Source organism: Marmota flaviventris, chromosome 2, assembly GCF_047511675.1.
Source record: "Marmota flaviventris isolate mMarFla1 chromosome 2, mMarFla1.hap1, whole genome shotgun sequence".
NCBI classification, from domain to species: Eukaryota; Metazoa; Chordata; class Mammalia; order Rodentia; family Sciuridae; genus Marmota; species Marmota flaviventris.
In genome coordinates, this window is record NC_092499.1 from 160,477,435 (window position 1) to 160,587,258 (window position 109,824).

Below are 109,824 nucleotides of genomic sequence, written 5' to 3' on the forward strand. Positions count from 1 at the left end.
ATCAATTCACTTAAAGAGATTAGCAACTGGACAGAATATAAAAACCAAATTCCTAATCATTATTGCTAACAACAGGGGAAAACTTACCATTCATGCATGAATCAAAAAGAAAAACAGAAAACCAGTAGAGAGAAGACAAGAAAGCTATAGAAACAGATCAGCAACATAGTGTTGTACTATTGTAGTATTATTGCCACTGGGTATTCACTCTAGGAGGCAAGAAAAATGCCTGCCTGGGCCTAAGCAGCCTAGGAGGTGTTTTCAGTAATATAATTGCCTGGTTCAGACTGGTGAATCATATTGGTGAAACTTCCAAATTGTTAAAGAAACTGTTTCAAGCCAAGTGAGGTGGTGCACACGTGTAATCCTATTGGCCCTGGAGACTGAGGCAGAAGAATTACAAGTTCAAGTCCTGCATCCAAAACTTAGATCCTGTCTCAAAGTTTAAATAAATAAAAAGAACTGGGGATATAGCTCAGTGGGAAAATATCCTGGGTTCAATTCCCAAGACTGCCAAAAAAAAAATCATAAAAATGTTAACTTTTAGTTTTAAAACCAAAGTTATTTCTCCTGCATTAATAAGAAACTCAAGAAAACACTTGTACAAGAGATAAAAGTAGAAAAGAAAACAAAGTGAATTATATGTAATTACATAATCCCTTCAATCATTATTGGCATAAACAATCTGAGAAAGGTGAGAGTTAATACCATTGCTTTTTTTCTCTCCTAAAAGGAAAAGCTAACTGAATCTTAAGGAAGACCTTTTTACAGCCTATAGTTCCTGTGCCATTGTTTACTGAACAACAACAACAAAAAAAAAAAAAAACACTAAGCAAACACTTGGGCATAGGAATGCCACTGCTTATTTTGTTTTTTAAAACTTTAAACACCTATATTGATGCATAATTGATATACAATAAGCTACTGTGGGGAGGGGTGTTGGGGGAGTACTGATATTGAACCCAAGGACACTTATCACTGAACTACATCCCCAGCCCTTCCTATTTTCTGTTTTGAGACAGTGACTATGTTGCTGGCCTTGCACATGAAATCCTCTTGCCCTAGCCTCCCAAGTCACTGAGATTACTGGTGTTCGCCACCCTGCCCAGCCTGGGACGTTACATATTTAAAATGTGTAGTTTGGGGGCTGGGGCTGTGGCTCAGCGGTAATGCATTTGCCGGGCATGTGTGAGGCACTAGGTTTGATTCTTAGCACCGCATATAAATAAATAAAAATAAAGATCTATCAACAACTAAAAAAATATTTTTAAAAATGTGCAGTTGGGTAAGTTTGACACCTATCTACACAATTGAGATAATGAATATAGATATCATCCCCCAAAGTTCACTCATGTCAATTATTTTCACAATTTTAATTAAAGGACTTAAATGATACGTGCTTTTTTTGGGGGGGGGCGGGTCTGGCATTTCACTCAGCATGATTATTTTGAGATTCATCTGTGGTATTGTGTGTAGCAGTATAAGTTTACAGTTAGTTCAATAACATTGATCTGTGATGTTATGATATGTATTTTTATTCATTTTTCCTGGATAAGTTTCACAGCCCTTGTTATTTCTTAAATGACTAGAACAATAAGATTAAAGTGTTTGGCCATTTGTTATTGGTTCGCGCACCTGCTTCAGAACAAGCTTTAGAGCCAATAAAGTGAAAGATAATCTTTTATTATCATATTGGGGAAATTTAGGCCTCAGAAATCTCCACACATTTTGGTATCACAGAAATGATCTGTGCTGTTGAATGTGAAGGAGAAACTGGGTTTGCTTTTACTCTATTCTCTTCTGAGACTTTTAGAAGAAAAATTCAGTGTTGAAGTTCAAGAGGAAAGGATATGTTTTGCTCTTACTGAAGAACTTGGTGGTAAAGCAGTGTTACCATTTGTCTTCCACTGTACCTATTCAAAATACATGAACAGAGTTTTTCTTAACAATAGGTGCAAAAACATGCCTGACATTCACATTGAGTAAGTCCATAAAGGGACAAAGAAAAAGAGTCAATTTCCTATTCATTCTCATTAATAATAGCACAGGCAAACTTCTGTTGACCTCTATGCAATAAGGTTTGGATATGCCTATAAGTTACAACCACTTCCTAAGATTTCAGGATTCTATTATAACAGGCAGGATGTTTCATTAGTACCTGTTTCTCCAAAATCACAATTGGTTTACATATATTATCCATATACCCTATGAAAATAATAACTTTTTTCTTTTTTGGAACTAGGAATTGAGCCCAGGGGTTTTATATCATTGAGCTACATCCCCAACCCTTTTTATTTTATTTTGAGACAAGGTCTCACTAAATTTTCCATATTGGCCATGAACTTAACGATCCTTCTTCCTCAGCCTTCCCAGTAACTGAGATTACAGGTGAGTCCTACCATGCCCAATTGATGACACCTTTTAAAAGGCCAGCATTTACAACAATGAAAATCACAAATAGGGCTAATATTGACATTCTACTAAGTACTTATTTGAAACCGAAAGAAAATATAATGTAGATTTCAGGAGTTCCCAAGTTATAGATAGTTTGCATTCTCCATATTTGAAACTAAAAACACCCTTTCTTATAGATATATCTATCATAAGTCTAATAGCAAAGTAACAAATTCTAGGCATGTCACAGCCTGTTCTAAATAAGGGAGGGGTGGACAAGAGCACTAGTAAAAGGCAAGTAGAAAATTATTTGCATTTGATGGAAACTGGCAAGGTTTTACAAATAAAAGAAAATTTGATGGGAATTGGCACAGGCTGCCAGCCAGGAAAGCCAGAGTTATAGAGCTGCCCCATTGGCTCTCGGGAACTACAATTCCCAGAATGCCTTAGTGCAGGGTCCTGGCCGGATGCAGTCTTGGCTCTGAGGACAGCACAACCAGCTTGCTACTGGTAGTCTCTGGCCTCTCTGCACTCATGGCTTCTCCTAACAAGGCAGTGATTGTTCCTGGGAATGGAGATGGGGATGTGGCCACCCACGGCTGGTATGGCTGGGTGAAAAGGGGGCTGGAGCAGGTAAGATACATATATATGCCTCTCTGCTCTGGAAAGTCAGCCTGGAGCAGAGAGGAGGGAGTGAGGAGACACAGGACTGAAGTTTAAATATATATCCACCCCACCTCCAGGAAAGCCCTGAGTGTTTTATTCCTCCCCTTTGCTGCCCTCTCTCAAACTCTAGAACTAGTGGTCAAGATTTTGGTTGGCAAAGACTTTTCTTAGAGCTCAGTTTTTAGAGTAAAAGGAAGCATTTAAAATTAAAGAAACCAACCCCCCATCCCTCCCCATCTGTTGGTAGTTCAAATTTGAGACTTCCCAAGTAATTTTACATCTCTTTATTGCGTCCTGCTTCCAGTTAAAAAAAAATCAATATATAATAAGGACATATGTGTGTAAATTATGAAGCTTAATATAATGTATCACCAAACTATCTTCTAAATGATTTATATGCCTGTCGTTCCATCCCTCTGCCATCCTGAAGTTCATTTTTCTTAAAAAAATATTTTATTTAATATTTTAATATTTATTTAATATTTAATATTCATTTTATATTTTAATATTTAATTTTTAGTTGGACAGAGTATCTTTATTTATCCATTTTTATGTGGTGCTGAGGATCGAACCTGGGGCCCCGCACGTGCTAGACGAGCGCTCTACCACTGTGCCACAACCCCAGCCCTCATTTGCTTTTCTTTTTGAAAATTATTATTATTTTTTTTAAATAGACTTTTCAATTTTTTTTAAGAGAGAGAGAGAGAGAACTTTTTAGTATTTATTTTTTAGGTTTCAGCGGACACAGCATCTTAGTTTGTATGTGGTGCGAGCGCGCTACCGCTTGAGCCACATCCCCAGCCCTTGAAAATTATTTTTAAAACTCATGTATTCTTTAAAAACCATATTGTTTGGCTTCTTTGTGAAAACGGTATTCTACTGTGCAAAATGTCTTGCACATTTTGACTGTTTTTAAATCCTCTTCCATAATCCAGCAGTAAGATTGTTTCCTGAGTTGACCTCTAGAATAGAATTTCAGAGAAATTCAATAGAGTAAATAAATTCAGAAGAATAGAAGGTCTCTGGAATAGAATTTCTGGGTTGTGGCAGAAAGCCACAGGCAGAGCTACAAACCAGGGCTGGAGGGTCAGGGCTGGAGCTGTTCAAGAGGATGTGATATCCAACTTTCTGTATCATATTTCCGTACCATGTTTTACCTTCAACCTGGGGCACAATTTGTTTGGCTCCAGCTCAATCTGTGTAGAACACATTCATTTAAGCCTTCTCTATAGATATAGACCTTAGAGATAAATACAGATGTGCAAATGCAGATATAGGTCTATTTCTGTAGAGATCTACAGAGCTGGTTAGATGGAGTTTATGAAGAAGGATGTGTATTCATATGTAATTCTGTAGCATTATTTAACCACTTTATTCCATAATATAAGCAAACACTTATTGAATTGATGAAGATCATATCACGTGTCTTTTTTTTGTTATTTGAAAATATTAGTTGCAATTAAGATTTTAATTATAGCTTTTTTTTTTACCCCCCTCATATCATAGATACCTGGTTTCCAGTGTCTGGCTAAAAACATGCCTGACCCAAGTAAGTTTTAAACTTCTTTTTAAATAGCATTATCTTGTTGGTTTTAGATCTTACCATTTTGCGGGGAAGAGAACAGGTATATCATAGTAGAGAAACCAAAGGGGTGTGTGTGTGTGTTTTGAATAAAGCAAGTAGCTTGGGGAGAAGGGTGTAAACCAAAAACCATGGAAATTTCTAGTAAGGATCAAGAAAATAACCTGGGCATGGTAAAATTTTAATTTTGAATTTTGTAACTTAATTTTCTCTTCTATAAGTCTACATTCAGGCAAAATTTGTGGGTATTCCATATGAGACAGAAACATGATAAAATTTTACAGCCTCTATTTGAGACCCTAATATTAAAAAATAAGTAATATTGTCCCTTTTGTTCTGAGTATATCTATGACTTGTTTCAGGAAAAAAAGAATATGTATGTATGTGAATCTTTAAGAATATTTTTATTAAGCTTGAAAGTTTAAAGTTTCAGTTATATTTTATTATTTCTTCAGTGTTCTTTAAACATAACATGGTAAAAACAAAAGCAAAACTATTTAACAAAACAATGGATTTGAGCATTTTAGTTCACATCACACACATCATGGGCTCAGTTAAAATAGCCCATTTTCTATTGAGATCATGTAGTTTAAAAGCTGTGAACTGCTAAATGGTTGTATGTTAGAAAGATGGGGTGACATTAGATTGAGACTGTCCCTATCCAATCACAGACTCTTTCTTTACCTTGAATCTTAGTTACAGCTCGAGAGAGTATCTGGCTGCCTTTCATGGAGACAGAGCTACACTGTGATGAGAGGACCATCATCATAGGCCACAGTTCTGGGGCCATTGCAGCCATGAGGTGAGATCTTTGTTGAACTGCCAGCCCCGTCATGAGTTCCAGCCATACTTCCTTGGGAAATACCTGTATATACCTTAGGTTTCCATTACAGAGGAAATAGTGCTGACCTCAAAAGTAGTAACATAACCTATCTTTATTCCTTCTTAGTTTTGTTAATGGCTTGAAAAAAAATACTTATGGGGATGCAGTGAGACTTAAAATCTGACTGGCTCCAAACCCCAGCAGCTTCCTGTCACTTACCTCTGATGTCTTTGCCACCCTTTCTCCTCTCAACCAGGTATACTGACCTCATTGCAGCTCCTGGAACATGCCAAGTACATACCTTCTTTATCTTGCTCTTGGTTTTCTTTTGCTTTTTTTTTTCAATTAGAGATTTATGGTTATACATAAGCAGTTGGTTTCATCCAAATTCATACATGCACAGAAATTTATTAGTTCATGATCTCCCCTTTTCCCTCCTGCCCTTCCCCTCCCCTTCTTCTTCCTCTACTAGACTTCCTTTTCCTCCTCTATTATTTTGTGTTGGATTGGTTCTTTATATAAATCTTATCCTTCCCTCCCCTTTCCTTTATTTTACTCTAGCTTTTGAATATAAGAGAAAACATTCAACCATTGAGTTTCTGAATATGACTAATTTCACTTTGCATGATATTCTCTATTTCTATCCATTTACTGGCAAATGCCATAATTTCATTCTTTTTATGGCTAAGTAGAACTCCATTGTATAGAAATACCACAATTTCTTGATCCATTCATCTATTGATGGGCATCTGGGTTGCTTCCATAATTTAGCTATTGTAAATTCTGCTGGTATAAAACACTGATGTGGCTATGTTTCTGAAGTATGCTGATTTTACATCTGGAAAATACCCAGGAGTCAGATAGTGAGGTCATATGGTGATTCCATCCCTAGTTTTTTGATGAATCTCCAAACTGCTTTCCAGAGTGGTTGTACTAGTCTGCAGTCCCACCCATGATGTATAAGTATCCTTTCTCCCCACAATTACACCAGCATTTATTGTTCTTTGTTTTTTTGTTTTTTGCTTTTTGTTTTTGGTACCAGGGTTTAACTCAGGGGCACTTGACCACTGAGCCACATCCCCAGCCCTATTTTGTATTTTTATTTTGAGACATGGTCTCACTGAGTTGCTTAGGGCCTTGCTAAGTTGAGGCTGGCTATGAATATGAGATCCTCCTGTCTCAGCCTCCTGAGCTGCTGTGATTATAGGTGTGTGCCATTGTGCCGGGCTTGTTGTTCGTATTCTTTATCATTGCTATTCTGACTGGAGTAAGATGAAATCTTAGCGTAGTTTTGATTGGCATTTCCCTGATTGCTAGAGATGTTGAACAGTTTTTCATGTATTTATTGGCCTATTGTGTTTCTTCTATTGAGAAGTTCCTGTTTAATTCTTTTGCCCATTTATTGATTGGGTATATATGTATGTATGTATGTATGTATGTATGTATTTTGGGTATTAAGTTTTTTGAATTCTTTGTATATTCTGGATAGTAATCCCCTATTGGAGGAGTCGCTGGCCAAGATTTTTCTCCCATTCTGTTGGCTCTCTCTTCGAGCTCTTGTTTCCTTAGCTGTGTAGAAGCTTTTTAGTTTGATGGCATCTCACTTACTGATTGTCAGTTTTCTTTCTTATGCTTTGGGGGTCTTGTTAAGGAAGTCTGTGCCAGCACCTATATAATGGAGTGCTGACCCTATGTTTTCTTCTAGAAGTTATAAGGTTTCTGGTCTAATTCTTAAGTCTTTGATCCATTTTGATTAGAGTTTTGTGCAGGGTAAAAGATAGGGATCTAATTTCATTTTTCTACATACACCTATCCAGTTTTTGCAGCACCATTTGTTAAAAAGGCTGTCTTTTCTCCAAGATATATTTTTGGCATCCTTGTCAAATATCAGACAACTATGGGTTTATGGGCTTTTCTCTATGTCTTCTATTCTATTCCATTGGTCTTTATGTCTATTTTGGTGCTAATACCTCACTATTTTTGTTACTACAGCTCTGTCGTATAATTTCAGATCCGGTATTGAGGTGCCTGCCTCTTGCTTCGCTTTTCTTGCTTAGTATTGCTTTGGATATTTTGGCTCTCTTATTCTTCCAAATGAATTTTAGAATTGTTTTTTCTAATTCTGTGAAGAATATTATTGGTATTTTGATTGGGATTGCTTTGAATCTGTATTTTGCTTTTGGTGGTATGGCCATTTTGACAATATTAATTCTGCCTATCCAAGAACATGGGTTGTCTTTTCATCTTCTAAGGTTTTCTACAGTTCCTTTCTTCAGTGTTCTATAATTTTCATTGTAGAGCTTTTTTACCTCCTTCATAATATTAATGCCAAGGTTTTTTTTGTTTGTTTGTTTTTTAGATTATGGTTTTCCTGATTGATTTCTTCCTCAATCAAATCACTTTTGGAGTATAGGAAAGCTATTGATTTATGGGTGTTGATCTTGTGTCCTGCTACTTTGCTAAATTCATTTATAAGCTCTAGAAGTCTTCTGGTGGAGTTTTGTTGTTGTTTTTCTATTTTTTAATCTTTTATGTCATCAGCAAACACTTGCTCTTGTTTTTCTTCTTGGGACACTGCTCCTAGTTATCTGTATGGCTTTCTCTTCCTCTTTCAGTCTGCTTGAACGTCTGCTTATGGTAATGTCTTTTCAATCACTGTGTATGAAACAGCATCCTCACCTTCTGGCTCCTGTCCTCCTATAGCCTATTATCTGTAGCCTTTTCATCATCTGACATCTGTTTATTTCTTGCCAACAGAATGTAAGCCCTTGTAACTCTGACATTGATACCTCACTGCTTAGAGGAGAACCTTGTATATGGTAGATGCTTAATAAGTATTTCTTAGAGGGTTGGGGCTGTTACCCCCTACCTACCTGCAACCTCCCAGTCCTTAGAATTTGTGGGTATATCACTGGTGCTGTCCACTAGAACATCACATTTCTCCCTTCACCTTAGGGGCAGAGACTTAGCTGACTGAGTAGCCTATCAGGCAGTTTCTTAAACTGGATGACAGAGGACAATAGTTTTTATTTGTATAGCCACTTGCCCCAAGCAATCACTCAGGATATCACATGAACCACATTAGGAAATCTTGCCAAATTTCATAACTGATTAGCCATAATGATCAAAACTGCAGGAATAATAATGCTTTTCAGTGAAATGAAATAGTGGTACAAATATAGTATAAGATGTTAACAAGCTGCCAGGGGGTGCCTAGAAAGTGAAGAGATTCCTTTGTTGCTGAAATCTGTCCAAATTCAAGGTCAACTGAATTTTTCTTAAGCCACAGGCTATAAAGATGTGCCTTCTTCTAATGACCTCTGAATTTATTGAAGGATTGTCAACAACCTCATAAGAATTATATTCTGAAATTAAGGGAGGCGAGGGGAAAAATGGATGCCCAAACTGTCAGCATAAGGTTATAGGAGAAAGGAAACTGACACAATTTATAGAGAACCACCCTATATTACTTATTCATCACAAAGGGGAAATTGTGCTTTTATAATAATGGAGACGGCTGGTGGATGTCACCTTAAACAAGTGATTAGACTTAACCTCACCAATAATGAGACAGACTGACATCATGTGTCCCTGGAAGGATGAAGTTGGAAGGACACATGACCAAGAATATTGAATCTCAGTCTAGTTATGGGAAAACAAAATCAGATTAGGGAATAGTGTACAGCTGGTCTAAAATCTTACTGAACAATGTCATTTAAAACGAAAGATTTAAAAGTGACTTAGGAGTCATGAAAATAAAATGCAATGCAAGATCCTTGATTATCTAGGAATGTAAAATAGTTTTAAAGGATATTTTTGGTACAGTTAGGAGAAAATGAATATAGATAATTACTGTATCAATGTTAATTGGGTATAATAGTGGTACTGCAGCTATATAAGATCTTGTTCTTGAGAAATACATTGTAAAGTAAGGGTGAAATGTAAAAAATGCAATGAATTTAGCTTTTTCTTGTTCTTTCAGCTTTTCTATGGGTTTTATATTTTTAAAAATAAACAGTTGGGAGGAAAAGTTTATACCAAGGAACAAAATACCAACCTTAAAAGTTTTGTGCCACAGAAACATCTTCAAACAATTCCTATTCCACCTCTTTCCTTAACCAAGTCTTTGCTGAGTAATGGTACTATCTAAAGATAGTTAACTGGGTATCTACTTGCTGGGCACTATACTAGGTACCAGAGACAGATCAACAATGTTCAAGCTTCCTTTTAAGGAGCTGGCAGTTTAATGGGGAACAAAGATGTAATACATAACAAATGAATAATATAATGCAATGTGGAAAGTGTGATAATAGAGGTACATTTCTCATATAGGCTGTGTTTCTTAAGATATGGTTCATATATCACTTGCATTAGAGTCATCTGGGTTGGGGGAGATATCATCCCTTAAAGTACAGATTCCTGGGCATTTATCCCCAACTCCCTGAATCAGATCATCTGGGGATTAGCGGGGAATATGCAGATCTGGGGAAAAAAAACAATACCAATGCATATTAAAGGTGGATGAATGCACACATCAGAGCTTTGAACTTTCTTGAGAAATGAGGAGGAGGTCATCAAGCAGCCAGGGTTGGGCTTGTCCTACAATTTCCTTGCTATTTTTCATAACAACTGCAATAGCATGCTTCCTGTAATCAAATGAGTTAGGTGGCTTGTTGACTTTGGTTGTTGTTGTTGTTCTAAAATTAATTAATTGTGCATGATAGCAGAATGCATTTCAATTCATAATACACAAATGGAGTGCAACATTTCAATTCTCTGGTTGTACATGGTGTAGAGACATACTATTTGTGCAATCGTACATGTATGGCTTATTGATTTTTTGTTAATCAGATTTTATATATTAGCTGACATAATTTTTCTCTTTCCAGATATGCAGAAACACATCGAGTATATGCTATTATATTAGTGTCTGCATACACATCAGATTTGGGGGATGAAAATGAGCGTGCAAGTGGTAAGTCTGAAGGCAGAAATCCCAAAAGTCCTTCTAGACAGGGTTACTTGTTCAGACTATAAAATAGTACTCTTTCAGATAGGCTAAATTTAAAAAACAAGAAAAAACATTTAAATTGAGTAAATGAAACGGAGGGATGGAGGAAGGAAATCTAATAGCATATGAGAAAGATTTATCACCTATCTTTTGATGTAAGGCAGTTTGAAAGGTAATAGACCTCTTTACAACCAAAACTCTGAGAGGGCTGGTTTTATTTGAGTCATTTACTCCCTCTTTACAAATAGCTATGATCTGAAAGCCTTGCAGGTCTAGGAAAAAAAAGAAAAAGTGCTTCTCATTCATCCATGGTTCCTGATCCTTTGTGTCTCTGTAAGGGTCTCCACTGGATATTCCAGAATGTCTGAAATGGAGATTATTCATGGGCATTGACAGGTTATTTTTCCCCCCATAGGATACTTCAACCGTCCCTGGCAGTGGGAGAAGATCAAGGCCAACTGCCCTCACATTGTGCAGTTTGGCTCCACTGATGATCCTTTCCTTCCCTGGAAGGAACAACAAGAAGTGGCAGATAAGTTGGAAGCCAAATTGTACAAATTCACTGATCGCGGCCACTTTCAGAACACAGAATTTCATGAACTGATCAATGTGGTAAAGTCTGTGCTGAAAGTACCAGCATAATCTGGTGCTTGCTGTTTTGTATTCCCATATAGGAGCAGAGTAATAACTTCCATTATCAGACAATAACTAGATATAAAACATCCAGTTTAGTTCCAAAAGTGCCTGAAAAACAAACACAAGTTTCAACATCACACTGAGTTACAGACAACATTTCCATTTTCTGTAGTATCTAAATCTTCCCAAATTGCTATGAACTGCAGGGTTTTTTTTTTCTTTTTCCCCCCTATTTGGTTGGGGACCTACAGGTAGTTCCATCCTTATTGATCCAAAGACCCAAAGTCAGAAATGGAAACCAGGTGTCCTGATTCTCAGTCCAGATTAAAACTAAATAGATTTTCATATATGTTATAAAATAGTATTCTTTTCCTCTTTGAAATAAAACTTTTCTGTTTTATTGGGGAGAGAAAATATGACTAAAGGTCCAGAGTGTTGGCTTAGAGCTCAACACACTAACTTGTATTTCAGTCAGCTCTGAATATTGTAAAGAGGGAGTAAATGACTCAAATAAAACTTGGGCCTTTACCACTGCCATTACCCACTGCCCCTTGGTCCTTCAGACAGGTTGAGAGACCAACACATAAGGATGCCGGGTCAAAGATCTCCCTGAGTCTTGCAGGGAGCAGGATCACAGGCTATCTGTATATCAGCAAAGGTGACGAATTTTTGTAAGACAAGACTGGTAAGATCAGGGTCATGTGGAGAGCTCATGTCCTTTCTGAATTGTTGCCTTGAGGAAATTGACAAGGTGTTGCCAATTTTAATCTTTTTTTGTTGTTGTTTGTTACTGGGAATTGAACCCAGGGGTGCTTTGCCACTGAGCAACACCCTTCCTTTTTTATTTTTTGAGATAGGGTTTGCCAAGTTGCCCAGGCTAGCCTCAAACTTGTGATCCTCCTGCCTCAGCTCCTGAATTGCTGGGATTACTGGCATGTACCACTGTGCTCAGCCGACTGACATTTTGAGGAAAAAAAATCTTAGTTTTTTAAAATTTAGGGAATGTATATATACGTGTATGTAATATATATGCATCATTTTCCATATGGATTATGTTAGTTGGCAACAACACTGTAAACCAAAAAATTTTAAAATATTACAAGATAAAATCCAAGTCATCCATTAGCCAAGTGACACAGATGATTCTCTACAAAGCACAAGAAAAACATAAGTAAAAAACACAACAACAAACATAATCTTAAAGGATGAAGAACATGGGAACAATATGGATTTTGTTACAAAGTCTTATTCCAAGTATGGTTATGTAGAGTTCAACCTTTTGACTTCCTAAAGATCTCTTTCAAGCATCATTCCAAGATTTTTCTTCTGATCCTACTCCCTCAGAACAAACAGGGGGCTGGATTGTAGCTTAGTGGTAGAGTGCTTGCCTAGCTCGTGGAAGGCACTGGGTTCTATCCTCAGCATCACATAAAAATAAATGAAACAAAGGTATTGTGTACATCTTCAACTAAAAAAAAAATAAAAAATGAAAAACAAACAACAACAAAAACCCACAACCACAAAGAAACCCTTTTTTCATTTCTCAACATTTTCTGGCTATTATAATGCCTAAGTATTGCCTAACACAATTTCTGTGAATTTACACTCTATGTTAGAGAGCTTGAATTTGATGCAGAAATATGATTTCCCACATTGTTTATCCCTGAAGGGATTCAAGAACCATTATTTTAACCTGAAAAGGTTTTAGTTTCTACATGTACTTAGACATAGAAAAAAGTCAGAGAAGACATTCTAAACTTTTGACAACAATTATCTTTCGGAGAAGGGAATTTGGTAGGTAGTGTAGTAGATGTCCTCATTTTCCTTTATTCACCAGGTGGCTATTTGAATTTGTAACACTGAACATGTATTACTTTAATCATTAAAATAAATAAGATTTAAAATAACTTATTTGTCAAGCTAGTAAAAAGATGATTAGATTCAGCAGTTGAATAGATCAAACCTATAATCAAAGATTGATTCTATTTGAATTATTTGGAAATAGTATTTTATTACTGTCTTGTTTTCTAAAGTCCTTTCTTTCTTTAAACACTTATTTTTATAACATCAGTTTACAATGTTTTCCTCTTCCTCCATGGGGGAAAACCCCCAAATGTATACAGTTGGGGAATATTCTTTATTCCTATAAGAGCAATTAAGTTAGACATATGACTATTGAGCTCTGCTGCCCAGTATGAGCAGTAACAACAGTAGTTGAAATATGAAAAATTCAGTTCTTCAGTCACACAAGCCAAATTTCAAGTGTTCACCAGCCACAAGTGGCTAGTGATTGTTATGGGATAGCAACTATAGAATATTTCCATCATAGAAAACTAATGGTCAGCACTAGTCTAGGGCTTTCTTCACCCACCTCTAATAGTTCAAAATAAAAGTGACTTCATTGAAATTATTTTTGTGTGATGTGGTGCTAGGAATCAAACTTGGGGCCTCAAACATGCTAGGGAAGTGCTTTCCCACTGAGCTACATTCTAAGTCCCAAAATTACTTGTTTTGATTACTTTCCTTAGTTGATTACCATCAAGTAATAACTTTAAATTTTGTTCATTGCCAAACTGAATCCAAGTTTCATATGAGAATCTATATTTAATTCATTAAAAACCATAAAATCATGGAATCTCAGAATCTGATAATCCATAAATCATTATTAAACAGAGACTTCCTTGGAAGTCTGAGGAGTCATCTATCCCCAGGTGAGCAAATATCTAAAACCTAGTAGTAAGGAACTTAATTGTTCTTACAGGAAATCAACTAAGTATTAGAGGACTTTATTTACAAATTTAATTTTTTGATATTGTCATGAGTTTATCATGTTTTGGTCCCAGGTTATCTCTGTAGAATAATTAATCCATTGAATATATATCTGAGGTGCTGTATTTTTAAATTATTGTCTGTTTTTCCTTCAGTTAATATTCAGAATAAAATACAAACTATAGCAAAATAAGTTTAAAGGGTCTCTTTATTTTGACAAGGCAGGAAATACTTTTTTAGACACTAGTTGTAAATTTTAAAAATCAATCACTGGCTATTAAGACACATTGTGAAATCTACATTTAAAACACAAATTGGTTCCATCTCCCCATTTTTACTCTCATCCAAATTCAGTTTTCTTATTAAATAAGACTAGTGTCTCTTTGATAGGTAAGTTCCAAGGACGACAGATATTATTCTTACCATTCCAACTCTCACTAGAAGAAAAATCCTCTGTAGTTTCAGGCTTCCAGATCTTTTTATAGCTTATATTCATCCAATACATGAATGGTTTTTATTATAAGGAATTCCTGTCATTAAATGTGAATTTTATGGAGCTGGCCACAGAATTTATATGATAAAAACTGAATACTGAAATGAATTTTACTATTTATTTTAAAATAACTAGTCTAATCTTGTCCCCTTAGAACATCTCCAAACTTGTGTTAGAATTAGGCCTGCAAGAGGAGCTGTGTGTGAATTCCCTTAGGTTGTTGGTTCTGTGGGTCTGGCCTGTGTTTCACAAAGTGAAACACAACCGCTGAGATCCTAAAAAGCTGTATACCTACCTTCCTTGCAACAACACATCAAATAACCTAGAGTTTTCTACATTGGACGACTATACTTTTCTATACTGACGAATAGAACCAGGAGTGCTAATAGATCTCAAGACAGTTACACAGTAGTGGCTTTTTGATTATGTGACACTATGAGTTTTAGAACAGTAAGGAAAAGAAACAAATCTAAAACAGGGTAAGAACTGTCCCCATCACCCTCAAAATAAAGTATGAATGGAAGGCAATGGTTTTTTTTGTTTGTTTCAGTTCTAGTTAAATGGATACACATTGTCTTAATCCCTTCTGTGTGCTATATAGAATACTACAGACTTGTGTTTTATCAACAACAAATTTATTTCTCACAATTCTGTAGCCCGAGATATCCAAGATCAAGGCACTGGCAAATTTGGTGTCTGGTGAGGACCACTTCCTGGTTCACCAATGATTGTCTTCTCCCTGTGTACTCACAGGGCAGAAGGTACAATAAGAGCTCTCTAGGTTCTTTTAAAAGGGCACACATTCCCTTCTTGAGTACTCCATCCTCAAACTATTATCTTCCAAAGGCCTCAAATACCATCACATTGTGCATTAGATTTTAACATCTGAATCTGCGGGGATGGGAGAGTTCAGGCACATAAACACTGTAGACATCATATAAGAATCCAGGGAAATTCTGGTGAAGAATACACTTGAGCCACATAATGAAGCTTGTAAGACAAAGGAAAAGTGAAAATATTCCCTTTATGATGAAAATGATAATATTTACACACTGAAACATCCTTGACAATATTCATCCTTTGGGTTTGAGGTATGGTAGCATAATCCTTCAAAAGAATATTACTGATATAGGAAGGAATCAATAGTGTGTAGAAAAGGAATGTCCTACTCTCCCTCACTTAATGCTTCTTCAAGATTTCATATACTCTTGTGCTGTTCCTGTCTTCACCATTTTTAATTTCTTCTCAATGAAACTACTGAGAAAACAGGAAACAAAAATGGTGGTAATGAGCCAGACATAAAAAATTTTTAACGAAGACCTTAATAAACAACTTTAAAATGAATATATTTGTGCTCTAGCTATTTCCATAGTACTTAGCAAATAAGGGTTTGTTGTTTCTTTTTCCTTGATCCATCAAAAGTCTTGAAAACTTCAAAAGATGTTTTTCTCCAGGGCTTCAATTTTTTAATTTACAGAAGAACAGATTTCACTACTAACCTCATCTGTTTCATATTCTAATGGCCTCTCTACCAATATAAATTTAGTCTTTATAAATAAAAAAACAGGTTTTCATAGCAGCAAGTCTGTATCCATTTACTGTGAATCTGCTTTCAAGGAAATTTGATGTTCCATCATGAATTAAATTATTTGGTCTCCAAGCAACTTCATTTGTATAATGTCAGTAGAGTTTATCATTCTCCATCAAAATTCGAGCCATTCTGTCATGTAAATACAGTTAGATGGTGAAATCTCACCACCTTCATGGCAGTCATCAAAAACCTTAAAAAAAAAAGAAAAAGAAAAAGTTTATATTCAAACTGAATTTTTAAAAATATCTATGACCCAACCACTATTTAAAACAATATTTTTCTCAACTTTTAAAATTGAACAGGATTAGGGGTATATTTAACACCATATTATAATAGAACTGCTTTCTGAACATAGTTTAAAGGGAGGCCTTTTACTGATGCATTAAAATGATTATGTTTACCTGCCCACTGAGTAAAAGGCTACCAGGAGGAAACAGAAATGCAAGAAGAGAGTCCTATACTATGAATGACTTAGTTTAGTCTAACTGAATGCTTCATGTTTAGCTATCTTCCTTCTTGTGAAGGGTGCTAAACAGAATTCCCAATGTTAGTCTTTTATCTATGAGTTAAAATCAGGACATAGACAAAATCAGCATATAGACAAGGGCCAGTAAAATGAAATATAGCACAGACTAGCAATCTGAGAATATAAATCTATGAGGACTTGGGAGTGTCTCTTGCTCTGTTGTAGCCTCAGTACCTGTAGCATACAGTTAGTGCTCAAAACCCACCTGGGAATGAATAAACCAAAGTGCTAGGACATATGGGGAAAAATACATCATTTTGGGGTTTGAATTCTGACAGTTGCTTCTAAATTGTTGCTTTTAGGTCTTCTGAAGCCTAAATTCCCTTGCTCTTAAGGGGGAAATAACACTATTTGCTCCCAGGACATAAGGAGGATTAAATGAGACCACAAAATGAAAATCATTAAGAACATGCTGGGCCAGTGGTAGATTCTCAACAAATTTCATTTCCCTCCCTAGATGAAATGATTAGCCCTCATCAAAAAAAAAAAAAAAAAAAAAAGTGTCTATTTCAGGGCCAAGAGAAGAAATGCAAATGTCCTTAACCTGGTTATTCCAAGAAAGAATGTAAGGCAAAGTTTGTTCATTAAAGGTCTGTTCATCAAGGTTGCATGAAGGTTTGAACAGCTCTTGGTCAACTCTAAATAGTATGGGAAAACTGGAGTGCTTGCTCTGTGACATTTACACCCGGCAGTAAAGTGAAGTCACTTTAACTTACTGGGCAGAGCCCGCAGGGTGCTCGGACTAAACCTGTGGGTGGGATGATTGGATTGACTGCCCTGTACAGTTTCATATGTCCGTCTACACTGCCAACTGTGCCTTCTTTTGCAGCAATGATAGTCATCTCCACTTTCCCATCATAAATAAGAGTATTCAAGATGGTTTCAATGTCCTCCATGGACAACTCTACCTGAAAAAAAAAAAGAGATAAATTAGAAGGGATGCATAAAGGATAAGAAGACATCTTTTTGGAGGGGTTATAAACAGTAAAGAGTCACAATTCCTTGGTGAAATGGTGAAGCACTGTGCTGGAGGGGAGTAATGGAAAGCACAAGGAGGGTGAACGATGCTCCAAGTTAGCACAAACCCCTGAAATGCTCGGGACAAAAGTCTAACCTCAGACTGAGTCTGACACTTCTGAAGTCTTCACCCCCCTAAAGAAACATTTCTTTGGCAAGAATTTTATAAAGATTCTTAATATGCTTGCAAAGTTTCTAGTTCTTTATAAATTAGAAATCTGTTGTCCAGAAAATGAAAATGACTTGTCCAAGTGCTACTTCAGGGGCTGGGCTGTAGCTCAGTGGTAGGGTGCTTGCCTAGCACGCACAAGGCCCTGGGTTTAATTCCCAGTACCCTCCCAACCCAACCCCCCCAAAAAAACAAGTGCCACGTAAGCAGCAAAGAATACCAATAAATGATAACTGATGTCATGATTGAGGTTTTGCACATATGCTAAACTGTTCCTGCAAAGGTGAAGAACTTGTTAGAATAAACTTATGACTCTGGATGGTGAAATGCACCACTAGACCTGTAGTTGGATATTCTATGTCCCAAACTCAAGAATGGTTTAAGCAATGTCCAATGGGAATGACTGCCTTTACCTAAAGCTTAGGACAATGTTTTCTCAATGTAGATTCAGCAGAATGTTCACAGCTATTACCTGAAAAAGGGACCTGGTCAAATAATGCTTGGTATACACTGTACATTAAATATCTTTGTGATGAAGAATAAATTTTATATAAAAAGATAAGAAAGTTCTGACCTTGCTTATTCCCAGTTCACAGATATATTTCCATACTTCATGTGAAGAAGCAAATGAACTATTTCTTTGTATCATTGGATTCTGTTTGCTTTCTCGTGCTGTTTCTGCCTATAGGGGTTGGAATATAAGAGATCTAAGCAAGAATGTAGTAAGCACTTTCTGAATGCAATTTATACTGAGTCAAACCAACAGTAGAACACATTTGTTTACTAAAAATAACCAACTTCAGTTCTTTTCAATCTTATAAAATGTAGTATATAAGATTAAACATCCTTTATGAAGAAACTTTTTTAAAACATAACTTGTGGTGATGTTTCCTCAATTATGCCTCACCTTGGTTTGTAGGAATTTAAAACACTGTTGGTTAAGTACTTCTACAAATTCAGATTCAAAATCCTGGTCACTGTACCAGGCTCCACCAGTCACAGACCGGTCCGGCTGCAGGTTATAGAGCATATATACTTTCTTTTTGGAGGCCTAGGAAAGAATACGCACAGTTCATGTATGATAACAGTTTCTAAAAATTAAATTTTTAAAAAGTAAACTTTATATTTTAGCAAACTTTTAGATATGCAGAATTATTACAAAGATAGTAGAGTTGCTGTATAATTCATACTATTTTCCCTATTATTAACATCCCTATTATTAACATGTATTAGTATGATGCACTTTTCACAATTAATGAACCAATATTGATATAAATTTTTTTTTGAAGACAGGGTCCCACTTTGTTGCCCATGATGGTCTATTACTCTTGGGCTCAAGAGATCTTCCCACTTCAGCTTCCCAGGTAGCTGGGAAGTGCAAGGAACACTTGCACTTGTAGCTGAGGTTATAGGAACATGCCACCATACCCAGGTTGATATATCATTAACTAAAGTCCATTTTTTATTCATATTTCATTGGTTTTTCCCTAATGTCCATTTTCTGCTCCCAATTCAGGACACCATATCACAAGTAGTTGCTATCTCTCCTTAGGCTTCTTTTGATTGTGACAATTTCTTTCTTTCTTTTTTTTTTTTGGGGGGGGGTGGTAATGGGGATTGAACTCAGAGGCACTCAACCACTGAGCCCCATCACTAGCCTTATTTTGTAATTTATTTAGAGACAGAGTCTCACTGAGTTGCTTAGCACCTCGCCATTGCTGAAGCTGGCTTTGAACTCAAACTCTTGCCTCAGCCTCCTGAGCCACTGGGATTACAAGTATGTGCCACCATGCCCGGCAGTTGTGACAATTTCTTAAACACTTATATTAGTTTGGACTCATGAATATTTATTTTGTAATTTGAATTACAATCCAATACTACTGTTATTCCAATTTTTCCAGCTTTGAGCATTGGAAACTTTTCAGTTGGTTTCTGAATCCCTTTGACATACCCCAATCATTGTATAAGTGTTTTACACTTCTTACTTTCTGGTGCTATAAGATGTCAGGATCATCTTGTATATTTCCTGTCTTCATCCTAGAATCAACCACTGCTCCAGGAAGTCTTGGGTCACTTTATTGGAAAATGCTATCAGAAACCATTAATTTGCTACTGAGGTGCCATTACTTCCAAACCCTCTTAGCTGACAGAGCAAGATTTGTAACCCCTGTATGTACACATACCTATAATGAGTATTTCTGTATGTAACCATTTACATTAAACATGAGTTCATAATGATGTCTCCAACACTAAACTACTACCACATGGACTGCCTTGCACTTAGCTCTAACTTTCCAACTTTCCATTTCCACTCCAACACTAAGAAATCTGAATCTCACTGTTATTTAATAAAGAATTTGGTTAGCCTTTGTCTCTCACTATTTTTTTTTTTTTTTTTTTTTTGGTTCTTTTTAGTTATACCTGGCAGTAGAATATTTTTGTCTCTTGATTCCTGGGAAGTAACCACTACATTTTTAAATTTCCCAATAAGATATTTCCTTGTTATTTACTGGTCCCTTGGACCATACCTGGTTTTATGCTAACAAGGTGACTTTTGATGAACCCCTGAATGGGAGCTTTCCACGCTGGAAAGCCCAACAACATGATTTAGAAGGTTGGAACTTTGAGCCATGTGACATCAATCTAATCTTTTAGAAGGGGAGCAGGGCTAAAGCTTGAATTCAGTCACATCAAGCATTCAATTCATCAGACCAATATAACAAAACTCCAGTTAAAATTCTGAATATCAATGCTTGGATGAATTTCCTTGGTAACCATACATCAATGTGCTTGGAGGGTGATATTCCCGGAAAATATGGAAATTTTTTCATTTTGGAATCCTCCCAGTCCTTGCCCTATGTGTATCTTCAATTGGCTGGTTCTTTGTAGCCTACATAACTGTAATGGTAAGTACAGCACTTTCTTGAATTCCATGAGTATTCTAGCAAATTACTGAATCTGAGGGAGTCTTTGGAGCCCCTAAATTTGTAGCCAGTCGGTCAGAGTGTGGGTGGCCTGGGGAGACCTGAACTTACAACTGGTGTCTCAAATGAAGATACTCTTGGAGGGCTGACGGGGACTGTGTCTTTAACCTGTGTCAGAATTGCATCGCAGCCAACACCCCCCATCATTTATATACATATTCAATTCTAATACACTATGTATGGTAGTATCAGAATGATTAGCCAGAATCCTCATGGGAAAAAATTGCATCAACTCAAGTACAGTTCTCATGTACACTTTCTTCGCTTTTAGTTTTACTGATATCCCTGTCCTCCCTTCTCCCCCTTCCTTTTTTTTTTTTTTTTTTTGTTCTTTTGGTACTGGGGATTGAACTCAGGGGTACTCAACCACTGAGCCACATCCCCATCCCCAGCTCCAGTTTGTATTTTTATTAAGACAGGAGGGTCTCACTGAGTTACTTAGTGCCTCGCCGTTGCTAAAGCTGGCTTTCAACTCACAATCCTCCTGCCTCAGTCTCCTGAGTTGTTTTAAATCACAATATAGCTTAAAGAATAAAAACTTGAAACATACTTGGAACAACATATTTAAATGAATATTTAGGGAAAGAAAAAACTACTTACTGCTACAGACTTAACAGCTTTGATAAGCTTTTTACTTTCCAAATTCTTTAGAATTTTGTTGATTTCTGTTAATGGTAAGTTACTTTTATATCGAATATCTCTGCTCCATATTCCTATAAGAAAGTAAAATAAAATAAGTTGCACTATGGTGTTTATGGCTTTTTGTTTCTACTCCTATCATATATATCTCATTCCAAAACTACCAAAATAAAGTTATAGTACATCCTTTAACAAAATGTTTTACGTAACTGTTTTAAGATAAAAATGAACAAAAACACAACCCTGGATTTAAAAAAAAATACAAAATTATGCAAAACAATAAATAAGTGCTATTCTTTTCTTTTTTCTTTCTTTTGGTACTGGGGATATTGAACCCAGAGGTGCTTAACTACTGAGTCACATACCCAGCCCTTTTTATCTTTTTATTTTTTGAGAAAAGGTATGCTAAATTGCTTAGGGTTTTGCCAATTGCTGGGGCTGGCTTTGAACTTGGGATCCTCCTGCCTCAGCCTCCCAAATTGCTGGGATTACAGGCATGCTCCACTATGCCCAGCAATAAGTCCTATTCTTTATAGTATAACTGGAAACTTCTTAGACTCCCATGCAGGTACCTTCTTAAAGGCATATGAAAAGGACATTTTTGTAATGAAAGACAAAAAACATGAATGTTATTAAATTAACTTATGTCATCTCTTTCATACCTTCCTGCACCCCAATCTCTGTCTCCTGATATTTTCATTCTAGACTATAAATGTGAATAACAAACTTATATTTGGGTCAGAGGGTCAACTGCCATCCTCAATTGGGAGGAAAAAAAAAAAAAAAAACTTTTAGCTGAGCACCTCCATGCATATACATCCATTATTTATGCAATACTGTATTTATAAAGTAGAAACATAAAGTCTATGGTTCTCAAAAACACTAAAAGCCTATTGTGTAAAGTCATAATTAAAAGAAGGAAATAAATATTATATGTGGAAAGGAAATCTGCAAGCTACTATCAAAGACTCAATGGGACTGGGGATGTGGCTCAAGTGGTAATTCGCCCGCTTGACATGTGCATGGCACTGGGTTCGATCCTCAGCACCACATAAAATAAAATAAAGATGTTGTGTCCACCGAAAACTGAAAAATAAATATTAAAAAATTCTCTCTCTCTCAATTTACAGATAAGATGAAGAAACTCAGGCTCACATGTGTCCTGCCCCAAATTTCATGGGTTGGAAATTTAATCCCCCAAGTCATGCGTTAATAATATTTGAGAGGTGGGACCTCTGGGAGGTAATTGGGTCATTTTTCATGGATCAATGGGCTACTGAGTGAGGGGCTATTATAAATGTAGCTCTCTCTGGGTAACTTCCTGTCCAATCATGTGATCCCCTGTGTTACCTTGGGATTCTATGAAGAATTTCCATCAGCAAAAAGGCTCTAACTAAATGTAGCCCTTGGACTTGGAACTTCTCAGCCTCCTGAATTATAAGAAATAAATTTCTTTAAAAAATTTCCCAGTCTGTAACAACATAAAACAGATTAAGAACCATCATATAGCTAAAAATGTAAAAAACAAGTTTTGCATAGATAATTCATTCATGTGGCTCAGAATTCAGAGGGTGTCCTTCAAGCATATATGTGTCATAAGTACATATTCTATTCATTTCCTCTACTTTTTACACACATGGCATCATTATACTCTATAGACTAAGCTCTACCCAGAAGCCAGAATCTCAATCCTACATGTAACCCCAAAGACAAATGTTTTTTCTGTTTCATCCTTCACATGCTTACCTTTATTTCCTGCATCCTCTATAATTTGATATACTAGTTTTTCTTGGTTGTCTGATCCCTTCATTTTACTGTAGGGGAATAAAGCAGAATTAAAAAAGCAAAGGGGTATAAGACATCTAATAATCTATATGACTACTTAAATGAATTAGCAGACAAAGTCATCACATTGACTTATTTACCAAAAAGAAGGGCTTACCTTAAAAAGAATGAGACAGAGCTGTATGTATCAACATGAAAAGATGTCCAAGATATGGTAAGTGAAAAAAACAAGTTACAAAACAGTATGGATAGTGAGATCCCAATTTTATTTAAAAAAAAAAAAGGAAAAAAGAAAAAGAAAAAGATTATATATAAATATATAATCACTATGAGTACTTATATACAGTTAGAAGGAAAGATATATACCAAATTATTAGGAGTGGTTATTCTGGGAAATGGAAAATATGATAGGAAGTAGGGATGATATGCAGGACAGGATTACATTATACAATTTTGTATTAGCTTTTTTTTTTTTTTTTTTCTGACACACACAGTATTTTTGCAATATTTACTTTCTTAAAATTAAAAAAAAAAAAAAAGTTGCTTACCCAGCATTCTGAGAGTCCTTTATTCTGTATAAAAGGCCTGTATTGCTCCTTAAGAGATCCAACTGACCCTAATGATAGTTTTTTAATAGAAAGTAGGAGTCAATTATTTTAGAGACATACACATATATTTATACATAAAATACAGTGACAGATGTTAATGCAGTCTTTTTTTAATGAATTCCAAATTTTATTTATTTTTTATTTTATTGGTTCTTTTTAGATATATATAACAGTAGAGTGTTTGTATTTTGACATATTATACATACATGGAGTATAACTTAGTAGGATCCCATTCGTATTTTAATGCATTCTTTAATGTTTTTGTTTATTATAGAGTAAAATACTCTATCTTCCCCATTTAATTTTTAGTTTCTCATTTGAGACTTAAGGTTTGTTTGTTTGTTTGTTTGTTTTTGGTACTGGGGATTGAACCCAGGGTGCTTTACCGCTGGGCAACACTCCCAGCCCTTTTTATTGTTTGAGACAGGGTTTTGCTAGGTTGCTGAGGCTGGCCTCAAACCTGCAATCCTTCTGCCTTATCCTCTCCAGTTGCTATGATTAAAGGTGTGTACCACCACACCAAGTGAGACTTAGGTTTTGACAAAAGGCCGCGTATAAGTATGCTAGGCAATCTCTCTACCACTAAGCTACATTGCTAACCCCAATGTATTTTTCAAATAGATTCATCTCAAAATATTTCAAAATATCAACACTATTTTCTGTGTGAAGAATATTTTAAAAACAGCTTTAGAACAATAAATTAAATTCCATATTCAAATCCAAATAAATCCAAATTATAGCATACATAAAAATGAAATATAATTTGTATAAAAAGTTCTGATAAGGTTAAACATGCATCAATAGCCTACGGTACAATGACAAAATAAATTATAAAGTTAACAGTGACATTTACTGCTATGCATGATTTTTATTGTGTTATATGAAAGCTGGGTAGGAAGGTCAACCAATGAATGAAAGATCCGTAGTTGTATTATTTCTATATAATGAAGCAAAAATAAAGCATGCTGTCATTCTTCTGAATTTCCATGGGTTTAACTTTAGGAGAACCCAGATGATTACTCTATTGAGTTTCTGGCAGTTCTGGGAAACCATGGCTGTGGGGGTCCCATTTCTGAGTTGTTAAGACTGGAAAGATTAACTTGAACTTGAAAACTGACTTACATACTGGATGAACTTCACACACCTTCCCTCCCTCCCCCAATCCCAATAAGTGGCAAAGCAGGACCACAAAGTTATCTGGAGGCTCCATTCAGTTGTCTACTCAACCTATAAACATTTACTGAACATCCATACTGTGCTAGATGTTATGATAACTATTTGGGGGGATAAATTCTTTGTGTGTGAGTATGTTTTTGTGGGGACTAAACCTAGGGCCCTTAGGCATACTAGACAAGGCCTCTACCATTGAGACACACACCCTATGCAACAAACAGAAATTCAAAAAGGGAAACACAACTAACATCAAAACTATCTAGCTGGCATGAAGAAAGAAGTAAGAAGTCTCAGGAGGCTGAGGCAGAAGGTTTACAAGTTCAAGGCCAGTATAGGTACTTGATGAGACCCTGTCTCAAAATAAAAAATAAAAAGGGCTGAGGATATATAGCTCAGTGGTAGAATGTTTGCCTAGCATGTATAAGAAAGTGCTTCCCAGCACTGCAAAAGAAAGACAGTGAAGGGAAAGGAGGAAGAAAAGAAGGAAGAGTTAAAAGTGGACAGTCTCTCAGAGAAAAGGCTATGGCCTAATGTAGAGATGTGGGTGACTTCCTAGACAATGGCAGATCTGAGTCCTAAAGGGTAACAGAAGATAGTGTGTGAAGAAAGCAAGGAGGACAGCATGAGTCAAGGTTGTGAGGCATGAAACAGCTTGATGTGGCAGCAAATCAAAAACAATCTGTTTCCTCTGACAACTAACTTTGAGGCAATGTGGTAGAGGAGATAAGCCTGATGAAGAAGACAGGAGTTCAGTGTTGTCAAGCTCAGGAATTTGGACTTGAATCTCTAGTGTTGACAGATTTGAGGCAGGAGAGTAAATGGGTCAGACTTACATTTAAGGCAGATCAGACTGGCTGCTCTCAGGCAGGTGAAGTCAGAGAAGCCAGTTAAGATGCTACTGCAAAAGCCCAGGTAAAATCCAAGAGCCTGAACACAGGTAGGAATAATAGGAATGAAGATGGGGTTCAAGTTTGAGCACTGATTAAGAGCTAAGATCAACAGTGATTATTAATAATCATGTGTTTGCTCAAAATACTTCAATAGCTCTACCACTGCCTACAGCCTATAACCAACAGGACTGGCAGTAGGCAGCAGATGCAGAGGTGGTAAGAGAGGGAGGTACTGCGAAAGATCTTCAGAAAGAAAGAATGCAGAGGGAGGTCAGATGATAAAAAGGAATATAATCTACTGCCATAAATTACCAGAATCCCTTTCACAATTCTCCCTGGAACTGTAAATTTTTACTATAGTAAAATGATGAGAGATTACAATACCCCTTTTATCTTTGGGCTAAAACAGATCAGCAATCTGGTCCACTGCTTGTTTTTTGTTTTTTTTTTTTTTTTATAAATAAATTTTTATTGCAACATGGTCACAGTTGTTTATGTTATTGTCCATCGGCTGCTTCTTGTTAAAATGACAGAGATGAGTAATTGTAACAAAAACCATTTGGTTTACAAATCCTTAAAGATACACTATTTAGCACTTTTTAGAAAAAGCTTGCCAATCTCTGAGCTGGAAGGCTGAATGAAATGGTTTAACAAAACCTGATCTCAAATCTCCATATCCAGAGCCCTTACAAATCTCACAAAGCTGGAAGATTTAAAAAAGCATATCAATCATGAGGCCTAGTGCAGAACTTTTAATTAGCTGCTAGTAAAATCAAACTGAAACTCTTCTTAGGAAATGGGAGTTTTGATGACAGAAATTTGGACCATGCAGTACCACAAACTGGGTATTTTTGTAAAGTTGGAGAAGAATGGTATCACTGCCTTCCATTCTTAAGGAGAACAATAGGTAAGAGCAGGCCTAACGGGTTCATGGAAAAATCCCACTGCAATGACTCTGGGGGCAGAGGATGCCCTTAATTGGACTGCTGGCACTTAGCTGGTCTTACTTCTGCCTCCTGAAAACTTCAGAGTGATACTGTGGAGAGTGAAACTCTAAATGAATAGACTCTGGGATGATTCACAGGAAAATCAAAGGGGAGATATTTCACAGGAAATGGTCCAAAACTGGCAGCAGGAAGTAAACAGGCATTGAGAACAGACTATGCCTATGTGCCCTTAACATACCAACTAAGTTAATAAACACAACAGTTTAAAAAAATACATGTAGGGGCTGGGGTCATGGCTCAGAGGTAGAGTGCTTGCCTAGCATGTGTGAGGCACTAGGTTAGAATCTCAGCACTACATATAAATAAATGAATAAAATAAAGACCCATCAACATCTAAACAAATATTTTAAAGAATACATTTATTTTGTTCATCTTGTAAAATGGTACGTAATTATTTCTTCTCTCAATTCAGCCAGCCTGAGCTGTTTCCTGGCTTGGAGTCTTATTAGTTATATCCTAATCCTAGCACACTTTCTGTTTTTTGTTTTTTGAGAGAGAGAGAGAGAGAATTTTTTAACTTTTTTTTTTTTTTTTAGTTTTTGGTGGACACAACATCTTTATTTTATTTTTATCTGGTGCTAAGGATCGAACCCAGCGCCCCACGCATGCCAGGCAAGCGCGCTACCACTTGAGCCACATCCCCAGCCCCACACTAGAAAGAAATTTATTATAAGGTATCCGTTTGTGTGATTATAGAGACTGAGAAGTCCTATGCTCTGCCTTCTGTAAGCTGAACACCCAACAAAGTCAGTGGTATAGATCAATGTCTAAGAACCAGAGAGACAATGGTATAGATCCCCATCCAAATCTGAAGGCCTAAGTACCAAAAGTGCTGAGGGAAGGAGAAAACTGATGTCCCAGTTCAAATAGTCAGGCAAGTAAATTCAACCTTCTTCTACTTTTTTTCTTCTATTCAGGCCCTCAAAGACTGGATGCTGCCCATCCACATTGGGGAGGACCATGTGCTTTCCTCAGTTAACCAATTCAAATGCTAATCTCTTCTACAACACCCCCAGAAATAATGTATAGCTAAGATAGCCAGGAATTCCATCTCCCAGTCAAGTGTAAACATAAAATTAACCATCAAGACTAATAGAAGGCAATAACAATCATAATATATAAATAATTATGTTAGCTAGTTGGATTCTCCTTACCATGGACAACAGTCTATTGATGGCCACTGCCCGTTGTTGGGCTTCTATATGAGGCATTTCATTCTGAATTACTTGGTCTGTGATTCCATGAGGAAATTGATGGCATAGTTCTATAATCCTAGAAACAAAGGTATTAATGATATCATTTATATTTACCTGCTTCAAGAGGCAGTGGTAGAGAAGTACAAGCACAATAGTTTGAAATTGTGCCTTTTCTTTATTCACATTTGGCTGATACTCTGAGTTTGTATGATGATTTTGAACCAACGCATATTAAAAATTGAGGAAGTTGGGCTGGGGCTGGGGCTCAGCAGTAGCACATTTGCCTGGCATGTGTGAGGCACTAGGTTTGATTTTCAGTATCATGAAGAATCAAATTTAGTTGTCAATAGACCTTTACTGACAACTAAAAATATATTTTAAAAATGATGAGGTTGCTTTTTAAATACACATTTACATTATTAGTGTTATTTAAGGGGAACACTTCTTTTCATCAGATATAAATTTTAAATTAGCACAAAAGTCTAACAAAAACAGAAACAATATTAAAGCTGAGATTTCAATGTTCTCAGCTGAAATAAGTATAACAAAATTAAGTAGTAAATCTGTAAGCAAGAAACAAATGCAGACTTTTTGCAACTTCAGGAAAAGTTCCTGCTATATTATTCCAAATAATTTTTCCCATGTAAAATAAATGTCCAATAGTTTCTGGTATGTGGGAAGATAATGTTTGTTAAAGTCACAATGAAGCCTCATGGAGAGAAGCTTGGCTATATAAATAGCACAAGTTGAGAAAAGGTTTACTCTCCAAACCTATTAAACTGGATGAAACAAGATCAGTAACAGCCATCTAGTGACATTACAGGAGGTCTCATACCCACTGGAGGTCGAGGAGGCCCACCTTGGTAAGAGGATACCACTGGCAGGCAGTTCCTGCCCATACAGAAGCTTAGCACCAGGAAAGTAAATTGGCATGGCTTGATTCTGACCACCATACTGACCATGAAGTGGCATTGGGGGTGGGGGTCTCATTCCTTGCTGCTGTGGGATGCCTGGCTGTGGTGGCATCATACTTTCAATTGGTCCAACTGGTGGATTACCAATAAATGTGGGCACTTCTTTTGGGAAGTGATAAGGAAGTGTTAAGATAATTCACCATAACTGGTGCCTGTTTTTATAATTAGCCCTTACAAATAAGTCCAGATCTTGTTTTCGGATTAATAAATGCGTTGTTTATAACAATTTTAAAAAGTCAGGGTCTCTTATAACTATGCGATAATGTAGAATTCACTGTTATCGAGTATATAACATTGGAAAAAGCTTTAGATGCCCTAAAATCCTGAGTTCAATACTTCTTCTAAACCTTTCGGGTTAATGTTGCTTTGTAATCGCAAACTGAACCCTAACTTGGCCCAAACGTTCTATTGTAGAAGTTCCCTTAAGTGATGGAGCAATCCTGAATTAGAATATGTATCCACAAGTACTGCGGGGGGGGGGGGGGGGGGGGAAGGCAGGTCTATTTTCAGAGCACTGATTTCCTTAACATAGGTAGTGCACCAAACAGCATCCGGGCAAAGTCAGTTATACCCATCATTGCAAGCTGTCAATCCCGTCTGGAACTTCTGAAGTCCTGTTCTCCTGGGGAAGGGTATTCAGAATCCCGCACTTTACTTCCCCGCGTGCTCACTCAACCTGCTCCGTCCACTCCCAAGGAGTCCTGGAGAATGGATCCGGTTGCCTAAATGACCGCCCCTCTGCGGGAGGAAAGGGGGTTCTGGAACCGGGAACCAAGCCTCTCTGGCTTACCTGTTTTCTATTTCGACCGGATCCGCGTCGGGCGGCTGCACCTTCACCTTCACCTCCGCCATTAGGGCTCAGTTCCTGAACCCTGGAGAAAGAGACACACGGAGTCACTGGATTACTAACCACAGAACACCGGTAACCGCGGAAGACAGCATAGGCCCGGGAGCGAGGGGCCTTCTTCCTCGTGTCGCAGCCGGTCCTTGCTAGTCTGTCGGCTTGAGGCGGCCAAGCCGCGCCTGCTCCGCACCACTCGCCGACGCCGACATAGCGTCTTACTCTTGTGCACAATTTCAATACCTGTCGAACAAAAGAACCTGGTTCTCTTATTCCGAGTAGCAACGTCACCTCTTAGCACTTTTCAATTTCTCGGAAGGCATATTCTTGGATATCTACGGTAAAGCCTTCGGAATAGAGATCCAGGCTGGTACCAGTCTCTCCGCCCAGTGACAGGGGCGGGGCTGGTTGCTAGGAGGCCGATTTTTCCGCCAATCATTTGCCCAGTTCCCAGTGGGCGGAGCGCGCTCACCGCGTCTGTGGTAACCCGGGCTGCGGCAAAGGAGCCTGCAAGAGGCGGTGAGAGACAGGCAACCGGGTTGGGGGAGGCTGAAGTGCCTTGGGGGTCCTGATCTCGGTCCTCGTGACTGCTGGAGGAGGAGGAGGAGGGCCTCCTTTACTCCAACTAAAGGACGCAGGCGTTCCTGACTGCCCCTGATGGACCAGGGCGAGGACCCTATAGGGTCCTATAAGCAAGAAGATGGTGCAGGTGGAGGTAGTTGGGAGGTGGTGGTGGGGTGCTGTTGACCGCCCTCTGCGGTTTGAATCTAGTGATCAGACATTTTTCTCGGTCTCCTTCGCTTGAGGCCCACTGGCCTCCCAAGGGCAGCTACTAGTTCCATGCGCGAATTATTCTATCCATCAACTATTTATGTCTTTTCAAGTATTTTTATTTTAAATGCTTCTCACTTGAATGGAAATGTGCGTAAGGGCACGTTCTCCCGTACTCCCGTGTTCCCGTGTTCAGTCACACTTTTGTCAGGCCCAGTGCTGCGCTAGTATCCGCAGTTTAGATTTTTTTTTTTTTTTTTTTTTGGTACTGGGGATTGAACTCAAGGGCATATAACCACTGAGCCACATCCCCAGCCCTTTTTTGTATTTTATTTAGAGACAGGGTCTCACTAAGATGCCTAATGCCTCCGTAGGTTGCTGAGGCTGGCTTTGAACTTGTGGTCCTCCTGCTCCCACAGTTTATATTCTTGGCTCTCAATCTGGAACTATCCAACAAGGGAGGTTTTAAGTTCACTCCTTAAGTTTAGTTATCCCACTCATACAGTCTGAGACTGAAAATGCAAAGATGTTCAGAGCAACTGTGTGTAAGAGTTGCCACAACCAAAACTAAAGACACTAGATATAGTCTAATGCCCAAACACAAATTGATGCATAAGTGTACATAAGTGTATGGAAAATTGTAAATTTAAAAATGAGGATGCAAAAATTAGACTTTAAAAGTTGAGTGAATATGGAAGTTATAATTAGCACTTTCCAACTTCTTGGAAGGCATATTCTTGGAAGGCCTCTGTACTGGTAATTAATAATTTATAAGTACAACAGATTAAAGTGGGAGACTTGTGTTTGTTGATCACTGTTTATATCTGTACTAACTTCCTTTCTCTTCAGAAGTGATGCTTTGCAGTCCTTCTAAAGTGTCTATGTAGCTATCAAATTTAAGAACCACTGTGGTGGTTCCTGGACCATGGACCTGAAGCTTTCCCAGAAGAGTTGGCTCTAAATGAACACTTTGTGCTGCCTGCACAGTTCCTTCTGGTCACCCTCTGTGATGACTTGCTTGAGGTCAAGGGTGATGGCCCAATAATTGAAGGAAAGAAAGGGTTATAATAATCCAGACGGAATTGAGTTCAGAGCATTAGTGATGGTCTCTGTTCTGTTTTAGCCATTTAATTTGTCCATTTAAAATGACTCCATTATCCCATCTCATTCATTCATGCTCTTTCTCAACAGCAAAAATAAAGCTGAAATGTAAATTATTTCAATTAAAATGGGATGATATTTGTAAGTGGCATAATATTCTCTTTAGGTTACACTAATTTTGCCATATTTAAGTAAGTTGCTGCTCTTCAGTTCTTGTATTCAGATATAGGTGCTTAATAGAATTTATTTTTATCCTTTTTTTTTATAAGGAGAGAATATGACTGCTGGTTCGGTGTGTGTCCCTCAGATCATACCACTTCGGGTGCCTCAACCTGGAAAAGCAAATCATGAAATTGATAACAATACTTTTTTGGAAATGAAATCAGGTAGGAATCATATGTGTTGGAAATTGTTTAAAATAACATTGTCATACTCTTTGTGTTCATGTGGTTGCTGATTCATCTCTTTATATGCTTTCTATACTCAGGATGTTGGGAAGTTTGTAAAACTTCCACAATTCCAAACAATGTTGTACTTTGGTTGTTTAAAACATGGTATATATTTAGATTAAATGGTTAGCTTTGACTAAGCTCTCATTTATATAGGTACACAGTTCCAATTGATTCACCTTAGTTGAATTTAATTTTAATTAAATTTAAAAATTAAAAAAAATTAAAATTTAATTTTAATTTTCCCAGGAAGCTTGTTATTTTGCTTGGATAATAAATTTAACTTACTATGGGCTGGGGTTGTGGCTCAATGGTAGAGTGCTCGCCTAGCAAGCATGAGTTCGAACCTCAGCACCACATAAAAACAAAATAATGTGTCTACCCACCTATAACTAAAGATACATAAATAAATGAATATTAAATAAATAAATAAATAAATTTAACTTACTAATACAGACTTTCAAATGTCTCAGTTTAGAAATGGAATCCTATCTTTGACAACATCTGATGACGTACGGCACTTTACATAGCCTTTCTGAGTCTCAATTTCCTTAGAGTAAGATAAAGTTAGTCATATCTGCCACTTGGAGCCATTGTAAGGACTGAGTGACTTGGTATATATGTGAGGTGGACAGGATCCAGCATGTAATAAAATATATTTTAACTATTATAAAAATAAAAGAGAGACTATATCTCCTGGTAATATTTATTCTTCAAACTCTTAAATGTATCTATATACATACACACACATGTACATTTAATGAACATGAGAAATGAAAGCTTTATAGATCCAAAATTTGAAGAAATATTTGTCTAAAAAAGATTTTGAAACTCCAATTATATATTTTAATAAATGTATACAAACTACCTACATTTCTAGTATGTCTCCTATGCTTCCTAGACTAAGAATTCCAACTAAGAATATGGTTACATTATACTATGTCCTCCTTTATCTTAAAAGCTAATTTGATTTTTAAAAATAAGGAACCAAAATTAAAATGTAAATATGTGTGCTCATAGTTCTTATTTTGATACAAGTTTTTGTTTTGATACAAGGTCTCACAAAGTTGCTGAGCTGTCCTCAAACTTGTGATCCTATTGCTTCAGCCTCCCAAATACCTGGGATTACAGGTATATGGCACTATGCCTGGAAAGATACTATTTTTTCAATCTCAGAAATTAGCAAAATTAAAAGAAAAATAGGTAACATACTTTATTGGGGAGATTGTGGTTAAATAGGCATTTTCATGCATGGCGGGTGGCAGTGTACGTTGCTTAATCACCCAGGGAATGCAGTTTGAATATATTAATCAAAAGTACAAATGCAAAGTCAGGCTCAGAGGTATGTCCTAGAGTCCCAGCTACTCAGGGAACTGTAGCATGAGACTTTCGAGTTCAAGGACAGCCTGGGCAACATAGCTAGACACTATCCTAAAAATGTTTACAAATGTACATACCTTTTGATCTATTAGTACTATTTCTACATATTTGTTTTATAGATGTACTTACAAAAAGAATTCTTTATAGGATTGTTCATTACAGTGCTTATGTTTGCAAAAGAAAAAAGAAAAAAAAAAGCAAACAACCTAAGTGTCCCTCTTTAGAGAGTTAAATTGTTGTTCACCTGAATGAGGAGATTGAATGCAGTCATAACAAAAAAAAAAGAGAATGTTCTTTATGTGTCAAAATAGAACAATTTCCAAGACATGTTAATAATTGAAAAAAGAAAAGAAATGTATGGAACAGGATATAGTATGCCACCATGAGTGTTAAAAGGGAGGGGAAAATAAGACTATATACCTATATGTACCAATAAAGTTTTTTTGGGGGGGGTACGAGGGATTGAACTCAAAGGCGCTCAAACCCTAAGCAACATCCCCAGGACTATTTTATATTTTATTTAGAGACAGGGTCTCACTGAGTTGTTTAGCACCTTGCTGTTGCTGAGGCTGGCTTTGAACTGATGATCCTCCTGTCTCAGCCTCCTGAGATGTTGGGATTACAGGTGTGTACCACCACACCCAGCCCAATAAAATGTTTTTTGAAGGACACTCAGTATACCATTGGTTGTCTTTGGACAGCCAATGTGAGCTCTAATAGGGAGAATTTTCATTGTATAGCATTTTTAAACTTTTGAATTTTTAATCATGAATTTATTGCATTTATTTTTTTAAATATTTATTTTTTAGTTTTTTAGGTGGACACAATATCTTTATTTTATTTTTATGTGGTGTTGAGGATCAAACCCAGTGTGCCGCACATGCCAGGCGAGCGCGCTACTGCTTGAGCCATATCCCCAGACTGCATTTAATTTTTTTCAGGAATTACAAGAATCATTTACCAAGTCCAAAAAATATATAATAAGTCATTTCTTAAGAAATGCTGAAGGCTCTGCCAGGCCTGGTGGCAGACACTTGTAATCCCAGCAGCTTGGGAGGCTGACAGAGGAGGATCACAAGTTCAAAGCCAGCCTCAGCAGTGGCAAGGCACTAAGCAACTCAGTAAGACCCTGTCTCTAAATAAAATACAAAATAGTGCTGGGGATGTGACTCAGTGGTCAAGTGCCCCTGAGTTCAATCCCAGGTATTGTACCCACCACCACCAAAAAAAAAAAAAAAAAAAGAAAGAAAGAAAAGAAATGCTCAAGGCTAGGGGTATACGTTAGTAGTAGTACAGTTACCTAGCATGTGCAAGGCCCTGGGTTGAATCCCCAACACCACAAAACAAAATGAATGAAGAAATGCTCAAAAAAATTAAAAATTAATTTCTGTTTTCTATGTGGATGGTGTTGTCTTAAAAACTGACCCCTATTCTATTTGTATCAATGCCCTGTTAGAGACACAAAAGAGCATAATGGTTCGGGACTGGGGTTGTGGTTCAGTGGTAAAGCACTTGCCTAGCACAAGTGAGGCCCTGGGTTTGATTCTCAGCACCACATATAAATAAATAAAAAATAAAGGTACTGTGTCCAAGAGCATAATGGTTCAAGAACATAAGCTATGGTTTCAACTGACCAGAAGTCATACCATAATGCATCTATTATTTAGGAAGTTTGTTAATCTCTTAGTGACTCAGTTATCTTATCTAGAAAATGGGCATAAAATAGGGACTCAGATTTATACAGATGAAGTCAGAAGTGAGCTCATTTGGGCTGGGATTGTGGCTCAGCAAGAGCCCTCGCCTAGCACGTGCAAGGCCCTGGGTTCCATCCTCAGCACCACATAAAAATAAATAAATAAAATAAAGATATTGTGTCTAACTACAACTAAAAAATAAATATTTTTTTTAAAAAGAAGTGAGCTCATTCATGTAAAGCACTGTGCTAACACAGAGAAAGAATTATTGTTAGTTATTTTTAGTTATTTTCATATATATTCAAATTCATATGTGTGAATTTGTATGTGTAGAAACTCCTCAAATAACTGACCTTTAGGCATTATTCAGGGGCTAGCCTCTTTAGTGTTAATTTATAGTTATCTTGTTTTGAATTTTTCAGATACCCCAGATGTCAACATATATTATACCCTGGATGGTAGCAAACCTGAATTTCTGAAGAGAATTGGTTATGGAGAAAATAATACGTTTAAGTATACAAAACCTATTACTCTGCCTGATGGAAAAATACAAGTTAAAGCTATTGCAGTCTCTAAGTAAGTTAAGAAAGTGGTGATCAGACTGATTTATAATATAATGACATTATGTTCTGATTTTACTTATTTATTCCTTTGAGAATTAGTGTTGCATTAGAAAGACACAAAAAACTTAATTGTAGCATATGCAAGTAACTCATTGTTTTATTTGCATTTTACTGAGGTATGCTGTAAAGTGCACAAATCATAAGTGCATTCAATGAAGTGAAATCAATAAGCTCAATGAAGTATCACTGTGTATTAACATTGCTTTTATTTCAAATTCCACTTTGGGTCTTCAGGAAGAAAGAGCCTGCCTAGGGCTGGGAACCTCCTCTAAAGAGCTTCTCCTGGCTCTGAGGAAAGCATTGCATTTACTGGATGGTTCTTATTCCTCAGGATGCAGCCTACAACAGCACCATGATTCACTCTTTCATTTTGTATTAATTTAATTGATCTTTGAAGCTGTTGTCTTTTCACAAAAGTGGAGGGCATTAGACACTTTATTCTTCCTTTCCCACTTGGTGCTTTTTAACCATTTTGAAACCTTTTTGAAAAAACTATTAATTTGGAAACCTTCACCATATGTTGTAGGGGAAAAGCCTCAATTGCTTAGCAAGTCTGTGTGATTGTGATGGAAGAATCATTTTGTTCAGCAAGACCGGTTTGGCCACATTTCAGGAATCTATTTAAGCGCCAAATCAAATACCTGTTGGCCCCAGACTCCCCCTGCTGGCTGAACTACTGCATGATCCTTTTTTTAAAAAAAATATTTTTAGCTGTAGATGGAATATCTTTTTTTTTTTTTAATGTGGTGCTGAGAATTGAACCTAATGCCTCACACATGCTAGGCAAGCGCTATACCACTGAGCCACAACCCCAGCCCACTGCATGACTTTTTGAAAAGAGGGGCAACTTTACCAAAGATGACTGTTTTGGCATTTGAAAATTAAAAAAAAAAAAAATTAAAGATAAAATGTATCTGGGCGCAGTGGTGTATGCCTGTTAGTCCCAGCGGCTCAGGAGGCTGGGGCCTGAAGAATGTGAGTTCAAAGCTAGCCTCAGCAAAAGCGAGGTACTAAGCAACTCAGTGAAATCTGTCTCTAAATAAAATACAAAATAGGGCTGGGGATGTGGCTCAGTGGTTGAGTGCCCCTGAGTTCAATCCCCAGTACCCCCTCAAAAAAAAAAAAAAAAAAAAAAGAGCGAGACAAAATAACCCCTTAAATGCATCATTGTTATTTACTAAATACTGGAATCTTGTTTTTTTCCACTTACCAAGGCACTTCTTTTTAAAACATTTTTTAAAATTTGTTTTAATTGGTTATTTATGGCAGTAGAATGCATTTATACACTTTGATATATCATACATAAATGGGATATAATTTCTCATTTTTCTGAGTGTACATGTTGCAGAATCATATTGGTCATATAGTTACATATATACATACAGTAATAATGTATGTTTCATTCTACTGTCTTTCCTATCCTCCATCCCCTCCGCTGTCCTCTAAGCCACTTCTATCAAAACAAATCATCTCAATTATCATTAAAAATTAGAAACCTAAGTACTGATTTCCAATATAATGACATTATGTTCTGATTTTACTTATTTATTTCTTTGAGAATTAGTGTTGCCTAATATTGGAAGGCAGGGCCCCTTTAGGAGCTGCAAGTAGAATTCAGATAAAGAAGTAGTTTGAAGGAGGTAGTAAAGCTTTCACAAGAGTTTAAAAATAAAATCTTTATGCCTCTCACCAACTTTTTAAAAGTTTTTATTTTTTGTTTCTTTTAGTTATACATGACAGTAGAAAGTATTTTGACATTCTCATCCAACTTTCTCTGTGCCCACTGAGTGCTTTAGTAACACTGAAGTATTTCAGATGTGCTCAGTTTCCAGGCTGGCCTCATGCTTGTGGTCCTCCTGTCTTAGCCTCCCAAGTCCCTGGGATTACAGGTGTGCAACATTGTTCCTAGATAAAATAGTTTTTTATGGAAATTATGCTGCTTTATTTAAGTCAGTTTCTAGGTACTTAAGGTAATTTCTTAGTAAGGAGTCAAAGGACTTTAAATGAGAGTGCAACACTTGAAGGTCATTAACATATTAAGAGGAAAAATTGTCATGAAATTTCAAATGACAGAGGAAAATGTTTATTATATAAAGAGTGAAAAAAAATAAGGCACAAGTTTACACTTATGACTTTAACTGCACTTTAAAATGCATAGAGAAAAGACTGGAAGAAAACATGCCAAACCTTAGCAGTCACTGCCTTTGATGACAAAATTATGTATGTTTGCTTTTTATTCTTGATAACTTTAACAGCTTCCAAAACTTAACTTTTGTGATAATAAATAAAGGGATAAATAATAAATAAAGGATATCGGAAATTACATAACTAGTTCTTCTCAACTTTGTCTGCTGAATCGGCTAGTCATTATTGCATAACAAACCATTCTAAAATTTAATGTCTCAAAAAAACAATTGCATTTGTTAATTATTCTGTGGGTCAGTATTTTGGATTTTTTTCAGTTTGTTTGTTTTGTTTTGCTACTGGCGATTTAACCCAGGGGCACCTTACCACTGAGCCCCATCCCCAACCCTTTTGCTTTTTATTTTGAGACAGTCTCACTAAGTTGCTCAGGGTCTCGCTAAATTGCTGAAGCTAGCCTTGAACTTGTGATCCCCCTGTCTTAGCCTCTCAAGCTGCCAGGATTATAAGCATGTGCCACTCTACAGTATTTTGATGTGTATTCAGGAGGTGGTTCTTCTAATTATCTTGCCTGAGATCAGTTACATAGCTGTCTTTTTTTGTTGTTGTTGTTCATCTTGAATTGGATGGTCTCATGACTTACATGTCATGTTTGGTGCTGGCTATAGGCTGGGGCCATGTCTCCTGCAGGGTATCTTTATGTTTTCACAAGGTTCCCCAGTTCTAAAATGCAGTAAGAGAAAGGACAAGTCCTGCAGATGTTTTTCTAGATTCTGCTTGTGTCATATTTACTTGGCCAAAGTAAATCACATGGCCACACCCAAAGTCAATGTGGTAGGAGATTTTACAAGGGTACGGATGCAGAGAGGTATGGTGGTGCCTCAGAACGCACTATTTTTTTCCACTTTTTTTATTGGTGCATGATAGTTGTACATAATGATGGGATTTGTTGATACATATTCATACATACATATATATAACAATATAATTTGACCAGTATCATGCCCCAGTACTTCCCCTCTTCCTTCCCACCTCCCATCTTCTGATCCCTTTCCTCTACTAATGTCCCTTTGATTTTCATGAGTCCTCCACACTTTTTTTTCCCTTTTCCCTCTCTAGCTTCCACATAGGAAAGAAAACATGTGACCCTTGATCTTCTGAATTTGATTTATTTTGCTTAAAATAATGATCTCTATTTCCATCCATTTCCTGCAAATAACATAATTTTGTTTTCCTTTATGTGAATAAAACTCCATTGTGTGTATATACCTCATTTTCTTTATTCATTCATCTGTTGATGGACGGACACCTAGGCTGGTTCCATAGTTTAGCTATTGTGAATTGTGCTGCTGTAAACATGAGCATGTAGTTTGATGACTTTAATTTTTTAGGATAAATACCAAGGAGAGGTATGGCTGGGTCATATGATGGTTTCATGCCTAATCTTTTGAGGAATATCCATACTGATTTCCATAGTGGTTGTACTAATTTACAGTCTTACCAACAATGTAAAAGTGTTCTTTTTCCTCTACATCCTCTCCAGCATTTATTATTATTTGTATTCTGATGACTGCCATTCTGACTTGTGTGAGATGAAATGTCAGTGTTATTTTGATTTGCATTTTCCTAATTGCTAATGATGTTGAACATTTTAAATACATTTTTGCCATTTGTATTTCTTCTTTTGAGATGTGTCTGTTTAATTCATTTGCCCATTTATTAACTGGGTTACTTGATGTTTGGATGTAAAGTTTTTTGAGTTATTTATATATTCTAGATATTAATCTTCTGTCAGAAAAGTAGCTAGCAAAGATTTTCTTCTATTCTGTAGTTTCTCTCTTCACATTATATAATTGTTTGCTGTGCAGAAAGCTTTTTAATTTGGTGCCATTCTATTTGTTAACTCTTGGCATAATTTCCTGAGCTTTAGGAGGACCCATTATTTTACCAGTCTACCACAGGTGCAAATTAGAATTACCCAAGGAGCTTTGCAGAATCCTGATGCCCAAGTCACACCCAGACCAGTTAAATAACAGTCTCTTGGGGGTAGGACCCAGGCATCAATATTTTAAAATACTGATTATTCAAATATACAGGTGATTCCAATATGCAGCCAATATTGACCACAATGGACATAAAGCAATGGAAAATATGTTTTTGTTTATAGATATTTGATCAACACAATGTTTTGTAAATATATTTTTATTGAAGTATGAAATTCTAGGATGAAAAGAAAGGAATAGGGCATCATTGCAGGTGGATATATGTGTGTGTGTGTGTGAATTTTGCATCCAAGAATGGTTAGAGAAAAGAACATATTTGGACAGGAGGGACCCGGAACTTGGGAACATCTCAGGAAGGGGAAGTGTGTTGCCAGATGTTGATGACCTACATTGATGATCCAGTCCAGAGTCTGTATACTCTCTGACATTTGTCTTGCTTCTTTAAAAGTCTTCTTTGTGGTCAGCAATGTCCCATCTTGGTATGATATCATTTAGTAGTGTGTTGGCAATGAACTTGCAGGGTTCTGCCTTCTCCCTCACTGACCTCATATAGGGGTCACAATCAATTAAGCCCAGTAGAGATTAAAAACTACCTTGAACTGAAGATACGGAATTGGACTCAGGTCCTCTGAGGATAATTGTTTTCTTCAGTAGAACTATGAGGGACTCCCCAGTTTTGCAACAATGGTTGAGAAAACAGATTTTCAGTGTACTGCAGCTCATCTCATAGACCCCCATTTGTAGCCCCTTGGCACACATAATATGCCCTAAAATGTTACTTCTCTACCTGGAGGTCATAATTCAAGCTCATTGTGTAGAGGCACATTCCAAGAGACAGTACAGTATGTTCTGCTTATGTGAAGGAGTAGATCCAGATGTTATCTACATAGGCAGCCACAAAGGCAAGAAGAAAACTACTTTGAGAGATGTTGTTTAACGATGTGTAAAGAGGACAAAGCTTAGTGACCCTCAGATTTGGATTTTAATCCTAGTTCTATCACTTACTCTGTGTGCCCTTGATTAAATTGTGTGGACTTCTGACTCATTTTTCTCGTTTGTTAAATGAAGTTGTGAGGATTAGAATTAACACACTTAATACAACACTTGGGTTCACACTTGCAGTAGCAGTTGCTGTTGTTTGTTTTTTTGATTCTTAGCAAAGAGCTAAAAGATTGCTATTTGCTATTGTGTGAACCAACTCAAAAGACATACCTCGTATTTGAAATGTTTATGCCTGGGTAAACAAATGGTTTTTACTCAACCCTTTTAAGTTCCTACACGATAGGTTTTCAATTGGGCATAATTTTCCCCCCACAGGACATTTGATAATGTCTGGAAACATTTTGGTTATCATATATAGGGTGATAATGTGTTTATAGTGGCAGAGGCCAGGGATGCTGCTAATCATTGTACAAGGCACAGGACAAAACCCTTGAAGAAGAATTATCTAACCCCAAATTTCAGTAGTTTTCAGTGGGTTGAGAAAATATGACCTAGATCAAGTTGTGGAATATCCATAGATGCAGCTCATAACTCCCTTGCAGCCATTCAAGTAACTTGGTATTTTATTGTGAGACTAGAGCTACACAAAAATAATTTTCTGTTTGGATGTACTTCATGTTGATACTTCCAAAGATACATAGTTAAGGTCTCCAGAATCTAGCCCTTAACAAAACTTTATATATTTTTCAAATGGGATTTGGGCTCTGAGTAGGATTTACAATTCCAACCCCAGACCTAGTCCTTTTTCAGGATCATAATCAGGATGAAGTCCTTCTACTTAGCAGGCAAGTTAAGCTGGACTTTGGACCGTTTTTAGCTGGGATAGAGTCCATGAGTGAATGCATTATCTAGGTCCCCAAGGAAAGGGCCAGCTGTGGTAGGGGAGACAACCTGGGCCTTACACCAGTAGAATAAGTGCAAGATATCAGGCTTCCACTCTACAGGACTGGAAGTGCACATTAAGGGAGTTCTGTGATTGTTCAGAATCTGAATGATCCCTGATTGAAGATGTTTGTGATATCAGGGAAGTGTGCTAATAAGGAGGACAATTAGATTTTAAATTCCATACCTAGAGCCAAAGGTGACTTTGCAGATGACTTGGATCCTGAGGTGAATGAGTTAAGCATGTAGTTAATATAAATGATCATTTATATGTGCATTCACACATTTATGCATCTATAAATTTGGTTTTGATATTTTTAAGTGCTTTCCCAGTGTTTAGCTACCTGTGATTCACTCTAGCCAGTGAACTTGCAAGTATCCTTTGATTATAGAAAGCCAGGCATATTATTTCTTTACTATAGCCTCTCAGGTAGATAGTGGTTGTTTAGATGAATTATATATATATTTTAAAAATATTTATTCTTTAGCTGCAGTTGGACACAATACCTTTATATTTTATGTGGTGCTGAGGATCAAACCCAGGGCCCCATATGTGCTAGGCAAACGTTCCACTGCTGAGCCACAACCCCAGCCCTGAATTGTATATTTTTGAGAATTTCTTCTCCATCTTCCAAAATGTAGCTTATAACTTCTGTATAAGTTTCAAGCCTTTGGGGATGCTTATTTACTTAAAGGTTAACATTTTTTAAGAAATAGAAAAAATGTATGTGTAAGGAGTCTGAGAAATTGTAGAAGAAATGCTAGTGAAACTGACATAAAATATATCACAGACCAATATGAAAATCAACAGAAGTGAAGCAGACAAAGGACAGACATTGAAGGAAGAAGATAGTTGAAATGTGAAAGTATTAAATGTCTGGGCAGATCAAACAAAATGACAGGCTGTGAGTCACCAGGGAGACATAGTTATATAGAGAGAGTAACATAGGAAACTGCTCCTGTTATAAGTTTTCAGTACACATCACATAAATACACCAAGAACTGGTTTCTGGAAATATAAACACGATGAAGGCAGTCTGACCAACTGAGACTCCCATACTGTGAGGAAGTTCAAGCTATCCATATGGAGGAAGAACAGGGATAGAAGAGAGAGGGAGAGGGAGAAGGGGAAAAGAGAAAGAAGTTATTTGAGGGAAGAACACATTTTGGAAATGCAGCCCAAATGAGCCTTCAGTTGACTCTACTTCTCCTGACACCTGATGTCAATCACATGAAAGAGAGCAAATGAGATCTGCCCAGCAGAGACCAGTTAATCCACAGATTTGTGTTTTAAGACACTACATTTGTGGGGTACTGTGTTAGCTTTCCATCATTATGACAAAAATTTGAGAAAAATCAGCTTAAAGAAAGATTTATTTTGACTTATAGTTTTAAGGTTTCAGGCCATGGTCACTTGGCCCCACTGCTTTGGGCCTGTGGGAAGCAGAACATCCCAGCAGGAAGTGAGAGATGAAACAAAGCTGCTTACCTCCCCGTGGCCAGGAAACAGAGAGGAGGGGCCAGGGTCCCATATCACCTTCAAGAGCATGCCTCAAATGACCTAATTTCCTTCCAGTAGTCCCCAACACCTGAAGGTACTACTGTCCTCCACAAGTACCATCAACTGGGACCAAGCCTTCAACATGTGAGCTTTTTGGGGATATTGAAGATTCTGACCACAGCAGGTGATTTGTTACACAGTTAAAGACTCCCAAACAGAATGAGATAAGGAAAGACTTGAAAATTAAGTTTTGATTTCTTCAATTTAAAATGAAATACATTTCATACCAAGACTAAGGAACTTTAAACGGAGTCATTTTAATTGCTAGCTACCTTTTCTTTGAATCTTTGCATAACACACTCTTTCTTTTTTTATTTTCAGAGACTGCAGACAGAGTGGAATTGTAACTAAGGTATTTCAGGTAGATTATGAACCACCAAATACAGTTTCTTCTGAAGACAATGTTGAAAATATTCTCAAAGTTTCTTCAAAGGCAAGTAATGATATTATACATTCAGATTATTACTATATTCTTCGTCTGTCCTTCTCGGTGGGCACACCTTCCCTTTCATTATATCACCTCTGCTTATAGTCAGGTCCTAATTTAAGTAAAGTCAGTATCAGCCATTGCGAAGTGTCTTCACTGATTCCTCAATCTTTGGTCAATTTCTCCTCTACTTTAGAGATTAGAATTCCTACCCAGCAACACTGCCCATGCTCCACTGTCTTCAGTGGCTCTTCCTTACCTACTGAAGAAAGCAGAAAATTTTAGCCTGCCATGCAAGTAATCAGTGTTCATTCTTGGCCTGGCTTTCTTGCCTTGACTGTAATTTTCCCCCTGTGTAAACTCCAGTTAAATTAAACTTATACATGGTGTTTTATCACTGCACCAAGTTTTCTCCTTTTAAAAACATTTTGATCATGTGATTATTTGGTTCTTTGTCAGTCTTTGCCATGTGCTGTAAGCTCCAAGGTGGCATAGAGTGTGGCTGCCATACTCAAAGCCTTGCTCAAGAGAAGGCAGGAGAGGGTGATGAGTATATATGTGGTAAATAGGTTCATCAGGCCAGGAGAAGCTCCCAGTGGGCATAGACTTCTGTTTTGTTGAAATTTTCATTCCCAAAGACTCATCTCTTTGGAGAAAATTCAAGCTATGTGAAGACATTTGAAATTTCAGTCCCTGCATTGTTGGCATAGATAATAATAGATCCAAGTAACAGGGCCAGAGGACAGACTAGTTCACGGTAAGGCAACTAATCAAGAAGTCTCAGTCGGAGTTAACACAGAAAGTTTTTGGTGGTATCCCTTAAGTGAACCTGAAGCCAACGAAGAGGCTGTAGCACCAAAGGGTGGGTGCAGGCATGGGGTGGGGCTCTTAGTGTGTTCAGGGCAAAGACAGCCAGCAGAGACTAAGCTCACATGTATCAGCAGCTGCTCAGTTTGTATCGGGTATAAAGAAAAAAAAAATCTATGGAGAGAAAGTCAGAAATAAGTATTTAAGGCCCTGTGGACAGGCTGTGCACATAAGTCCTATCTTGGTCTGATCCCACCCTAGCTCTGCCCCGTGGATCTGCTGGTCCTCTTGTTATTACTCTCCCATGAATGTAACATCCTATCTTGATGTGCTGCTCCCTGCTTCCTGGTTTGGCCACTTGACTTGAGACCTAGACATGCTACTAGCCAAAAGCCTAGATTCAAAGCTCTGTGTTTCCCCACAGTAAGGTGAAACAGAGATCACTTTGTAAAAACTACTGTAAACCATTTCAAGGAAGAAATGTATGCCATGACACTGTCTCTATCATGTAGCTTTTAATTTTCACATTCTCAGTGGGTATCAAGTGATATGTAATCTCTTCATTCCTAGGAATTAAAAAATGGATTTGTTGGACCAAAATTAAAGAAGAAATATAAGAACACTGAAAATAAACCTAGTTGGAATGTTAACCTTAGAAAGTTTCCAGGTATGATGTGATAGCATGAAGATAAGGTTCACTATTTATTCTAAACCCACCAAACTGGTTCACTGCATGTTCACTGCATATTCTCTTACTTGCAGAAGTGTTGGAATAAGAAACACTAGAATAGGAAAGTAGGCTGTAATTTGAATTCTAGTGCTTTCCTAGCTAACTAGCCTAAAGCCATGAAGGATAACCAAGCAGTCCAACAGTGTTATATTTATTGATTCATTGCATTGAGGGGACCACACACCATGGAATCATGGTGTGTCTCATCAAGCAAGGGAAAAGATAAAAGTTGAAGGGTTTGGGGAAAGAGAGAAGTTTGGTTGAAATTGAAATGAAAGAAGAGGTCTGGGGATATGGCTCAGAGGTAGAGCACTTGCCTAGCATATTCAAGGCCCTGGATTGTATTGCCAGTGCCTCAAAAATTAATATATAAATAGTTTTACAAAATAATTGAAAGCAGAGTTTTAATAGGCTCAAAGCAGAGCTAACTATGTGGGAACTGAAGCATCACGTGTGCACTGAAGTTCTGTCACTTTGTAAACTATAGATACACATGGAACATTATGTTCAGAGACCCTACTATGCAGCTCAGCACAAGGATTAGAAACTGAGACTTCTTCTCTCTGTGACTTAAATTCTCCTGGCAAGAGTCGATATTTTGATATTTGTTCTTACTGATACAATTTGAAAGAGAAGAATTTCTGATAATCTATGATTTTTGAGGAAAATTTTTCCTCAACAAGTGAGCAGTAGATTACTTCAAGAGGAAGCTGTTATGACATTTCTCAGCTGCAATATATGTCCTTGGGAGAACTAATGTAACCACCTAGCCTTGCAATTGGATTGATCTGTCTGTTTTCCTAAGATGATGTGGGATGTTATAGAATATAACAAGGAAGATAATTTTCTCAGTCTGGGCTTATTTTTCCTTTCTCAGTTCTTATTCACTGAGTTGGGGAGGGTGTCTCTTTATATAATTGTTACTTCTAGGGAGAGAATGTGATGACAGTGGTCCCTTATTTAAAAGCTTTCTAACTACACAGACATTTGCATGATTTAACAAAATTACAGATGCTCACGGAACAATGTTTTTAATATAATTGCAGACCTTGAGTTAGATGAAAGAACTGACCCTAAAACTCTGAAAGATCTTCGCTTCTCAGAAAGCCCATTAGAAATCCCAGCTTACCATGAAGGATCAAGTTCTAGACCACCCACTCAACAGTCCCAGGTAACTTTTAAGGAAAATCCATAGGGTGTGAAGATACTTCCCATATTTTTAATGCTTCCCATGAACTATTTTAAGGCAGCTTTTGACCATGTGCCAGTGTTGGCATACTGTGTTGCACAAGAAAAGTCTCTATATATTCATTCATAGGGCTGTCATTGTATTGGGGTTGTGGGCAAACAGATAATAATCAAGTAATTAATCACACACAAAAAAATGTTGAACAGTAGTAAGAGTCACAAACAAGACAAACAGGATAATGAGGTAAATCAATGGTTCTCAACTTAAGTGGGGTCACCAGACCAGCAGCATCAGTATCACATGAGAGCTTATTTGAAATGCTTATTCTCAGGCCCTGCTGAATCAGAGACTCTGGGTCTGACCACAGTGATCTTCATTTTATTTAACCCTCAAGTTAGAGAGGCCTTGAGATTGAGAATGTCTGTGAAGGAAGAACAAGTGTTGTTTAAATTGGGAGAGGGGCTTCCTTGAAGAGGTGACATTTGAATTGGACTTTGGAGATGAACTTTCAGAAGCCGGCAACGTAAAGATCTTGGGGGAAATTATTCAACAACAGTCAAAATGAGGACAGCAAAGTGAGGGATCTCAAGGAAGCTGGTGTGGATGAAGCTTGATGAGCAAGGTAGGAGATGACAGGGGAGGTGAGCTGGGAACAGAGTGCCTAGACCTGTGTTTCTCAGATATGGCTGCACATCAGATTCACTTAAGGTGTTTCAGACCAATCCTGGGACCTAATCTTGAAAATTTGGGTTGGTTGGTTGTTTGGCATGGTTTGTTTTTAAAAATGCATTGTCAAGTGATTCTATGTGCAAACATGGTTGAAAATCACAAATACTAGTCCCATTGTAAAGAATTGGGTTTTTATTCTGATTGTAAGGGGAATATATATGGAGCATAAGACATAATTCCATTTATATTTTAAAGTTCCTCTTGTGCCAGAGATTAGACTATAGAAGACAATGAGGGGAACATCATTTCCAAGGTGTTTGCTCCAGGCAAGAGATGATGGTATCTTGGACAAAGGTTGTAGACATAATGAGGACAGGAGTTCATAGGCATCTAAACAGGTTTGACTGAGGGATTAGATAAATGGGATGAGAGAAAGGGAGGAACCAAGAATGACTTACAAGATTTTGGCCTGAGCATCTAGAGATGATGGTAGCATTAACTGAGATGGGCAAGATGAGAGAAGAGCAAGTGTTCAAGGGCTCATTGGATATTCAAGTGAGAGTGTTGAACAGATTATTGTATATGTAAGTTCAAACTCAGCCAAGAGGTCAGGAATGAAGATATACATTTGGAAATTTCATATATAGATGGTATTTAGAGCTGAATCTGAATGAGATCTCTTGCTAAGGGTGTATAGAAGATGAAGAGAAGGTAGCACAAGACAAAATCCTCAACTTAGATGCTATGCAGGGAAGGAGGAGTTTGAGAAGTGGAAAGAAAGCCAGAAGAATGTGGTGCCATGGAAGCCAAGTGAAGGAAGAGTTTCAAGGAGATAGCAGGGGTCATCTATGTCATACATTGCTGAGACTTCAGCCTACCCAAGCACAGAGAATTGCTCATTGAACTTGGCAAGATGGAAGTAGTTTAAGATCCTAATAAAAGCCATATTAATACATTGTCACTACTATAACACAAGAAAGATACACGTATACTAATTGCCTACTATTATTATAGTGCTTTGATTTTTCAATGTTTATAAAATCTATTTTAGACTTTTTTGGCATCTAAGGTCAAGCCAGAAACTCTTATTGTCTTTCTCCTATTTGAGCCCCAAGTAGAATATACCAGGAGTTACATTTCTATCTAAACACAACTGTTTCTGGTATACCTATGATTCCAATGCTGCTCATATTTACCATTAAATACAAAAGAGGCAAAAAAAAAAAAAAAAAACTAGTTCCCAAATCTGATTGCACATCAGATTTACCTGGAGAAAATGTAACTATATATGTAAATTCCCCCCTACACTTCCTGAAAACCTCCTGAAGAGTTTTAGTCCATAAACCTGGGATGAAGACCACGTTTGACTTTGATGATTAGTCCAGTCAGAATCCCTAGCCAAGAAAGCCAATTATCTTAGTCCTGAGGTCAAGTAGTTACCTTCATTTCCAGTCTCCAATGCTGAGGTGTAACACCACCTGATCTCCTGGGTTCTTCCAGATGCCCAATCACCGTATTTTTTTGGTGAACCATAAAGTCCAGGTTAGGGACCACAGATCTGGTAGTCTGCTTGCAATCTCCACTAAATAAAAAGGCAACCACCTCTACAATGGAAAATTGCCCTTTTCAATCTTCTGGAAAGAATGATTACCTGGACCCGTGAGAACACTCAACTCCACTGCACAGCAGTGTGGCACAAATAATAATGCTTTTGAGATAAAAAGTATCATTTTGAAGAATGAATGGTATAAGTCAAGCACAATAACTATTTTTAACAAAACAGTCTCACATGGGCCATAATTATTTGAATGTGTCTGGAAATAGTTATTTTCTCTGTGCATGAATATTTGGATTACCTTGCCCACTTAGTTGTTTTAAGAGTTGTTTTCAAGGGAAAGATAGAGTGAGATGATACATAAAGATTCCAAGATCCAGAATCTTTTTTAAAATATTTATTTTTTAGTTATAGGTGGACATAATATTTTTATTTTATTTTTTATATGGTGCTGAGGATTGAACCCAGTGCCTCACGCACGCAAGGCAAGCGCTTTTCCTCTGAGCCACAATCCCAGCCCTAAGATCCAGAATCTTAAAGAACTAGGAATATAGAGACAAAGTTTGGGGAATTTGACTAACATTCAGAAAGCCAGGGAGGCCCGAAAAGAACCATGACAAATTTTTCTTCTACTATTGTTCTTCATATTGTTAAGAGAGACTTCTCACTTGGTGCAGTGGCACATGTCTATAATCCCAGTAGCTAGGGAGGCTGAGGCAGGAGGATTGCAAGTTCAAAGTCAGCCTCAGCATCTAAGTGAGGCCCTAAACAACTTAATGAGACTCTGTCTTTAAATAAAATACAAAATTGGGCTGGGCATGTGAATCAGTGGTTAAGCACCCCTGGGTTTAATCCCCAGTACCAAATATATATGGAGAGAGAGAGAGAGATTCTTCTAAACATTTCAACTGAATCCCATTTGCAGCTGCTTCATCAAATATTGGAATTAATGATACTGTTGAGTGTTAAAATGTGTCAGCAACCTTTAAGGAGGCAATGCTTGACCTCTGAGTTTAGTATCTTGCCTAGGGGTGCTTTCAGAGTCAGGCAGCAGGGTAGAAGGTAAATGGCAGCTGATACTGGCTTTAATGTGAAGGCACAAGGGATGTGAGTTCTGTGATGATGTGTAATGCCCCAGTGAGCTAAAGGGGTCACTCTACTCAATGCCATACAACTACTGACAAGAGAGACTATAGATTTAGTGTTGCCATGTCTAATGGATTTGCACAAGAAGCCAGAAACTTACATCATTATGTTTAATAACCTTATTTAGAATTTTGACAATTATTAAATTTTGAAACACTGTGGGAGCCAATATAAATGGTCCACGGGCCAAAGGAAACTCAGTAGCACACCATATTTGGCCAATTGAATCACCACTTTGTGGCTTCTGGTATAGGCCTGTTAGATGTAACTTGAAAGCAATAAAAAGAAAAAAAAATCCTGTGGCTGTCATCTCTCCCCACTATCCCTGTGGCCTGCAGAATGAAATCTGAAATCCTAAGCCTGGCATTGTGGTGGACCAAAAATTTACAGGGGACAGGTAGGCCTAGAGTTCACTACATATATTGTCAACATGAACTGAAGCAAGTGACCCAATCTTTCTTGCCTCATCCTCATCTCATAAATGGAAATTATATATTTATCTTGGTATGATATACTCAGATGCGCACAGTATCCTTTCTCTGAAACTCATGTCAAAATGCATGACTGAATCCAATCATAAAGAAACATGATAAAACCAATTCAAAGGATATCCTTTGAATTAACTGGTCTGTTACTCTTTTAAAATGTCAAGATCATGAAAAATAAAGAGAGAACTACTCTAGGTCAGAGGAGACAATAGGGACATGATGCCCAAATGTGGTACTAGGAAAAAATATAAAACTGTAAAAGACATCATCGGCACGACCGATGAAGTCTAAATCAAGATCTGTGGATAAGATGGTAGTAGTGTACCATCTAATGATAACTTTCTGACTTCGATACCCTGTTGTGTAAGAGGACAGCCTTGTACTTAAAGAACTAGGAATATAGAGACAAAGTGCTCATTCAGTTATTTATGGGCAAAGGAACATCACGACTGCAGCTTATTCTCACATAATTCAGAGGTAGAGAAAGAAGGAAAGTGGAGAAAAATACTAATGTAAACAATTGGTCAGGCTGGCTGGACTGGAGTACTATCCATGTGACTTTTTTGTAAGTTTGAAATGATCCCAAAATAAGATGTTAAAATAAAATGGGGGTAATGTAACCTCCCTCAGAGGGTATTGTGAATGTCAAGGAGATAAGGGCTGTAACATGGTAGGCACATTTTACTATTGTCAAACCCTCACTGTGGGTTAGCTTTTTCCTTTTGTGTGCCTTCTCCAGCCACAGATAAGGGCATGCCCTGCCCTGCCATGGTGCCTTTGCCAGTGCGTTTCCTCTCCTGGGAATTCCCTTTGTCTTTGTGTTCACTTGACAAACTTTTCTTTACTCTCTCAGGCCCATTTGGTTGTTACCATCTCTGAGAAGCCCTTCCAGCCTGGAGCAAGTGAATGTGATTATTCCCTCATCTAAGTTCCTGGGGTTCAACCCAAATGTTTCTGTGGTGACCCTATTTTGTATATGTACACATTTGGCTCCTTGAGGGCAGGGACCATGTATCTGTGTTAGATACTGGAGTGCCTGGCACAAAGTGGATGCTCAAAATGAAAACTTAATCAAATGAGTTAAATATTTCTGGATAACAACAGACAATTGCTGCACCTATTCTATATAGATGAGTCCTTCTGAGTTTCCTAGAAATACGATCCTTGAGAAAAATGAATACAAGACCCAGCTATACCACACCTTGGTATTTGTCCTAAAGGATTAAGGTCATCATACTACAGCAATATATGCAGCATATCCATGTTTATAGCAGCACAAGCCACAGTAGCTAAACTATGGGACCAGGTAGATATCCATCAACAAAAGAATGGATAAAGAAAATGTGGTATATATACACAATGGAGTTTTATTCAGCCATAAAGAAAAATGAAATTATGTCATTTGCAGGAAAATGGATGGAAATAAAGACCATATGTTAAACAAAATAAGTCAAACTCAGAAGGTCAAGGGACATATGTTTTCTTTCATATGCAGAAGTTAGGAAAAATGAAAAGAAAGGGGAGGCAGATTTAATGAAAACCAAAGGGAGATCAGTAGAGGACAGGGACCAGGAGGTGGAAGGTGAGGAGGGAGGGGGGGAGTGCTGGGGAGTGATATTGGCCCAATTATATTGTTATATCCTGTGCATGTACTAATAAATAATAACAAATCCCATCATTATATACAACTATTATGCACCAATAAAAAATGCAGGAAAAAATGAATACAGTTTTTCAGTTCTAAAATCAGGTCTGTTTATAGTAAATTCAGGTATCTTTTATTGTAAAATTTCATTTTTAATGAAATATATATATCTAATTATGAATAGCATTTTGAATAATTTTTAAATGTTAGATACTGGAATGATAATTACTTAGGACCTTTCACATCATGGTTTAAAAAGATGAATGCTTTAGCATTCATTATGCAACAAATGTTAAAATAAAATTTTCCATTAATTTTTCTATTCCATAGCCTTTACCAGGTTATATTGACTATATACCTCTATGTATCTATATTCTTAATTTTAGTCTCCTGGTTTTGCACACATAACTGGCCAGAAAAGTTTGACAAGAACAGAGATCATGAGGATTCAAAGAGAGACAGACTTCCTCAAGTATGTATCACATTCTCTACTGTCTTTAAGCCCACCATAATACATTGTGTCAATGTGTTTTCCTACCCATCTCTTTCTTCTTTCCTTCCTTCCTTTCTTATAGTACTGGGGGATTGAACCCAGGGGCGCTTTCCACTAAGCTACATCTATACCTAGCCCTTTTTAAAATTTTTAAATTTTGATAAAGAGTTTCACTAAGCTGCAGAGGCTGGCCTTGAACTTTTAATACTCCTGCCTTAGCCTCCCAAGTCATTGGAATTACAGGTGTATGCCTCCACACCTGGCTTGGCCATAGCTTTTTAAATGAATTTGAATAGCTTTTAAAAGGTTTGATTGGCATAAGACAAACTGCATATATTTAAAGAGTTCAATTGATATGTATATGCATATATATATATATATATATATATGTATATGTAAATGTATCCTGTATATATACAATATATATCTTCCTATATACAGGATATATGAACATTTTATATAGGATATATGAAATCGTGTGTGTGTGTGTGTGTGTGTGTATATATATATTTATTCTGTATATATGAAACTATCACAGTAATCAAGAAAATGAGCAAATTCATCACCTCCAAAAGTTTCTGACATTGTACCTTTTCATCCTTCCTCATTCCCAGGTAAGTATTGATCTGCTTATTGTCACCATATCTTAGTTGGCATTTGATTCCATATACATGTGGAGTAATTTAGTATGTACTCTTTTTTTCTTTTTCTTTTTCTTTTTCTTTTTTTTTTTTTTGGGGGGGGGGGCAGTGTTCAGGCTTCTTTGACCAGCATAACTATTTTGAGATTCATTTATGTTTTTTCTTGTGTCAAACATCTGTGCTTTTCATTGCTGAGTTGTTATGTTTATCATTGAGTTTCCATGCTATGGATAAGCCAGTTTGTTTATCCATTTACTTATTGAGAGTATGTGTATAATTTCTAGATTGATATGAACATTTTACACATAAAGTTGATATGAACATTTTATACAAATCATTGCATACATATATATTTTCATTTCCCTTCAGGTAAATATCTTGAAGGGGAATGACTGGGTTACATGATAGGTATATATTTTACTTTTTAAGAAACTATTCAATTGTTCTGTGAACTAGTTGTATATTTTTATATTCTCACCAGCAGTGTTTGAGAATTCCAATTTCACCACATTCTTCCCCCGCCCCACTTTTGGTACTGGGGATTGAACCCAGGTGCGCTTAACCACTGAGCCACATCTCTAGCCCTTTTTATTTTTTATTTTGAGACAGGGCTTCACTAAATTGCTCAAGACCTCACTAAGCTGCTAGGGTTGACCTTACATTTATGTTCCTCCTGCCTCAGCCTCCTAAATTGCTGGGATTACAGGCATGTGCCACCGCAACCAGCCAGTTTCACCACATTCTTTCCAACACTTTTATTTCTATTTTGATCATTCTATTGAGATTGTAATAGTATCTCATTGTGATTTTAATTTTTATTTTGCTGGTTACTATTGGTATTGTGTTTATTTGCCATCCATAAATCTTCTTTGGTAAATTGTCTGATCCAACTTTTGTAAAAAAAAAAATGGGTTATATATCTTTTTATTGAAGAATTGTACATGTTTCCCTTTTTCAGATATATAGTTTGCAAATATTTTCTCCCAGTCTTTGGCTTTTCATTTCGATGAAGTTCACATTATCTGTTTTTGTTTTATACTTCATTCTTAGTTTATTATATTTAAGAGATCTTTTCTAAACCATGCACTAAGATTTTCTCCTAATTCTTTTCTAGAAGTTTATAGTGTTAGATCTTATACTTAGTACTTTAATGTATTTTAATTAATTTGCATATGATTGAGGTTCATAGTTTTGTATATGGATATTTAATTATTGCAGCTCATTTTCTTGAAAAAAATTATCTTTCTTCAGTGATTAGTTTTGGAATATTTGAAAATCAATTTTTGATAATTGTGTGAATCCAGTTTTGAACTCTGTTCTGTTCCATTGATGTTTCTCTCTTTATATTTTGGTCTGAGGATTGAACCCAGGGTCGCTCTACCGCTGGACTACATCCCCCACTCTTTTTAAGTTTTGTTAAGACAGCGTCTTGCTAAGTTGCCCAGGCTGGCCTTAAACTACAGGTTTCCACTCTGTGGCCACTTTGTAATAAAATGACCTGGAGGAGAATTTTCTTCCTAGGACTTGTCCCATAGTTGCTAAGAGTGGTCTGCTTGTGTTTTGTTTAATTTTTAAAACTGTTTGAATACATTTAGATTTTCACCAGTCTTCCTAAAGTGGACCAATCTTCACATGGCCAGTCAGGAACCTGTTTTGTTACAGGTGTGCCCACTGTCTGGCTCCCCGCCCATCTGATCCCTTTGCTCGCTTCTGTCAAGAGTGTGGTGCTCCTGTCCCTCCCATATTTGGCTATCGTCTTCCACCCCCAGAAGGAGCGCAGGTGAGCAGCAAAATTCTTAAAAACATCTTTTATTGGTTTATGTGATCTTTATTTGCAGCAGTAAGACCGTGCCTGTATACATGAATCACAAATATTAAAACTTGTTGAAAGAATGTCTGGCAGATTAATCTATTACTATCTAGATTCCAACTTAAGAATGGAAAAACTATTCATTTGTAGTGATATTTCTTTTCAATGCCTTGCAAAAGTACAGGCACAGAGGAGATTGAAATCTTATTGTTTTAATGAGGCATACATGGATAAATAAATGTTTCCTATCTATTTGCTATTTCTGCTTATAACCTGGGTACAACAAGGGAATATATTCTTTAAACAAATGGAAAAAAAGTACTAATTACTTTATAGCTCTCTATCTATAGATCCATAAGATGCATTGTTCTGTCCAAAGATTGACTTAGATTGATCAGTATATTTGAATTTTAAGACTTTGGCTGATTAAGTGTAGGTAATAATTACTATTATCCTACGACTAGTTTTGTAGTTAGAAGAGATGCTTCACCTGCTAACAATCAAAACCTTCACCTCTTAATATTGTTTTCTTTAAACTGGGGCTTAGAAAATGATTCGAAAGATTTGTGATGTTGAGTGAGAAATGACTATGTTTAGAAAATATATAAAATGACTTTAAAGATAGTCATTTAAAAGGTACTGATTTCAATGAACTCAGAATCCAGAGTTTTAGAATTGAGTTATGACCTCAAGTAAGGAGTCAGGTACTAAATGGATATCATTTTGGGGGGAGGTGGGGGTACAAGGGATTGAACTCAGGGGCACTTGACCAGCCCTGTTTTGTATTTTATTTAGAATGAGAGTCTCACTGAGTTGTTTAGTCCCTCACTTTTGCTGAGGCTGGCTTTGAACTTGTGATCCTCCTGCCTCAGCCTCCCAAGCGGCTGGGATTACAGGTGTGCACCACCATGCCCAGCTACTAAATGGGTATCTTTTTAAAACCTTCCTCCAATTTATTGTTCAAGATTGTTGTAAAAGTTAATTTAATATATTTTGAACTCCTTGAGAATTCCTTGAATAAGATAATACAGAAAATAAAACATGAACAGATCCCATTAGTTTGAATTATCTGTTTTTATCAGTTAGTACAATGTCAAGGTTATTTCCTTTTGCCAAGAGAAAGATTTTCAGAACGTTCTTTGTCTTTGCAGGGAGAAAATGTTATTAGATGTTAAAAATATTTTTAATGAATCATAAAACATCCACGTTGCTCCCCAAATTATATTTATATTGGAGCAATAACAGTCTATCTTATATAAATAGCTTTGTAATTTAAACTAACAATAATTTATTGAGTACTTACTGTGTCCTGCTCTCCACTGGTCTTCTTGGACTCAAAGGTGTAGGCCTGTACAGACCTCTGTTAGGCATTTCTCCTTTGCCAGCTGGCTGGATGTTAGTTTTTGTCAAAAAAGGAATTCTGCAAGAGAATGGGCTTCTCTTCCTGCTTCTGGTATGCTTTCCTTTCTCTTTGCTTCTGTGGTGCTCAACTAAGTGGCAGGACACCCAGCTGTGCTGAATTCTATGAATTTAAAAAAAAAAAAATTTTAGTTGTAGTTGGACACAATACCTTTATTTTATTTGTTTATTTTTATATGGTGCTGAGAATCAAACCCAGCACCTTGCACATGCTAGGTGAGCGCTCTACTGCTGAGCCACAACCTAGTCCCAAATTCTGTGAATTTTGATGGTATCACATGGATAACTTCTCAGTGAGTTCCACCAGTACCCCAACCAGCTTCCCAAATAGTCTCTCAGGCACCCCAGTGGACAGCTCCCCAGTAAGTTTGAGCAGCATCCCAGTATGTTTTCTTTCATTAGAAAGAACCCAGTGGGTAGCTTTTTCTTGCCCACCCTGATTAGTATCACTTCAGCAAACTGATCAGACATCTGCTGGAACAGACACACCCCATTCAGTGAAATCCAATTTCAGTGCTCGCTTCGGCAGCACATATACTAAAATTGGAACGATACAGAGAAGATTAGCATGGCCCCTGCGCAAGGATGACACGCAAATTCGTGAAGCGTTCCATATTTTTAGACGAATGGATAAAAAAAATGTGGCATTTATACACAATGGAGTATTACTCTGCATTAAAAAATGACAAAATCATAGAATTTGCAGGGAAATGGATGGCATTAGAGCAGATTATGCTAAGTGAAGCTAGCCAATCCCTAAAAAACAAATGCCAAATGTCTTCTTTGATATAAGGAGAGTAACTAGGAACAGAGTAGGGACGAAGAGCATGAGAAGAAGATTAACATTTAACAGGGATGAGAGGTGGGAGGGAAAGGGAGAGAGAAGGGAAATTGCTTGGAAATGGAAGGAGACCCTCAGGGTTATACAGTGGAGGGGGTAGAGAGAGAGGAGGGGAGGGGAGGGGAGAGGTGGGGAGGGGGGATGGTGGAGGATGGGAAAGGCAGCGGAGCACAACAGACACTAGTATGGCAATATGTAAATCAATGGATGTGTAACTGATGTGATTCTGCAATCTGTGTATGGGGTGAAGGTGGGAGGTCATAACCCACTTGAATCAAAGTGTGGAATATGATATGTCAAGAAATTTGTAATGTTTTGAACAACCAACAATAAAAAATTAAAAAAAAAAAAAAAAAAGAAATCCAATTTCACCCTTAAAGGTGGGGTGAAGTGAGTGCCTCTTCTTTGTTTGATCCTTCTCAGATTCTCTGCCTTAGCCATACAGGTAGTGGCTCCTCCCTATGTTTGGTATTCCTATATCATGTGGAGTCTGCTCTGCCCATTAATAGTTAATCCCCTGTTGCTGGTTAATAAATTATTTATATTAATTTTCCCCTGTTCAAATAACTGGGTAGATTCTGTCTTCTGACTGTATTATGATTGTTACAGAATTGGTGATGGGTCCCAGGAAATAAACCTGTGAAGAAGGAATATTGAAAATGGTTTGTTCTTGTCCTTTGCTTGAGAGCAGGGCTGAGCTCTTTGTCAATGAAAAATAGGATTCTGGTAATCTCTTGCATGAATTGGCATCAGAGTTAATCAGGCTATCACCAGTGGCTGATTATAATGAAGTTCCAATTGCAGCAAGTATTCTGAGTGGCCAAGTAGCTGCAGTACTTTGTTTTGGAGGGGGAGGTTACTGGGGATTGAACCCAGAGGCTCTTTACCACTGAGCTACATCCCCAGTCCATTTATATTTTATTTGAGACAGGATCTCACTAAGTTGCTTATGGACACACCAAGTTGCTGAAGCTGGCCTCAAACTTGAAATCCTCTTGCATTAGCCTCCTAAGTAGCTGAGATTACAGGCATACACCATTGTGCCTGCCAGTAGCTGTTGTACTTGACTGCTGTGGCAGTAACAATGGCTACAAGGATTGTGGCACAGGATGTGTTCTCCTGAGTCCAGGAACATTCACAGAAAGAAAATGACAAACTCAGGACCTTTAATTCAGAGTCTGAGAAATAGAGAGCTCCCATAACACCCTATTCTTTTCTCCATGAAAAAAAAAAAATCTATTTCTTGTAGCCCAAAGCTTATATTTAAACAATCAAACATTTAACTGTGTATTTTGGCTTCACCTTATCACTAATTTCCTGTGTGAAAGTTAGGGCATTAATTAGAAAAAAATGGAATCCTGAAATGTGGCTATTAGGTTAGACCCAGAAGAAACTGCCAAACTTAAACTCTTGTAACATTGGATCTGCTTGTCTGTAGCTGGAACCTGCCCACTGGTCTGAGGGTACTAGCCTTCCTTTTCATGAAATTTTTGTGACAACCATACTTGGGGTAGATGCTTTGATGGGGGATGTCCATTCTCTCTAAGACTCACTACAAAGACCTGCAGCATTACTAAGGTCCTACTCCAGCAGTATGATCCAGGAGAAAATAGCTTACACACAAAAAGAGAAGTAAGATTTTGCTAATATATATTTGCAGAATCTTGTAGAACAGGTGGGAGTAGATTTTAAGTGAAGATAGAATATAATACTAAAATGGGCCGAATTCTTTGATATCTGCACACCTTCAGTTTAAATGGGCTAGCTAACACAGCTGGAGTGACTAACAGGCTGCTCGGTTGACTAAAACCTAGACTTAGTAATAACCTATGTTTAACAGCATAGAGGTACCAGAAGTTAATTTTCTCATACCAGAGTTAATTTCTCTATTGGCTGGAAATCCAAGATCAAGATTTCAGCATGGTTAGTTTCTCTTGAGGCCTCTCTCCTTGACTTGCACATGGGCACTTTGGCACTATGTCCACACATGGCCTTTCCTTTGTGCACACATCCCTGTTGTCTCTTCTTTAATTATGAATTTTAGAGGAGCACAGTTCAGTCTATGATACCCAACAACATGTGCAGGAGGGTATCCAAAGACTTAGGAAAATAAAATAAAATTTTATTATGTGGGCCTGTACCCCACAACTCTTAATTGTATTTTAAAAGGAGGTACAGTAGATACTTCTATCAGTATGATCTTGAGAGGTACATTAGTGAGAGGAGCATCTGTATTTCTTTTTTTTTCCCCTATGTTTTTTATTATGCATTATAGTTGTGTATAATGATGGGATTTGTTGTGACGTATTTGTACATGCACACAATATAACAATATAATTTTGTCCCATATCACTCCCCAGCACTTTTCCCTTCCTCAGCCCCTGTTTTTTTTTTTTTTTGTACCAGTGATTGAACCCAAGGGTGCTTAACACTGAGCCATATCCCCAGCCCTTTTTATTTTTCATTTTGAGACAGGGTCTCACTAAGTTCCAAAGTCCTCACTAAGTTGCTGAGGCTGGCTTTGAACTCTTGATCTTCCTGCCTCAGCCTCTGGAGTTGCTGGGATTATAGGCATGTGCCAATATACCCAGGAGCACCTGCATTCTTTTTTTTTTTTTTTTTTTTGTGTGTGTGTGTGGTGCTGGGGATTGAACCAAAGCATGCTAGGCAAACACTCTACCAACTGAGCTATACCCCCAGCCCCAGCACCTACATTCCTAAAAAGTTCTGTGGCTTCTTTCTTTTGTAGGCTAGATATGATCATGGAGGATACTGCCATTTTGATGGGCTCCCTGATCATAGTGGGGCTACTTGGATTCCAGAGCAGCAGAGGTCAAATGCCAGCAGCTAATTGCCAAATACAAGGACAGTAGTGCTGCTTCAGTAATCAGAATCTCACTGATCCTGGTCTTCCTAGGAATGAAATAGCTGAGTAGCCTACTGATGTATTCCTTGGCCCATATAATTGAACAACCAGCAGATCTTGTAACCCCAAATTAACATGAGTCACTACATTGGACCACCCAAGTTTCTCACCTAGTTTACAAACATAAGTCAGATTTACCAATCCAGAGTCTGTTGACTGAAGAGGAGACCAGCTCTCCTTAGAAAAAGACTGCAGCTTGGCATGTACATTTCATAAATCTTCCTTGAAGTCTTTCCCAAAAGGACTGGTGGCTTTCAATAGAGTCACTATACTTTGGGGGAAAAGTAATGCCAAAACCACTGAAGGATTGCTAGCTACTGACTATGATTTCAAGCTGATTCTTGGAGATCTAAAGCATCGCTAAGATCTGCCAGTAAAAGTTGAGATGTCAGGTGCTTAAGTGATTGATGGAGCTTTACCTCGAGTCTGACTCATAGTTTTTGCTTCATGTATTTGGGGGGCTTGTTATGTTTGTGCTATAATCTGAAAGTTTGTGTTCCTCCAAATTCATATGTTGAAATCCTTAACCCCCTAGGTAATAGTGTTATGAGGTAGGGCATTTTGGAGTTAAGTTAGATCATGATGGTGGACTCCTTATGAATGGTATTAGTGCCCTTTAAAAGAGACCCCAGGAAGACTGTTTGCCCTTCCATCATGTGAGGATATAGCTAGAAAGTACCTCTAAGGCAGAGAGTAGCACCTAGATCTTGGATTTCTCAGTCTCTAAACCTGTGAGAAATTTCTCTTGTTTTTAAGTCACTTAATTTATTATTATAGCAACTTGAATGAACTAAAACAGTTCATAAACACTTTAAAGAGTTATATATTCCTGATTTGTTGACCTTTTCATTCACAAAATATTTCTCCTTGACTTTAGAAGTATTCCTTGTCTTAAGTCCTTTATTCTCTGATACTTATGCAACCCCTCCAGCTTTCTTATGCTTACTGTTGGTATTGAATATCTATCTATATACATACATATGTGTGTAATTATATATATACATATATAATGATAAGATGTCTATGTCACCTGTACATATTGAATGTATACAATTGTGGTTAAGCCACGTCCTCAGCCCTTTTTTATATTTCATTTAGAGAAAGGGTTTCACTGAGTTGCTAAGTGCCTCGCTAATCTGCTGAGGCTGGTTTGAATCTCATGATCCTCCTGCCTCAGCCTCTCAAGTTGCTGGAATTACAGGCATGCGCCTGGCCCCAGTACTTTTTGTTTTTTGTTTTGAGACAGGGTCTTGCTAAGTTGCTTAGGGACTCACTATGTTGCTGAGGCTGGCTTTGAACTTGTGATCCTCCTGCTTTAGTCTCTGGAGCCGCTGGGATTACAGGCGTGTGCCTCCATGCCCAGTCAGATCTTACTTTTTAATCCATTCTGATAACCTTTGCCGTTTGGATGTGGTTTAGTCTGGTCCCATTTAAGTACACTTTGATGTGGCAGAATTTACATATGTTGTTTGTTTTCTTTTTTAAATGTCAGTGGACCTTTCTTTTATTCATTTATTTATTTGCAGCATGACAACATGCTAGGCAAGTGCTCTACCACTGAGCCATGACTCCAGCCCATATTGTTTATTTTCTGTTTATATTTTTCATTCCTTTGCTCTCCCTTTATTGCTTTCTTTTGTGGTAAATGTTTTTAATGTGCCACTTTAATTCCTCTGTTTATTTTTTAAAACTATTTTTAAAGTTATCTGGTGCTTTAGGGATTATAATATGGACCTTAATTTATCACAGTCTATTTTAGAATATCTTAATTTCAATAAAATATAGAAATTTCCTTTCAATATATCTACTCTTCTTCTCCCTCTCTTTATCTCTTTTTACATGTTTTAACTTAAAAATACAGTATTATAGAATCTTATATCATTTAAAGGAGATAAGAAAAATTATCTTTGGAGTTATTGGTATTTACCCCTATATTTATTATATCTTGTTCTTTCATTTCTTTCTGTGAACTCAGGCTATCATTTATTTCTTCATCTCTTATTTCTCATAAGATATTTCTGCTAGCAATTTCTCTCTGTTTTTTGTCTGAGAAACCTTATTTTTCCTTAATTTTTGAAGGATAGTTTTTCTGGGTATGGAATTCTTATTTGGCAGTCATTTTACCTTCTAGCTCTTTGAGTATGTCATTATACTACTTTCTGGCCTCTACTGTTTTTGATTTACATGATAGTCTTTCTCTTGTTGCTTTCAAATTTTTATCTTTGTCTTTAATACTCAACAATTTGATTATAATTATATCTAAATGTGGATCTTTTGTGTTTATCTTTCTTGAGTTTATTTGATCTGTAGATTACTATTTTTCTTCCAGTGTGGAAACTTTTAGCCATTAGTTTTTCAAATTCTCCTTCTGTGTGTTTCTTTCCTTTCCATTACATGCATGTTGTTATACTTGATGTTGTTTCATGGATTTTTTGTGATCTACTGATTTTTTTCATTGTTTTTTCTCCTTGATTGAATAATTGAACTATATGCAAAGTTACTGGTTGTTTCCTCTGTTATCTCTGGTCTTCTAAATTCCTCTAGAGATGTTTTTATTCTAGACATTTTACTTTTCAACTTAAAGTTTTGATTTAATTATTTTTTTAATTTATATCTATTGAGATTTAATATTCATCAGATCTTATTATCACCCTTTCTTTAATTTTATAAACATGATTTCCTTTAGTTCTTTGAACAATTTTTTAATGAAAACTGCTTTGAAATTTTTGTCTGTGGGGGCTGGGGATGTGGCTCAAGTGGTAGCGCGCTCGCCTGGCATGCGTGCGGCCCGGGTTCGATCCTCAGCACCACATACAAACAAAGATGTTGTGTCTGCTGAAAACTAAAAAATAAAAATATTAAAAAAAAATTTTTTTTGTCTGTGGCCAAAAAAAGCCAGCAGAACACTCTGAGGAAGACAGAAGCCTGTCTGCTTTTCCCACCTCAGAGATTCCAAAATGCTGTATAATTCCAGGATGCTGTATGATCAGGGGAGGCTGGGGCAGATGCAGACAGGCTCTGCAGGCCACACAGAGAACACACCCAGATTTGAGCTTGGAAACAGGAGGGACCTGAAAATGTTTATAAATGGAGCCTCAGCCTGTTCAAAGGGTATGACCTAAGGAGAGCATTACCTATACAGTTATTTATACAATACTAATTCTCATTGGTACTATTTCAAGGAAGACACTCAGTCCACTTCATTCAATATGTAAAGGTGACATAGACATTCTTGTCATTAACTTTACTGAGAGGTGAGATGATCATAATTGAAAATAAAAAGGCAAACCAAGCTTGATGACACACACCTATGTGCCAGGAGGCTGAGGCAGGAAGACTGTAAGTCCAAGGCCAACCTCAGTGGGGCCCTAAGCAACTAGTGAGACCCTATCTCAAAATTAAAAAAAAAAAAAAAAAAGGAGCTAGAGGTGTGGCTCAGTGGTAGAGGGCCTCTGGATTCAAACCCCAGTACCACAGGGCAGGGAGGGGGTGGTTTAAGGATGTTGTTCACTGGTAGAGCACTAGAGCACTTGCCTTGAGTGAACAAGTCCCTGGGTTCAGTCCCCAGAACACACCCCACACACACACACAAAGCAGGGAAAAAACTGACAATTATTAAGCCTAAAATTCTGCTTTTTAGACTAGTATTTGGGAAAAAAATCTTTGCCTGATAAATCTAGCATCTGAGGACCCACAGATATAATTTCTCTTAACTCTTTTTACCCTTAGTATGGGGCACACATTCTTGTTTTTTCTTGAGTAGTGAACATTTTAGATAATATACTATAACAATTCTGAATTCTTACTTTTTTCCCTGCAGGGAGTTGTTTTTTGTTTATTTCGATTAAATCTTTAATGTCTCTCTTCTTCAAAGTTTAGTCACTGATATCAGGATTTCTTTTCTTTCTTTTTTTTTTTCTCTTTTGTTTAGATATTTAAACCTGGAGTTATCTTGGGTATCTTAATGTTCAGCTGAAGATTGACCAGAAATTTTGCTCAAGCACTTCAAGGCAATAAGGCTTCCACTCTAAGCTGATAGATCTGTGTGGGGGCTGGGTAGACTATTAAACATCAGACTGTTTTCAAGTTTGCCTAAGCTTTGACTTTATACTGAGCTCTCTTGCCTCTCCATATGCAGTCTCCATTAGCTAGGGATACGTGGGTGGCTAGGGCCCACTTTGGCTTATGCAGAACAAGTGCATAGGCATGAGTCATGGAAAGATACATGGAGAATTTATCATGAATGACATCCTGGAACTCCCTGTTAAACCCTTGGCCAATTCCCAGTCTATCAATCACCACAAACAGGACCATGATCTCACACCAGGTCCTCCCTGTTTGCTTGCCACTGAGATTTTCATCTTCAGGATGCTCCAAATCAAGTGATCCCTGTCCATCAGCAGCCACAAAACTGTTGGTTTTCACAACCTGCCTTGTGGTGAAGCTATCACCAGATAGAGCTGGGAAGAAGGGACAAGCCCCACTCCGCCCCACCAGAACGTCACAGACTAGTATATTGTTAGCTGAATTTCAGTCATTTCCAGGAACTTTTCAGTTTTTGCCCACCTTTGGTTGACTGGCAGAGTGCTGACATGGCTGGGTTTTTACAGCTTTATTTGATTTTGTGGGAGAGGATTTATCGACCTCCCCCCCCCCATCATGCTGTAAGTTAGCATTCTAGCATATTTGAATGTATTTCTCTTTTCTACAACAAACATGTTTTTATTCTTAATAGGAATAAAATAATATAAAGGTAGTTATTTTAAATACCTTTAAAAAGGCAAATTAAACCTTACATTCTGAGATCTATTCATACCTTAAGTTGTTGTATCCCAAGCAAACCTGATTTTTCCTTTGTGCAGATGGGCTTGTGTGCAGAATGTGGAAGCCTGGTCCCCATGAACACGCCCATCTGTGTGGTGTGTGAGGCCCCTCTTGCTCCACAGCTGTGGCCACAGGCAAGCCTCCACTTGAAGGTAATGAAATATGATTTTGAAAAAACCCGAATGAAATACATAGAAAGTGACCTTTGAACAATTAGGGTTTTCTTTACCTGGTGGAGTGGGCTAACAAATAAAAGCTAACATTTGTTGAAAAAAATCCATTCAAATTTTGGGTAAATATGCTGCCCAAAAGATAACTTGTAATAGGATCTATAACATTAAAAAAAATAACTTAGACTGCACATTTTTCAAATATCCTAGACTTTGAGTACAATACTCAAAGTGAGTGTAAGGGACATAAAGGTTACTTCCCTTGAGACAGAAAAGTATATTGAATGCATGATAATAAGTATATATTTAAGAGAAATAAAATGAGGATTATAGCAGAGCCTCCAAGGTGTTTCTAATATCTATTCTCTTTCTTCCATATTAATAGAATCTTTAGTTTATCACAAGGATCAGAAATGTAGGAATGTATTCCCTGAACATAGATTTGAAGGCCAAATTTCAGCATAACTAACAGTTTTTCCCCTGAGATATTTAAACTTTAACATTGCACATTATTTGGCTTATAATCTTGCCCTTAAGTGGCTTCATGCTTTTCTTTGCTCTATTTAATTTGCTTTATTATATATAAACAAAGAATACTTATAACTAGTCACATATCATCACATAAAATTAAAAAAAAAAACTTGACAAATGATGAAAACTTTTTGGTGGGATGGTTGAACATACAACTGTATCTTTTTCTTAATTTACAATTCCATTTACCTCCTCTGTAATCCCAAAGAAACATCAATAGAGGATGAAATATATTTAACTAAGGGATAAAAAAAACAGGAATTTTTAGAAATAAAGAAAATACATGGACTTAATTGTACAATAAGAAATATAATATTTCTAAAATGGGCTTATAGATTCTAGGTGTGCAAAATGTATTAAAAGAAAAGCTATGTCCACTTCTTGTTCTGCCTCCAAGCTTCCTTCACTGTGGAAATTTCAGTAGTATCCCAGGATGTGTAAACCTTCAGAAATTAGATTTTGAAGAACTGGTTGGGCCAAAGTCAGATAGATGAAAATTTACTAAGTGCTTTGGGAGGTAATTATTTTCACCCTTAAACTTCAGAAGCTACCATGGGGAGCTACCAAACGCTTCTCGAAACCCATCTTTAGGCTTCATATACATGAGAGAAAGAAATAAGCTCTCTCTTGTTTAAGCCACTGTTATTTTTGGATGTTTTGTGAATCAAAGCAGAGCCTACTCTTGTTAATATGTTTTCTCAGGATGTTTGGAAATGTCTTTCCAAACTCCTAGGAATATTCAAAACAGGAGGAATAGGTGTCACCTACAGCCTGCATGGGGAGGAAATAAGCAATCCTCAGAGTTGTGGGCTGGCTGGAAATAAAAGTCCGAAAAAGTAATATTAAGAAATAAACACAGGGCTGGGGTTGTGGCTCAGCCGTAGAGTGCTCGCCTAACACAGGTGGGATGCTGGGTTCGATCCTCAGCACCACATAAAAATAAAATAAAGGTATTGTGCCAACTACAACTAAAACAAAATGTTTTAAAAAAAGAAACACAAAAGATGAAAAATATATTTTTTTCAAAGTGAGGGCTTGACGGGTAGAATAGACCTGTTTCAACAGATGGGTCTGATCCTAAAAAAGAGAAAAGCCCATGAATGCCTTATTTATAGTGAAACACACCAAAGAAATTTATCGTGAGGAGGGCTTCTTCAAGGTAGATAAGAAGCTGGGGAAATTGGCCCAGGTGGAGACTTATCACTTGCGTAGTTATTCTTCCTCTTCCAAACAGCTGGACCCTCAAGGCTGTTTAAGTACACTGGTATCTCTTTTACCCAAGGCAAGCAGTCATTTAAATTCAAAGCTATTGAACTCATAAATTCTTTGCTAGGCATGGATTGGGCCCCATTAACAGTGAGCACCTGCAAATGGGCGTGTCTTTCTACACCTTTACATGGAAAGATTCCAGATGGGGCAATCAAGCTGTCCAAGGCTATGGAGTTCAAAGCAATAATTTATTTGCCACTCCTGACAAATAGGAATATTTGTTATCAACTAAATTAAATATGTATCACATTTCTTCCACCTTTAAAATCTATAGTTCTAAGGAGAGAAATAGTAGAAATAGATTGGACTGGACAGTGGATAAGGGGGGTGGATAGAAAGGACAATAGAATTAATTGGTTATAACCATATATTAATTGGTCATAACCTTGTATTTGTATACATGACCAGGGTAACTCCACACTACGTATGACCACAAGAGTGGAAACCTAATAGAACAAGTTATACTTTATGTATATGTATTCTGCCAAAATACATTCTACTATCATATGTAACTAAAAATAAAAATAATAAGTAAATAAATAAAACCTGTAGTTTTTCATTCTAGGAAGGAAAAGAGATGTAAAGGTATAAGTAATTTTTCCTTCAATTTGTTGTAAGTCCTTTATTGAGAGTAAACATAGGACTGCTATATTGATTAGTAGCATTAAATCCAGGGGTGGTCCCTTTATTAAAGGGCAATTTCTGAAAGGGATGGCCACTTGCATGTTATTTCCATTCCATTGGTGGTCCAAAGTTGGCATATATCTTATAATAAAGAATGTAAGATATAAGAATTCAAAGGAGAACTTAGAAAATCAAGCCTGCTTGACTTCAATGTCACTTTTTCTAAGGGAATTATTGACTTTGAAATTATTGAGTAAACTAGCTTCACATTAACTAAATATTCCTAGAATTTGGTACAGCTTCCATAAAGGGATGTTTCAAACATTAATTTTCAAAAATCATGGGAAATAATGATTGAGGGTATCGTTATTTACTACTGACTCTAGAAGTGAGATTCTTGTGATCATTTCTATTGGTATTTGTTTTCCCCTAGAGTTTAGTTTATTTTAGCACTAGGATTCGTGTGTGTGTGTGTGTGTGTGTGTGTGTCTGAGGTTTGAACCTAAGGGCAGTCTACCAGTAAGCTTTTTGTTTTTTATTTTGAGGCAGGATCTCACTGTGTTGTTGAGGCTAACCTCAAACTTGCAATCCTCCAGCCTTAGCCTCCTGAATAGCTGGGATTGTAGGTGTGTACCATCATGCCTGGCTTATTTTAGCATTACATTTTTATGATCATAAGATATATTCAAAAGTGTATATATTGCTTAATTTTGTTTCTTTCAATGAACGTTTGAATACTTCTTGGCATCCCCCCTTCTACTTTTTTATTTGGAAACTTGACTACATAAACAGTATACTTCATTTCATAAGAATTCATAGAGTTGTATGAGCCTAAGGAAGTCTCTGGAAACCTGTATTTGGGTCTTTGAATAGGTTGTATTGGGGGAATGGTTCTGAAGACAGAGTGAGGTCTCTAGACCAGTCCTCCATTGATTATATGGCATTTTGGCCTTGTGCCAAACAGCTGGTATCCTTCACCATCATGTGGCCATGAACCTTCCCTTAGCTTCATCTGGTTTCTCTTTGTTCTACCATGTACTTCTACCATGATCTCTCAGGTGCTGAGCAGCTTTTGAAGACTTTTTTGATTTGTCTTTTTCTTAGACCATTGTGTTGGTTTCTGCATACTGTAGTCCCCAGGCTTTCACCCTGAGACTCACTGCCTCCTGTCTAGATGCAGTGACCTGGGCCCCTGTGTGCCATGGTGGTCATGGTGGCTATAGGACAGAGAAGAAAAATTCATTAATTCTATCAGGGTCAGGGCCAGGGGTGGTTTCAAAAAGAAGATGTCATCTGACTGGATATTGTGGGGAGCATAAGAATTTGCCAGATTAAAAAGTGGTGAGACAAGTGGTGGCTCATGTGTAAGCATTGTGGAAGACTGGTAGGGGACAAGGGCTGTTCCAGGCATGTAAAGTCTGCCATGCCCTACTAGTTCATTTCCAACATTCTGCCCCATTTTATTGTGTCAATTAAAGCTTATCATTTGGGTATTTGAAAATTGTTCTCAACTTCCAACTCTTTTATAAAAAGTTTTATCCCATTGACTAAGCTGGGTCTATTAAATTGGGTAAAACCATCCAACTAGATGATATGTTGCAACTGCTGTGGAGGAAATGGAAAATGCAGGTATTGACTTTTTTTTAAGTCATCAATCATAGCTATTTAGCATCCTTGTTAAGGCCATGATGGTGGCCTTTGATGGTGGCCTCAATTCCAAATCATTCCTATGAACATCTATGATTCTATGGATACAGTGGTTGTGATATAAAATGATTTTTATGTGATTGTGGATCATAGTCACTGTTCTGAATGGAAGTGAGCTATGGCATAGTGTCAAACGCCATCACAAAAACCAAGATACCATTTAGTAGATCCAGTGCAGTAAGGTAGACCACCACCTTGAGAGAATCTTTGTAGTATCTCAGAATGGAGAAGATGGAGAGCAGTATAGGCATTTATTACTGGGAATTGATGACTTTGTTTTCCATATTTTTAATTAGTGCATTATAATTATACATAATGGTTGGACTTGTTACATATTCATACACGCACACAATGTAACAGTAAAAGGAATGGGTGAACTTAAAGAAGGTTTGCAAGAGTGAGCCCAAGTGTGAATTGTGGACTATGAGCGATAATGATGTGTCAGTGTAGGTTCATGGGTTGTAACAAATGTACCACTGTGATGCCTATGTTGACAGAGAGGCTGAGTGTGTGCGGGGACAAATGTATGTAAGAACTGTAATGTCTGCTAAGTTTTACTGTAACCTAAAACTTCTCTTAAAAATAAGGTTTATTAATGAAAATTTTACAATAGAGGTTTTGCAAGGTAGGACTAAGATTGGGCAGAGTACTGGGCAAAGCTGTGATATACAAGTTTTGGTTTGTGGACCCTCCAAGATGGTATCTTGAAGTAAGATTCTGGACTTGATAAGTAAATAACTTTAGTTGGATTACAGTCTTCTCTTCTTAGAGGAAGTATCTCCTGCAGCAAACAATAAAATCATTTTTGTTCTATTTCAGTACTTTTAAACACCAGAACAAAAAAATTGTCTCACTTCTTAATGAGTTTCACTAGATCATGTCTGAGTTGACACCTTCAGGCATTTTGTAGCCTAAATCTTACAGAAAAACTCTGACAATTGCAGATTATTCTGTGACAACTTTAAGAGACGTTAGAATCCTGGACCCAATGAGTATCAGGAATTAGGCACAAGACAGTGATTCTCTGCCACTCATTTAACAGTTAACCTCTGTCTGCCCTTTAGGAGTCACTTACATTGGGAATGTGGTTTCCTGAATAGGTACAGATTCCTAAGAAAATGTTAGGAATCTTCTACTGAAATGGAGTTAATCAGACTTTGAAATGCTGGGATTTTATAGAGCTATGTAGTGATATTATAAATCAAATCTCAGATGTTAGGATTTATTTTCTTCATGATCCTTTACCTGTACCAGTTTCTAAACATTCTGTATTAGTTTGGGGATGCCTAGACCCCACAGTCCCAGAGTGCAAAGGAATATTCAAGCATCATGGTCATTGAAAATTGAAAAGATAGTATCTTGAGAGTACTGGATGACCCAATGTCAGTAGGTATTAGCAAACTCCCAATAGCTGAACCCTAGTTAGACTGTTTTGACCACCTTTTTCCCTTCTCCACCTCCTGTGTTGTACCTTAACCCCAGGGTCCTGACTCAGAAAGTTGTACTTACAATTTCTTTTCTAAGATAATCTTTCCTCTTTCTTTTTTTTTTTTTTTTTTTTGGCACTGGGGTTTGAACCCAGGGATGCTTTATCACTAAACTACATTCCTACCTCTTTTTATTTTTAATTTTGAGACAGGGTCTCACTAAGTTGGTTAGGGCCTCACTAAATTGCTGAGGCTGACCTGGAACTTGTGATCCTCCTGCCTTGGCCTCCCAGTTGCTGGGATTGCATACACAGCTACTTCTTTCATTTCTAAGTGAGAAACTTCAGAAAGAACCTAGAGGGCTGGGGTTGTGGCTCAGCGGTAGAGCGCTCACCTAGCATGCGCGAGGCCCTGGGTTCAAACCTCAACACCATATAAAAATAAGTAAACGTGTACAACTAAAAATAAAAAAATATTTAAAAAAAAAAAAAAAAGAAAGAACCTAGAGCCCCATGGGTAAAACCTAGTCCCCAAACAAAATTATTGGAAACACAAAGAAGCTGGTCTCGAGTCTTTCTGTTTACTATTTATGCTATGAAACGGAGAGCCTACTGACCATCAGACTTCTCCCATTGGGTGATGGGGATGGGAAACCTTACATATCAGTGCATAATTTTTGAATGTCCTTCAAAGACCAAATGAATACTATTTTAAGTTTGTTTGGGATTTTGTTTCTTTTAAAACTATGTTAATTTATCTGATGCTATTTATTGTTGTAATAATTCCTAAACCAATCTAATCTTGAGGACCTTAGTGTTATAATAGGGTCTAGAGCTGGATGACTAACTACAAAGATTGCTTGATGATTTCTCTGCAATGTTATTTGCTCAGTTGTTCTTCTTCTCTGTTGATAAGGAGAAAGTAGTCTGCCGCACCTGTGGCACAGGGAATCCTGCTCACCTGAGATACTGTGTCACCTGTGAGGGGACTCTGCCTTCAGCACAAGAGGTAGGTTGACTGTATGTGCCAATCCTATATCTGGGGGCTACTAAATGTTTGATATTGATGTTAATAGAGAGTTTAATCTGCAGTGGGGTAAGAAGGCTCCTTCACCCAAAAAACCTTCTCATGGTAAACTAAAAGCAACCTTGCTATTTGTGCAGAGGACTTTATTATTTATCAATACATACTTGTTCTCAAAGTCTCAAAGAGAATTCAGCAAAATCTACAGTTTCCTAAGAACTTTGCAAGGTCAGCTGGCCGTAGCATGTGGGGGAAATGGACCCATCCACATTTTAAGTACAGACAAGTATGTCTCTGTTGACTATCTAGATGCAAATGCTGTTTTTAGAAATTAGGAACATTATAGCCCCAGTTCTTAGGTTTCCTGCCAGCCTATTTTGGGTGTTGAAATGAAAGAATAAGAGAATACGCAACTTAAATACCATTAATGGTTTCAGTTTAGATGATTTATTTTACGTTCATAAAAGGTTTTTGATGAGATTCCAGGTGACTCTTGCTCTGGCCTACCAAGAAGAAATTGGCATTTAATAGCCAACCTAGAGGAAAAAAACTTGCTTCATTTGGGCTACTATATGTATTTTCAACTGTGGGGTTTGTTCTCATCTTAAAGAGATTCCCTGGGAAACTAGACAACATGTGATGATTAGTGTGATTAACATGATTAGCATCAAAGAGAAGTATGTTAGTTCCCTAGAGATGCCAGATCAGACCACAAACCATTTCACAGTTCTGGAGGCCAGAAGTCTGAAACTGAGGAGCAAGTCCTGGAGAAAGAACTGTTTCAGCCCTCTTACAAGTAGCTTTACAAGTAGCTTCTTGTAACCTCAAGCTTCCCGACTCCTAGATACATCCCTCCAGCTCCTGCCTTTGCTGTCACATGATGTTCTCCCTGTATCCCTCCACATTGCTTCCTCTGTGTGTCTGCCTCTATGTCATGATTTCCCCTTTTTATAAGGACACTAGTCATACTGGAATAGGGCCCACATTAATGACCACATTTTAACTTGTTGACCTCTGTAAAGACACTTTCCAAATAAGGTTACATTCTGAGGTATTTAATATAAGGACCTCAACATACATTTTTCTCAAGAGGCAATGGAAGCAGTGGACAAGATACCTGTGGGGTGTGTGTGTGTGTGAGTGTGTGTGTGTTTTGCTGGGGATTGAACACTGGGCATCACAAATGCTAGACAAGTGCTCTACCACTGAGCTACAACCCCCACCCTGGTCAAGATAGCTCATGCTATGAGGTTGTAACTAATCACTTGACAGTCTTAAGACCTTGATTTGAAGGAACTTTGTTTTTAGATTTATTGAGCTAGGATTAATGTGCAATAAAATTCACCTATTTAATTGTAGAGTTTGATGGATGTTGGTAATTATATATAGTCACTTCAACTACCACCATGAGGAAGACATTGAACAGTTCATTTACCATAAAAAGTTTTATCATGCCTCTTTGGAGTTGAGGCCCACCCCCTAGTCACTAATCCCAGAAACTGCCCATTTCTTTTGACACTATAATTTTGCCTTTTATAAAAATTTGTAGTTTTTTTGTATTTAATTTCTTTCACTTAGACTGCTTTTGAGATTTGTTCATGGTGTTGCATATATTAGTATTTTTTAAAATATTTTTTAAAAATTTTGATCATTGAATAGTATTCCTCAGTATGGTTATACACTATTAATTGATTCACTCATAGGTGCTTGTGCTGTTTTCAGTTTCAGAATATTATGAATAATGCTACATTCACATAAAAGTCTTAGTGTGAACCTAGTTTTTTTTTTTCTTTTGGATAAATACCTATGAAGTATTTCATAATTTTATTAAATAATGCTTCATACTGTTGTCCAAGATGACTACACCACTTTACATTCCTCCCAGCAATATACAAAAGTTCCTTCCAGTTTTTCTGCATAAATACCAACACTTGATATTAATTGGGCATTTATTCATGATAGTCTCTTTTTTAAAAAAATTTTTTTTAGTTGTAAATGAACACACAGTATCTTTATTTATTTTTATGTGGTGCTAAGGATCAAACCCAGTGCCTCACAGATGCTAGGCAAAAACTCTGCCACTGAGCCACAACCCCAGCCCGTGATAGTCCCTTTTTATCATTTTAATGTCTATAGGCTCTATAGTGATCTTCTTTCTCTCATGCCTGATATTTGTAATTTATATATGTGTGTTCTCTCTCCTTTATTCTTTTTTTTTTAAGAGAGAGAGAGAATTTTTTTTTAATATTTATTTTTTAGTTTTCGGCAGACACGACATCTTTGTTTGTATGTGGTGCTGAGGATCAAACCTGGGCTGCACACATGCCCGGCGAGCGCGCTACCGCTTGAGCCACATCCCCAGCCCCCTTTATTCTTTTTCTGTCTGTTTGGCTACAGATTTGTAAATTTTGTTGATTTTTTTTTCCTAAGAACCAGGTTCTGGTTCATTGATTTTGATTTTTCTCTGTTGTTTTGCATTCTGTTTTTCATTTTGTTTTTCTATTATTTCTTTTTCTTGGGATTAATTTGTTCTTTTCTCATTTCTGAAAGTGAGAACTCAGATGATTAATTCCATATTTTTTCTCTTTTAAAACACAAGCTACAGATTTCTAAGAACTTCTCCAGCAGCATTCACAAATGTACTTATGTTGTGCTTTCACAATAATTTAGTTCAAAATTTTCTAATTCTTGTATGATTTCTTCTTTGACCTACGACTCATTTATAAGGTGATTGTTTAATTCTCAAATTAACTTTTCCTAATTATCGTACTTTATTGATGTAAAATTTAATTAAATTGTGGTCAGAGAAGACATTCTATATGATTTCATTTTTTTAAATTAACGAGATTAATTTTATGGCCAGCATATGATTTAACTTGGAAAACATACAAGGTGCGCTTGAAAATAATGTGTTGTCCTATCATTGTTGGGATAGTATTCTCTAATATCAATTAATTATAAGTGGATTGTTGTATAGATCTTATGTTATTTTTATACTATTGTCTAGTTCTTCTAGCGAATATTGAAAAAGGGGCATTAAAACCTTCAACTACAGGAAGCAAAAGACCTTTACACTGAAAACTGTAGAACATTGATTAAACAATTTGAAGATGACACAAATAAATGGAGAAACATCCTGTGATTGTGATTGGAAAATTTAATATTGTTAAAATGTTCATACTAAAGATTCGAGATGGCATTCAGGCATGGTGGCACATGCATGTAATCCTACTGAGGCAGGAGGCTCACAAGTTTGAGCCCAACTTCAGCAACTTAGTGAGATCCTGTCTCAAAGTTAAAAATAAAATGGGTTAGGAATGTGGCTCAGTGGTTAAGGGTACCTAGGTTCAATCCCCAGTACAAAAAAAAAAAAAAAAGATTCAAGGTGGCAAATAGGGGAAAGGCTGCATTTCCGTTTGCTCTGTGACTTTGGATTCAAGCAGCTGGAGTACTTCTTACTGAGCTGCTAGGAATCTACAAGGATGCTATAAGTTCATCAGGTAGAGACTAAACCCAGCCAAGAGATAGCGCATCTTGTTCCACACGCAAATTAATCATACTCAAACTTCAGCAATGCTTTAATACAAAAAACAGAAGAGACAAACTAAAAACCAGGCTCCAGCTAGGAACAACTGGGTGGGGGGTACTCAGGTCCCACTCATGGACACCTACTCAAATAGAAAAATCAGAATTAACACCAAAATTATTGATATCACACCTAAAAATTGTCTCAATCTAGATCAATCTAGGGCACTTTGGCAAAAGAAGTCTGTGCCCTAAAAAGGCTCACACATAAGAGTGGAAGAGAAATCCATCCCAACAGATGCATAAAATCCAACACAGGAATAAGGAGATAAAGATATTGAAAAAGAACAAAACAGAAATCTTGGAAATGAGAGATGCAATAAATCAAATAAAATGTTCAGCTCAACATCTTAATAGAGTAGACCATACTGAAGACAGAATCTTAAAACTGTAAGACCAAGTGGCTGACCTTGAAGATGCAGACAGTATGAAAGAAGATAAAATAAGTAACCATGATCGGCATACAAAAGAACTCTAGGACAACAATAATAAATAAAATTTAAGAATCATTGGAATTGAAGAATGTTGTGAGATGCAGGCTTGTAGCATGGATAACCTCTTCAGGGAAATAATAACAAAAATTTCCAAACCTTGAAAATGAGATGAACATCCAGATACAGAACTGCAAATAGACAAGATCAAAAAAGAACTTTTCCATGACATATTACAATTAAAATATCGAACACATAGAACAAATATAGAATTTTTTTAATATTTATTTTTTAGTTGTAGGTCACAATACCTTTATTTATTTATCTTTTTTTAAAAAAATTTTTTAGATGAGTAGATCTTTATTTTATTCATTTACTTATACATGGTGCTGAGAATCAAACCAAGTGCCTCACACATGCTAGGCAAGCGCTCTATCACTGAGCCCCAGCCCCAGGCCCTATTTATTTATCTTTATGTGGTGCTGAGGATCGAACCCAGGGCCTCACATGTGCTAAGCGAGCACTCTACCACTGAGCCACAACCCTAGCACAAATATAGAATTTTTAAGGTCACAATAGAAAAAAATGTCAGGCCATATTTAGTGCAAGCCAATCAGATTACTTCTGATTACTTCTCAGACAAACTAAAAAATCAGGGAGAGTTTGGAATGATGTGTTCCATGCTCTGAAAGAAATAACGGTCAACTAAGGTTGCTGTATCCATAAACTATCCTTCAGAATTGAAAAACCTTTCAAGATAAGCAGAAACTAAAGAATTTATGACCACTAAGCTGGCACTACAGACAGTACTTCATATAGAAGATATAAAAAACACCCAAGAGCTCACAAATAGACCAATATCATTTGAAGAGCAGCTAAACAAACAAAAGGACCAAATTAAACATTAGAAATAAAGTAAAAGGAATTAAACATCTCTCTATAATAATTTTGAATGTAAATAGACTCAATTCCTAGTTAAAAGAAATAGGCTGACAGAATTGATTTAAAAACCAGACCCAACTATATGTTGTTTGTAAGAGATTCACCTTATAGCAAAGTAATCTACAGGCTGAAAGTGAAAAGATGGAAATTGATATACCCAGGCCAACAGAGTCTAAAAACTATTCTTATATTCAACAAAGCAGACCTCAGACCAAAATTAATCTGAAGAGAGAAAAAAGATCACTTTATAACAGTAAAGAGAATTATCCAACAAGAAGATATAACAATAGTAAATATTTATGCTCCAAAACATTGGTGTACCTACGTACATAAAAGAGACATTACTTGAATTAAAGATTCATACTAAAAATGTGTATGTATAACCAATGTGATTCTGCAATCTGTATTTGGGGTAAAAATGGGAGTTCATAACCCACTTGAATCTAATGTATGAAATATGATATGTCAAGAGCATTGTAATGTTTTGAACAACCAATAAAAAAAAAAAAAGATTCATACTGACCCCAGTACAATGATACCAGGTGCTTTCAACACACCTTTCTCACCAATAGATAGGTCATCCAGATATTGAACTGAGTAAAGACTCTTGAGACCTAAAAAATATTATAAACCAAAAGAACATAACAGATTCTATAGAATATTTGATGAGAGGATAGTTGAATACACTTTCTTCTCAGCTGCTCGTGGAACCTTCTCCAAAATAGACCACATTTTAGGCCACAAACAACTCTTAGAAAATACCAAAAATTATATAATTTCTTGCACCTTAGTAGAATGAAAATTAGAAATCAATACAAAAAAAATCTATAGAAACTACGTAAGTGATACAGTGTAGAGTGATAAATGCAGAGAAATGTTAAAATTTTAAAATTCTCATGAAAATAATGATACAATATACCAGAACCTCAGGGACACTCTGAAGGCAGTTTTAAGAAGAAAGTGTATAGGTATGATTGGGTACCTAAGAAAATAAAAAAGATTCCCAATAATCTAATGAGGCAACTCAAAGCCCTTGAAAAACAAGAACCAATTCCAACTCCAAAGCCAGTAAAAGGAAGGAAGTAATTAAGATTAGAGCCAAAATCAATGAAATAAGAGAATTTTTAAAGAATTACAAAGGATCAATGAAATGAAGAGTTGATTCTTCAAAAAGATAAACAAGATCAATAAGCCCTTTGTCAAACTAACAAAAAGAAAAAGACCAAAACTAATAAAATCAGAATGAAAAAGGAGATATCACCACAGGTGCCTCAGAAGTCCAGAGTGTCATGAAGGACTATTTTGAAGTATCATTAAGGACTAAAACTCCAGTAAACTGGAAAACCTAGAAGCAATGGATACATTTCTAGACATATACAGCTTGCCAAAATTGAATCCAGAGGACACAGAAAACCTGAACAGAGAAATAATTAGCAATGAGATAGAAGCAGTAATAAAATGCCATCCAATAAAGAAAAACAAAGAACAAGATGGAGTCTAAGCTGATTCTACCAAGCCTTTAAAGAAAAACTAATTCCAGTGCTCCTCAAATTATTGCCAAGAGTTAATAAATAAATGGGAGGGATAGCATCAAATTTAAAAGGTTCTACACAGAAAAGGAAACAAGAATGTGAAGAGAGAAGCTACAGAATTGCTAGCTACTCTTCTGACAGAAGATTAATATACAGACTATATAAAGAACTCAAAAAACTTAACACCAAAAACCAAATAACCCAGTTGATAAATGGACAAAGAACTAAGCAGACACTTCTTAAATAAAGAAATACAAATGGGGGCTGGGGATGTGGCTCAAGCGGTAGCGCGCTCGCCTGGCATGCGTGCGGCCCAGGTTCGATCCTCAGCACCACATACAAACAAAGATGTTGTGCCTGCCGAAAACTAAAAAAATAAATAAATAAATAAATACATAATTAAAAAAAAAAAAAAAAAAAAGAAATACAAATGGCCAACAAATATTATGAAAAAAATGTTTAACATCATCAGCAATTAGGAAAATGCAAATCAGAACTACACTGATCATAGTAGCCATCAAGAATTCAAACAATAACATGCTGGAGAGGATATGGAGAAAAAGGAACACTTTTACACTATTAGTTGGATTGTAAATTAGTACAGCTACTATAGAAATCTGTATGGATGTTCCTCAAAACACTAGGAATGGAACCACCATATGGCCAGTTACACCACTCCTCAGTATTTATCCTAAGGAATTAAAAGTCAGCATACTATAATGATATATACCCATGTTTACAACAGCACAACCCACAGTAGCCCAACTATGGAACCAGCTTAGGTAGTGTCAATGAATGAATGAATAAAGAAAAATGGTATATGATGAAGTTTTATTAAGCAATAAAGAAGAATGAAATTATGTCATTTACAGGAAAATGGATGGAACTTGAAAACATTATGTTAAGCAAAATAAGCCAAATTCAGAAAGTCAAGGACCATATGTTTTCTTTCATATGTGGAATTTAGGAACAAGGAAAAGAAAGTTTGGGGGGAATATCTTATGAGAATCAATGGGAAATCAGTAAAGGAAATGGACCAGGGGAGGGAGGAAGGAAGAGGAAGGGGAAATACTAGGGGCTGTTATTGTCCAAATATGTTATAATATTGTGTGCATGTGCAAATATGTAACAAAGAATCCCACCATTATGTACAACTATAATGCATCAATAAAAAAATGTGGAAAAATTGTTCATACTACCCAGAGCAATCTACAGATTCAGTACAATTCCTATCAAAATCCCAATGACATTTTTCACAGGATTAGGCAAAACAATATTAAAATTCATGTGGAACTACAAAAGACCCAGAATAGCCAAAGCAATCTTGAGCAAAAAGTTAAAAGCCTGATTTATTGCAAACCTATAGTGAATCAAAACATCATGTTATTGCCATAAAAACAGACACATTCATCAATGGAACAGAATGTAAAACTCAGAAAAATAAATCATGCATTTGATTAAGTTGCTAAGAATACACATTGAGGAATGAGCAGTCTCTTCAATAAGTGGATAGCCACATGCAGAGAATGAAGCTAGACCCTTATCTCATATATGTATAACAAATCAACTCAAAGTAGGTTAAAGACTTAAGCATAAAATTTGAAACTGAAAAACTTTTAGGAGAAAACTTCAAGACATTGGTCTGGGCAATGATTTTTTTTATATATATATGACCCCAAAGTACAGGCAAAAAAAAAAAAGACCAATGGGATTATATCGAACTAAGAAGCTTCTGCACTGCAAGGGAGTCAATAAGCAGAATGAAGAGACAGTCTACCAGATGGGAGAAAATATTTGCAAATCACATATCCAATAAGAAAGAGGATGATATTCAAAATATGTAAGGAACTCAAATCAATGGTAAGAAAACAAACAACCTGATTAAAAAATTGGAAAAGGACCTGGGCAGATGCTTCTCAGGATACATACAAATGACCAACAGGCATACAAAAAAGAAATGTTCAACATCATTAATCATCAGAGAAATGTAAATTAAAACTACCACGAGATACTACCTCATGCCTGTTAGAACAGTGATTATTAAAAAAAAAAAGAGAGAGAAAAATTAGCAAGTATTGGCAAGGATAGGAGAAAAGGGAATCCTTGCACATTGTTGATGGAAATGTAAATTATTACAACTGTTATGGAAAACAGTATGGGTGGTCCTCAGAAAATTAATAAAGCTACCACATGATCCAGTAAGCCCACTGCTGGATATTTCTCCAAAGGAAGTTAAGCCATTATGTCAAAAAGATTAATGTCTGTACTCCTGTGTTCATTCAGCCTTAGTCATAATTGCCAAGACATGGACTCAACCTCAATCTATCAGCAGATAATGAAAATGTGATATATATAAACAATGAGGTACTGTTCAGTCTTAGAACAAGAAAGAAATTCTGTCATCTACAAAAAATAGATGAACTTGAAGGGCATTGTGTTAGGTGATATAATCCAGGCACAAAAAGACACATACTGAATGATCTCAGATGTGAAGTGTAAAAACATCAAATTTGTAAGAACCAAGAATAAAATGGTTACCAGGGACTGGAAGATGTGGGTTTGGGGAGATGTTAGTCAAAGGACACAATGTTAGGAGGAATAAATTCAAGAGATCTATTATAGTTGTTGTAATTATGGTTAGTAACAATATATTATATATTTGGAACTTGCTAAAAGACCAAATTTTAAGTGGTCTCACCTCAAAAAAAAAAAAAAAAGGTATGTGAGGTAATACATTTTAAGTGGCTTGATTTAACCCTTCCACAATTGATATATCAAGGTATCATGTCATATACCATATATATATATATATATATATATATATATATATATATATATATATATAATTTTAACATTTCAATTAAAAAATTTAAAAAGAGGGCTGGGGACATAGCTCAGTTGGTAGAGTGCTTGCCTTGCATGCAAGGCCCTGGGTTCAGTTCCCAGCACCAGAAAAAAGAATTAAATTTAAAAATGCTCCCATGGAAGAAAGACCTCCTCCAACTATGCTCCTGACCCAATTTTTTCATCATATACTTTGTTAGGCTGTAAGATTGGTTACAAGATTTCAATATCATATAGGTTCATTTCCCTCTCCTTTCTTCCTTTGTGATTGAGATATATATGTTATGTTTTTTATATAGCATATATGTTATGTGTAACATATATGCACATATCATATATGTGTATGCATGTGTAATACCTATATACATTATAAATCCTATGAAAATGTTATGATTTCCCACCCGTACCTGTGTGTATTTGGTATGAATCTACCTGCTTCTGTTCATTCTTCAGTACTTTTATGTATTATGAGCAGATTTTATAGTTATGTGTTCTTACTCCATTATCAGAATCTATGTACTTAAAAAATATTATTTCTATTACATGTTTTGTTTTTACAAAACTGAGGATGGTATGAGCTGGTGAGTTTTATTAGAAAACACATGTTCCCCAATCAAATCTCGTGTAGTTTTAGGATAACCTTTTGTTGATAGTTGTCTGGTAATGTGGTTTCAAACAAACTTTATATCATTCTTCTATCATGAAATTATACCATATAATTTTCTAAAACACCAGATAATAATAGTGAGGTTGGGAAATTATAAAAATGGAATATACTCATGGAATCGCCCTAGGAATGATCTTGCTGATAGATTTAAATAAATTTCCAATCAAAAGATTTATTTTCTAAGACATTCTTTCCTCAGGTCTTCTGGACTTCTTATGTAAATGGAAAAATAATTTAATTTGATTTTGTTAACTATCCATGATATAATTGTTTCTGGGTCTCTTCTATCAGCAAAATTGTTTTAGGAACAAACCCAAAATTGACTTTGTTTTAAAAATTGTATTTCTACCTTAGTGGTTTATTGGAATTTAGATGTCAGAAAAAGAATATTTATTGCAGTGCCATAGAAGCAACAATGCATATTCAATCTGATAGCTTTATGTTTTTTCTTTGTTCAGCAGCATTAATACGATGTGGTAAGATAACTTTTCTTTTTTTATAGCAATGTTCTATAAAAATCCACTCAAACGTAGATGCATTTCAATGAAAGGTCTGAAGCCTTTGTGTTTTGAAGCCCTGGTTGATAAGATTTACATCAAAACTTTAGCTGGGTGTGTAGTGGCACATGCCTGTAATCCCAGTGACTCAGGAGGCTAAAACAAGAAGATCCAAAGCTTGAGGCATTTTAACATTTTAACAAGGCCCTAAGCAATTTAGGGAGAACCTATCTCAAAATTAAAAGGGCTGAGGATTTGGCTCAGTGGTTAAATGCTCCTGGATTCATTCAATCTATAGTACAACAAAACAAACAAACTAAAAAACAACCTCAACACCACAAAGATGATTGAAATGTAAGGTCTGAAGTGAAAGTTTGCAAGGCATTTCTCCTTTGATTTACATGAAGGAGTCTCTCTAAATGCATAGAAATGAGGATAAACATACATAAAAGGGTTTCTTTTCTCAGATCTCTGAGTGTTAGGGGCTGGTGTGATCTTTCTCTGGAAAAGTTTCTGTTTTAGGATAAGAGTGCCCTGAAGCGACTCAGGATCCATCTGGGCAAATAAAGTTAACTGAAATTTCTGTCTTTGAGGGAAAACTATCTTTAGAAAATATTTTCCCTGGTATGCACATTCCTAGTATTATATATGGAATATGAGGCAGCACATCTGTTTAGTTACCAATTGAATCAATTATTCATTGAGTCAATAAGTATTTGAATAACTTTCATGTACCAAGGTATCAGGTATCGTGCTAGTGGGAAAAAAATGTGAAATTATTGTCCCTTCTCTTAAAAAAAAAATCAGAGTCTATGAAAGCAAGATGGGATGGCAGGAAGATAACACAGAGAATTTGACCCTATGCTAAGCATTCTTATATATATTTATTTGCCATTAATCATCTGAAACCCCCTATAGACCTGGGAGGAAGCTGTGGTATTGATGGGGCTGGGTGAAGTCCTGGGTAAAAGTCAGATTTCAGAATCAGGTGGCCTGGTTCAAATCATGGATCTTTGTGCCCTAGTTTCCCATCTCTGTAAAATTGGGACGGTGATAACACCTCACAGATCACTGTGGGTTAACAGGAGAGTACAGGAGCAGTATAATGTCCACACATAGTAGGTGATCAGGTAGCTGTTCCTGTTACTATTATCCCAATTTGGGAAGTGAGAAAATCTATATGGCACAGTGAGTAAGAAACAGGAGCACAAATTCCAATCTAGATCTACCTAAAAGACTCTTAGAAATTCTCATGAAATCATTCTGTCTCCTTCTCCAAAATAAAGCAATTCTTTTCAGGTGTCACATGTGGAAAATAAATCCACATGTCTCTATGGAAACCAGAAGGCCAAAGGATAGAAGATAAACCTCAGTCATGGCACCTTCGGTAGCTTAGTTCTCTGTATACACTCTCTTGGTTAATGTGACTCTGTTAAGTCAATGATGGGCTTGCTGCCTTTGATATTATAGATACTGAGGGGTATCAAGATGTGGGAGGCACCAGTTTCATCAACTTTCTGTGATCCCCAGGAAGGAATGTGTGCTTTTTGAGCTAATTTATTAGTTGGTAAAATGCATCATAATTTTACCCTTTGGGGTAAAAAATACTCTATTTGGAGGATTTGCATTATTTGGAGGATTTATTCTTTTTGGATTGGGAGGAGGAACTGAAGAATATAGTACTGATCCTGCCTGTAAATGCTGTTTTTTTCACCAGTCGATATGCAATGGAGATAAAACTCCTCCTCCGCCCACCCAGAAAGGAGACACCATTTCTTGCTTCTGTGGTCGCCAGAATGTCTGCGAGGCGTCCTTCTGTGACTGGTGTGGAGCCACAGTGGGTATTTTTAAAACTGACCTTCTTCAGGCTGAGCATCCCTCCACCAACCTAGAGAGAGCCTCTTCTCTCACAGCTTCACTTCTTTTTTTAAAATATTTTTTTAGTTACTGATGGACCTTTATTGTATTCATTTATTTTTATGTGGTGCTGAGAATTGAACCCAGTACCTCACACATGTGAGGCAAGCGTTCTACCACTGAGCCACAACCCCAGCCCAATCACTTCTTCTTTATAGCAAACTTTATATCATTCTCCCATCATGAAATTATACCATATAAATTATACATAAAAATTTTAAAGATAGAAATCAGAGATTCTCTTGTACTGAGACAGAGATTTTTAAAAAATTGGAGATACAAATAAGAGATTTTCTTATATTGAGAATTCTGTCTAATTGCCGTTTTGATTTACATTCCTTTGAGGTTAAACCTTTTGCACTCATTTACTGACCATTGACTGCTCTTTGATGAATTGTTTGTCTACCTCTTAAACAAGACATTCAAAATTATTTATGTATTTATTTAATTAAATATTGCATGTAAATAATAAAAAAGGTTGGAGTGAAGAGTTAGCTCCCTTCATATCTCAGTCTGCAGTTTCTCTCCCTACAGAATTGCTGTTATCCAGTTTCTGAGGAGTTCTTTTAGTCAGTCAGTGCACATATAACTGGTGCTTACTAAGAACACTGATCTATTCCTTTCACTTAGCAATGTATCTTGTTGGCACCTCATCATTCTTTCCAATAGCTTCATAATATTCCATTGTCTGTACATACTGTCATATATTTAGGCCATCCCCTATTGCTGGACATTTAGGTCGTTTCCAGTTATATCTTCTAAAATCATAGTGATGCAGGAGATGGCCTGGAATAGATTTCCTTGAGTACTTGTTCATCTATAGGATAAACTCTAAAAGGTAGATTTGCTAAGTCAGAGGGTATGGGCACATGCTATACCGGTGGCTAGAGGTTGTATGGTATGAGAATAAATTGTAAGTTTAATGTTGTAAAATGTTTTCTATCCCTAGCTTAGAATTCCTGCTACCCACTCTGTTTGCCCTAAATGTGGAGCCAGCAATCACCTGTCTGCCCGATTCTGTGGCTCCTGTGGAATTTATGTGAAGTCCATGGCAAGATTCAGCTGGGACAGCAGCCTAGCAACAGTTGCTGGAGAACCTCACCCTTTTTCTGAGGTAAGGCCTCTGTAGTAAGAACTGGTGAACTTCATCCTGTGAATTAACCCAGGAAAAGAGCCAGTATTAGACCTTTTACATGAACTTGTAAAGAAATGCAATCAACTAGGATTTAAGCACTCAGATGATTTGTTTAAAAATCAAAGATCAAAATATGCATTTGTTCAATGTAGATAAAGGTCTAATAGCATTTGAAAGGCAGTAGGCATAATGCCACAAGGGAGAAATGGATTTCATATACATTGGATAGAATGTACTTCTCTTGAATTTTTGTGGTAGTATTCTGAGAACCTTTCTCTCTACTTTTGTATTATATTTCAGAAAACTTACATAAAGCTTGTAAGATTGTTTTTGCCATTTATAACATCTGGGCTTTTTTTTTTTGTGTGTGTGTGTGTGTGTGTGGTGCTAGGGATTGAACCCAGGGCCTTGTGCATGCAGGGCAAGCACTCTGTCAACTGAGCTGTATCTCCAGCCCCGCTGGGCATGTTTTGACAAAAATCTCATATGGTTATTTTCAGAAGCAATTAAGGTCTAATAACTGGTTCTTGTTAGCCTTTATGAATTTCTCTAAGCTAGGTGAAGACTTTCCAGGTTTCTTCTCATCTCTTTATTTTAAAAAAAACTGATAATTTTTAGAGAGAATGCACATGCACTCAGCACTTTGAATATAGTTTTAGGGAGTTCATCACCTTTGTAAGCCAGATTGAAAGATGAAAAGATCCTGGGACATCCCCCCAGCCCATTTGACACCTTTGTGTAAATGAAACAAAGATGTTCTTTTCTAAAGGCTCTTGACTACCATTAGGCATTTTCTACTTGCCCTCTACCAGAAAAATTGTTGTAATAAATATACAAATGTATGTCATCCACCAGTGAATGGTAACCTTTCTGATGCAATGACATTGTGCAGTGTACAACCTGTACAACACTGTCAGGTTCCTAAATAGGAGAGTGCATCAGAGAAAGTGTTTGTGCCCGGTAGTTGAGTGTGTCGAGATGAGTATTGAAGTCTATGTTCCATTGATTTGTAGAGCTAAGAGTGTAGATATTTTTCATGCCCTTAGCAAGACAGGAAACATTCTTTAATTTCCTGAATCTGAGACAATAAATGGTCAAGGAGATTGAGTGGTTTCATGGACCAGGCTGGGAACTTCTAGAAAGACAGAAACAAGTACAATATGACAAGGGCTAGTAAAAACCCCTTAGTTCAAAAAAAGAGATACTTTTCATTTGGATGAGAATATTTTCTATAAGTAAAATGGAGATATGGATTTGATTAAATTATATTCTAATTTTTATATATATATATATGTTTTTTGCCTTGCTCATAGCACCGATCTGCCTGGCAGCCCCTAAATGTTCCTTTGCCCAGATCTGACACTGGGGCAAAGAAGGAGATGGGCACACAGACGGTTGGCCTGTTCTACCCTTCTGGCAGGCTGCTAGCAAAGAAGGAGCTGGAAATGGTTTCTCAACAGCAGAGACAAGAGAAGAGGAGCGACCACAAGCCTCCCCTCACAGCCATCAGCCCAGGAAGGGGTGAGGGGAAGCATGCTTTCTTCTGGTCAGCAGGAAACGCATTCTTTCTCTGAAAGAGTGTTTCCTCTTTTTTTTTTCCCCTCCCTTTTAGTTTATTTTCATGTATAAAAAGTAAGTTTCTTCATTCTTCTTTTTTCAAGTAATTTTTTTTGTATGAATAATATCTCTTTCTTAAACTTTGAGTACTCTTCTATTTGTAACTCATAGCCCTGTCACCCAGTTCATCACTCACATGGTACATGTGGATTCCTTCTATTGTGTTCTGTTTGTCTGCATGGTTATTATTATCTGCCATTATCTCTTTATTTATTATGGTAAAATTTACATAATATAAAATTCACCATTTAACCATTTTAAAGTGTATAATTCAATACACAGAAGCTTATAACCAACATCATTATCTATTTCCAGAAAATTTTTATCACTCCAAAAGTAAACCTTATATTCTTTAAGTAGACACTCCCCTCATCCACTCTCCCAAGTGCCCACCAGCCATTAATCTTCTCTTTATGGATTTGTCTATTCTGGACATTTCATATAAATAGAAGCATAAATATATGGTCTCTTGTGTCTGGATTTTTTACTTACTGTAATATTTTCACAGTTCTTTTGTGTTTTGTAGCATGTTTCAGTACTCTATTTATTGTTATGACTGAATAATACTTTATCATATGGATATGACATTTTGTTTATCCATTCATTGGTTGATGGATATTTGAGTTGTTTTCACCTTTGGGCTCTTAGGACTAATGCTGCTGTGAACATTTGTTTTTCTGTGGATACAATTGTTGGGTCACATGGTAACATTATGTTGAACTTATATAGGAACTTTATAGGACAATTTTCCATCATGGCTACATGATTTTATATTCTGACCAACAGTGTGTTAAGGTTCTGTTTTTCTTTACATCTTTGTCAACACTTGTTATTATCTAACTTTTTCATTATAACCATTCTAGTGGGTAGAAAGTGATACATCATTATAATTTTTTAAAAATGGACAGCATGCCTTTATTTGTTTATTTTTTTTTAATGTGGTGCTAAGAATCGAACCCAGTGCCTCACAATGCTAGGCAATCATTCTGCCACTGAGCCCCAGCCCCATCATTATAGTTTTAATTAACATTTCCTTGAACTCAGTCTTTATTTTCCTTTCCTTTCCTTCCTTCCTTCCTTTCCATGTGTTTGTATGTGTGTGTACTGGGGATTTAACCTAGGGACACTCTTTCACTCCATTATACCCCCAACTCCTTTTTATTTTTTATTTTGAGACAAAGTCTCACTAAATTGCCAGAACTCCCATTGAACCTGTGATCATTCTGCCTCAGTCTCCTAAGACCCTGGGAATTACAGCATGTGCCCCCATACCCTACTCTGGATTTTGTTTTTATTGCACTGGTCTACATGTCTATCCTTATGCCAGAACCACATTATTGATTACTGTTTCTCTGTAATTACTTTTTTTTCCCTTTTTTCTTCTTTCTGCACTGTGGATTGAACCCAGGGCCTTGAATCTGCTAGGCAAGCATTCTACCTCTGAGCTACATCTCCAGCCCTTTGTTTTAAGTTTTGACATTAGGAAGTATGAGTCCTCTGACTTTGTTCTTCTTTTCAAGATTGTTTTGGCTAATCTGAGTCTTTGAGTCTTTGAGGAATAAACTTGCCATTTCTACAAAGAACCCAACTGGAGTCCTGATAGGAATTGGTATCTTATATTGGTATCTTTTTAATTTTGTCTTCATCTCTCTCTGTCTTTTTTTTTTTTTTTTTTTGTAATGGAGTTGGAACTCAGGAGCGCTTAACCACTAAGTCACATCCCCAGCCCTTTTCATATTTTATTTTGAGACAGGGTCTCACTAAGTTATTTGGGCCTTTCTAAGTTGCTGAGGCTGGCCTTGAACTTGAGATCCTCCTGCCTTAGCCTCCCAAGCAACTAGGATTACAGGTGAACACAACCACATACAGTTAATATTAAGTCTTTTGATTCATGAACATGGGAGGTCTTTCCACTATTTAGATCTTCTTTAATTTCCTTCAGTTTTGTTTTGTAAGTTTCAGGGTATAAGTATCATACCTCATTCATTAACTCTTTATTCTTAAGTATTTGTTGTTTTTGATGCTATTGTAAATGGAATTGTTTTCCTAATTTCATTTTTGGATTGTTTATTGCATATGTAGAAATATAATTAATTTTTAAATTTTAATCTTATTTATATCTTCTAACCTTGCTAAACTTTTTCTTATTATTTATAATAGTTTTCAGTGAGCTCCCTAGGATTTTCTATGTCCAACATCATAGCATCTGCAGGTTGAGAGAGTTTTACTTCTTACTCTCCTAACTGGATGTTTTTTATCTAATTTTCTTACCTAATTGCCCTAGTTAAAACCTCCAGTACACTATTGGATAGAAGTGGTGAGAACATAAATCCTTGTCTTATTTTTGATTTTAGGAGAAAGTGCACAGTTTTTAACTATTAAGCATGATGTTCACTATGAATTTTTCATAGATGCCTTTTATCAGATTGAGAATTTCCCTTCCCATATCTAGATTTTTGTGTATGTGTATTTATCTGGAAAGAGTATTAGGGTTTGTCAAATGCTTTCTCTCCATCTACTTAGATTATCATAACGTTGTTTTTTATTCCATTGATACAGTGTTTTACACTGAGTTAATTTCAGGTTTTACACCAAATCTTTTGTTTCTGGGATAAATCTCACTCGGTTATGATATAATTCTTTTTATATGTTTTTACATTCAGTTTGTGCTGTGTTTTTTTTTAAGAGAGAGAAGAGAGAGAGAGAGAGAATTTTTTAATATTTATTTTTCAGTTTTCGGTGGATATAACATCTTTATTTTATTTTTATGTGGTGCTGAGGATCGAACCCAGCGCCTCACGCATGCCAGGTGAGCGCATTACCGCTTGAGCCACATCCCCAGCCCTGTGCTGTGGTTTTAATGTGTCCTCTCCAAAATTCCCATTGTGGTAGTATTAAAAAGTATGGCCTTTTGGATTAAGTCATGAGGGTTCCACCCCCCAGGGATGCCTCATAAAAGGGCTGACAGGCACTACCCCAGGCCCTTTTTGCCCCTCCATCCTTTGCCATGTGAGAACTCAGCATTTCTCCCCTCTGAAGGATACAAGGCAATGAGTCACCTATGTAGGAAATAGAGACCAACATCATCAAACACCAGACCTGCTGATTCCTTGATAATGGACTTCCAGCCTCCAAAACTATGAGAAATCCTTTCTATAGTTTGTTGATTACCCAGTCTTAGGTATTTTATTATAGCAGCACAAATGGCCTAAGATAGTTTTGCTGAATACGTTGTTGAAGACATTTGTGTCTATATTTATAGGAGATATTAAACTGTGATTTTCTTTCCTTATGATGTCTTCATCTGATTTTGGCATAAGACTAATATTGACCTTATGGAATGAGTTAGAAAGTTTCTCCTCTTTTTTGTTTTTGGTAGTGTTTATGAAGAATGGATATTAACTATTCTTTATTTTTTATAGGTCTATTCAGATTTCTGTTTCTTACTGAGTCAATGTTGGCAGTTTGTGTGTATTTCTAATATTTATCTATTTCATCTGATTTATCTTATTTAGTGGCATATAGATTCCTTCAGAATCATTTTTTTCCAGTTCTGGGGATTGAACCCAGGGCCTCCCACAAGCTTGGCAAGTACTGTACCATTGTACTATATCTTTATCCGCATAATATTTTTCATTTCAGTACAGTTGGTTGTAATGTCCCCTATTTCATTTCTGATTTTAGCAATTTGAGACATCTCTATTTTTCTTGGTCAGTCTAATAAAATTTTTTGGTCTTTTCAAGAATAAATTTTTGAAACTTCGCTGATTGTCTGTTTTTCTATTATGTATTTCACTAAATGACACTCATACATGTTAGGTAAGTGCTCTATCACAGATCCACTTTTCCAGCCCTTTTTAAAAATTTTATTTTGATACAGGGTCTCACTAAGTTGCCCAGTCTGGCTTCAAACTTATGATCCTTCTGCCTCAGTCTCCCAAGTAGCTAGGATTACAGGTGTGTGTCACCATGCCCAGCTTCTAATTTCGTCTTGTAGTATAAGAAGATGTTTTGGATGATGTCTATCTTTTAAATCAGTTGAGACTCCATATGGTCTAATATAGGGTCTATCCCAAACAATGTTTTATATGTACTTTTTTCTTTGAGTAGTTTGAATATGTAATCCCATTATCTTCTGGCCTTCATGATTTATGTTTAAAAATCTTCTGTTATTCTACTAAGGGCCCTTGTATATGATAAGTCTCTTCCTCTTCTGTTTTCAAGATCCTCTTTGACTTTGTTTTTCAACAGTTTGATAATGTTTCTTTCTGTGAATCTTTCTGGGTTTATCTCACTTGGAGTTTTTGAGTATCTCAAATGTCTGAGTTCTTGTCCATCAAATTTGGGAAGTGTTTGACCATCATATCCTCAAATTTTTTTTTCTGCCTCTTACTCTGCCTCCACTCTTGGGATTCTCATGGTGCATATGTTGGTGTGCTTGATAGTTTTTCATAGGTCTCAGGTTCTGTTCATTTTTCTTAATGCTTTTTTTTCTGTGTACTTTCTATTGTTTAATATCAATTGATCTATTTTTTTCCATTTGTTAATTATTACTTATGCCAGTTCAAAGCTATTGTTGAACCTCATTGGTAAATTTTTTAATTTCAGTTATTGTACTTTTCTGCTACCCAATTTTCATTAGGTTCTTTTATATAATTTCTATCTGCTTATTTATATTCTTGATTTCATGAAGCATTACTATCACACTGTAACTAATTTTACCCCAAACCAGTTCTTTTTTCCATCTGAGAATTGTGGAACCAGTAACAACAAGTCCAAGTGCTGACTAAAAGGGAAGGAAGGTTTACTCTTGTCCAAATATAGGAGAAGCAGGGAGAAAGCCTCACAGATCAGCTTCTCCACTCATTGGGAGTAAGAAGCTATAGACACAGGGTAAAAGAAATGAGGGGGAGGGATAGCCTAATCAAAGGGAGGATATCCATGTCTTTTCTGGGAATAGGTAGAAAATTTCCAGGAATTCAGGCATCATGTCTTTTTACTCCTTTTGTGGTTCTTTATGGTAGTTATCATGACAATTATCAAGAATTATGGTGCTGGGGGAGTGTCAGTTAGCATGAAGATGATATTATAATTTAGATGGAGGGTGTCTGGTGGTCACTCTGGCAGCCATCTTAGATTCAACCAGTTTTAGCCAGCTCACCTGAAGAACTGATGTCCTCAGAGATAAACTAGATTAGCATTGGGTGGAACTTCAGCTAGGTCACCTAGGCAGTACAGGAATTAGGACAGAATAACAGTACCTTCTCTTTCTTCTTTAAGCATGGTTTCCTTTTGTTCTTTGAACACATTTGTATTAGCTACTCTGAAGTTTTTGTAAAATCTCCAACATCTGGATGCTATCACAGGTAGTTTCTGTTGCCTGCTTTTTTCCTTGTCCTTTGGTTTGGATTTTCCTTTTTCTTTTCATGTCTTGTAATTTTTTATTGGAACTGGACATTTTAGATAACATATGATATCAACTCACTCAATTAACCTCCCTTCCAGCCTTGTTTGTTTAATGACTAACTAGATCATTTTAGTGAACTTTATTTCACACCTATTGTATGAAGCCTCTGATGTTGGTCTTTGGAGAGGGTAAGCCCTGGCATGTACCCTTTCATTCTAGGATGATGGTGGTTTTGGCAAGGCCCTCCGTGACTATCTTTTTTCCCTGACCACGCCCAGCCCATTAAGCTTCACTTACTGCTGTCTTGTTGCTGTATTGTTTATAGCTATGCTCTAGGGCATAAATTGCTCCATAGACTGATCTAATCCAATTTGGGATCCTTTTCAGGGAGTTTCCTTGGTCAGTATTTAAATATTTTTGTGTGGCCTTAGAAGATTCTTCTTAGCTGTTTATATCCCTGGTTCTAATGAATCTACCAGTCTTCTCGTAATTGCTTTTTTACCATCCTCTGCCTTTTTTCTTTCTTTCTTTCTTTCTTTTTTTTTTTTTTTTGAGATGGGTCTTGTGAAGTTGGCCTTGAACTTATGACCCTCATTTTTTTGAGAGCAGCCTTAGGATTGAAGTTTCCTATACTTTGTTGCAAATGAAATTATTTCCTTGCTTTAGAGGCTAAGCACTCAGCAGAGAGAGTGTACCAATGTAGCTTTTGGTCAGGGGACTTACCTCTACCAAAATAGGACCTGTGATGAATGGGCCAGGAATAGGTTATCTGGACCTGTGTTCTCAGTGTTTCAGATTCAAGGTAGAGCTCCCAGCCCATGGGAGGTGAGTGGGCAGAAAGAGGGAGCCCCCATCTCTTGACTAGACTTGCCCAGAACTTAGCCTATGCAATAGGCTGTTGGGGCAGGATGAGAAATACTGAAATCCTGTCCTTCCTGAGAAGATACTGCAGGTTTGACTTGAAGCTCAGAGGGTAGGGAGCCCTGTATTCCTGGATATATGTATCTGAAGTGGAATTTCCATCAATCTCATTTAAGAGGAGGTGAAAGGATATGGATCATGGTTCCAACACCACAAAAGTAGTGTTCTGAGTTTTAGTATATTTTCTATGTTAACTGCTACTTCATTTGCTGTCTGCCCTTAGAACTATTTCCAGAGAATTTAGATTATGATTGTTCTTTTGTTTTGTTTTGTTTAATAGTTTGGGAAGTGAGAGCACTGAACTCAGTGAAGCTGCCATGCCAGAAACTGATCATGCCCAGCTCTCCTCTTGCTCTCTGAATCTTCCTGATTCAGTCTGATTAAGCTCTCATGAACTTGAACTTGGTATCAGTCCTGTGGGAGAGTGTCAGTGGAGATAGCCAGAATGATCACTTACATCCTCTTATCCTCCAGAGGAAGAAGCTATCTCCCTCCCTCTAGAATCTGGATTGGCTTATGACTTGCCCTGGCCAACAGGAAGTGATATAAGAGAAACCATGACAGTTCTGGGCCTTAAGTATAAAACTTTCTACTTGTTCTCCAGGAAGCCAGCACCAAATGAGGCAAGATGATGCCACATGGAGAACAGAGGCATCCCAGTTGTGTTAATCAGCCCTGTGACCAAAATACCCACCTAGAAAAAATTAGAGGATGAAAAGTTTATTTTGGGTTAATGGTTTTCAGAGATTCATTCTATGATTGACTAACTCTATTGCTCTGGGCCTGAGGTGAGGCAGAACATCATGGCAGAAGGGCACGGCAGAGAAAACCTCAGCTCATGGCATCTAAGAAGCAGGGGGAGTGGAGAGTGAGAGAGAGGAGTCACAGACAAGATACAGTGCCCAAGGGCACACCCCAGTGACCTGCTTCCTTCAGCCACCCCTCCCTGCGTAATTTACCACTGAGTGGTCCATTCAAATTATTAATGCATCAAATGGATTAATTCACTCATAGGTTAAAGCTCTCATAATCCAATCTTTTCACCTCTGAATGTTGCTACATTGCCTAATGTAAGAGCTCTTTGAGGATATTTTTAGATCTAAACTGTAACACCCACAAACAACCCAGAACAAAGATGCAGACATTTGAGTAAGCATAGACAGCAAACATGAGGCAAGACCCAGCCATCCCAGATGCCCCTAGTCATTCTGCCATCTTAGCTGAGGTCTCATCCCAAACACCTGCTCCTTGCCCCGGGAAATAGGCCTGTAGAGAAAGTGCCACTGCATCCTCACCTGAACATGAGAAACCAGACAGCCTGGCTTATGTGAAATCTCCCAAATTTGAAGTGGTGACACCTAATTCGAATTTGTTTTAACCCTATGCCAACTAGAAAGGAACACAGGAAACTTTTAGGAATGATGCAAATGTTCTATATATGACTGGGTTGTATACATTTGCCAAACCCAAACTATACATTTTAAAAATATTTATGTTATATGTGGGATAGAAAAAAAGAAAAAGAAAAGATGCCTGTGTGACATTCAAGTATGTTCTTTTAAGATTGTATAATATTCAGTTGGGCATGGTAGTTCATGCCTGTAATCCCAGCGATTCAGGAAGCTGAAGCAGGAGGATCACAAGTTTGAAGCTAGCCTCAGCAACTTGGTGAGACCCTAAGCAACTTATAGAATTCCTGTCCCAAAATAAAAAATAAAAGAGCCTGAAGATGTAGTTCAGTTGTAAAGTGCCCCTGGATTCAATCCCTACTATGCACCCCCCTGAAAAAAAGATTCTGTAATATTCAGTGATTAATAATGTATAATAGGAAGCGAGGGAGGGATGGAACTTATTCCAGTGCCTAGCTGAGGTTCAGTAAGAACAAACCATCAGGGGCTGGGATGTGGCTCAAACGGTAGCGTGCTTGCCTGGCATGCGTGCGGCCCAGGTTCGATCCTCAGCACCACATACAAAAAAAAAAAACAAAGATGTTGTGTCCGCCGAAAACTAAAAAATAAATATTAGAAAAAAAAAAAAAAGAACAAACCATCACTAAATTTGGCAAAGGAAAATAACCTCATTGAGAATATACAGTCTATATCATCATATCTCTTTCTTAGAAGAAGTATCCATATGGCTGGCTTTCTCTTCTTTTTTAGGATACTGGAGAAGACAATTGGATCACATCTCTGCTCACCTCAGGTCTTATGCTCAGAACAACCCTGAATTCCGGGCCTTGATTGCAGAACCCAGGATGGGAAAGGTGGGTGAGATGAAATTTCCATTCTAGAACATCTATGGGATCAGGCTTCCTTCAGGACTTTGCCTAAAATTGCACCTTGCTTAACTCATTTTCCCTTCCTGCTTTACCTTCCACACCTTCTTACTGTTCTCCCCTATGAGCTCTGCCCTAATAAGTCATGTGCACATGAAAATTGTCTCAGGGTTTCTTTCTGGGACACCTGGCTTAAGATAGTAAGACTCTGAATATCTCATGCTTAGATGACACAGGCTGTGGCAGGAATTCTAATGCCTAGAGCTAAAAGACCCAGAAAAGTTAAGTCCAGCCAGATTGTGCATGTAAATTACATACTGTTCACAATTCACAATAGCTAAACTGTTTAGCCAACCTAGATGTCCTTCAGTAGATGAATGGATTAAAAAAATGTGGCATATATACACAATGGAATTTTACTCAGCATTAAAAAAGAACAGAACCATGGCTTTTGCAGGTAAATGGATGGTGTTGGAGAAGATTATGCTAAGTGAAATCAGCCAATCCCAAAAAAACAAATGCCAAATGTTTTCTCTGATATAAGGAGGGTGACTCATAGTGGGGTAGGGAGGGAGAGCATAGGAGGAATAGATGAATTCAAGATAGGGAAGAGGGGTGGGAGAGAAAGGGAGGGGGTAGGGGAGTAACAAGGATGGTGGAATGTGATGGTCATCATTATACAAAGTACATGTATGAAGACTTGAATTGAATGTCAATATACTTTATATACAAACAGAAATACAAAAAGCATAGTATTTATGTGTATTAAGAATTGTAATGCAAAAGAAAAAAAATAATGTCACCTTAGATTAGATAGAGGGAAGTGAAAGGAGGGGAAGGCAGGGAATGTGGGGATAAGAAAAATAGTAGAATGAAACAGACATTATTACTGTATGTATGTATGTGACTGTATGACCAGTATGATTCTATAATATGTATACTCAGAAAAATGAGAAATTATATCCCATCTATGTATGATACACCAAAGTATATAAGTGCATTCTACTGTCATGTATAATTAATTAAAACAAATTTTAAAAAAAGAAAAAGCAAAAAAAAAAAAATTACATGCTGTTGATATATAACAACAATAGTATCATAAGAGCAAGAGTTAACCATTTAATAGTACACTTCATATCATCATTGTGTTCCTCAGTCCTTGTAACAAACCTGCGAGGAAGGAATCTTACTTTTGAGGTAATTATTTTTAAATGACCACAGATTCTTTGACAGTCTTCCCTTCAAGCACACATCCTTTGAATCTGAGTGAGCTGGTGACTGTTAAACTAATAGACTAGGGTAGAAGTGACTCTGTGGGTCTTCTAAGGCTTGGTATTGTAAGGGCATGTGGCTTCCTTTTGTTTGTCACATCCACCTCTTAGACTCCTTCAGTGTGAGAAACCCATGCCACATAGAGTAGCCACATGTAAGTGGGCCAATCTACTGCCCCAGAGTCCTCAAGTCATCCCAGGTCAGGAGCCAAGCCAATAAGTGGCCAGACTAGATGATCATTTACATCTTCCTAGCTGAGGCCTCAGGTGGAACAGAGAGAAGCTATCTCTGCTATGCCCTGTCTGAATCCATGAATATGATAAAGTGGTGGTTGTTGAATAGCACTAAATTTGGGGTAGCTTATAATACTGTGATGAGTACCCAGGACAAGCCTTATGTGACACCTAGGATAACTAAGGCTCAGAGTGTTTTGATGATTATCCAAGACCGCCCTGCTGGGTCTCAGGGCATTAAGGTTTGAAATAGGTGTGTCAGATCCCATGCCTCATCCCTTTCTTTGGCATTAGATCACTGTTATAGAGAAAATTCAGTGCAAGGACATTTCCTCTATTAATCACAAAATTAGAAAGAGTCTTTTCAAATCAGACTGTCTACTTCTTTGCTAGCAAATATGCCAACATTGAAACTGTCTCACTTTCAAGTGTTGCTCAATTTCCTTTGATAAGCTGTTTTGGTAGTTTATAACTTCTTTAGCCTAACTAATCCAGAGGTCTGCAAACTTGTCCCAGGGAACAGATGTAGCCTGCTATACAATTTTACAAATGAAATTTTATTGGGTAAGAGTTATATCCATTCATTTACATATTATCTAGCTACTTTGTACTGAAACAGCAATGTTAAGTATTCATGACAGAGAATGTATGACCCACAAGAAGACCTTGAAATATTTAGTATTTGACCCTTTCTAAAAACTTCTGATGCCCCATTTGAATCTAAATTTGTTCCATTGCTTATAAAGAAAGCTGCTGAATTGTGATACTTGTCCATTACTTGTCAAGGCCTGCTTCCCCTCTGGCCACCTGTTAAACTTTTCCAAGGTGATGATATCCACAGTATGGATATCCAAAATATGTCTCTTGAAGAAAATATAAATTTGGATCTTGCTTTCTTTTTTAAAAATTATTCTACAGTATAATACATTTTTACATATTGTCACAAATTTAGCACAAATTCTCATTCCTCTAGCTGTACGTGGTGCAGAGTCACTCCAGTAGGGTAATTATACATGTATATAAGGTAATAATGTCTGTCTTATTCTACCGTCCTTCCCATCCCCACAGCCCCACTCCTCCCCTGACTCCCCTCTGCACAAACCAAAGTTCCTTTATTCTTCCATATTCCCCTACCCCACTGTGGATCAGCATCCACTTATCAGAGAAAACATTTGGCTTTTGGTTTTGGGGGGATTGGTTTATTTCACTTAGCATAATATTCTCTAGCTCCATCCATTGTGTATAAGTACCATGTTTTCTTTTGGATCTTGCTTTCTTATGCATTCTAAAAGTCTCTGCCCTTTGATTGAAGTATTTAGTTTATTTATTATTAATGGAGCTATATATGTGGCTGCATTGCAAGTTTGAGGTCAAACCAGGCAACATAGTAAAATCCTGCCTCAAAATAAAATAAAAAGGGCAGGGGATTGGGGCTGGGGTTGTGGCTCAGCGGTTGAGCACTCACCTAGCATGTGTGAGGTCCTGGGTTCAATCCTCAGCACCATATAAAGATTAGCAAATCAATAAAATAAAGGTATTGTGACTAACTACAACTGAAAAATATTTTTAAAAAAAGGGCTGGAGATATTGCTCACTGGTAAAATGCCCCTGCATTCAATATCCACGCTACCACAAATAAATAATCAATTAAAATAAAATTCCTTTAAAAGCTTATCTCTGCTACTGTCCATGAAGATGGCTGTGAAGTTAGCATCAGACTGAATTATATTCAAGTCTCAAACAAGGTAAGTAAACCCTCAGAAGTTATTCATTTGAGAATTGACCAATTCTCAACTTAAATTTATGGAAACACTTTTGTGTAATCCATAAAAAGGGAACTTGACTACAGTCAAGCAATTCTGTAGAATTAGTTAAAGAATTGAGTTAAATCTCAGCCAAATTCAGCTGTTAGGTACACAAAGATATATAGTAGTGGGAATTATCACCCACCCATGGTCCTGTAGTTCTCTGACTTATTCTTACTGAATTCTAATGAAATGTCTGTGATACAACTGATTTAGGGAAAGACTGACACAAATGTTTGCTGATGTGCACTTTGTCCTATTTGCTTTATATAAAACAAACGAACCGTTGTAGTCACATCTCCCTTTATCTTGCCTCTTATATAGTGACTGGAGCATTGCCACAGAGCCTGTAAGTATATAACAAGCATTGATTGATATTAGCTGCTTTAGCTTCATTGGACAAGTCAAAATTTTCAAAAGAATGATAAATGGATTGAGAAGATATGTAAAGAAGGCAAGGAATAAAGAGGGGAACTAATATTTATCAGGCCCTGGCTATGTGCCCAATAAGGGGCTAATGATATTAAAATTAGGATAAGATGCCAGTCACAGTGGCACATGCGTGTAATGCTGGCAACTTGGGATGCTGAGGTAGAAGGATAACAAGTTCAAGGCCAGTCTCAGCAACTTAGTACAACCCTGGCTAAAATTTAAGAAGTAAAAAAAAAAAAATTGCTGGGGATGTAGCTCAGTGGTAAAGCACACCTGAGTTCAATCTCCAGTGCTCAAGGGTAAAAATAATAATACAAAACATGAGCCCTGCCTAGATCAGGAGACTGGGTGTATCAAATGGGCTAATGCACATACAAGTGCTTTGAAACCAGGTTAGACACTAAGTGCTTTGTTCTTGGTTGTGCAGTTGTGTGCTAGTCCCCAGAATCAGTCCAGGTGGATACAGTCTGTGTTTATATATATCTCATTTTATAGACACTGGTTTTACCTAATTTTACTTTCACAATACTCCTTTGAAATAGGTCATAATATTTCCACTTTGTAGATAAGGAAACTAAGGGCTCAGAGAAGTTAAACAACTTTTTTCTTACAAGGTCGTTAATGCTAACAGAACCAGGAATCAAACAGCAGCCTCCCCATCAGACCACCCTAATTCCATGTCATGAAGGGACTTCAGTTGGGGAAGGACACAATTACTTTTAAATGATATCATGGTGATTGGCAGAAGCCTGTTGGCAGGCTGTTGTAATGGTCCCTGTGTGAGAAAAGGGTCATGGGGTAGTGACAGAGAAGAGGAGGGCCAACTGAGGTAAAATGGACTGCAACTTGGGGAGGTGAGGGAAGAGTCAGGAAGGATGTCCAGGCCTGTAGGCTCAATTGTCTGGATACACAGAGCCATCCATTCCTCATGAGAAGTAGGTTGGTCAGGAAGGTCATTCCTTCTGTTGAGGCCCAGCAGACCTGTCATTCATGGTGCTTAAATTTTTTCTTCGCCAGAACCTATACTTCAGCAAGGCAGTGAATTTCAGTGACCAGTTTCTGAACAGTGTCACCGAGGGTGGTAATGGGCTATACAGCAGCAGGACCAGCTTGGGTGAGTATTACTGTTCTGGTACTTTACAACTGACCAGAAATACACTGATTTGACAAGGATGGTAAAGACTTGCATAAAATTTGCCAGCCCGATCACAAATCTTAGTATTATGTTTCAGCCTTTTTATTTCTCTGGCTCCTTTAAAGTCAAGGCTGAGATTTATGAAATCCTTCATGGGGCTTGGAGAGGGATTCATTAGTGGGGGTGGGAAGGTAGGTCTTTTTTCAGCTTAAAAACTGAGATCGCATTTCCCTTCTCCCCACCTATCGTCTGGCTCCTGGACTGGGGAGTGACTCTAGCAGTCAGTCCTTCCTGTCAGGTTTAATCAAATGAAAATGTCTACAAAAGCCATATTATGCCTCTGACTTTTAATGGGCATAACTGTAGAACTAGCATACATTACATATATGGAGTGGAGGAGGATCACTTTGTCCTTTGTCATTGTAGTGAGCGATTACAGCCAGAGTATCTTAGATACCAATGAAAAAATCAAGAGGATGAGGAATCTCCAGATGAAAAAATTTCACAAAAAGAAAGAGCACCTTACAGTACGTATACTCCTTGGTCTTTGTGGCTATCTTCTTCAGCCTATCATTCTGATGTTTATTTTGGCATTTTAAAATGGAATACTTTCTCATTTTTTGTTCCTTCTTTTATAACAGCATATTTTTATTTTTCAGAGGGAGAATCCTTTACAAGACTGAATTAGAATTAAAGTTCTCATCAGTTTCCTGAATCATATCTTTTTCCTCTGGAGTCTGTTCTGTTTGCCCATCATTCTCTGTTTTGTATTTGTCTGGACTCAAATATGTGATGCTCCTTGGTTTTCTGGTCATTTGACAAATGAAGAACTAGTTGGATTAGCACTGGTGCCTGGTGTGGGTGCCCAGCATGGGTGTGTGGGTCTGAAGTCCTTGTGTAGATAGGTGGTTATTTTGTGGGATAGGCTTTCCTGCTGGTGTTGTGCAAGGGTCCGGAGAAAGCATGTGGGTCCCAAGCATTGTCAGTGCAGAAGGTCTTTCTTCTGGTGCAAAGGTGTTGGTGGTGTGACATATTCTCCTATGTTTCAGTTCTGCAAGGAGCTGTCTTTCCTCCCTTGTCCTTCCCACCCTCCCCTGAATTTGTCATGGAGGTCTTGGGCTCTGCAATTCTCTCTTCTTGGGCTCTAGTGCTCCCAGGAGATGACTTTGTTGGGCAAATCATGTACTTTCTAGAAAGTGGTTGTCAGAGCTTAACAGAATGCATGAGCTTTCTTTCTCCTTATGTGAGATAGGAGGGAAAGGGCATCTTAGCTACTCATAGTGAGCCCTTTAGTAGTACACTCATGCATTTAACCTGTACCGAATACCTACCCTCCTTTGTGATTAACTTTGAGTTTCTGCAGGATACCCCTGGAGAGAAACACTCAGGCTTCTGGTGTCTTCAGCTGGTTTTTCTTTGCTTTGATTTCTCTGCCAGTCAGATTTCATCTATTTTCAGTCTTAGAGTTCCTCAAAATTACTGGAAAACTAAAATGATAGATTCCCTTTCAGAGTTTCCCACAGCTCATAGTGAGTTTTGCTTTTCAAAAAATATGCATCATTAATAATTCCAAAAGGGTTTTGGAGAAAGGAATGGTGGATGCCCTTGCTCTCTCCCCCACTCTGCCTTTTGGTTGGTCCTCTTTGGCTTCAGCACAGAAAACAGCACTGATTAGCAGCAAGCCCCTGGAGATGGAGATGGACACAATGTGGTGCTTACCCTCCACCTCTGGTTCCACCAGTTTCTAGAGGCTTCCTCTGTTTTGCACGCCCCCGCCATCCAGCTTGCATCATGATTCCGCCAAAGGCAGGAGCTCTGTTCTTTATCTTTTTTTTCCCCAGCATGTGCTTTGCGTGTAATCAATACCAATAAATTTGGCAAGAAGATGCTAGCATTTTTTTTAATTTTAATTGCTTATGATTCTTTGTGCTCTCCACCTCCTCCAGTTTGAAATATTGTAATGAGTATAAGAGAAGGTATAGAGCCCCATGAACTCAACAATTTGCATCTTTGGAGACTGTACCCTTTCTCTGCATGTGGTCTGAATCTCCCATTGTTATGCTCCTTTACTTTCTCATTTGCATTTATGAGCTAAATGTCAGCAGCACTGATATTTATCCACTAATTCATTCATTACTTTTGAGCCCACCTGTATCAGGCATGGTTCTAGGTGCTGAAAATAAAATGTGAACCCAAATTATAAAGATCTCAGACCTCATGAAGCAAACATTCTAGAGGATTCTAGTATATTTTTCTAAAAGGAGCCAAATTCATTATAAACAAGAACACCTCCCAGAATCCTCCTGGAGTTTACTGATTAGATTACGGTGCCTTGTTCCAAGATACCAGAGAGATGGGGTGGCCAAGGGGCAAGGAAGCGGTAGATACAGCCTGAACCCAACCTCTTCTGAAAAGCTTAGAGGCCCAGGGAACCAGGGAGGAGCAGGTTTTATTTCCATTTCACACACAGGCCAGTTGTGGTTCTGCTTGAAATTTATATATAAATATAAATTTCATAGCACTTTGAAAATAGACAAATTCTTTTTTTAAATATTTTTTTTAGTTGTAGGTAGACACAATACCTTTATTTACTTATTTATTTTTTAAATGTGGTGCTGAGGACCAGTGCCTCACACGTGCGAGGTAAGCATTCTACCACTGAGCCACAACCCCAGCCCTAAAAAAACAAATTCTTAAAGATTTCTGACAATAAGCCAGATATCGTGATGCACACCTGTAATCCCAGCAGCTTGGGAGGCAGAGGTAGGAGGATCTTGAGTTCAAAGCCAGCCTCAGCAACTTATTGAGGCCCTATGTACCTTGGCCAGTCTCTGTCTTAAAATAAAAAAAAAAAAAGGAATAGGTATGTGGCTCAGTGGTTAAGCATCCCTTGAGTTTAATCTCTGGTACCAAAAAAAAAAAAAAAAAAAAAAAAGCAGATTTCTGACAATAAATGACAGGGATTCGTTTTCTTAACAAGAGGTTGACTATGGATTCACTCATTTCTTAGGCAAGCATGGGTTCTGAACTCTCATATTTAGTCTGACATTGAACACTTTATAAAGCATGCCAAGTAAATTTTAGGTGTTCACCTGGCTGCTTTTTCTAGAAATACACATAAGGGAACTAGCCTGGAATTTCTGGAGTTTTGTGAGGTTTCCCATCACACCCCTACCCTTAAAAATATAAAACAATATTAGTGTAGTGACCTTGCCCAAGACAAGGTTTTGGAGACCAGAAAGATTAACGTTAGATGTGTATGTTTGTGCTGTTGGCTTTTGAAGACCATATGTGCACACACACAAACACAGAAATATGCTCACACGTGTACTCTCATGGTCACACACACCCATCCATGTGGCTCAGAATTCAACTGAGAATGAGACACTATGCTTGGTGAGGAAGCATTTGCCTTGAGTGTTGGACCTGGAAATCAACAGTGCAGATATTTTGAGGCAGTGGAAATGACCCATGTTCTATAATCCTGCAGCCTGAAAACAGACTCCTACTGGCGGAAGTTGGCCCGACAGGGGAAGGAAGAATCTCTGTGCTTGAACAGCTGCTGGAGGAAGTGAGTGTGACTAGAACAGGTCTCTCTGTGGATTTCAGCCTGCCCTTCCAACTGCTCCCTTTTAATTAAAAGTTGTTTGAAAATGCAATAATGGCTAGTCAAAAGCTTTACATTTATTGTTACCTGTTGCTAATTTTTATAAAACAAACTAACAGATAAGCCCAAGTAACATGCATGAAGCTAGACAGAATCCCTGGTCCATGATGTCATGTAACTTCAGCCTAGGTTTCCTAAAGAAACAAAATGGGGCTGGGGTATAGCTCAGTGATAGAGAGAAGTTACCTAGGACATACAAGGTCCTGATTCAATCTCCAGACTGCCAAAAAGAAAGAAAAAGAAAAAGAAAGAAGAAACAATGTGGTTAGGGTACCTGCTCCCCTGATGTGAGGGATAGACATTTTAACTCTGGGGGGACTTGGCAGCTGTGTCCATTATAGGCTGTCTTGATCCTTTCTTTGATCTAAAATTAACATAGTTCCATTATTGCTTTAATAGGACATTTGTTGAACTTGACAGGATGGCAGTTGGACAAGGTGGAGTTCAGGGTTTTGTAATGAGTTTCTTCTTTTCTATGTGCTGCAGGGAGCAGACCCCAACTGCTGTGACAATGATGGTCGACCTGCTATTATCGTAGCTGTTGTGAATAAGCATCATGAAGCCATTCCAGTTCTTGCTCAGAGAGGAGCAGACATTGACCAGCAGTGGGGACCGTAAGTGAAACGTTGAAAGTACAGCTGAGCACTGAGGTGTCAGAGATCATGGAGCTCTGGTATAGCAGAATTAGTCTACACACATGCCCGTTTCAATTTGAACCACTGAAAGGCCATTTAAATCTCTTTTGGTCTTAATAAAAGGTTTGACAGTTTCCTAAAGATGAGCAAAACAAAGTTTTTAAAATGATCTATTGGGTTACCAAATTTAATAACTCTTATTAATGGTAATATATTTTGTTAATTCATGAATTTCTATTTTCGTGGGGCTAGCAAATCTTTAGCACTTGGGTTGAGCATTATTTTCATTATGAGCCACAGTGTTAAGATTAATACTAAGGGAAGAGAGGCCCCCGTGTAGTCATGGGGAAACACACCCATGAAGTTAACACAGAAAGGTTGTCCCTGGATGCTAACACCATGGGGGAGGGTCTAGCACTTCTCAACTCACCACATGATCTCCTGGAACCGTGGTTTCCCTACCTGTGAATCTGGATGGGGAGGTCCCAAGTTTCATTAATTCCTCGTCTTGGTGCAGTACAACTTCATGACCTTCTCTCCCAGCCTCAGGATTTTGTTCTCTTGCAACTTGATTTGGAACCAGGGTTGGAAAGTTCCTGTAGTGTGGGTCATTCGGATTAACTCATCTCCTGGACAAGTTGTTAAAATAGAAGTCTTCTAGGGATATCACAGTTCTCTAATACTGCTGACTCCTGATTCCTAAGTCAAGGTTGAGGTCTGGGTTAGTGAAACATCTTGCTGTGTAGGTCAGGCCATCAAAGGGGCCAAAAGTCTCATAGTTTTGCATTTATTACTGTATTTAAAACTTTTTCTGGTATTTTATTCAAAATACATCCCTGTCCATTTTTCTGTGTGCATTTTTATAAGTTTCTTCCAAATAGGACAGCAGTATCAGTAGTTACTACCCCTTTAAAATTTTCATCTCTTAGGAGAATATTGATGTAAAACTTTGATAGCTGGCATTTACTTTCTTGAGTTTCCTTAGGGTTTACATTCATCATACTCTATCAGCTTCTTCATTCATCCCACATTATTGTATTATCATTGTTGATAATATAATAGTATTATTTTATCATTGATAAAATGAGGCTATCTTGTTTTATGTTAGGGTATACCTTATATGTTTATAAATTAAATGAGCTTTTCTTACAACATTTAAGCATAATGCTTCGTGTATGACACAAAAGTCAGTTCTTGAATTGATGCTTAAGTATTGTGAGTCCCAGCTTTATGAACAATAAGAAGACAAAACTACTCTGAATCTGTAAATGATTACCAATTTTATTTTGGTCTTCCTCAGTTTCCACTTCATCACCATTCTGCAAAGTGACACTGACCCACGTCTGATTTCGATGCTGTCTGGTGAATCTGACAATGGTTATGCCTGTCCATCTGAATTATGTGTAGTGTAGCCCTTCATCACTCTGTGTTCGTTATCAAGGTTACCATGAGCACTGTGAGCTCATGTGGATAGAAGAGAGGAGAAAAGCGAGGGTGGAGGACGTTCCTCTAAAGAGAACACAGAGATTTTCCTTTTCAATGTATGCCAGTAGAGGAGAGTAGATTCCCCGTCTAAGAGCTAAATTCTGCTAAATATGGTCCATGTCTGTTAGTTTGATGTGTTTATGCCTACCTCAGCCTGGCCTCTGCGTCACACCTGGACCTCAGTAGCTCCAGGAGCCCCATCCCCAGATTCCATCCATTCCTCTTCTCTTACGCATAAGCCATTCAAAGATCTGGCCTTCCTGTCCAAAAGGCTCAGTGAGTTGTTCCTTAACGAACAAGGATTAAAATGTTTTCTCACATCTGAAACATGTTCGGCTAGTGGGACAAGTTGGTCTCTATACAAGACAGCTTCTGTTAAGTAGCTTGGCAGGTGGCACAAAGCCTCCCCATAGTGTTTCTGGGTCCCATGTTTGTATTATTCCTATGAGAACAAACCACAGACAACTGAAAGGGAGTTAAGGAGAAATCCACACCCTCCACCAAGGAGGATGCCTCATATCACCAGACTCAGAAACACAGATTCAAGGTCTCATTGGGAGAGGGGCACAGGGAGGTACAGCTGCTTTGGACTATAGCTGCCCTACTTTGCCTGTCTAGCAGTTGCAAACATTTAGTCTCCTGGCTCTACTCTAGTTGCCAGATAAGGAAGATGCAATCATCAGTCTACTTCTTCGAGTACAGCTGTGGAGATTTCCACAATATGGAAATCTGAAACCCAAAATGCTCCAAGATCTGAAACGTTTAGAACCAACATGACACCACAGTGGAAAATTCCCCACCTGACCTCATATGATCGGTCACTGTCAAAACACAGGTGCACTAAAAATATTGTATGAAATTACCTGCAGGCTATGTGTATGTGTATAAGGAATATATGACACACAAATGAACTTTAGATGTGCTTAGACTTAGATCCTATTCCCATGATATCTCATTATGTATATGCAAATGTTCCCAAATCCAAAACAAACAAACAAAAAAACCTGAATGTTTCTTGCCTTCATTTCAGATAGGGGATACTTAATTTGTATTCTATCCAGTAATTCAGGATTTACAGGGAGAAACTATACCGTAATACTTAGATAATACTTAATACCATGATACTTAGATTTGAATAAATAATGCATTAGCGGTCAAGTTCCTTTAAAACACAGACCCTTGGAGCACCACAGTGTACCCTCTGTACAAACTATGCTCTAGAAGGTCTGTTATATTATAATTCCAAGTTACTCAGAAGAATCAACTCACTGGGTATCAATTCTACTCAGAAGGATGGGGTTCTGTAAGAAGGCATACACTATCTGGTGTCATATTGGAGTTCAGTTGTTTGAGGAACATTGTACAACCTTAGAGTTGTCAGAATCACAATGTAGTATTTCCCCAAACTGAACTATGGTTACACAGGAAATAGCCAGCACAGAAGATCTAGCCATCAGCAAATTCAGTTTGGGGAGAATCAGGAAGAAAGAAGACCATATGTCTACTCCGGAGATAGTGAACACCTTATAAAGACCCAAAAAACTTCAGATGTGAAGGGCTCACTTTATCTTCTTCAGAGAAGAGGCTGCCATACTTTTTTCTCCATTGGGAGAAACTTGTGGCTGCAGGTTTATTTGCAGGTGTGGGGACTGGGTGGTAGTGGCAAGAGAAGCTGGGACTGGTAGAGCACAGACCTTCAATTGCTTACCTCATTTCTATTTCCAGTCATGACTCCCACCTTCCCTCACTTCTGCCACCTCTTGATCAGGAGCCTTTCAGGAGTTTATGTACCACCCCATCCTCCATTTTAGCAATCTACTTCTCCCTCACTAGGTCAAACCTGTCCAGAAAAGGTGGTGAGACAATCTGGCACTGCAGCAGAATATGGTCTGTCTGATGTCTCTGGCTTGCCCATTAAATTCTAAGATTGGTGATTATTTTCATATCATGCAAGCCAAACTCAATGAAACCACAGCCATTTCCCCCACACAAAAATAGGAACTTCCTCCCTGAAAATTCAGTTACCAGGCAGATAGTACCTAAGAGGTTTAAGCCAAAATTGAGGCTATTTCATAAACTCTTAAAGGAAATCTACTAAAATAGTATTTATTCACATTTATTAAATCAGCTACAAACCAGATCCTTGTGGGTTTCTCACATTAAAAATGAATGTGTTTCTAGACTTTTTACTATTTGTCTAGCATCAAAGCTTACTACCCATCACAGTGTTCCTCTAAGGGAAGAGACAAAGAGGGGAGACTCATGGGATTTTCCCAGGTTAGTTAAATGGATTGGTAAGTAAAACCAAGGTCCCTTTAACCACACTGACCTCTCCAATATCCTGATGATGCTAACTAAGGATTTACCCAGGAATGTTTTTCCCCCACAAATAGGCTCAGAAATACAGCTCTTCATGAAGCAACTCTTCTTGGCCTCACAGGAAGGGAGAGCATCGTGACTTTACTAGGGTATGTTCTCTGACCTTTGGTGAATACTTCTGAGGGCCACAGTGATCTCTCTACTAACCTGTGATGATTTTAGAGGGACCCTAGTTCTTGAACTGCTATCGCTCTAAAGTGGGGAGGGTCACCATCTCACCATGTCCCCCAAGTCACTAAGAGCTTTTCAAAACACAATAAAAATGTTGTTCCCATTAAACATTTTGGTAAGACTTTGCTGCAAGGGGAACCAATGGCTAGACTTGGCAATTAAATATTTTGAAATCATACAGCCCCATAAAATGTTTCAGGGTATAGCCACCCCTAAGAGCTGAAGTCACACAGTGGCCTCTTGGGGACAGGTTTGGGAGGTAGGACCAGGAGGTGCTCAGTCTAAGCTCTGGGACAAGAAGAGTCAGGCCCTCAGGGTCATGAGCCTGAATCCTTCAAGGACCCTCTTTCTCCATATCTTTTGCAGATGCAATGCAAGCATCCAAAAGAAGAATGCAAGAGGCCAGACAGCATATGACCTGGCTCTGGAAATTGGGGATGACCCCATCACCTCACTCTTCAATGCTAAATTTAGCCAAGGGCTGGAGGAACAACTCCCCCAACCCAGGAACCTCAGCCTGGAGGACTGTTAGACATGAGGCCTTGCTGAAAGAAACCATCCAGCTCTGGTTGTTCTTTGTTTCTAATATGTGTATTTGAGCTTGGGGATTAGGGTTGAGAGGATTCGTAAGGTGTGTGTGTCTTTATGTGTGTGTTACTGGGGATTGAACCCAGGATCTTGTGCATGCTAATCAAGTATTTCACCACTGAACTACATCCCCACTCCTTCTTTAACATTTTATTTTGATACAGGGTCTTGCTAAGTTGCTGAGGCTGGCCTTGAACTTGCAATCCTTCTGTCCCAGCCTTTCGAGTCACTGGGATTACAGGTGTATGCCACCACACCTGGCTTCTTTTTGTTTTTGTTTTTGTTTTTTAATTGTTGTAAACCACCAATACTATCTGGGTGATTCCCAGTGTACCTTAGATTGTGATGAACTTCATGTATGCTTTTTAATGATTTATTGCTGGGATTTGGGGAATTTGGCTTTTAGTTTTTAATTTATTTTCAATACATAATAATTGTACATGGTTTAAAGCTAAAAAGCATAAAATTCTATGTAGTGAAGTCTCCCTACTGTCCCTGTCCCACAGCCA

General features: G+C 37.4%; 3 protein-coding genes and 1 non-coding gene across 9 annotated transcripts; 3 read left to right on the forward strand and 1 right to left on the reverse strand.

Moving 5' to 3' along the window:
- Positions 1-2,867: 2,867 nt before the first annotated feature.
- Rbbp9 (RB binding protein 9, serine hydrolase) lies at positions 2,868-11,459 on the forward strand. The gene is made up of 5 exons (XM_027922014.2): positions 2,868-3,027; positions 4,567-4,609; positions 5,339-5,444; positions 10,355-10,440; positions 10,892-11,459. The coding sequence occupies exons 1-5, from the start codon at positions 2,929-2,931 to the stop codon at positions 11,116-11,118; spliced, it is 561 nt and encodes a 186-aa protein (XP_027777815.1). The 5' UTR covers positions 2,868-2,928; the 3' UTR covers positions 11,119-11,459.
- Positions 11,460-14,071: 2,612 nt separating this feature from the next.
- On the reverse strand, positions 14,072-30,105 carry Polr3f (RNA polymerase III subunit F). 4 transcript variants are annotated; one of them, XM_071608698.1, is made up of 11 exons: positions 30,018-30,105; positions 29,724-29,805; positions 27,918-28,035; positions 23,634-23,701; positions 23,243-23,263; positions 23,047-23,114; positions 21,262-21,374; positions 18,585-18,728; positions 18,252-18,359; positions 17,208-17,399; positions 14,072-16,155 (listed from the first exon to the last, which is right to left on the reverse strand). In XM_071608698.1, the coding sequence occupies exons 2-11, from the start codon at positions 29,783-29,785 to the stop codon at positions 16,078-16,080; spliced, it is 972 nt and encodes a 323-aa protein (XP_071464799.1). In that variant the 5' UTR covers positions 29,786-29,805; positions 30,018-30,105; the 3' UTR covers positions 14,072-16,077. The 4 variants fall into 4 exon arrangements, with proteins under 4 accessions (XP_071464799.1, XP_071464800.1, XP_071464798.1 ...); XM_071608699.1 differs by having other exon boundaries at positions 30,066-30,084; XM_071608697.1 differs by lacking the exon at positions 30,018-30,105 and having other exon boundaries at positions 29,724-29,931.
- A 176-nt stretch (positions 30,106-30,281) lies between these two features.
- Dzank1 (double zinc ribbon and ankyrin repeat domains 1) lies at positions 30,282-109,370 on the forward strand. Of its 3 annotated transcripts, none has more exons than XM_071607365.1 (21): positions 30,282-30,293; positions 31,916-32,032; positions 33,152-33,226; positions 35,592-35,745; positions 43,704-43,815; positions 45,187-45,283; positions 46,393-46,517; positions 52,425-52,510; positions 54,835-54,952; positions 71,636-71,728; positions 83,959-84,078; positions 85,108-85,272; positions 86,607-86,814; positions 95,398-95,501; positions 98,689-98,763; positions 100,273-100,369; positions 100,817-100,917; positions 103,881-103,961; positions 104,544-104,671; positions 108,571-108,645; positions 109,094-109,370. In XM_071607365.1, the coding sequence occupies exons 2-21, from the start codon at positions 31,924-31,926 to the stop codon at positions 109,257-109,259; spliced, it is 2,289 nt and encodes a 762-aa protein (XP_071463466.1). In that variant the 5' UTR covers positions 30,282-30,293; positions 31,916-31,923; the 3' UTR covers positions 109,260-109,370. The 3 variants fall into 3 exon arrangements, with proteins under 3 accessions (XP_071463466.1, XP_027776697.2, XP_071463467.1); XM_027920896.2 differs by lacking the exon at positions 33,152-33,226 and adding an exon at positions 65,031-65,144; XM_071607366.1 differs by lacking the exon at positions 33,152-33,226.
- Positions 56,915-57,021, forward strand: LOC114081168 (U6 spliceosomal RNA). Its single transcript, XR_003580734.1, has one exon. It is a non-coding gene; the product is annotated as a U6 spliceosomal RNA (small nuclear RNA).
- Positions 109,371-109,824: the final 454 nt, after the last annotated feature.

Coding starts and splice junctions, on each gene's coding strand:
- Rbbp9 (XM_027922014.2), top strand. CDS start 2,929: ATGGCTTCTCCTAACAAGGCAGTGATTGTTCCTGGGAATGGAGATGGG. Junction 3,028..4,566: donor TGAAAAGGGGGCTGGAGCAG/GTAAGATACATA, acceptor CTCATATCATAG/ATACCTGGTTTCCAGTGTCT. Junction 10,441..10,891: donor TGAAAATGAGCGTGCAAGTG/GTAAGTCTGAAG, acceptor TTCCCCCCATAG/GATACTTCAACCGTCCCTGG.
- Polr3f (XM_071608698.1), bottom strand. CDS start 29,785: ATGGCGGAGGTGAAGGTGAAGGTGCAGCCGCCCGACGCGGATCCGGTC. Junction 23,702..27,917: donor TCAATAGACTGTTGTCCATG/GTAAGGAGAATC, acceptor AACTATCATTAG/GGTCAGTTGGATCTCTTAAG. Junction 16,156..17,207: donor CACCCTGCGGGCTCTGCCCA/GTAAGTTAAAGT, acceptor TTTTTTTTTAAG/GTTTTTGATGACTGCCATGA.
- Dzank1 (XM_027920896.2), top strand. CDS start 31,924: ATGACTGCTGGTTCGGTGTGTGTCCCTCAGATCATACCACTTCGGGTG. Junction 43,816..45,186: donor TTCTCAAAGTTTCTTCAAAG/GCAAGTAATGAT, acceptor CTTCATTCCTAG/GAATTAAAAAATGGATTTGT. Junction 108,646..109,093: donor AGCATCGTGACTTTACTAGG/GTATGTTCTCTG, acceptor TATCTTTTGCAG/ATGCAATGCAAGCATCCAAA.